This window comes from Hyperolius riggenbachi, chromosome 7 (assembly GCF_040937935.1).
Source record: "Hyperolius riggenbachi isolate aHypRig1 chromosome 7, aHypRig1.pri, whole genome shotgun sequence".
Classification (NCBI taxonomy): Eukaryota; Metazoa; Chordata; class Amphibia; order Anura; family Hyperoliidae; genus Hyperolius; species Hyperolius riggenbachi.
In genome coordinates, this window is record NC_090652.1 from 246,350,665 (window position 1) to 246,494,843 (window position 144,179).

At 44.3% G+C, this 144,179-nt stretch overlaps 1 protein-coding gene across 3 annotated transcripts; it reads right to left on the reverse strand.

The window, feature by feature from the left end:
* Positions 1–10,874: 10,874 nt before the first annotated feature.
* Positions 10,875–107,429, reverse strand: MTX2 (metaxin 2). 3 transcript variants are annotated; one of them, XM_068245457.1, is made up of 10 exons: positions 107,265–107,429; positions 87,911–87,958; positions 76,141–76,187; positions 44,253–44,325; positions 26,346–26,422; positions 23,375–23,467; positions 18,858–18,896; positions 17,395–17,520; positions 14,483–14,559; positions 10,875–11,532 (listed from the first exon to the last, which is right to left on the reverse strand). In XM_068245457.1, the coding sequence occupies exons 1-10, from the start codon at positions 107,302–107,304 to the stop codon at positions 11,322–11,324; spliced, it is 831 nt and encodes a 276-aa protein (XP_068101558.1). In that variant the 5' UTR covers positions 107,305–107,429; the 3' UTR covers positions 10,875–11,321. The 3 variants fall into 3 exon arrangements, with proteins under 3 accessions (XP_068101558.1, XP_068101559.1, XP_068101560.1); XM_068245458.1 differs by lacking the exon at positions 107,265–107,429 and adding an exon at positions 107,140–107,164; XM_068245459.1 differs by lacking the exons at positions 76,141–76,187; positions 107,265–107,429 and having other exon boundaries at positions 87,911–87,936.
* Between the last annotated feature and the right edge of the window lie 36,750 nt (positions 107,430–144,179).

Sequence of the window (144,179 nt, forward strand, 5' to 3'; positions counted from 1 at the left end):
TAAATGGGACTGAAATAATGAAGTGAGGAATATGTACATTTTCATTTCATTTCTACATTTTTTTTTTGGTCCAGATGCCCCCAGCTGTGCCAGCAGACTGGTAATTTTGGTTCTGCATACAAAGTAGCAGCAACTTAAATTGTGATTGGCCTCTCCACCCTGACATCCAATCCTCTTTCTGCTCCTCCCCCAAAATAACATGTGGCATCTCGGCACCAATGAGAACAGCCACCTTCCTTGCCCACCCCTAGAAACAGGGCTGGCGTAAAATTGCTTTGAAAATCAGAGATTTTCAAAGCATTTTTTGCCAAAAGGCTGTTCGCTTCCAGGTCAAAGTGTACTTCCTATTTTGTCACAGAAACTAAAAAAAAAAATCGCTAAATGCAAATAAATCGTAAATCAGTAAGCACATTCCAGGAATCTCTACTGCTAACTGATGCAAAAAGTGTTTATGATTACTCTTAGTGATTTTTTGGGGTGTGAACTTGCCCTGAATATTTATTCTGTTTCAGAAGAAACAGACAGCTTAAAGTGAACCTCCAGACTAAAAATCTACTCAGCAGCACTGAAAAGGCTTGGTTTTTTCTTAACAAGCCTCAATTTTAGCTGCACAGAAACTAAGCTCCGCCCCATCAAAGAAATGTGCTTTTCACAGCATCAGGGGCATTTTTCCCCTGATGCTCTGCAAAACATGATGGGATTTCTTATGTTGTTGTTCTTGCTGCCTAGCAACTGGTAGGGGTAATCAGGACACAGGACAGTTGGAACTGTGTCTCATGCTCCCCGTCACCTCCTTTTAACCAAAACGATGGCTGCACACATAATATCACAAACATTTGCCTGTTCTTTTAAAGCAGGGTGGGTAAGATATTAGATCACCTATCTATTTTAGTTAACATACGGTAACTAATGTAACTTAAAGCGGAACTGTAAAGTTATTTTAGACACAGTTTCACTTACCTGGGGCTTTCCTAAGCCCACAGCAGCCGCCCTGTCCCACGCCAGTCCTGCCCGAGCCGCCGTTCTCCCGCCGCCAGCTCCGTTCCATAGACTGCTAAGTCGACGCCAGCGCAGCCCTGCCACGCGTATCCTTTCTTCGCATCCCCGCTATTGCAGAGGGGAACGCGATGAAAAGATACGCGTGGCAGGGCTGTGCTAGCATCGCCTTAGAAGTCTACGGCACAGAACGGAGCTGGTGGCGGGAGAACGGCGGCTCGGGCAGGACCGGCGCGGGACAGGGCGGCTGCTGGGGGCTTGGGGAAGCTCCAGGTAAGTGAAACTATGTGTCTAAAATAACTTTACAGTTCCGCTTTAATTACAGTATGTTTGTCTAGGCTGAAGTTCCCCTTTAAGTACAGTATATCCTCTCTGCAAGAGAAATTAGCTGTAAAAAGCAGAAGGTCTTGCTAGTTATTTTTCATACACCTGGTTTAATTGGCTAACTGGCAACAGCAGGGACACGTCTAACAGTCTGGGTTACTAACACTGTGGGGAGACTGGCTGAATATTTACTCAATATCAAAGATACACCATTTAATGTAATGTGAGGCATTAATCCTAGTGATTTTGTGGAGCAGAACCTAAAGCACATCTGGTCTGAGGCAAAGCTACCCAAGGTAAGCACTGAGGTGCAGTATCTAACAAAAGGGAGTACACCGCTCACATTTTTATAAATATTTTATTATATCTTTTCATGGAACAGCACTGATGATGTGACATTTTGATACATTGTAAAGTAGTCAGTACACGGCTTCTATAACAGTGTAAATGTGCCGTCTCATCAAAATGACTAATCATGCAGCCATTAATGTGTACACCACTGGCAACAAAAGTGAGCACACCTCTAAGTGAAGAATGTCAAAAACTGTGCCCAAAGTGTTGATATTTTTGAGCCCACTTATTTTCCAGCACTTTTTTGGGGGGGATGGAGTTCACTACAGCCTTACAGCTTGCAACTGGAATCCTCTTCCATTGCACCAGGATGACATCATGTAGCTGGTGGATGAGACCTTGCCCTCCTCCACCTCCTGTTTGAGGATGCCCCCACAGATTCTCAATAGGATTTAGGTCTGGAGACATGCATGGCCAGACCAGCGCCTTTCCTCTCAGTTTCTTTAGCAAGGCAGTGGTTGTCTTGAAGATATGTGTTGGGGTCGGTATCATGTTGGAATACTGCCCTGCTGCCCAGTTTCTGAAGGGAAAATTATCATGCTCTGCTTCAGTATATGTTGGAATTCATAGTTCTCACAATGAACTGTAGCTCCACAGTGCTGGCAGCACTCATAAAGCCCATGACACTCCCACCATGCTTGACTGTAGGCAAGATACACTTATCTTTGTATTCTCTACCTGGTTCTCACCACACAAGCTTTACACCATCTGAACCAAATAAGTTTATCTTGGTCTCATCAGACCTTAGGACATGGTTTCAGTAATCCATGTCCTTAGTCTGCTTGTATTTAGCAAAACTGTGGCTGTTTTTGTTTAAAAGAGGCTTCTTTCTGGGATGACAGCCATACAGATCAATGTGATGCAGTGCGTGGACTGTGCTCTGAGCACTGACAGGCTGACTCCCTCACCCATTCAACCTATGCAGTAACACTGCTAGTACTCATATGACTATTTTGCAAAAGACAAACTCTTGATGTGACGCTGAGCACGTGCTCTCAACCTCTTTAGTTGACTATGGTGAGTCCTGTTCTGAGTGGAACCTGTCTTGTTAAACCACTGTATGGTCTTGGTCACCGTGCTGCAGCTCAGTTCTAGGTTGTTTGTAATCTTATAACCTAGGCCATCTTTGTTAAATACGTATTATCCTGTCTGTGGCCCTCAAAGATTCTGCTGACAACGGCTTGTTAGCAGTGCGCACAGGTGTAGTAGCAGATTTCCGATGGGCCTTGGCGGAAAAAGTTGAGCCCGATCGGGCCCGCTCTATTGCGCAAGTGGTTCACACCTGCGCAGAAGAGCAGACCCGATCGGGCTCGGCTATTTCCCCAAGAGCCTCGATGGGAAGCTGTAAATATTGAGGTCAGTGTCACTGTGGGGCAGCCAGTGCTGGAACGAGCCGGCTGAGGACAGGTGAAGGCTCATTAGGTTCCAGAAGCTTCCCCCTCCCAAGGTAATTACCCTCAGGGGCACTTTTTTTTCCCCTACAGGTTTACTTTAACAATTTTGAAAGCTTGCAATAAACCCGATACAGTTAGTCATTAAAGGTATTACCCAAATCAACATTTGTTGGTTTGATGTCGGCATATGAACGCCCAAAGAGTCACAACCACAACCAACGCGTCGGAATGTTTTAGGTGGACACAGAATACAACCGGAAAGTAAACTATTAATCAGATTAAACGGTTCTTAGTAGTGATTAGACGCTCTGCTTAATTCGATACCTCTGGCCCGCTGCCCCGCTTGCACCAAAATATTATTTTTCACTCAGCATGTGATAAATAACAACTTCAGTCATGATTAATACTGCAAATTTCTCAACCTGACTAATGTAGAAAACTTAGAAACCTGCAGAAGACGTGCCTGATAATTGTGAGAGCCGGGGGAGCCGTGTGCTGCTTTTAAGGAAAGAAATCCACAGGAATTTTCTGCCGTCCAGCTGATCCTAAGAGGCCTCATTAAGCTCATCCCAGCTCGCCATTTGTATGTCGGAGGTAATCTGTTCTCCACCAAGATGAGTTTTAACTGCCTGCAAGAACACTTTGCCCTCTGGTTGATAAATACAGCTAGCAAACTTTCCACATCAGATTCAAAAAGGTTTAGCAAAGAGCGGCACAAAGATGCGTCGAAATGTGGCTTTTCATTTAAATATCTAGATTAGAACTATTGATCAGATACAGAAGTGATCCATTCACCTAGGAAAATTTCTGCTACAAGCAGAATGAATGCGAAAGCACATGATCCGTACATCAGGTGATCAATTTCTGTGTCTCCAATTGGCTTTGAGGCTTCAAATGCAATAGACTGGGCAGGGTTCTCCTGGAAGATGTTGCTTATTATTGCTATCATCTGGTGTATTATTGCTATCTGGCTTGCAGATTAGGAGCCATGCTGCTTGACTGATATTGTTATGCATTTAAATGGTGATTTATTTATCCAAGCACTGAGCATTTTATCCCCCTGACGAAGCCCCACTTTCCAGCAAAACATGTAAAGTCATTTTTGGGTGTTTATTTGGACCATACTGGCACATGTAGATTGTATAAGAAGACCAGTGTTTGGTATCTTGGCCACTAAGGTTATAGCGCATTAGGAGGACCTCTTTTCCATGGGCAGCTGAAGACATGCTAAAATCTTTTATTTTTAATAAATGAAACGTCTATTTGTGTGCTTTGCAGATGTGGAGGATGTGATGCGCATTCCACTTTATTCATTCCTAGAGAGTAACTTTAAAGGTTAACAGTAGGCTAAATATTATTTTACCTTTAAAATGCAAATGTTATCTGTATTACAGACACAGCAATCAAATTCACAGTTCTGTAAGGGCCCTTCCTCACCAAGTCTGTTTCATATTAATGGACAGTATCACTGCATTGCAATGCAATGATAATCCTATGGGGCATTTCGAGTGCGGTGCGGCAGGTTCTGACACAATAACACACAGCATGCTATGTGTGAACTAAGCAATGTGTGCATTTACAGTTGCAGTGAGGCATACTTTAATTGTACTGTGTGCCTCACTGTATGGTCCCACTGCAGCAGTAACGTGCGGTGTTTCTTTCCACCTACGTTGCAATCTTATTGCACCGGACTAGGTGTGGAAAGGCTCTTAAAGTGGATCCGAGATGAACTTTTACTCATTGCATAATTGTGTTCCTTTCGTATTGTTTATAGGGCATGCCTCAAGCCAAATACTTTTCTGTCTTTGTTTTAATACTCTAATTCCCTATAAACTAAACAAGCCTCGCCCACAGCATTTCAAACAAACAAACAAACACAGAACATTTATATCGCGCTTTTCTCCTTGCGGACTCAAAGCGCCAGAGCTGCAGCCACTAGGACGCGCTCTATAGGCAGTAGCAGTGTTAGGGAGACTTGCCTAAGGTCTCCTACTGAATAGGTGCAGGCTTACTGAACAGGCAGAGCCGAGATTCGAACCCTGGTCTCCCATGTCAGAGGCAGAGCCCTTAACCATTACACTATCCAGCCACTTCTTTCAGAGAGCCTTAGCATTTTCAGACAGTAGCAAGGGCTCATGGGAGCTCAGTCTGGGCAGAAGGAGGGGGAGGTATTACTAGCCAGAGATTTCAGAGGCAGGGATTAGGTTTTTTTCACAGGCTGAGTGCTGAAAATGCAGATAAGCTTGCCTGTGTGTAATGTTTACAAACAACATGGCTGCTGTCATTTTATAACAGGAAGAAATAATCATATTCTATTAAAGCTGTTTGCAGCTAGATTTGCTGTGTAAACTATCTAAACTTTAGATAAGATATATAGACAAGTTACTTGTTATAGTTAGTTTTTCATCTCGGATCCGCTTTAAACTAAGTGCAGAATGTAGTGCTGGAATGAGTTTTCAGCATCATTTCCCATCAGGCTGCAGTGTTCTGCAAGCTGCTATGCACCTCAAATCAGGTCCCAGATTAAGGTCTGTGTGTTTGCACAGATAAAAAATAGCCGTCATTCAGATGCAGTGCATTACAGAAGGCCTGAAATCACAACACAACTTACACCAGTGGAGAAAAGTATTTTCCAAATTTTAATAAATATCTTATCTAAACAGTGGTCGGCCAATTCCCTTCTGTCATGCAAACCAAGGCCTCTCCTTAGGATTATGCTTGGTACACACCATACTATTTCCCATCAGATAGACAAATTGAATCATCTTGATTATGTCCGATATGCTTAACAATCATTTTTCTGATTGACTTTGTAGAGAAGTGATTGGAAAATTGATCCGAAAAACAATCGGAAATCAGATCGACAGGTAATCTGACGAGAAGTTGTATCGTGTGTACATGTCCAAACTGCTCCCGATAGATAAAGGGATCAATTCTCCGATGATAACTTTGCAAAATCGATCCCTTTATCAATCAGAAACAGACCGGACCTGTTGGAAATAATCGATTTGACCTGTCTGACAGGAAATTGCATGGTGTGTACCAGGCATTAGATTTCTATGGTTTACATTTATCTTTTAATGAGTGTTGACATAGTTCACAATATACATCCCTTTGCAGATAAGCATATTTAATGTTGATTTCAATTGTTTAATCAGCCTCCTGATCCAACACCTCTTTATTGATCAGGAAAAGGCAAAAAGATAAGGCTAACCACAATGGTGTTTGCTTGGAAGATAATCACTGCATAGGTGAAAAGGTAAGCAGCTGGTTCCATGTCAGTAATGTGACCTGTGCTAACTCTGGGGCACACCAATGTGAATCATATCTGCTCAGAATGCAGCAGCCAGGACAGTATAGAGGATGGACAGATGTGTAGGCACCCTGTTACTGTATATTTGTGATATCCAAAGGAATATCAGCCTTTGTATATAGAACAAAACTATGTGTGTTTTATCTTTAAATTCTAAAAGTATGTTTAAGAATCAATAGAGTACTGTAAAAGGCTTGCAACACACCAATATTACCGACTAACTTCTACCAGTTGTGTTTTGCCTCAACATGTCCAATCAATTCAATTTCAATCGATTTTTGATTTAAAAACTAATTGTACATATTGGAGAAGCTCCATGTATGCAAATGGGAGGGGGGGGGGGGAATTGATGGCCACATAACGCAGTTTTGCACTACATCAGGCAATACCAATGTTTGGGGGTTAATTGACGTTCCATAGATTTCTAATGAAATCTATATTGAATTTGCCAAGTGGTGTGGGAATTGATTGTCGTATTGAATTCCAATCAAAAAGTGATGATCCAACTTGGCATATCTGGTCATAATTGATCTGTGTATGGCAAGCATAACATGATCCTGAGGATGAGAGACGTATGGAATCTGAAACAAGCATGCAGCTGATCTTGTCAGATTGTTGTCACACATCAGATCTGGATGCTTGTTCAGGGTCTATGGCTAAAAATATTGAAGACACAGGATTAAAAAGGAATAAAGCCTTCATATGTCTCTCACCTTGAGTTCCCTAAAGAACTCCTAAGACACATGTATAAATCTCTCTTTACTTACATGGGGTTCTTCCAGCACCCAGAAGTGCTTTGGGTCCCTCACCACAGCTCTGGTCCTCCCTGGTGTCCCGCTGGCCTCTTGTAAGTATCGCCAACCCATCAGCGGGTCGGCACTTCTGTGCATGCCTGAACACATCCACTTCACTGGTTGCATACTGTGCCCGCTCAAAAGTACATGCCTGGTGACTTGGGCACGTTCGCGTGTGGGCGCTAGCATGTACCCGCGCATGCACAGAACTGCCAATCCTCCGATGGGTCTGCAATACTTATAGCAGTTACATACAGTATAGCAAGGACAACAAAGATATGATTTTCATATTCAGCAGTGATGCATTGTGGGATACCGCAGAGCTCGCTCCAACCTGAATAATCACAAAGACCTTCTGTTTTAAAGCGGAACTGTAGATTGCTAATAAACAAACACAGGGTTTCACTTACCTGGGGCTTCCCCAAGCCCCCAGCAGCTGTCCTGTCCCGCTCCTCAACGAGTCTCCATTCCCCAGCCTCCGCTCGGTCCCGCACCTCTACTTGTAAGTCGATGCCAGCGCGGCTCTGGCCAAGCGTATCCTTTCTTCGCGTTCACCTCTGCAATAGCAGGGAACGCGAAGAAAGGATACGCGTGGCCAGAGCCGCGTAGGCGCAGTGGCCCGGCGGCGAGACCAAAACTAGCTGGCGGCGGTCGAACGGAGGCTCATTGAGGAGCGGCGCTTGACAGGACGGCTGCTGGGGGCTTGGGGAAGCCCCAAGTAAGTGAAACATTGTGTTTATTAGCAATCTACAGTTCCACTTTAAGGAGGCAAACTTCTGTTTTCCATGGAGAAGATAAACATGTTGCTCAGCTGGGATCAGAGCAGTGTGTCTGTACTGTGATTATTTCCAAACTGACCCCTGAAATGATCTGTAAAGATTTTATCATGTTTCATGAGCTACACAATCACACGCTTTTGAATAGTCAATAAAGCCCCATCTACACCATGGGACATTGTAGCGATCCGGCGGCTCGATTAGCCGCCGGATCGCCTCTTCCGCGTGCCCGCCGCGTCCCCGCTCGCCGCGCGTGCGCCGCATTAGATTCCCCGCTCGTGCCCGCTTATCTCCCGCACGATTCCCTGCCATTGTCCCCTCGCGGGGATCGAGCAGGGAATCGGCGGTGCGGAGATCCGTCCTGTCGGATCTTATCAATTGAGCCGCATCAGCGGCTCGATTGATAAGGAGCATCGCGGCCGCATCTACGCGTGTAGATGCGGCTTTAAGCAAAAGTACACATTCTTCTGGAATTTCCCTTGCTTTCTCTATTATCTATCGAATGTTGGCAATATGGTCCCTTGTGCCTTTCCCTCTTCAAAAATCATTCCACATATTCACTCTATAACCTTCTCCTGTCATCACAAACTTATAGCTTGCACCCGTCCGCTTCTTTACTCATGACACTACTAACATGCTAGAGTAAGGCTTAATAATACTCACCTTAACTACTGTAATCCACTGCCCTGTGGCTCCCTGCTCTGTATTAGCTAATTGACGAGTTTCTCTTCAAACTATGCTTAATTTAGCTGCTAGACTCATTCCCCCTTTATTTCGCTCCTCATCTGCTGGGACTACTGTGTGAGGACACACTTCTAATTCTAGCGTACAAAGCGCTCCACAACTTTCTTTCCCCAAACATTTTCTCACTAGTTTCCAGATATCATCCATAATCAGGTCTCAGAAGAGTTGTGTAGGGATACACTCATTGTGCTACCTTTGCTGACTGTTGCTATTATTTATCTTGATTCATTTTGGATTCAGAGGCGCTTTACAGCAGATGCAAACTGAAAAGTCAGAGGAGGTCAGTAAAGGTGGCCATACACTTGACAATTTTTCCCATTGATATCTGGTCGATTCGAACCTGCTAGAAACCGATGCAGCGTGCGGCCCAATCGATTGCTTTAGACAGAAGACATAGATAAATCGGTGCCGGGTCGAGAACCATGGCAGATTAATAGCCCAAAGAATTGCACTGGATCATTCAGTGCAACTCTGCCGTTAAATACATCTTTAATCGATTTGTGACTAGTATGTGGCACTGATCAGATCTGCTGGTCAAATCTGGTGGCCATCTATGGGTGCACATACACACACCAATTTTCCTACTCAATTCCCTTCAGTTTCAATCACTTTGATCGAATCGGATAGGAATCGATTCCTTGAAATGTTTGTTACAATCTTTTTTTCTACCAAAAAATCAACCCAAAGTATTGATTAGACAGGAAGGAAAATTGAGGTAGACTGGGGGCAGGGCAGGAGCAGCGGGCATCCAATAGGCCATAGCGTTGCAATGGAACATAGCAATGCTGCGGTTCAATCAATTTTGATTAAATTCCCTGCTTGAATCTAATAAAAACTGATGTGCTGGGTGTGGTATAATTCCTTTCTGAAAGGAACTGGGTGAATATCTATATGAAGGTGGCCATACATTGATCGACTTGATGGCTAATCAACCATCTGATTCGATAATTATTATGGAATCTAATCAAAATCGGTACAGCCAAGAACATGCCCGATTTTCTAGACTGATTTCGAGCTGACATTGGTCAAATGTATTAATTGGACATGCTGGGAAATCTCAGGCCGATGTGGTAGATAGGCGACTACTACAAAAGCAATGGAAACCCCACTCCGCTGTCCCCCTAAATCCTTTATGTCCCTCCAGGTGCCCATGCATTTATACTGTACCTGTCATGCCGTCGCCTGAGTGTCTGCTTTATGTCTACATTCGGGACTACCGGCATACGGCATGTCAGGCGCATGCGACGTCGCACACACCCCACTTGCTATAACGCCAGCAGCCATGTGGGGTGCCAATGCAGAAGTACGGTAGACACTGAGGACAGCTAAAGTATAAATGCATGGGCACCATTTGGGGGATGCAGCCAGGGTCGGCACCACAAGGCTGTTTCCTGAAAGATTTCATGCTGAAATCTATCGGCCTATGGTGTATGGACAGCCAACAGATCTCTCTCTGAGTATATGCAATCAGAGAGAGATCTGTCTTTTGGTCGAATCTGCCCATCATCGCTATAAGTATGGGCACCTTCAGAAAGGTACCAACATAGGCTATTCCAAGAGGCTTAGGGCTTATTTCCACTCGGAGCCACGGCCCTTTCCGATTAGCCCGCAGCCTGAATCGCTAAACTAAACCAAGCACGGCTATAATAATTTGGCATCCAGATTTATCCCCGCAGTGTGATCTGGATGGCACTCCATTGAATACATACGCAGCGTTTCCCTGTGCAGTGCGCAAGCAGGGAAACGCTGCACATTCATTCCAGATTTGGGCTTGGTGGAAATAGGACCTTAATATATTAAACAAACACTTAATGCCTTTGTTTGAAATGAAAGAGATGATCATGTACAATATTAAGCGTCATTAAACACGCAATAAAGAAAAGTTGTGCTTTACTTAGCCGGATTAACCTTGCACTGTCATCTTTGGAATGCTAATCTGTTACTGAGACTAATCACCTTGTTAACACACAGATTTTCTGACTACAGGCTTGTTAAACCCCCCAATGACAGTAGTTAGACTAGTCCTGCTGCATCATGTTACTAACCCTGTAATCCCTGAAGTGTCATGCAAATAAGCTGCCTTTTGTAGTGGCCTGTCAGGATCTGAAGCTGCTGTTTGCTACATCTGTATCCCTCCTGGCCAGGGGTCCGGCTCAAATCAAAAAGAGAAGGAAGTGTGATCTTCATGAGGTTGTCTTACATTTATTATAATACAGTAAAGCTTAGTTGTAAGGGTGGTTTGTGTGCCAATATAAAGGGTCAGCCACTATACTCACATAGTAAGATCTACAAAACATACTCTTATGTAGTGATGTTAGCTACGAGTAATCGAAATTTAAATTAGATAGTATTGCCCGCTGCCTATAACCGATGCATTCCACTCACGGTCCACGTAACACTACTACTTCTTCCTTCTGGGTTTGAAAGAGGAAGTAGTAGAGTTATGTGGCCCCCAAGCATAACGCATCGGCTATAGGCGGTGGTATAGGCAAGTTAACCACCCCTCTGCCATGGGCAGCGCTATCTAATTTAAATTATGAGTAGCTATGTACTCCTAGCTATTTGTAGCTAACATTACTACTCTGCCATTCTCATTCCCAAATTCCCCAACAAACACACGCCGGAAATCCTAAGGCAGCGTGGGACCTTTCGATATTCTCGAGGAGGAGCCGGTGGAACTGTCTCTGTCATGATCTTCGAAATAGTTCTGTTCAATCCTTCGGCAGAAAGCAATCAGGTTGCTGTAGTTCTTGACTTTTTCCCGGAGTTCGTCGTTCGTCAGCTGTGTGGTGAGGATTGTGAACAGATGTCCGAATACCAGAGCATCCAGCTCAGTGGGTCTAAGGGAATCGGACAAGAAACAGATCAGCGCCACATGCAAGGCAAGAAACATCTGCCGCTCCTACTAATGAGGCTAAAACACGTAATATAAATTCTGCAAATGTTTCTGATCGGATTAACTCCTTTCGCTGCTAAAGACTTTCCAGAAATTAAAGGCAACCTGTCAAAATTCAGTGCTGGTAAACAGACACAGCAATTTAATCCTCACTGACTATAGACAGTGTTGTAACAGAGAACTCAGTTAATTCATTGATGGAACTTGAGGTGAGCGTGACATGAAGGCTGCCATATTTATTGTAAACAATACTAGTTGCCTGGCAGCCCTGTTGATCTTCCGGTATACGTAGTGTCTGAGTCAAAACCCTGAAAAAAGCATATGGCTAATCCAGTAAAACAGTACCTGATATGTCAGAGTCCGAGTACCTGATATGCATATAGTCAGTAATGTAATGCTTACTAACTATAAGCAGTGTTATTATAAAACATTAAAGGGAAACTGAGGAGAGAGTACTTCTGAAGAAGGCGCATCCATGCTGCACTTGTGCAAGCGATGACTGCCTGTGTGCAGTATGGATGCACTCTTCTTCGGAAGAGCATGGGGACACAAAGTGCACAGGGCTGAAGACTTATTCAACCAAGCTGGTCCAAGAACGTCACTAGGGCCCGGCAAGGAACAAGGTGACAGAGAGAGGACCAGGAAGGCTCTGTAGAGCCAGAGCCTTCCTCTCTAAATAGGAGAGCGTCCACATTTTTTTTTTAATGCCATTTTAAACTTACTTTAGTTGGCAAATTCAAAAGCTGGTGAGACTGCTATTCTTTTATGCTAAGAAAACAATATAATTAGAATGGAAAAATACAACAGAATCCCTACTTAAACTCTGGATTAACTTGGTCAACGCAGCCACCCTCTGAACAAACTGACTTGGCAAATGGGGGGGGGGGGGGGAGGGTACACACTAAATTTATTACAATTTGGGACCTATGAGTGAAATGCCATTACTTAATCGCTACTTATGTGCACATCAGTCCTACTACTCTAGACTATTTATGAATAATTTGTCAACATGCCCTTGCCTGAATTATGTACATTAGCAGGACTGTGGAGTTCAAAAATCATCCGACTCCTCAGTTTAGTAAACCCACCGACTCCGACGCCACATACCCAAAATTGCTCCACTCTGCCTCTTCGTCTCCACAGCCCTGTACATTAGTGGCAAGATTGTGGACTGATGTTTAAATAAGTTTTATTCAATGTTAAAAGGAATGGTCCAAGGAAAAAAAAATAAAAAAAGCTACATACCTGGGGCTTCCTCCAACGCCTAGCAGTCTATCTGTCCCTAGCCGTAGCTCTGGGGTCTCATTGCAGATGCCGAGCTCACAAGGTCAGCACCTTCTGTGCCTGCATGAGCAGACTGCCGCACTGCTCACAACCACAAGTGGCGTGGCCACGTGCTTGCGCAGAAGATGCCGACCCGGCGAGGTTGGCATCTTCTGCGCAAGCGCGTAGCCACGGTTAGTAGATTTTTTTTTTTTTATTTATCACAGAGGTTTCCTTTATACCAATATCATGCTGTAATTGTGAGCAAATCTTTTTGGAATGCACTTTGTTGGAGGGAACCCTCTCTTCATTAGTTTGTTTTACTTTATTTAAATAAAATCAATAAAAATACTTTTAGATAAAAAAAATAAATTATTATTTCTAAACTCACGAGCTAATCCAGAAAGTGTGTGAAGTTTTTCCTCACGAGAAATAGTAATGTGACTGCTGCTGTTTCTCACTCGTGGGACACATTACATTAAATGCCAGTCCCTTCCCAATGTCCCCTACAGCTTGTGTGCATAACAAAACTGGCAGAGAAAAGACTGGTGCACTTCAAACACTGGCAGACGTCCCTCCTGGGCTTTTCATGTGTTTGGAATTCCTTGCAAAGTGAGAATAGGAACTACATGGTGATGGTGTCAATGAGAGATCCTATTCTATTGTGCTAATGGCTTAACAAATGGTAATAAACGGCCTAGCAAGATCAAAGAGGGAAAAGGTGGCTCTGTGAAGGACTCAACTTCCACCTGACAGCCATGAATGCTGTGACCTTGTCACTCAGGCAGATGTCATGTCCTCCCTAGTAGCAGAGTAAAGGCCCATACACACAGCATACATTTATCTGTAGTTGTGAGGCAGCAACAAATATTTATGGCAGCGACATTTCGAGTTTGTGACAGTTGTACTCACGTGACAACAGAAAGAGTGCAGACACGACAGAAGCTGTCTGCCACAGACTACGTATAGTAGTAGCACTATGGTAGTGACTCTGCTGTCTGTAGAAGACTTTCGTACACACGACAGGACAACAACAGACTAAGCGATGGTTTGTGAGACTAAAGTCACAAGAGATTGACCAGTTGAATCTCTCAAACATGGCTGTGTCTGCTGACAGTCTTTGTCTCTTGCCGTATCCACATGAACAAACCGTTGCACAAACCGTCATTCAACACGTGTCAGTACAGACATTTGTACGCCGTGTGTATGGGCCTTTAAACTATTTGCACTGGCAGTAACTTTTTCTGGTAGGGATCAGGACTCATTATCTGGGGCGACACATCCCTTGGTTATATCAAAGCGATGTGTTTTGTTGCTATAGGCAGGAGAGAAGCAACTTAAAAGAACAGAAAGGATAATGTGCTTTGCCATCACTTAACGATCTGACATGTCTGTACCTCAGAGAACATCTGTATACACTCTAATTTCTCATCCAAGATAGCGACATTCTAGACTAATTAGAGTGTAATATCTAACCATGTCACTGAAAACCCAACATATATGTGGATATCACACCAGTATAAAAACGGCTAAAAGTGACTAACGTGAACTTTCAGGCTGCTGCGCTGCCAAGGAAGGAATATGAGGGTAGAGTCAGATACAAAAATGCAAAGTTGTTGAATGTAACTTACTGTTTACTGAAGAAATAGGGCTGAGTTCCTAACCTCTGCGATAAGGCCTGGCAGCACTGATCTACATCTTCGTACACCTGAGAAAAAACAATGAAACACATGACTGAGCACGCCACAGTTTGCTATACATGGTGTAGGTAGAAAAAACAAAACACAAAAAGTCTTGTAAAAGTAATACCTTTTAATGGCTACCGGTAACTGATAGAGTTAAATTATGCAAGCTTTCTGGGATCTAGTCCCCTTCTTCAGGTATTACTTTTACAATACTTTTTTTCTGACCACATAGTTTGTGTAACACGGTAACAGTAAGGAACATTTTTACTACTATACATGAGGTGAATTAAGGAAGTATAGAAAAAAGGTGGATGCACAGAGAGTCTGTAGTCTATAACTAAATCTCACTCCACAGTCTTCCAACACGCACTTACAACAAGCATTGACCGATTTTGGACCAAATGCATTGATCGAGCATGCTGGAAAGATCTCAGTCCAACGTGGTCGATCGGGTGCACAGCGGTAACGACGGGCTATACGTACCACCACGTGATGGCTGCATGTGATGGCGAGATTACAATGCACAGGCATCGGGGAGGTGGGGTGTGATGGGGGGCACATTAACATTTGGGGGGACAGGCGGCATCATGAGGCAGATTCCCAAGAGATTTCATGTTGAAGTTGATTGGGAATTCCGCATGAGGTGTATGGGCAGCCAACAGATTTTTCTCTGATCAGATTTGGTCAGAAAGGAATCGGTCTATCAGTCGATCTAGACATACATCCCTAGATATATTGGCACCTTTAATGACTGCAGATATGCCAATCTAACAATATAAACAATAAATGCACAATGGATAGAAGTAGGGTTCGCACACAATATTTGATGCTAGAAGTAATGAAACTATAACGGAGTGACCTGAACGCAGATAAAGAGACCGCGGATCTGGCAGTTGTTGCTAGGCAGTGTATAAAATCAGTTTAGTTTCAGCGACTTTATCAGATAGCATGGCCTGGAGGTGTACAAGAGCCAAACATCTCCGCTGTCTCTCCAGCTGCCACCAAAAACACACAGAATTCCTCCGCTCACCGGCATCTGCTTGAAAACAACACATTTTGTTCTTCTTTAGATATTTTTCAGTCTTGCAGACCAAACACAGAAGATGCGGCAGGAATTGTAATGAAAGACATGAAAGCCGTCAGGGTCTCCAGCGCTTGCTTGTGGGGGATCCAGCCAGGTATGTCAGCTTGACTAATATGTTGCTGATAAGGATCGCTATGTAACCTGGATAATTAAGCACAAATTTCTCCATGTGACGGGTTTATCTATGTGCCGTCATCTCACCTCTCTGCGCACCGGGCTAAAATACCTGAGATGCCTTTTGTGCTGTAAGTAGATGTGCTTGGAAAATAGCAAATCAAACAAACTAAAAATAAACTACATCCAGCAGCAGTGTAGAGCTAAACCTGCTACCACCTTCACTAAACAACTTCCAGTAAAGCCACCACACCCTACAGACGCCCTTCTTGTTGCACAGCCCAACTTCTAGAAATAAAGAAACCCTATTTTGGCTTTGGAGGGTGTGGAAAGGAGTTAGAATATATTTTGGAATATGCAAAGTCCCCGTTATACAGGAAGGCTCAACTGACCTGCCTGAGGGGGGTAATATTTGCAGAACTTTGGCAGTTTGCAGGACAGAAGCTACTCACTGATCCGCTTGGGGTCGTGTCCTAAGCATCCTGCAGCTCCCAGCGGATTTCCAGCATCCATGCATGGCTCCGGCTTGTCATTTGACGCCACGTGGGTCAGGTAACACGCTGGGAGTCATACACAGAGGACACTGGAAAACCGCTGGGAGCTATAGAACCCCCTTCTATAGCTCCCAGCGGTTTTCCAGGTTAGTGCTCAAGCAACCGGCAAGCACAAGTATCTGGCATTGGGCAATCTGCCGGATACTGGGGACTTTACTGCACTGCTGTGTCTTTGGCTCCTTCCACACTGCATGCGCTTCAATCCCATTTTTTGAAATGCATGTGTTTTGCCGATCGCAAGGGCACTCTGATTAACACAGTAATCGTGCTGCCCTGTACAGAGCGGTGGGATCTATTTTTAACCCAGTCGCATTTTATGTAGTGCTTGCTGCAGTTTGCCTGTGTTTGGGTTAAATGAATGGGAGCGCATGCAAGTTGCATAGCAAACACGGTACTATGATCTGCTATGTGATCTGCCATTCGAGAACATTTTCGTGGCTTTTTTTCATGTTGGAAATCGTAATTACACCCGCCAATTGGACCCGCAACCGCTGAGAAACATGTCCACAAAAACACTTTGTATCAAAACAGCAAAGGTTGCTTAAGGCAATACATTTGATGATTACCTGTCCTGCGCATGCATGTATCTTCATGAGTGCTGCAGGAAGTACATGAGCTCTAAATTGATAATGTCCACAGACTGCAACCCATGTATACCCTTTATGTCTATGTCCCTCCCCAGAAACCCAAGACCACTTTTCAGTAGCTAGTGGCAGGAAGAGAGTAAGGGAGCGGTGGAGTTATAGGAAGGGGGGGGGGGGGGGGAGAAAGATAGAAAGGAAATGAAAAAAAGACAGTAAAGTAGACAATGGTCCTGATTTACTGGGGATCATAAGCAAACCTGCACACATTACTTGGATTCACTTGCAACAGTTTGCTTCGGTTAGGTTGCAAGATGAAAGGAGTACTCACCTTCCACTATAGGCGTGTGCGCAGGACTGAAATTGGTGCAATCACTCATTCACTGATCTTTCAGCAATCTTCACTGTGGTCTCATATGACCCAAGCAAAGGTTGCAAACACTTTCTAATAGCAGATGCAGGTCAGGCCATGCTCTGCAGTAAACCATGTCTGATATATCATTACAGCACTTGTTACCTACTGACCTGATCCAGCGTCTTTCCAGCCCAGCCAATGGCTTTCATTTTTCTCTTGATCTCCCATTTCTTCTGCAGAACTAGGATGAAATTAAGAGGCCAGGAATACGGCGAGCTGTACCGGGGCTGAGTGATCTGCGGTAAGAGAGAAACAAAACTATCAAAAACAAGAGTTACGATAAGGGTACCCATACTGTACATCTAGCGATGTACGGGCAGATCGGCCAAGAGACAGATCTCTCTGATCAATACTGATTAGAGAGAGATCTGTTGGCTGCACATACACCACAGGCCAATTTCCAATCAATTTCATCATGAAATCTGTCGGGAATCAGCCTTGTGACACCACATCCACCGCTGCCCCCCAGATGTTCATGTGCACACACCCCAACCAGGGGCATAACTACAGGAGAGCAGCCCCTGCAACTGAAGGGGGGCCCAAGCTGTAAGGGGGGCCCCCAACTACTCAGATCAGGTGTTTTTGTGGCTACACTTGTTATCAATGTAAAGATTACAATGTCCACACTTGCCTTATCACCCATGTATGATGACCGTCCAGGCTGTAAGGGTCATCAAGGGGAGGCAAGGCAAAACCATTGGGGGGCTCCCATTAAGGTTTTTCTGGGGAGTCAGATGAGTTATAGTTATGCCCCATCCATATCCCCAACCGATTCCCCATCCCTCTCCCCCCCCCCCCAGTACTTGTGCATTAAAATCTCAACTGTCCAACTGCTGTGAGTGTCTAGTTGCTCCTTTCTTCTGCATATGTACCCCACGTGGCAGCCGCACATAGCCCACACCAATGCCCTACGGCAGCCACATGGGACGTGGAAGAAAGAACAGCTGGACAGGTGAGATTTTAATGCATGGGCAGCGGGGGGATGGCGGGTGTAATCGGATGGTTGCACATTAATATTTGGAGGGACAGCGTTCCGTCGGGTTTGTCATTCATCACGATATCGCATGCCGTTACTGCTGCACACCCAATTAACCACATCGGCCTGAGATCAATACAGCTCAAAATTGGTCAATTCGTTGATCGGGCATGCTTGTTGTAGCTCCAATTTTCATCTGATTCAATAAATGTATCAAAATGGATGGACGACCAGGTCGCAACATCGCTAGATGTATGGCCACCTTTACAGCTCACAGGTTGGAAGCAGACACCTCCTGATACACTGCGTGGATCCAGAGTGAATTTTTCTCAAATAAAAAAAGTCGCAGTTTGCAGCAGTAAATAAATATTCCCCTTTAAACATCACTTCCTCTAAATACACAGCAAATAGCTAACGGCTATATTAAAAACTGCCAGATGCATTGCAAAATGTATATGCCAGCAGAAAAAAAAATACACTGTATCAACTAATGGTATAAAACCTCAATGTTTCATTTATGAAGAGGGACCAACAATTGTGAGCAAAAGTGTTTTCTCATTAAAATTTAACCAAGATAAATGCTTGGGAGTCACTCACCTCCTCCAGTGTAGCTTCATCACACCACTGAATATACAACTGCAAGAAAAGAAACCATAGAAGGAGAATAAATAATCTGCAAACAGTAGAGGCAGAAGGCAGAAACTGATGGCTTCTTTGTTTTTGCAGAAACAATCTAATTTAAAAAAAAAACTACAGAAACAAAAATTGTTTGTATTTACCAGCTAAAGTGATCTACAGACCTTAGATGGTAATTGGATATGCAAATGTGGGCACAGCCAGTGACAGAGCTTTTCTGCTTCATTAAAGAGAACCGGTTACTAATAAGCTCCTGTACCATAGCTCTGTACGCACACTCGAAATGAACGAGGAATGGTCAATAGGCAATAATTGGACAATTAGAATTGGATGTGTACACGGTGTATAGTTTACACTAGCAAATATACAGGTATGGCCCTCTTACACTGCTGCCTGTAGCACAATTAGGGTAAAGAGGCGCCCAAGTTGGATAAAACAGTTCATAACAGTATAAAATCAAGAAAAAGATGGATTACCTCAAAAATGACAGCCATATTACAGACAAAAAACTAATTTTTAGCACGGGCAACACGTTTCGCGGGTTAGAGCCCACTTCCTCAGGCCAGTAACAGTGCCGGGGTATAGACAGACTATAGCATAGAGCGCCTCATAGACACTCCTTCATGTCAAAACACCCCACCACTGCTGCCTGCAGTGTTCACCACAAAGAAAGCAGATAACCTTATTTGGCAATCGGTTAAGCACTGTTAAATAACAAAACAGTTAAAAGGACTGATGTGAGAAGTGTTATGGAGGCTGCCATATTTATTTCCTTTTAAAGAGACACTGAAGCGAAAAAAAAAATATGATATAATGAATTGGTTGTGCACTATGAATAATTACTAGAAGATTAGCAGCAAAGAAAATATTCTAATACTTTTATTTTCAGGCTTTTGATGGCTAACACGGTACAATACCCTACTGCTTTTATTTTCAGGTATATAGTGTTTTTTCTAACATTGCATTATTCTATAATATGTGCAGATTACACAACACTCAGCATTCAAAATGAGTCTTTCAGAGCAGTCTGTGAAGTAATGACATCTCCTCTGCCAGAGGAAAAGTAAACAGTTCAATTACAGTTGAGATAATAAAAGTCAGATAACAGCCCTCTCCACCACCAAGTTAGTTGGAGAGCTTAATAGCTTTTTTGCATAGAGATAACAACTGGAGTTTCTCAACTCTTCCTGTACTGGAAACAATTAGACTGATGTATCTGATCTTAATGTTTTTTTTCTTAGCTGTACTACACATACAAATCATATCATCATTTTTTTTTCGCTTCAGTGTCTCTTTAAGCAATACCAGTTGCCTGGCAGCCCTGCTGATGTATTTGGCTGCAGTAGTGTTTGAATCAGACCAGAAACAAGCATGCAGCTAATCCTGTCAGATCTGACAATAATTTCCGAAACAACTGATGTTTGCATGCTTGTTCAGGGTCTATGGCTAAATGTATTAGAGGCAGAGGATTAACAGGACAGCCAGGCAACTGATATGGTTTAAAAGGAAATAAATATGGCAGCCTCCATATACCTCTATATAGTTGTCACTCCTATATCTATAGATTGTTGTATATTGGTGTGTAGCCCCACCCTCCCAGCAATGCTTAGCTTATGCTGTTTAGTTATGTGGATATGAGACAAGGTTTTAGAAGAACCCACACTGATTATCATATACACCAAGGAAACAAAGCCCGGGGGCCATACTTCCTATGCCCATGTACAACATGCACAGATTTAAAGGGAACCTTAACTGAGAGGGATATGGATGTTTCATTTTTAACAATATCAGCTGCTTGTCAGTCCTGCTGATCTCTTTGGCTGCTGTAGTGGCCGAATCACAACCCTGTAACAGGCATGCAGCTAATCCAGTCTGACTCCAGTCAGAACACCTGATCTGCATGCTTGTTGAGGGGCTGTGGCTGAAAGTATTAGAGACACAGGATCAGCAGGAGAGTCAGGCAAATGGTATTATCTTAAAAGGAAAAATCCACATCCTTCTCGGTTTAGGTTCCCTTTAAAGTACAATTTAGCAAACTTCAGAGCACAAAAAGAAGATGGACATCAGGCAAGTGCTTATCACTAATTATATCTGTAAAACCATTACAGTTGTGAACCACTGTTTTATTAAAATTTGCTTTAGGCCCCTTTTACACTTGTAAAACAGGCCTTTTACAGGTGTATAAGGGAGCGGCGGAAATGGCAAAGAGGGATCAAGGAGATCACAGTGACTCGATTGGTATGTTTTTTATTGTACAAATCGGACAGTACAGATTCTCGTTAAACGCCAGCTGGAAGGCTTTATTTTGGTTTTGGAGAGTGGGAAAAGTTTTTATTGCGGTCTGTATCTTCCTTCACCGGACAGCTAACCTCTCACTTCCTGTTCTCTTTGACACAAACCCAGGAAACAGGTACTAAGCGGAAATCTTCCTAACCTGAGCCCATACAGCGATAATAATCTGACAGATGTTCCAGCACTCTATTTGAAAGCTTAAATAAAACATTTTTAGCTAGAAGTTCATATAAAATGATTAATCCAAAATCTGATCCGTTAGGGAAAACCATTGGTCCGACACCCCGACTATCTATCAACATTCTGTCTCTGAGGGTGACTCTGTTCCTCTAGCAGTGGCCTCAGCAATAAAATGTCAATAACAGAGTACTAGATCCAGAAACATACTTTTTTTCTGTATCAACCCTGATGAAGAAACTTAGGGTTTCAAAAGCTTGGAAAAAAAACTAGCTACAATTCTTACACTTAGCAATTTTGTTATTTTGACAAAGATTGTGAATCCATTCCTCAGAATGCCCCTCACTTGTTAAAGAGAACTCGAGGTGGGTTTGAAGAATATTATCTGCATACAGAGGCTGGATCTGCCTATACAGCCCAGCCTCTGTTGCTATCCCAAACCCCCCTAAGGTCCCCCATGCACTCTGCAATCCCTCATAAATCACAGCCACGCTGCTGACAAACAGCTTGTCAGAGCTGGCTGTGTTTATCTCTATAGTGTCAGTCTGCTGCTCTCCCCGCCTCCTGCAGAACTCCAGTCCCCGCCTGCATCCCTTCCCTCTATGCCGATTGGAGGGAAGGGACGGGGGCAGGGACCGGAGCTATGCAGGAGGTGGGGGAGCAGCTGAGACTGACACTACAGATGTAAACACAGCCTCACAGCACGGCTGTGATTTATGAGGGATTGCAGAGTGCAGGGGGACCTTAGTGGGGTTTGGGATGGCAACAGAGGCTGGGCTGTATAGGCAGATCCAGCCTCTGTATGCAGATAACATTTTTTAAACACACCTCGGGTTCTCTTTAAGAAAAGGATACAGGTAAATAATGTCATACATCATTACACCTGACCAGTAATAGAGTGTTAATACAACAATGTAATAGTATGAATGCCTGCTTGTGACAGGTACAAAGGTAGCAGAGCTGTAACTATAGGGGAGTTGTTCCTGCAACCACAGGTGGACAACACTTGTTAGGGGTGGGGGAGTCATGATGGCTCTGTTGTTATTGACTATGGTAGCCACACTTGTTGTATGACCCCAGGCAGATGCATCTGTTTGGCATCCAGGCCAAATGTGATGACTGAAGCACCATAGCTATGTGGGTCCCCCATGCAAGTCCTGGCAAAGACGTCTGCATGTAATTTATGCGTTTTACAGTGTTTATGTGTGTTGTCTACTGGCAATGTGCTTTAGGGCTGGGTACCCATGGCTGGCTGCCAGCGGCTTGTTTGGCCGATGTTGAACGCTTTTCTGCTACGGAGCAGAATATCGTATGGCATGGTTTATTTCGGTTCATCGCGTTTTGTTCACCTAGGGGGGTATGGAACCCCCAATGCAGCCGGCACCAGAAGCTACATGCAGCATCTCAAAAAAATTGATTGACCGCAGGGCTAGTGCACCTAATGGCAATGAATGGATGTGTTCATCTCAATGAGGGAAGTGGTGGTTCCCAGCAGTAGAAAACATGCACAGATGCCAGCAGCAGTCCTTGTGAACCCGGCCCCAACTGCAACGTCTCAAACACATACTGACAAGTTACTGGATTTCCACCAAGTCTGGCCCTAGAATTTAGTTGGGTTTGATGGATTTACATAAATAGAGCAGCGTATTCTGAAAAGACATGTAAGATCTGTTATGCTCCATAGATATCTTGTAGCTTCATTTTGTATATATTATGTATGTCTTGCTTACCTATGCTGTAAGTGATATCATCTAGCTTGGCCTTTAAGGCTGCCATTTTTGTTATACGCTTTAGTAAGAACAGTTAATGTGGTAGAACCAGCCTGGATGCATCTTTGGCTAACCCTACCCTAAGAATAACCATTTTTTTGTTTGTTTTACAGATCATTCAGATAAATATAGGTTTTTTTTTTTTACCCTTTTCCAGACAAAAATCACATAAATCAGTTACTGAGAGGATGAACATCAAATATTTACTACTAATATTATATGGTGAAGAAGCATAGCTACCTCTGCTGTGAGAAGCATGTTGTTGACCAGTTCCATGTAGGCCTTCATCTCCGCCCTCTGGACTTCATCCAAGCCATCACTGAGTGAGTGTCCCTGTGTGGGAAGAGTACAAGCCAGGGACTGACTAAACCTACGAAGTTTCATTTACAGGTTGTCTAAAACACATCACAGAACTCCAGAAAGTGGTGGGCAGCACTTGGCTAGAGGCGCTAGAGACTTTAAGTCAAATATTAGCTAAGACACTGTTCATGGAGTCTCTATGGGTTTCCACTGGAAGTTCCAGTTTAAGCCAACAACCTAAGTATAAACTGATAGGATAACTACATTCTACAGAAAAATATGGACTTACACTATGGCAGGGGCATTAAATCATGAGCCTTCCTGAGGACAGTCTACAATTTATATTGTTTAATACGCTCCGTGAAATACCATAAATAAGTATCCACACTATACAGGTAATCCCAGGTTTATGAATGTTTGACATATGAACAGCCCACCGTTTGAAGTGCCACAACCAGCATTGATGACGTCACTTTCATAATTGGACCGTGACTATGAAAAGCCTCCCGGAGCAGCATGGAACAGCACAGGTGGACAGAAGAAGGCACAGAGGGTCAGAAAGAAGCATGGGGGGGCTGAGGTTCAGAAGAAGGCACAGAGGGTCAGAAAGAAGCATGGGGGGGCTGAGGTTCAGAAGAAGGCACAAAAAAGAGGAAAAGTGTGAGAAATACTGGTGCATGTACTGGCAAATTCCATCTAGATAAATTATATGACTGATGTGTTCTTCAGTCATTTAGCTTTGCCAGCCATCCTCCATAGGTCTTCCGCGATGATGTTCTCCTTGTCCACGCATCATGTGTCCCGCAGCTGGCCAGTACCAGTAGAAATGCAATCGGGTCTATGAAATGTAGTAGTGGTGCATGGACTAAAGGAGAGCTGAAGAGGACCAGAACAGGAGAGCTGGCTGGGCTAAAACAAAGAGGACCTCAGGCAGGTTAGGTAGCTCCACGGAAACCATGGGGGGGGGGAGGGGGAGTGAAAGAATGGGTCTACCTGCACCTATCTCCCACCTGCAACAAGAAACCGGCCCAAGTACAACCCAGATTTCTGGCTATCTGCTGGTAGCTGACCTAAAGCAGATCTGAAGTCAGAGCTCTTCATCTGAATGTTTATTTTGGATCAGTGATCTAAAAAGTATTAAAGTCCAATCTCAGGAATTTTATTGTGAATAATTTGGAAATCTGTTAGACCTTTTGGATTTTGTTTTTGTCATCTGTTCCCATTAATATGAAATTCATATTTAATATGAATGATAGTCCTGGGGAAGGAAATAAGGGACAGCAGTAAAACCTAGACAGGGATCCTTCCACTCTGTACAAAAAAAAAAAACAAAAAAAAAAGTCTATCACTCTTGGAGAGATTTTCCCCATTTCCTCCCTAAACAGAAGGGGCCACATGCAATTCACTTTTTCTCCTAGGCGATATTTTTACACCTTAGCAATAAAATACCATTTAAGGCACCAGCAACAACAAAAAATACTCAGTATAATTTTGACAGTACCTTTTCACTTACTTTTTAGTACTTTTTCAATTACAGAGGGCTAAAACATTATTTTAAACAGAAAATGAAAAATTATCTCATAGGAGAAAACTTAAGAGAAAAAGTTAATTGCATACGGCCCAAGGAGAGAGGAATTCTTACAAGTAGGGACACAAGATAGTAATATGAGGCCCAAAGTGGTTCTAACCCCTGACTACACTATCCACAACTACAATAGAGGGGTAAAATCCTGGACACTGGCTTTAAAGAAGAACTTCCGCAAAAAGGGAAAATGGAAGGGAAAAATAAATACATATACTGCAAAGTGAGAAGTTACAAAATAAAAGAGAGATCAAGATATGACGGATATTCGCCATGTAATTTGTTCATGTTGTTAGATCCACAATGAGCCTGCACGCCATCATCTTTACTACTGGCAGACCAGAAAAAAAACAGCACCAACTGCCACTATTTATAACCACACCCACTAACATTGTAATAGGATAAAAGTTTTTTTTTTAAATATACAGTACATATGCACAGAGGGAGATACTGATTGCTTGGCAGCTGGAAACAGATGTTTTGCCCACAATACAACAAGGCTCACAGACAGGAAACTGTCAGGACCTAGTTCCTGACATCCCATTGTGGGAGGGGTTTAACCACAATATCAGCCATACAGACTCCCCTGACGATCTATTTGAGAAAAGGTAAAAATTTGTCATGGGAAGGGGGGTATCAGCTACTGATTGGGATGAAGTCTAATCCTTGGTTTCAGTTCCTCTTTAAGTGCAGAGGATCCACCAGACAAGCCACATTGCCAGCCAGGAACAAATCACTCGACACTCTTCACAAAATCCACACACACCGCAGATTACAGAGAAAGCCTGGGAAGGCTGCAATGAATGCAAGTATAGTAACGCATCTGCAAGCTCATCAATACAATGCTATGCTCTATGTAACTGACTCAGGGCATCTACCATGTCTCTGTGGAGCAGTTAGGAAGCCTGTAGTACATATACACTTCATGCGGAGTAGCCCTTTATGAGTGCCATAAATTCAGTTTGTCAGACTAGCCCTAGACTGTCCTGGATGATTTCCAATGCTTTTACTATAATATCCATAGACAGAATTTGGCTAACTGTATTAATTCAATCACTGCATAATAGATAATGCTAAATATTCTGCTACTTCTGACCACAAAAACTGCTAAATTATTCAAAGTGTTGGCCCACCGAAAACCCAATATTTCAGTTATGAAGGGATGCTGCGAGGACAATATACACCTTCTTCTCACTCATACATGCTGTGATACAAGCAGTGACAAGGGACTCTGCTGTTACAAAGAGCGCAACACCGTGTGCTATTTGGAAGTCATTATAAATGCCACAGTTAAATTACTTACGCTTAGAATTGTTTAAGAGCTCTTACCTTGGCTTTTACAAATTGGACAATCGGTCCCAGTTCTGAGACTACTTGGTTGCCAACATGAATAAAGGGAACTTTACCTGTATGGCAGAAAAGATAATGTATTCACACTTCATGATAAAAGGTACTGATCAGGTTCTTTACTCTTAAAGCACTAACACCTTACTCTGTGCTTTTCATTAAAATGATGCTGTACAGGATTGATACGGTCGAAACTGGTGGAAAGGTTACTCCCCACTCAAAGGTGCGCTCCTAAGCCATGGAGGGTCCCTAAAGCATATCCATAAAAGACTTGGTTTCTAGCTTGTCCTTCCCACCAATATGAACTCTGTGAAATTCCACAGCAGAGCATCTACTGTATTTTTTGGACTATAAGACTCACTTTTTATCCCCAAAAAGTGGAGAAAAAAAAAGTCACTGCATCTTATAGTTTAAATGTAGGTTGGTTGTTTCTGACTCCAACCCGCCGCAATGTCGGTGTCTGCCTGTATTGTGCCCATGCAGAAGACACAGGGGGATAAATGGAGGACACAGGAGAACACAAAGGGGCATAGAGGAGGGCAGAGGCGGACACATGGGGGACACAGGAAGACAGAGGAGGACACAGGGAGACAAGTTATACAAGGGGGCCTGAGGTACAAAGGGGGCATAATCCACAAGATGCCCCTTCACCACGAATGCACCAGGTTTAGTATATATATTTTCTGCCCTGGCTTCTGTCCTCTAAACCTGGGTGCGTCTTATGGTCAGAAGCGTCTTACAGTCCGAAAAATACGGTATGTATAAGGGCTGGTTAACACTAGGGCATTTTTCAGGCTTTGCTGCCTCCTGCCTTTAAAGCTTCATACACATGTAATGCTGGGCATACACGGCACATTTTATATTATCAATCGAGCCGCTGATGGCTCGATTGATAATATTCAACCTGTTCGATACCCCGCTGGATCGATACTGCGCTCGATACCGGCGGGGAGAACAATAGGAAGAAACGAGCGGCTAATTAGCAGTGCCCGCGGGGACGAGCTGGAATCGATCCGTGCGCACAAGCGGTGATGCGCCGGCATCGAGCCGCTGGCTCGATACCGGCGCACTATCTGACCGATAGTATGCCCAGCATTAGACTTTCCTGTTTGAGAATCTAGTCTGTGTAGAGCGGTCCACTAAGGTCTGCCAAGGTCGCTTAATGACCTGGCATGCTTAAGACCATTGTTCCCCTCACCCTCCTGCCAGAAGCTGTTCCACTGTGGACCATGCATCATCCCTCTTCCCCTCTCCATAGCAACAAACATGCTGCTCTTCTATAGCAGAGCGAGACTTCCGTACAGTGCTCAGCTCCCGAACTGTCCCAAGAGGGATAGATTTCTGATCATTTTGAGCAACAAGCAGTGTGAGTGTGTGTGTGAGTGTCATGCTAACGTAGTGCATATAGTATATTCTTCTGAATTAGGGTTAAGTCAGTGGAAGCACACACACAATTTTTTTTCTTAAATGACATGACAAAACATGGCACTATACGCTTTTCTTGTGATCTCTCAATTCTATATGCGCTCTACCTCTCACTCCCCTGTCCTGTTTAAGTGTGAACAGACGGGCATGCTGGTAAGATTGCTCAGTCAGCTGAGGCAGGGGTCACACTTGTTTCTCAGTTTTCTACACTTTTCAGAAAACAAAAGACAAGTGTGACCCCTGCCTTACAGCAGCTAATGTAATTTATAGAGAAAACTTACTAAATGTGCAGGATGTCTGGTTTTTTTTCCGGACGTGAAATCTGCCTTCAAGGCAGATGAGTTCTTAATTGAAATCAGTTTTTCTGTGCAGAAAACGTGCACAAAAGCAGAGAAGTGTGACCCCTGACTGAAGGCACACCTTCTTGCTGACTGTTAGCCTATCACAGAGGTCAGTTGCTAGTAGTAGGTGTGGCTTCATATTGACTGGAAGCAGTGAGCAGGCAGGTGAAAATTGCTGAAAGGAACACGAGAATCCATAAACTGGTGCAACAGGCATCTTTTATTGTACAGAAGCAGCGACTTTTTAAAACAAACAAACTTTATGCAAAATTGATTTAAACTCATGCTCTAATAAATACTTATTGAGACAAATGTGCTTTGAATGTTGACTTTAAGCGTGCTGGAAACATAGCATTCCATAAGCACAACATTAGTGCTTTATCCTTATTCCAATAGCGATTCCTCAGAAAACATCTCTAGACCTTCTATTCACTGCATAATTTCTGGCTTTGTCCAGCACTATCCTTAATAAAAAGCCTGTATTCTTGCGTGTGACATGATGTGGCTGCCCATCCAGAGATCTCTCTCACCCGCAGTTTTGAAGAATTGTGGCCCTGCGCAGCCATGAAACCTCTAATCTATCATATGCCTGGAGATCATATATCATATCATAATCCTTAATAATCTCGTACGCTGCGCGTTTTATCTCCGCTGACATCTGCTCTTCAAAGTGCTCCTGTCTTCAGCCAGAAAGCGGCTAAGGTCCTGGACCAATCATTACTCCAGGAAACATGACAACCTACACCTGTTTCTTTATATCTTAGTTATCTACCAATGGGGAAAAAAATTGCTTCTTACATTGCCTCTGCTTACTCCTACACTGTCACTGGCTAGGACATCTGACTACAGCCAGGTATGCATTAGTCCAGGCTTTCAACCAGGGTTCCCTCGAACCCCAGGGTTCCTTCAGTACTCTGCTGGGGTTCCCTGGCATTCTCCCCCATCGTGGGGGAAGTATAATAGAGCACATTATAATAGGTGGTACTTCAAAAAGACGCACTAAATTGGGGGGGGGGGGGGTCAGGAGACAGTAGTATAATGAGTGGCAGTGTAATAGGGGGTAGTGAAATAAACAAATAAACAGCCACACATACTTCTAAAAAGACCATGCCTCCTCCAAAATAAATGCAGGAGTTCCTCAAGATCAAAAAAATTGTTTGCAGGGGTTCCTTGAGATCCCAAAGTTATTTGCAGGGTTCCTCCAGGGTATAAAGGTTGAGAAAGGTTGTATTAGTCAATATATTTAAGAGATCAGCAGTTAGATAAAAACAAACTCCAATGAAAATCTGTATATAAAAAGAAGGCCTCATCAAACCAAAGTTCAATTTATTTGTTGATCGATCACTGATTGAGAAAGGCACTTGTTTGGGAGACTGGCGTGGCCAGGGCTGGGGGAGAGGAGGGTCTGCAAGAAGAGTGGAATGTGAGTAATATAAGGAAGGTTACCAGCAAGGGATTGTTTCTCAGTGCAGGGCCAAAACTGTACAGACGAGTCATTAGTCTTTAGGCGAGCGCAGTGTTCTGCTGCAATGTGGGGGAGGAGAAGGGCCACGAGTGACGTAACATGGTGGGTAGGGCAAGTGAAGAACTTTGCTCTCAGTCAAACCGATCCGTCCAGCAGATTGTTAGCCAAGGCGTCGGGGCCTCTGCACCGCCTCAATTCCCAGTAGAGATGGTCGTTCTCAGACAATTTTCATCTAACGTGTGTGCGGGACTTGAGGCTCCAGCGCTTTGTACAAAGCTTGCAGTGGTTGCAGATCGAGCAATGTTAAATCGGAACTCTAATATCGAGTGGAGCAAGGTAGCTAAGCGGTACATGATCAACATCAGTTACCTATTGGTCATTTGCCACACCTAATAATATATCCTTATATTATTAAAGAGGAACTCCAGGTAGACTACAAAGTAAATAACAGATCTATGCTGTGATAACCTATCTACATTTTTCTGCATTTTGTTGCTCCATGAAGTTTTGTAAAGAAAAATATCCCTTCAAAAATTAAAATGATCTTCAGCAACAACTTGTTTCTGCTGCTTGCACACATGCTAGCAATTGCACATAATGCAGTGTGATCCAATCTGGAATCCTCTTCATTTCTTTCCTTTGATTATTACTCCAATGACACTGAGCAACACAGTCAGAATGAGCAGATCCCCAGGGTTGCAAGTTTAAAAACTCAAGCTAAAAATCAACTTGTTCAGACACAAAGGATGAAGAACATAAGTGAAAAAGCTATACTTGCATCAGTAGGGGGGAACCTCAATGTTCCAGAGGCTTCCCCGATGTCCACAACCCCTCCACTGCTGGCCTCCCCTTGTGTACGAGCGCGGCTACACTGTGCAGGAATACCGATGACCATGACTGCACAGCAGCATGGAGTCACTCATGCACTGAGAAAACTGTCGTGCACGAGTGGCTCCATGGTACTGCGAGGGCTATACTATGCACCTGCCCACCGCAGTTCTGCTCGTACACAGAGGGGAGTGCAGCCACGAGCAATCTTCAACTTTAATGTCAAAGATTGCAAAAGGGGTCCCGGAGCAGGAATGGTGGGGCTTTGGAGGACCAGGGAAGGGAAGCCTCTGGACCATCCAGAGTCTTACTCCTACTGAAGTCAGTATTATTTTCTATAGGGACTTCAAATTTACATTAAAGTTGGGTGCTTGTAATGGTGGATACACACATTGCGTTTTCCCGTGCGATTCGCGGGATCGATTCCGTCGATTCGATTATTTCGTGTTTCGATGGATACAGCCGCCGATTTTGCATACTTAATATGCAAAATCGACGGCTGTATCCATCGAAATACGATCAAACATGTTGGAAATAATCGAATCGACGGGTTTCCTTCGGGTGCCCGGTTGTCTCTCAAAGGCCACAAACAGGTTGTCTCCAAAAACTCTCATACAGCAGGGAACGTAGAATGCTGAGGGCTAGTGTGTGATGGGATTGGCCGTGTACTCACGGTACAGCAAGTCAGCTTTATATAAAAGTGTAAGGCAGGGAACAAACTTGCTAGAATCATGCAAGTTTTGCTGCAGACAACAACACATGCATGGCTGCACTGGGCATTTAAAACAATGGTCCCGTTTAGTGAACTCATATCGCTAGCACTCAATTGCGCTTTGCTGTTGCTGTTTTTCCGATGGTTCACATCTGAAAAACCAAAGTATGAACACAAAAATTGTGGTCAGAAAACGTATTACGATGGAGACTTGGAAGTCATGGGGAAATTCTCCCCTGCAAGCGTGTTCCCTGCCATACACAAACTTCAGGGCAGTGAAAGATTAAAGGGAAGGTTCAAGCAAAAAAAAAAAAAATGAGTTTTACTTACTAGGGGCTTCTACCAGCCCCATGTAGCCATCCTGTGCCCTTGTAGTCACTCACTGCTGCTCCAGTCCCCCGCTGGCAGCGTTCTGACCTCGGAGGTCAGGGCCACATTGCATACATTTTTACGCATTCCAGCTAGTGCAGGAACCAAAATTTACGCGTTGCACCACTAACGCGTAAAAATGTATGCGTTAATGTTCCTGCACTAGCGGGAATGTGTAAAAATGTACGCAATTCGGCCCTGACCTCCGAGGTCAGAAAGCTCCCAGCGGGGGGCTGGAGCAGCAGTGAGTGACTACGAGGGCACAGGATGGCTGCATGGGGCTGGTAGAAGCCCCAGGTAAGTGAAACTCATTTTTTTTTTTTTGCTTGGACCTTCCCTTTAAGTCGAGATGCTTGGTTCAAGCATGCATCCAGATGGGGGAGAACAGGATTTGGTGCATAATAAGTATACATTTCTCTAATGACAATCATCAAGGGTGTGACAATCCTGAATGCATGCCTGCAGGTTAACATGTTTTTTATTTTATGACTTGTCAGGACTGTAGTAGCAAAATGCCCATAGCAGGGTTACCAGCCAGAAGCAGGGTGATATAGAATGGTGGTTTGGGCAGCAGCACTCAGCAGCAAATCAATTTACAGGGCGCTGTGATGCAGTGATTTGGGTGTCAGCACTACGCAGCAAAAGAATTATCAGGGCTGTGTGACTGTGTTGCAGTATTTTCAGCTCTGATACGCAATAATAATTATTAATCTGACACGCAATAATCAGCAGTGAGGCAGTGTACTGGGGACCCAAGATAAAGCCAAAAAGTGGGTACACATGATGTAATGTACAAGTAACCATCGTATGGTTAGTGTCAGGCAACAGTAAGGAGGGCTGGTAGGGTAAGGTTTGTATTATTGATTCGGTGACATTGTGCTATAGCATGGAGCTTCCATGTTCACACCATGTTTGCAGGCGTTTCCTGTCAGCTCTCCAACTTCCTTACAAAAACATGTAGGCAAGTTAATAGGCTATCCCTCAAAAACTGGCCGTAGACTATGCTAAAGACTTTGGACACTAGGTGGCCATTACCGATACAATTCCATGGCCGATTATTAGTTTCCGACTGTTTACTATGGCAATTGGAAGCGATAAATTGGCTGCGGGGCCATATTAATGGGCACCTTAAGACTATGGCAGGCATTAGACTGTGAGCTCCTCTGAGGGACATTTAGCGACATGAATAGGTACTCTGTAAAGGCTATGGAAGATGTCAATCAATGCTATCTATATGTGTAATAATAATAGTAATTAGGTAGGGTAAAGCATTGCTAAAGTGGACCTGAACTCTTGCACAGGACAGAAGGAAAGCATAGAGAAATGCACCCTCTATGTATTTAGAGAATTTAGGCTGTCTAATTCCTCCTCATTTGTGTCTAATTAGAAGTTGTAATTTGATTTATCCCGTGTCATCTGACTGCCACAGAAGGGCAGCTAATTTGTAAAAACTAAATATTAACAATATGTCTGCTTCCATGAATCAGGAAGTAGAAACACTGGAGATGTCGGTGCTATATAAACGGTATCAAGAATAGACCAGAGACCAGATTATTTTACAGTGCATAGAAAGATTGCCGCTTTCCATGCACAGAGAAGAGCAGGTAGACTAGATCTGCAGCACAGGAGGCACCAAGCTTCTTGCTACAAAACTTTGTTCAAAGTAATACAGCTATTGGCTGCACCTTCTTAGATTAGTAGCATCACTGCACAGCCAGAGAAGGAAGGATTATCCCATGAAACTGGTGGAAAATGTGTAGTTCCCTGTGACTTCACATGATACTTAGAGGTTTTTGAGTGTTCTTCACCAAATGTTCCCCTGAAGCACATGTAGGAAACCTGCTGTTAGGCCTGGTTCACCCAGAGTTCATGCGAACAGCAGGCTCTGTCATGGTCCTTTTCAACAGATTCCCTCTTCTCCAGCTCACAGTCAGCCTAAGGGTAATGGATGAGGTGCATGGCACCAACAAAGACCTCATCTGCATCCATGCTCTAAAGTGTAGCACAAAAGGAATGAAGGGCTTTTTGAACTGCCAAGAGTCAAAGGTTTCTTTCAGACTGTACAGCCATGTCAGTGGTGGAGAGATCTTTTCATATTCTGGCATCCATATTCAACATCTGAAACCAGCCTTACATTCTTTTACGCCAAGGAAAAAAAATAACGAGGAAGGAGAAATAAGCAGTATTGCTACAAAACTAGGACTAGAAAACATATCGCACCGGTATAATCGTCTCTGATCAAAGTAAGGTTCAAGGATACTGAAATACAGGAAAGAATCCACAATGTCAGGTCAGAAATGGCAATCTGCATTAGAAACACACCAGTTCAAGCTCCTCCTCCAACTACTGGGAAAATAACGAATCAGACAGTGCAAAGATGATGCTTACACTGTGGTAAGCATAGCAACTGCATTTCACCGATTATTAATACAGAAGAGTCTATCTAAATGACTGCTGACTAACTGCTCTCATATACCAAAATTCCTTGCTTCATTGATAAACTTTTTATATAGTGCAGCCATTCACCACAAATTAAGCAGGTCATCTCAGTGCCCAAAACTGGACATTTTGAGCGCAGAAAGTAGCGTGATATTGAAGAGTACCTCAAGTAAAAAAGACAGGGTTTGTCATCATGAGATGACTGGGGGAAGAGGGGGGGTTTAAAGCTTACCTTATCTGACTTACTTTGACCAGGCAGTTGATCGCTCTGAACCCCCCCCCCCCCCCCCATTTGCGGTTAAGGCGGGTTCTTTTCAAATTTCAGACTAGACTCCAGCCAACCTCATCTGCGTTGGCGTGACACCCCCCCCCCCCCCCCCCCCCAGCTTGGCGACCGCAGCCTTATTGGTGACTGCCGAGCTGGGGGCTGGTTTTGGCAATGCAGGCAGAGGTTTCCAAAGAGCTTTGGCAGTTTTCAGAAGCATTCCTATCCGAGGAGTCCAGATTGCACCGGATCAGGTAAGTATTTACTGCCGACAAATGACAGGCTCTGTCTTTTCATACTGAAGGTACTTATCAATACATCTCAACTCTGAAATTTTGCAGGGTTACCCTTAGTAATTTAGGTTAGTGTTAAGGTGGCCACATACGATACAATAAAATGATCCGATTGTACATTAATTCGATAAAAACTATCGGATCTCCCGAAAAAAAATTGAAAGCTTTTTTTCATTCGACTGAAAAATCCGATTGGATTTCACGTTTTCTTCGATTTTAATTGATCTGGAATGCCAGATATTTTTCTTCAATCTTTCTAAAGATTGTATGGTGTGCGTTGGATTGTCAATTTATTAATCACCACACCCTAGCAATTTTGTCAGGGTTTCCAATCATTTTTATCATAATTGGGGAAAAATTGAACATACGTGTGTGGTAGATTGGTCATATTTTTGAAATGTTTCAGTCAGGAAAATGTATTGCAATTCTTAAATTGAACAGATATTATTTAAAAAATTGTATGTTGTGTGGCCACCTTTAGACGAGGGTAAACGTTAAGGTTAGAGTAAAGGTCCTTACACACGCCGGACTGGAGGCAACGACGGGCCCGTCGTCACCTCCCGCTGGGTGGGCGTTCCAGCGACAGGTCGGCGTGTGTACAGTCTGTCGGCGGACTGATACGGCTGTTTCTGAGCGATCCGCCGGGCGGATCGCTCAGAAACAGCCGTATCAGTCTGCAGACAGACTGTACACACGCCGGACTATCGCTGGAACGCCCACCCAGCGGGCGGTGACGACGGACCCGTCGTTGCCTCCAGTCCAGCGTGTGTACGGATCTTAAAGGAGCTCATCAATGACACAATCTTGATTGTACCATTTTACCACTTCTATGTTATCTGGAAGACTATCAAAAGTTTCCCATTTAAAGTATATTCATTCAGTTTACACTTCTACTATATAGATTGGGTAAGCTTGTGTAATCAAGAAGATTGTATAATTGATGAGCACCGTTATGTATGGATTCTTTTATTAAGGTAACAAGAGATTAGCTAATTAGATCATCTATGTACATAAAATCATAAAATTTAATCCAGCTTATAAAAAAAAAAAAAAAAAGAAAAAAAAAAAAATCACAGCTTTAAACGGAATCTGAAGTGAAAATAAACTTATATAATGATTTGTATGGGTAGTACAGCTAAGAAATAGAGCATTATAGCACAGATATGAGTCTCATATTGGTTCCAGTACAGGAAGAGTAAACTAGGGTTGTTATCTATGCAATAGAGCTTCTCTGAGCTCGGAGACCAAACTTTGGTTGCAGACAGCACTGTCTTCTGAAGCACTTATCTCAACTGTCTCTTGCGGTTTCTTGTTTGTTTAAAGTGTCACTGCAGAGGAAAGTTCAAAGGTTCATTAGCTCTGCTCTGTTTCATCATTTAAAATGCTGAGAGAGGCGGGGGAGAGGCGGAGATCCGCCGCTGATAGACGCGTGTGAGGCAGGGCTGCAGCTCATAGCTCTGCCTCACACGGAAGCGCACAGGGACAGCAAAATCCATGACCAAGAAAGTTGTGGATTTTGCGTGGGAGAGGGAGGGTGGGTTAGGGGGTTTTAGATAGTTTTTAGCGGCGGGAATGCGGCGGTTTAGGTAGGGCTAATGTATTAAGCAGGATTGTTTAAAAAAATTTTTTTTAAAAAAGGATTTTTAAGAGGCTTCAGTCTCTAAGTAAAAAAAGAGTCCACTTGCATGGGGCTTCTTCCAGCCCCCTGAAGTCCTCCTGTTTCCTCGCCGCGATTCTGCGCTCTGTCGTTCCTCCGCTGTCCACTTCCGTAAGCCAGGTGCCTGGCCACTGCACATGCACAGCGCTGGCTGCGCATCCTCTATCGTGCTCCAGCAGCTGGGAGCATGCTGCGTTCCCGCAGTGGCAATATATGGTACCTGCACAAGAGCGGAGTGGCCCCACCCATGGGAGTACTTTGAAGGGAGGCGTGTGGCACAGGAAGGCGATCTGAGATGGATATCGGAGGAAACTAGCAGCGTGGATGACAGCGAGGGACCAGAGGGGCTGGAAGAAACCCCAGGTAAGTAACTGCTCAATTATTTTTTTCAATTAAAGTTTCATTTAATCTGTTATTTATAATCTTGTTATAGTAAAATTTGATATAGTAAAGCTTTGGGTATAGTAAACTAAATATCCAGATGTCCAAGTCACAGCCAAGCACCATTATAAGAACATGGGAGAAATGCCTGATATAGTAAACCCAGATATAATAGAACTTCTGTTATAGTAAACCTGTTTTTTTGGCCCCTGCAGTATTCTGTATCCGGCTATAGTGGAAAGTGGGCGGAAGCATACCTCATACATCAGTCGAAGACCCATGAGCCGTGGTCAGTGGTCGGGCTGGCAGCAAACTGTAGTCTGCTCGCTATGTGCACACTACCCTGGGCCTGCGTGGATGACCTCAAAAGCACCAGCCGGTAAGACCTATGCTTCCTGTGTAGCTGCTACATGGTGGCCCACGAAACATGCATCTGGCTGTATGACCTAAAGACTAGACAAACATGAACAAACACTCTAGGTCAGGGGTCCCCAACCTTTTTCGGCCCGGGGACCGGTAACCGTCCAAAATTTTCTCTGGGGCCCGGGGGGGGGGGGGGTGGGGGCTGGGGGGGAATTCGCGGCGGCACAGCAAGCACAGTTGCCCCAGTATAGGGAGTCTAGGTACCCCGCTGCAGCTAGTATAGTGCCCCAGTATAGTTAGTATAGTGCCCCATGATAGCTAGTATAGTGCCCCATGATAGCTAATATAGTGCCCCATGTGCCCCAGAATAGCTAGTATAGTGCCCTGTGTGCCCCAGGATAGCTAGTATAGTGCCCAGTGTGCCCCAGGATAGCTAGTATAGTGCCCAGTGTGCCCCAGTATATCTAGTATAGTGCCCCAGGATAGCTAGTACAGTGCCCAGTGTGCCCCAGTATAGCTAGTATAGTGCCCATGTGCCCCATGATAGCTAGTATAGTGCCCCAGGATAGCTAGTATAGTGCCCCAGGATAGCTAGTATAGTGCCCAGTGTGCCCCAGGATAGCTATTACAGTGCCCAGTGTGCCCCAGTATAGCTAGTATAGTGCCCCATGTGCCCCAGGATAGCTAGTATAGTGCCCAGTGTGCCCCAGGATAGCTAGTATAGTGCCCCAGGATAGCTAGTATAGTGCCCAGTGTGCCCCAGGATAGCTAGTATAGTGCCCCAGGATAGCTAGTATAGTGCCCAGTGTGCCCCAGGATAGCTAGTATAGTGCCTAGTGTGCACCAGTATAGTGCCCAGTGTTCCCCAGTATAGCTAGTATAGTGCCCAGTGTGCCCCAGGATAGCTAGTATAGTGCCTAGTGTGCCCCAGTATAGTACCCAGTGTGCCCCAGTATAGCTAGTATAGTGCCCAGTATAGCTAGTATAGTGCTAGTATAGTGCCCAGTGTGCCCCAGTATAGCTAGCATAGTGCCCCATGTGCAGCTAGTATAGTGCCCCAGGATAGCTAGTATAGTGCCCCAGTGTAGCCCCCCTCCCCCCGCGGCCGCCGCTTCTGTTACCTGCTTTGAGCTGGCGGCCGCTTCCTGTCACAGATTCCCCGTAGCCGCTATGAGGAATGCAGCATCTCCTATTACAGCAGCGCTTCCTGCGCAGCTGCTGTAAGGAGGGAAGAAAGCGGGGCAGCGGCTTCCTGTAGCGGCGATCGCCGTTACCATGGAAACCGGCGCTGTCTCGCTTTCTTCCCTCCTTACAGCAGCTGCGCAGGAAGCGCTGCTGTAAAAGGAGATGCTGCAATCCTCAAAGCGGCTACGGGGAATCAGTGACAGGAAGCGGCCGCCAGCTCATAAGGTGACAGGAGCGGCGGCCGCGGGGGGAGGGGGGTGAGAGGCCAGACCTGCCGCGGCCCAGCTGGCAACTGCCCACGGACTGGCAGTGGGCCGCGGCCCGGTGGTTGGGGACCCCTGCTCTAGGTCACCCAGATAGCTGCAACAATCGCTGTCTCTAATCATTAAATCACAGACATGCAGACACAAAGGAACACCGTGGGCCAAAAGGAACCTAAAAGTCCTCTATTGAAAATACCACAAAGTACAGTATTTTACACACTTAGGATCCAGTATACATGGACAGCTGAAGGTACGCTCGATTCCATAGTTTACCGCCATTTGGTCCTGATTTTTGCCGTTGTCTACCTGTTGCTTAGGTAGCCCTGGAAGTAACAGGATTGTTTACTGCTTCACTTCAGTGTGCCACTACGGGAGTCAAAAATGGACAATCACTGGGGAGTGCTGCAGAAAGCCAACAAATGCTCTTCTTCAATAAACCTGAAAATCCAAGATCAACTTTACTGTTGCACTTGCAGTGGGGCACTCCTTTTCATCCTCCCCACTCCCCTCTACATAGAAGAGAGCATGTTGTTTGGCCTCAAGCCATGCAGCGTGTCTGTACAATGATCACTGCTAAACTGTCACTCAGAATAACCAGCAAGGAGAATTTCGACCAACGATGATGCAAATTGCACACATAGCTTTATTACAGAGGGTAACTACAGTTTAGGGGCAAGAAGGGGATACAATGGGGATAAAAACTAACATGTAGAGAACAGGCAAAACAAACTACCCAAAGATAAAGACAGCATCTGAACTGAAGACCCCAAGTGCTGTATGGTACAAAATCTAAGGTCCTTTATAAAGCACTGCTTGAAAATAGGAGGATAACTGCAACTCCCACAGTAGTGCCACTATCATAGTCACTTGAAATGCGATGTGAGATGTAAAAGAAATAAGAAAAAAGCGACTTGACAAGTGATGTAAACAAATAGGCAGGTATGGAAGTGACCATTTGTATGTTTTTCCTAATCTGTTTGCATTGCCTGGTATTGGCACAAAGGCCAATGTCTCCCCGCAGTACTAACTGCTTTCCAATACTAGATGTAAAGCACTTGGCCTCAGCAGCCTTAATAACTCTTCCGCTGTTTTCTTGCTCAAGCTTTCCATTAGCTTCTCTATCAATTGATGCTTAGAGAAAAGTCAGCTCAGCACCTTCCCCTGGAGATCAATAGTCTCTTTATTGTGACACCTACAATAGCAGTAGAGTGGTTATTATTTTTAGATATTTTGCGAATGGGCCGAGCCATCAAAGCTCTATTTCTAATGTTTTGCAGAGGCAGGCAATAGTGCATGGCTCAGCGGGGCTATCATCTCTGGACAGGAAGTTCAGTGCTCAACTCGTTATTACTGCACAGCTATGGCTGAAGCCTTAATAATATAATAATAATCTGAATATTTGTATAGCGCTTTTCTCCTGTCGGACTCAAAGAGCTCAAGAGCTGCAGCCACCGGGACGTGCTCAAGAGGCCACCCTGTAGTGTTAGGGAGTCTTGCCTTGAACTCCCTACTGAATAGGTACTGACCCTATTATTATTATTTAGTATTTATATAGCGCCGACATATTACGCAGCGCTGTACAGTGTATATATATATATATATATATATATATATATATATATATATATATATATATATATATATATATATATATATATATATATATATATATATATATATAGTCTTGTCACTAACTGTCCCTCAAAGGAGCTCACAATCTAATCCCTACCATTGTCATATGTCTATATTATGTAGTGTAAGTACTGTAGTCTAGGGCCAATTTTTTTAGTGGGAGCCAATTAACTTATCCGTATGTTTTTTTGGAATGTGGGAGGAAACCGGAGTGCCCGGAGGAAACCCACGCGGACACGGAGAGAACATACAAACTCTTTGCAGATAGTGCCCTGGCTGGGATTCGAACCAGGGACCCAGCGCTGCAAGGCGAGAGCGCTAACCACTACGTCACCGTGCTGCCCTAGCCAAGATTCGAATCCTGGTCTCCCATGTCAAAGGCTGTGCCCTTAACCAGTACACTATCAAGTCTTCCAGGGGCATTCTTAATGCACAGAATCTAGTCACAGTTAAACAATGTATGATTCCGTCTGTGTCTGTGTCTATGGTCTTCATCTTAAATCAATGCGGTAGTGGGTCACTGAAATTGTGCATAGTGGTGAAGGCAGCACAGTTATCGGTGGATGTGCAGTGGTGGGGGATGGTTAGGCATGAGTGGGGGATAGGTTACATTTGGGCACCGTATTGTGGGCGCATAGGCATCAGCAGTGGGGGGGCTCAGTTAGGGTTAGGTTTAGCAATAGTTAAATATCGGTACAGGCGTGCAAGGAAACCGTATAGTAATCATGCCACTATGCGGTTTTCCTCGCAATATCAGCAAACTATTTTCTCTGACGAGTTTTGTTTTTTCTCTCATCTCTTGTTGGAAATCGCAAACGTATTGCAATTGGGCCATACAACTGACACATCGAGGTACAATCGCAGCAAAATAGTGGTAGTAGAAATAGAAGGAAAGGCATTTGCATCATTTCCTAGTGGAAATGCACCAAAAGGGCTCTTTTACACTGAGGATCACAAAATGCAATCACAAACGCAGTACGATTCCGATGCAATTCCACAATGCGATTTTGCTGTAATTTTAACTAGATGCCAGGAAAGCAAGTAGAAATCACAGAAAAAAAACGCAGCACTTTTTGTGATCAGGCAAAATTGCATTGCAATCACATCACACTAGTATAGGGTTAGGGTTGCCATGACTCATTATTTCGCTGATGTTCTTGTGCTTCAGGATTTGCATGCGATTGGAAAACGCAGCAAAAATCACAGGTGGTATGAAACAGCCCTCAGAGATGTCTCTAGCCTCTAGTTGTCTCTAGCATTACTCCTTTAATACTAAACTGCGAAAGTTAGGTCTGTGAGGTTTTTAGGGCTGGTGCACATGTATGTGCTGTTATGCAAAGCAGGCGTCCTGTATTTTACAGAAACACACAGTACCTGCGTTGCTCTTTGTTTATTCGATTCAGTAGCGTAACTAAGGAGCTTGGGGCTCCAGTGCAAGTTTTACATGGGGCCCCAAGCACTCTATTGATATGACGCCCCAAAACCTACCAAGGACAGCTGCAGTGTCAGAGAGATATCCCTGGCATAGTATGGCTAATCCTACTGCTTTAACCTGCTGGGCGGTCTGGACAAGCTCAGCTCGTCCAGTACCGCCGGAGCCTGCCGCTCAGGCCCTGCTGGGCCGATTTGGCTCAAATAAAAAGCAGCACACGCAGCCGGCACTTTGCCAGCTGCGTGTGCTGCCTGATCGCCGCCGCTCTGCGGTGATCCGCCGCGTGCATCGGCGAAAGAGGGTCCCCCCAGCCGCCTGAGCCCAGCGTAGCCGGAACAAAAAGTTCCGGCCAGCGCTAAGGGCTGGATCGGAGGCGGCTGACGTCAGGACGTCGGCTGACGTCGATGACGTCACTCCGCTCGTCGCTATGGCGACGATGTAAGCAAAACAAGGAAGGCTGCTCATTGCGGCCTTCCTTGTTTATTCTGGGCGCCGGAGGCGATCGGAAGAACGCCTCCGGAGCGCCCTCTAGTGGGCTTTCATGCAGCCAACTTTCAGTTGGCTGCATGAAATAGTTTGTTTTTTTATTAAAAAAAAAACCTCCCGCAGCCTCCCTGGCGATCTTAATAGAACGCCAGGCAGGTTAAGGACTATTCAATACACATATAGAGGTGTTCATTATGAGCATAGCACCAATGCAAAGCTAATAAGATGGATGAAGGAGGGCCCCTAACGGAGCCCCAGTGTGGTCGCAGCCTTTGCATCCCCTATTGCTACGCCACTGACACGATACAATAACTGAATAGGATAGCCAGTGTTCCCTCCAGGCTCTTTTATTTTTTGGAGAGCACCCAGCAGTCATCAGCTCACCTCCTCATCCTCATCCTATGCTATGAGCAGAGTTGAGCCGACCCTGCATTCCCCCATCCATTTCCCACCTGGCTACTTTTGCATGCCACCCGGCTGAAAAGAAAAATCCGGGGAGAACACTGGATAGCACTGCATTGCAATGAGAGCAGCACTGTGCTTTCTTGAAGGACCACTCCAGCTAAAAAAGTATGCAGTTAAAATCTGACAGAATGACAGGTTTTGAACTAGTTCTTCTCCTTATGCTTGTTATCAAAATCACTTCCTATACGGCAGTTTAACCTCCTTAGCGGTAATCCCGATTCGGACATGGGAGGGAAATCCGCAGCTCAGAGCGGTAATCCTGTGCCTGAGTGAGTTACACGCAGGAGCTGTTGCAGACCTGTCTGTGGTATGTTTTTTTTTTTTTTCCTTGTTTTTAGGGTCTAAACGCTTGGGGAAACATTGCTCGGTTTTTAGTTCCTAAATCCACAGATAATAAGAACGCCAGGGAGGTTATCTGTCAAAATAGTAAGATACCAGCCAGCCTCCCTGCTCACTTGCACACTAGGATGGCAGTTAGACTTCGTATTTGCCATCCGGAAATACTTTTGCAAACAAAGAAAATGTACACTAGGTCCCTAAGGACAGGCTCTATAGGTATAAAAAGCAAGCCGTGTATAGCTTATAGCTTATAGCTGGGCTATAAGCTCTGACTTGGGCTATATGTGGGGCATACTGTAATTTGGTGGGGGGTGCACTATGTGATGTAACGTTACTGTATATATGTATAGCACTCTGAAAAAGGCGTGAGGTGAAACATGTCAGAGGACCAGTATACAACACTGCATATAGCACCAGCACTTTATTTGTATGTCTCCTATTTGTTTATGTGCACAGGTTGGAAGGTTCTACTCTTGGTGCTCCTGTGGTAGTTCAAACGCTTGTACCCTGGGAGTACCACACCTCCACCAGAGCTCAAGTGTATTTGTCCTGCTTGGACCTCAATTGTGGAATAGCTACACCACACTCCTGATACATATGGGAAGCAAAGACCTCCACAATATATATATATAGGTCCACATCACTTGTTACAGGACTGCACTGAGGTATACCGACCATGTATGCCTCACCTATTGCAATGCAATTTTGAATATGAGTTGCAAGTTATACACGGCTTGCTTTTTATAGCTATAGGGCCTGTCCTTAGGGACCTAGTGTACATATTTATTTCCCTGGTATACCACTCGGGTAGTGCTTGAAAACAAAGAAAACCCAGATAATCCCCTGTGAGGAGATGAACTAGTCCAAAACTTGTCGGTTCTGCCTGTTTGCTTTCTTTTTTCGTTGGAGTGGTCCATTAATGCATTGCCGTGCAGCACATAAGTGGGACCATCAGACAGTGCTATCTGCGTATCACACAATACACTCTGAAACCTGTGTAGCAAAATGTAAGCGTTAAAAGCCCTAAACGGAAGGAGCTGCTGTGCATAACGATAAAACAGGTGTGCAGAGACTATTAAATCCACTTCAATAATCCATTTTCACTTTCTGTTTACAGGAGTTTCCCTTTAACATACATTAGAAGTAGATTAGGCAACATTTTCTGCTCTTGTAAAACACATTACAGTCAATTGAGGCATTAGTTAGGGAAGGTGACTTTCCTGCCGCGTCTCGTCACATGAAAGTGGCCGCAGGCACCCTATCCGTGGGAGCTCCTGACTGTGACTTATGCACTGGTAGCGCCAGGAAACCGCAGCACCGCTTCCCTGCCAGCACACGCTGATCCGACCGCTCTTACAGGTGAAAATAATATGCAAGATTTATCATTTTTATAGCCTTTTCAAGCAGCAAGAATTACAAGTTCTGGGGAGAAAAAAAATCAGCGTGCGCAGTAATGCAGATATATTTATGACTGGGAGGCTTGCGTGGTGTTGCCATGGAACCAGAGCGCCGTTTCAAATACAGCATCTTAAATGAATAGCGAGCTTACCAGATGGAGACATATATTCTGCATTTGCCCTACAAACCACCTGGACTGGCAGATTGCACATTTGTAAGAAGGCCTGAAAGACATTGAAAACAGAAATAAAGCATTTGTTGGCTGATGGCAGGAAAACAGATATCAAAAGACAATATGCAGCGGATCATTAAACATGTTTACCAAGACTTGCAGCTCTCTGTAAATTTCAACCATAAACACAAAAATCTGAAGCTCTGTACCAAGTCACATGCTGCAGATCCACAGGCAAGGCTGCCAGGGCATGGAGACTGGGAGACATGATTTTACTTTTCCTGAGGCAGGAATCTGTATTATCAAAAAGGACAGTCCTGCCCTAAGGGTCAATAAGATTTTCTAGAAGCTACTGGTGGAAATACTTGTCTGCAATATTTCATCTTTAAAGGACAACTGAAGTGAGAGGGATATGGAGGCTGCCATTTCTATTTCCTTTTAAGCAATACCAGTTGCCTGGCTGTCATGTTGATCCTCTGCCTCTAATGCCTAATACACACGGTACGATTTTCCGTGCGATAGATGAATCAGATTGATAAAATCCAACATGTCCGATATTGTTCCCGATTGTTTCTGCGCTCAATTTCTCATAGCAGTCAATGGAAAAAGATAAGAAAAACAAATGAAGATGAGAGAATCAAGTGCAGAATCGAGTGGAAAAAAACGATCGGGTCAGAAAATTGCATGGAAAATCTTACCATGTGTACCCAGCATAATACTTTTAGCTATAAACCTTGAACAATCATGCAGCAGACCGGGCGTTTCTGACATTATTGTTTCTGGTGTGATTCACACACTACTGCAGCCAAATAAATCGGCAGGGCTATCAGGCAAGTGGTATTGTTTAAAAGGAAATAAATATGGCAGCCTCCATATACCTCTCACTTCAGTTGTCCTTTAGGACTGCTCTTTCTTCAGAAAGGTTATGCTCCTCAGGTTTGGTCTCAGATACACCCAATGTAAGCCTTAGAGTGTAGTGATGTCATCACTTGGCTCCTCCCCAACATATAAACTACATTGGAATATTTATTAAGTTATATACGGGTTGGAAATCATTGGAAATCACAAATGATCCAGCAAAGCTGTGATGGATTAGATGGTCATGAGTTTGCAGCCGTCACTTGGCTATAAAAGACCAGGGCAAGTTTTCCTGAAAGGTTAGCATCAAATGCAGAATGTAACTTTTGTTCACTAGTCACAAAATACGCAAGAAAATGACAGACTTTATGCACAGTAGTTTTTCCTTGACGACATAATATTCAAGGATCAAAATGTTCATTCACTGAGTAACTTATTTAGCTTGGGGATTGCCGCTCATCCTTGTTTGGTATCACCAGTCATCACAATTCATTCCGCATCTCTGGTCACTTTTTGCAACAGAGCTGGCTCATCCACAAGGCAAACCTCGGCATTTGCCAAGGGTCTGGAAAGAGTCTAGGGGCCTGGGCCAGGTGACCATCAGCGGTGTGCAAAAACTGCTATCTTGCCTAGGGCCCCCATTTCATCTTAATCCAATTCTGCTTTGCAACCTCAGTGATTCGAGAAGTTTATTAGCTTTGTGTGCTTGCAAAGACTCCTTTAGTTGTACTCAATGGGACAGAAATGCAATTGCACCAAAACACAGCACGCGTTACGTTTGGGAACAATGCCCGACTCGCATCCAGGTGTCCTTTAAGGACGGGTTCACACTATAAAACAAGGGTAGCCGTACACTTTTACCACAACACAGAGCAATACATGGACAGAAACGGGTGCAGCAGTTTAGCATTGCAAAGAATTTAAAGAGAAATCGTGACCAAGAATTGAACTTCATCCAAATTAGTAGCGGATAACCCCCTTCCCCATGAGAAATCTATTCCTTTTCTCAAACTGATCATCAGGGGGGTCTGTATGGCTGATATTGTGGTGAAACCCCTCTGTCAGGACCATGGTCCTGACAGTTTCCTGTCTGTGAACCGCACTGCATTGTGGGAAACAACAACTGTTTACAGCTGGGTCCAACTGCCAAAAAAAAAAAAACAAGCAGCATCTCCTTCCACTGACATCACCTGCCAGCAGTAAAACCGTCACCATGTAGTAAATGTCAGAATGTAAATCAGGGAGAGGAAGGATTTTACAATGAGAAGTCACTGACTAAATCATTTATACATAATTATTGTAAAAATGAAGCATTTTTTTATTACATTATTTTCACTAGAATTCCTCTTGAGGCCTCGTTTCCACTTGTGCGCCGGCATGCGTCTTGCGAGACTCGATGGCGGCACAGCTGCTGCCTCTCGCAGCCAAATCCCTCTAGCCACGCTATGCGCGGCTATGGAATTCAGACAGTCACACACAAAATTATGCTGCAGGGCCTCAGATTTTTCCTCGGCCACGAATTCGGATGGCTTACATAGACTTCTATAGGCTGCTAAAATCCATCCGAATTCGTGGGCGGGGAATTGGCCCTGATTTGCAGTAATGGAAACCTAGCCTTAACAAAAAAAAAAAAAAAAAAAAAAAAAAAATCAGGCATGGCTTTCTGTGCAGTGTTTGGTGTACTTGCAAAGTGTATGTGCTGCAAAACCATTTCCAAACACGCATAGTGGGAACAGGCTCTAAAGTACCGGATGACATGGACAGTCATGGTACCTGGCTGTAAACAATCTAATTTATGTATATTCCAAAGACAACTCAGGATAGTGAGACTAGAGGGGTAAATTGGGCATATTGGTAAACATTGCCCCTTTGTTACTACATCCACGCTGTTCAGAACAAAAAGAGAAAAAGCAGAGTTCATACCTCCAAACATTTTGAGATGAGAAAGATTGAAACTTTAAGACACACCCCTGTCACACTTCTAGCCACGCCCCCACTACACCCCCTGCTATGCATATAAGAATAAAGTTTAGAGTCAGTTAAAGCAGTAGGATTAGCCATACTATGCCAGGGGGGAAAAAAACACATATACAGTCAGGACCGGATTTCTGGCAAGGCCACATAGGCCATGGCCTAGGGCACTAGAAATATAGGGGCGGCTCATTGAGGGGCAGTAAAGCTGTTCTATGCAGCCATCCCTATCTACAAGGACAGCTTTAACCTTTGAACTCTCTGTCCTGTTCTTGTGTCATCCCTGCAAGTCCTGTAAGCTCTATCCTGCAGGTACACATCAGCCTAACTGGGTCCATCATTAACAAAATGGCAAGCATAACATAAAAATTCTTAAGGAAAACATAACTTATAATCTATTTGCATATTACTAAAATAGCTATTGTCTGTGAAACCAATGATGGAAAGTAAGGGAATTCTCATTGGGGACACAGAGATAACAACCATACAGAGACGGTATAGTCGGCCTAGGGCGGTAAAAATTACAAATCCGGCCCTGTACACAGTATAAGTAGATAAATGCTTGATCTACTTACATAACACATGTATTGTACTGTCCACGTTTTGATTTCAGTGAATTTTATATAGTAAATTAAGAGAATTCTATTCCCGGTGGGAACCATGTCTTTTTCCCACAGTTTGAGGCTAAATCCTGATGTCATTTCTGCCCGTAACTTTTTTTTATTTTCTCCTCCAATCGCTGAGTCACCTCAGCCTTGCTTGTAAACAAAAGTGAGCAGAGGATCATGTTTCAGATATACAACTAGTCAGGGAAATAAATGGAAGAGGAGGAATATATTATAGATAAAAAGAACGCCCAGCATGCAACTGTTTGGCACTGACTATTAAAGGACTAGTGCTCCTAAAGTATGTGATAACTCCAAACCATAACAGCAGAAAAAGTTTTGAAAGTTTTAATTGCAGGATTAGCATCTTTATCACCTAATACACTCAGACCAGTTACTGTTGAAATTTTAATTTTATGGTGACAATACCGCTTTAAACAAATTTTTCAGTAGTAAAAGACATGTATTTACATAGATCTGTACATCAGTTCTAATAGAGGGACAAATGAGGAAGAAAGAGGGACAGAGGGGTTGGGTTCTCAAAGAGGGACAGTTGGGCGTTATGGATGGAGTACTACAAATAGAGCTGTTAGCATGCAGAATACCCCGAGGATGATCAGGACATTGTTCTGCCCTTGCATGTCTGTGGTCTCTTACAGAAGCAGAATAAAAGTCCATATTACAGCAATGAGACAGGAAACATAAAAAGATCGGAGCAGTATAATAGCCAGCACGTTATAAATGGCTCCCTTGCTTGTAAACAAAATCAATATTGTTGCATTTTATATTCAGAATGGAGGAAATCTGGCACGTACTTGCTGCTGACCAGCTATAAGAAATATAGTTATGTCTATTCTCTCCAAACAAACATTTGAATCACACACTTCCACAGCAAACCCCCTTTCTTCTGCTAGCATGGGATGATAAATGGAATATTAATAAGTGGCCAATAAATGAAGTCTAGCCTGAGTCTGAATTGCTTTATATGCATCATGTGCTGTTTGGGAGATGGCACAGGAGACACAGAGTCTGCATTACATTGGGCTCTGTGCAGATGATCTAACAGCTTTCAGACTTGTAGTTATCAAACAATAGATAATCGGGCTGGACAGCACTGAAATGACAAAGCCTCGCTTGTGCAGCCAAAAGGAAGCCAGCAAAAATAGATCCTCGCAATGCATTTAGCACTCCCTAAAGCCCTTCTTTATTTCACATTTACTTTCCTGCTCTAATATAGTCAAAGGTTTTATATACAAATCTGCAAAAAGCTGTCAATTGTAAAATGCGTGTTTGCTATGAAGTCTCGTCGGCAAGCCAGTCGCTCAGGCCAACTTAGCCAATCAGCCTGGTCAAGGCACACTGGAGCCAGGGCCTGCAAAGAACCCAGCTATCACCCTGGTGCTCTTCTTGGACTCTTTCATTTAACCTACTTATCCATGAGCAGCACAATATCCAACACGGAAGATTTCTGCTTGAAGCAAACCGCACATTGTACTGCATAGACCGTTAAAAATGTGTAGACACTGCCTGTCTCGTGTACTATTGCCTGTCTTGCTTGTATTATCGCTATTTTCTATGACTGTCTCGCTTGTTATGTTTGTTATGCTTATGTTACTGTCTATTGTCTGTTGCCATTGCCATGTGAACCACAACCAATTCCGGGTTCGACTTGGCGAAATAAAATGATTCTGATCATAAGACGGAGGTCCTTTTTACACATGGCGTTGAGTTACCCTTTCTGCACACAGGGTAGCGCAACAGCAAAGAAAGTGTATGGGGTATAGTACGCTAACCACGCTGTGCCGTAAGTGTCCAATTCGCCCCCAGTCCACCGTAAAGTGAACAGCACATTATAGTCGGACTTCCGCAGCGACCGAATGCATGGAAGTCAATGGGCACTTTAAATATGGAACGGCACAAATATAATGGGAAAGCCAGGAGTGCCAATGACATACTTCCTGTCCAGCAGGGAATATGTCACTGGGCGAGGGCCGGCGACTGGCATGCAGCGCTCTGCATATGACCGCGTTGGCACACACTGCTGCAGGGTGTTACGGTGCAATGAGAGTGGGGCGGAGCATCAATCTGGCCAGATGTAAAAGCAGCTTAAATAACTGCAGAGTAGAGACATGCTCTGCCCTCCACACAGCTCCACTGTACTCTCATCCCTGCTGTCTATATGCTGATCAGAACCAGAAGCTGACAGGTGGCAAGCGTTGCTGGACCATCGCTATCCACTTCTGCACACAAGTGACGCCACCAGAAGGGTCCTGACTTGCGCACTGGGGAACCTTGGCCTGGCCCCGCCTGCAGGAACCCCAGGGAAACATGAGAGGAGCATAGAAAATTCATGCAGACAGTGTTCTGACAGATCCGAGCCTGGGCACTACTGCTGAAGGTTGTGATCAATAACCACACAGCCGAAGCTCTGTCCGGCTTACTTTTATTCACTGTTTTGTTTTAAAATTGGACAAAATTCTAAATTGTGTATGCTAGTGATCCGTCCTCCAAGCATCATAATGTCCATGAAGCAGAATTCTGTCTGTACATGAAAGAAACACACATCTTGCATAATTGTCATGGGGATACAGAGTGTGAGGAGAAGCAGTAAGCTTAGGGTGGGAAGTTGACACAAGCTGCTGAACTGGGATGCCACACTAATAGGAAAAGTCCCCATGCAGCTTCTCAAGTATCTGCTACATGACTACTTTACCTCAGTGACCTTGACCAAAGCCTTATGAATCACTGGGTGTCTCATCTGACACTGAGGAAGTTATTTCTCACCAGGTTATCCCAAAACCTCAGAATTTAAATCAAAGCTTCCTGCTGTGTCCCTACTGAGAGGATAGAGCCTGTTGACTTATCTACATTTACCTCAGATACAGTTACTGACAGGGAGAAGAAATCATTAACAAGCCCTACCATCAGGAGTGAGCAGGGACTTGTTATGGCAGCACAATATGGCAATGTGAACGCTACAAAACTTTATGTACAAGACACCTCAAGACACCTTTTATTGACCTGAAGAAGTGGGCTGCACTCGCAAAACGCGTTGTCACGTGATTAATAAATGTGTGTATTGGGGTTTTTTTTCACCCATTGACGTTTGTTTGTCATTGAGACTTGTTAAACTATAGATAGATAGATAGATAGATATTTGCATGGGGGAGGAGAGCATATCTACTGTAAGTTGGTATAATGAACATTTGTACTTCTAATGCTGGGAATACATGGTACTCGATTGAGCCTTTAGTTGGCTCGATTGATAATTTCTGACATGTCCGATCACCCGCCGGATCGATTCTGCGATCGATACTGCGGGCGGGACAATGGAAAAACATAAGGAAAACGAGCAGAAGATAAGAGAATCGACCGCAGGGACGAGCAGGAATCGATCCGGCGGCATAATCGAACGGTACAAACGTAACGTGTATTCCCGGCATTAAATGTATCATTTGAATTGCTCTTATGTTAGTCCTGCTCAGCTGCCCTGTTGTGTTTTTCAGCATTTCACTCTAATTAGCAAGAAGGTGTTGTCAGGTGACACAGTGAGGGCAATGGCAGGAGAAGCAACTAAGTACCATGCTGAGGTAATAGTGTTAGGTGAACTGGTGGCCACAAAGTCAGAGGAGGACGCGAGTGATTCTTCATGTTCCCAGACACATTAGCACCCTCTATGCTGCTATATGGTATATGATATATGCTATAGCAGCATAGATGGCGCTATTGTGGGCAGGAACGCGAAGAATCACTCGCGTCCCCAGCCTGTCAGCTCCTGTCACCGAAACAGGAAGTGGCTGCCGGTGGGGCCAGGAGGATCGGAGGGAGACGGCGAGGGCACCGGACAGCTGCAGGGGGCTATTGGAAGCCCCAGGTGAGTAAAACTCATTTTTTTTTGTTTGACTTAAGTGTCCCTTTAAGCTGGTATTGTAGAAGGAAGGGATAAGATGGGGTTGAACTGCAGAAGGCTGTGGACAGTAGAAGAGTTTAGGAAACTTAATAGAGGGTAGTGTAGACACTTTCAAGAGTGTCCATTCCTGATCAAAATAGATCCTCTATAATTAGCCATGGAAAGTAGGAAAGTGTTTGGATGAGCAAATCACAAATTCTACCAGTTGATCTAGTTAACCAGCAGCTGTGCTATTTGTTCAGTGATTTGCTAGCCCCAACTTTCCACTCAAACAAGCTTAAAGTGCACCTGAACTCACAGGAGAGAAGGAAAACAGAGAAATACACCCTGAATGTATTTAGAGACTTTAGCCTGTCCAATTCCCCCTCATTTGTGTCTAACCACAAGTTAAGCTCATTTGAGAGCACAAGCTGTTAACAATATGTCTGCTTCCATGAATCAGGAAGTAGAAACAGTGCAGATTCATTTTAGGATTTGTATCAGCTGTAACAAAGAAATGTTTTTCTTTAAAGGTTATTATGCTGTTGTGTATCTTTTAGAGAAGAGAGAGAGTTCTAAGTTCAGGGCCACTAACAAATTAAGAGAATTATTCACACAGTAAAGCTGCACAGAAGATGACAGCCACTAAACTATGACGTCATGGATATTTATGCCCAGAGACGCCACCAGCCGAGAAACCTGATCCAGCTGTTAGGGCTCTAAAGTTGCCCATAAATGAAGTGATTCTTAGCAAAGAATCATATTTTAAATAAGATCAGTCAGATACAAAAGAAAAGATCATATTTAATCACTTCACCTCTAAGAGTTTTTCCCCTTAAAGAGACTCTGTAACAACAAAAACATCCCCTGGGGGGTACTCACCTCGGGTGGGGGAAGCCTCCGGATCCTAATGAGGCTTCCCACGCCGTCCTCTGTCCCACGGGGGTCTCGCTGCAGCCCTCCGAACAGCCGGCGACAGAGCCGACTGTAGCTTCAATATTTACCTTTGCTGGCTCCAGCGGGGGCGCTGTGGCTGCTTTCGGCACGGAAATAGACGGAAATACCCAATCTCCGTCGGGTCCGCTCTACTGCGCAGGCGCCGGAAACTTGCGCCTGCGCAGTAGAGCAGACCCGACGGCGATCGGGTATTTCCGCCTACTTCGGAGCCGACAGCCGTCAGAGCGTCTGCGCAGGAGCCATGAAGGTAAATATTACGTCACCGCTGCACGGAGGGCTGCAGCGAGACCCCTGACGGATGGAGGACGGCGTGGGAAGCCTCATTAGGATCCGGAGGCTTCCCCCACCCGAGGTGAGTACCCCCCAGGGGACGTTTTGTCGTTACAGTTCCTCTTTAAAAACCAGGACAATTTTCACATTTCAGAGCCACTTCCATTCGTTCGACAATAACTTCATCACCACTAATCACACCGAAAAGATCTACACATTGTTTTTTCTTTTCGCCACAAATTAGGCTTGCTTTGGGTCTTACTTTTTGCTCACCTCTCTTCTTCTCCCTGCTTCCCTTCCTCACATTGGCTACCATTTTGTGATTTTGGATTTCTCATTGTACTCTATCAATAATTACAAACCCTTATTTGCAAAAATAACCATAATACACCCTTATGGCATACATTTTTAAAAACAAAGTCCCTAAGGTTACAATTTGTTAGTGTCTTTTAAATTCCATCACTTAAGTTTTTTGTTTTTTTTTATATTTTTTATAATTGTGTTATATGGGGGCAGGGAGGCAGTAAAAGGGGTTAATGTGCTTGTTATAAAGATAGGAAATGTATTATATAATAAACTTTATTGTAATTTTCTTGATTATTATTTAGTATTTATATAGTGCCGACATCTTCCACTGTGCTGTACAGACTATACTGTCTTGTCAATTACCTGCACCTCAGAGGGGTTCACAATCTAATCCCTACCATAGTCATATGTCTATGTATGTATCCTGCAGTGTGTGTATTGTAGTCTTGGTGCGATTTATGGGGGGGGGGGAGCCAATTAACTTAAAGGGGCACTTAAGTAAAAAAAAAATGAGTTTTACTCACCTGAGGCTTCCAATAGCCCCCTGCAGCTATCCGGTGCCCTCACCATCTCCCTCCGATCCTCCTGGCCCCGCCGGCAGCCACTTCCTGTTCGGTGACAGGAGCTGACAGGCTGGGGATGCGAGTGATTCTTCGCGTTTCTGGCCACAATAGCGCCATCTATGCTGCTATAGCATATATCATATACCATATAGCAGCATAAAGGGTGCTAATGTGTCTGGGAACGCGAAGAATCACTCGCGTCCCCAGCCTGTCAGCTCCTGTCACCGAAGCAGGAAGTGGCTGCCGGCGGGGCCAGGAGGATCGGAGGGAGACGGCGAGGGCACCGGAGAGCTGCAGGGGGCTATTGGAAGCCCTAGGTGAGTAAAACTCATTTTTTTTTTGTTTGACTTAAGTGTCCCTTTAATGTATGTTTTGGCTGCACAGCAGCTACACTGAGGAGAAAGGGAAGAGGACCTGTCTGTCGTCAAAGTACAGTATGAAGCTCCGCTACAGCTACTCTGCAAAATCAGGGAGGCGGGGAAGGGCGTCGTCAAATTTCCCAGCTGCACACACTCTTTATCTTTTTTATTTAATTCAAATTATACATTTCAACGATATAACCCAACAAGACATTGTAGCAGAAATAGTTTAGTATCACGGGAGTTAAAAAAAAATTGCATTCACTCACATAACCAATTTAAATCTTTTACAAGACAAAGACCCTCAATTTCATGATCATCTTAAAAACAAATATTTATAACACAGGGAAGATCTAACTGATGCTTACAATGTTTATAATATATAACTATCTTCCCATTTTTCCATATGCTACTGCAATCAATCTGCATTAAAAAAAAATTATTTTAAGTAAACACTGCAGCATCAGTAACCCATATCCAATTCTTAATACTTTATTAAAACAGCTGCAGGGATCCTTGAAATTTGGAACAAATCCCAAATACAGGAACTGCTCTAAATGTTGTACTTTAAATTGCTGTGGATATTCCAGAAACCATGCCAAATCATACTCATTTAATGTTAATTGTTGCCGTATGCTAGATTTCACTTACCGTACTGATTCACAGACAGATGGCAGAGCCACTGCACGGAACTGGGAACGGTGTGACAGAAGACAAACAGAGGGCACAAAAATTACAACTACACTTTGGAAGTCACCAAGCTATTCTGAAGTTCCTCCTCTCTCTCAAGGTTGTCAGATGAGCAGAGCCTTGGTTGCGGCGACAGGTCCCCTGTGTGTATAACGAGCGCGCCACGAACCGTCGCTAGTTAGAGCCGTCGCCAGGTGATTGGCATGGCCAATCGCTGGCAACAGCTGTCGCCGTAACTTCACCGCAACTGTCGCTAGTCCACCGTGTGTATGCGGGCTAGCGACAGCAACCCACTTACCATGGACGGAGCTTCCGACGGGGGGGGGGGGGGGGGGGGGGAGAGTAACCTTTGGCGACAGCTTCCGCCGCATCTCTGTCCCTCTGTACTAAAAGTACTAAATGCTAATGCAAAACTACTGCAGCATTCAGATGTTTAATTAGGACCTTGTGCTTTCATTACTGTACACTAAGAGCCCATTCACACTGGGGTGATTAGCAGCCATATCCCGCGGATAGCCAAATTGCCGGCGATTGCAAGCACTTTTAAAAAGCACTAGTGTAATTAAAAAGTATATGACAGTGATCTCACTGCCGCAATCTCTGGTAAAATTCTTGCGATAAAACAGCAGACACGGTGTATGCAGCGTTTTTTTGTGGTTTTTCAGCGATTGAAATGTTAAAATACCCAAATCACGATTGCACAAAAATCCCAAAAATGTCCAATAAAAAATACGCATTTATCGCAAAAAAAACTATCAAAAAACGCTAGCAATTTTGGTAGAGTTTTGTGATCCTCAGTGTGAATGGGCCCTTATTAGTGAACATAGTGTGGGGGTGGGACAATGTTTATAATAAAAAAACATGCATACTTACCACAACAAACTGATCTCCCTTCTTCTTAATTGCTACAGTTGGCTGTGCGTGCAGGACTGGTGTCTCCCGCCACAGTTCTCTCCGATCAGGTCATGGCCAACCCCCTCAAAGCACTACCCTGCACTCAGACTGGCACAGATAGCTGGCAAGAGTGCTGGAAGAGCCTGGCATGCCTTCATGCTCCTGACGTTCAAGTGCACCTTTGCAGTTACCAGAGCTAAAAAAAAAATCCCAAATGAGAACTTTCCTAGATTTCACAAGGTTGCAGGAAGCCCTGCTTCATGTAACCAAATCAGCCAGGCCTTCTCTTTATCTGTTGGTCCTGCTGCAGTTATGCAAGGTCTAGAAAACTGTCTCCCTCATGGAAACAGAAAATTGGGGTACCACCATAAGTGGCCATTTGGGTTCCCGATACAAAAGGGGTGTTGTGACCGTTCACAATGCAAAATACATAGCTGTGATTTATATGGGCACCTATGGTGGCATCTAATCCTCCGTGTCGCCCGAAAATCTTCATTTTTGTTGCAGCGAATTGGTGGCAGGGAAGGGGTGAGGTTTAAGATTAGGTGTGAAAAGCAGTTAAAGTGAACCTCCGGACTAAAAATCTACTCAGCAGAACTGAAAAGGCTTGGTGTTTAACAGTTTCACAGCATCAGAACTTTGTTTTTCTTACCAAAGCATAATTTTTTAGCTGCATTTTTAACTAAGCTCCACCCATCAAAGAAAAAAAGCCTGGCCTGTGAATCTGTGAATGCATTTGTTTGAACATTTGCATGTGAGTGTGCGAAGGGTTAATAGATTTTTGCTGTTTTCTAGCCACACCCCTTTCAGCACCTCCCTTTCCCTAATAATTTATTTAATGTCCTAACTAGAGGCGATGTGCCTGGATATCTGTATTTCCATTTTACTACTGACCCCTGTGGCTAGGGTCCAATTCAGTGCACTCCCTCCTTCCCCTGTATGTATTTGTCAGCATGCACACAGCTTATGCTGGTGTATGCGCATGGTGCACGTGGACACATAACGTTAGCTCCCTTGTGCGATTGGTAAGATGCACCGTCTTTCCCAGGAGAGGAAGTTAGGATGTGTGCTCCTAATCCATTGATAGGTTTGATGCAATGAATGTGTTTGCATGTCTGCACTATGCATGTTACAGGACCAGAGTTAGGACACCTATGTTTACCTGGGTACTTCTGCGCAGTATAGGTGACTAAGCATAAGAATGCATTCTTCTGTGAACTAAAACCCTGGCTTTTAATTTAGCTGTAGGGATAACAGTTGTGCCTGGATGAGTGAATCTGTGAATGCATTTGTTTGAACATTTGCATGTGAGTGTGCGAAGGGTTAATAGATTTTTGCTGTTTTCTAGCCACACCCCCTTCAGCACCTCCCTTTCCCTAATAATTTATTTAATGTCCTAACTAGAGGCGATGTGCCTGGATATATGTATTTCCATGATGCTGTGCAGAGCATGATGGGATTTCCTATGTTGTTATTCACGTTGCCTAGCAACTGGGAGAGGTGCTCAGGACACAGGACAGTTGGAACTGTGTCTCATGCTCCCTGTCACCACCTTTCAACCAAAAAGATGGCTGCCATCATGAAATCAAAGATTTGCCTGTTCTTTTAAAACAGTATGGGTAAGAGATTATATTACCTATCGATTTTAATTAACATAACTAATGTAACTTAATGACAGTATGTTTGTTTAGGCTGGAGTTCCTCTTTAAGGTTAGTTATCGAGAGGGGGCAGTTAAGGTTAGGCGTCCAGGTGGGTGGTTCAAGTTAGGCATCAGTAGAGGAAAGGTTCTGTGTGCAAATAGGGTTAGGTTTAGCTGTAGTAAAATATCGATATCATTTACCAATATTTTACTACCTTTTTGCATGCACCCCTCTCTCCAATTCGCCTTAGAACTGCTCCTGAAAATGAGAATGTATTATTACACTGGACTATTGAAGCAATCTCCTCTACTGCACACAGTTGCCCAGTGAAGTTCTGCACCTGCCCAGTACAGAGCAACGGGACAACGTTACTGGGCCGGCTAGCGGAGCGTCACAACAGCTCGGGGAAGCCCCAGGTAAGTGTCAATGCATTTATTTCCTGTGTCTCAGGTTTCCCTTAATGACGTAGGGCAGCACAAGGGGTCATTACATGCTGTGAAGAGTGAAATGTCGGGAAGAAGGAGAGCTGCATGCAGCATATCGGCGAGAGAAGGCAATGGTGGGTTAACCCTCCCAGCCACAGTCCGACACCACCCTTCTGTACAACCAGGGATACTTTCACTTTTTGACTGCTTTTGCGCATCCCTAGTCATGAGTTGGTAAATGGGGACCTAAAAGACATCTTTAAATGAAGCACTTAAAAGACATCACCTCACTTTTTACAGTAGATTTTGCAACTGCAAAACACAATAGAGCGGACCTGAACTCAAGACTTCCACTCTGCTCTAAAAGGTAAGCAACAGCATAACCTTTAAAGAAAAAAACATTTCGTTGCTACAACTGATACAAATCCTTCAATAAATCTGCAATGTGTCTACTTCCTACTTTCATAGAAGCAGGCATATTGTTAACATCCTGTGGTTACAAATTAGCTGCTCTACCATGGCAATCAGCTAACCCAGCTGGGAGATCAAATTACAACTTGTGATTAGTCACAGATGAGGGGGAATTGGACAGGCTAAACTCTTTAAATACATACAGGGTGCATTTCTCTGTTTTCCTTCTGTCCTGTGCAAGAGTTCAGGCCCACTTTAAAAAAAAAAAAAAAAAAAAAAAAAACCTCTCCTTAATTTTCCAAAAAGATAAGCAATGCTAATTCCTTTCATTGACAAAGTCCACAAACACCGTATTTGGGAGCGGACGCAAACTAAAAATAAAAAAAAGCAGAAAGATAAACAAAGTGACTCACAAGACAAATGTTTGTAAAAGCGGTCATTGAAGCTTTCTGCCTAACCTTGTAGATATATAATAACATTGCATTTTTCCCTGTGATATACCAGGCTGCTAATTGAATTAGGGTAATTGTGGCATCTATAGTTTACCACAAAGAGGGCACTTAATTATGTTTGCGTCGATTTTCAGCAAAATAAAATTTCTTTATACCTGTGAATCGAATTTACAGAAATGCCAGGTTAAGTTTGAGAAACTATTTATTTTGTGCCACCGCTGAACACTTCAGTAATGATATAATATAATTGGTGCAGATTTAGAAAGAGTAAATTCACTTGCAGCACAGGGGAGGTATGGAAGATAAATGAAGATTCTATTCATTTGGCTGTAATTTCATCGGAGACCTGTATGAGAGATGGTCGCGCTCCTGCACTGATGCTGCTTAGCTGCAGATTTACAGCAGGTACAGGGAAGAGCCTGAGAAGCACAGTGTGGGGTGCAGGGAAAAGGTTCTGCAGGTCAGAGGTGCTCACCCCGCTGTTCAGGACATACGTGACATCTGTATCCTGCACTCTCCTGAATATCAGAAGTGGAATACAAAGCCCATTATACAAAGCAGGCCTTCTCTGCAACCTATCCAAATTCATATAATATATATACATTGTATATGCTACCTTGCACCCCTCCCCCCACCCCTGCATAAAATAGGGGGCACAAGGAAAGATGGGTGCCTGTGTTTAATAACATTATCATTAATATCTAAGTGTAAATAGTGTCAATTATCGCAAAAAAATATTGGTATATATTAATTATATTTTACTACAACTTAACCTAACCTACTCTAACCTACCCTACAACTAACCTAACCTACACAACCCTCCCCCCACCAATGCCTAGCCCTAACCGCCACCCACCCCCCCCCCCCCTTGGCTGACACCTAGAGCTTGATTCACAAAGCCGTGATAACTCTTATTACAGTCGCACTAGCGTTTTTGAGCACGATATAATGTGCAAAACGCGAATTTGCATGCAAAATAAGTTACGCGTGTTATAGCGCTAGCGCGACCGTCATAAGAGTTATCATGGCTTTGTGAATCAAGCTCCTAATGTTATAACACTCATTAACACAGAACACTAAAATCCCCCATCCTGATGTCTAACCCTAAAACCCCCTTTTCCTAACCTTATAATGTTGAAAATGATAAATTTCAAAACGATCATTTTTAAAAAATGAATAATTTGTAAATACAAAACATAAGAAAATGTCAAAAAAAGTTCTAATTTTCAAAACAATACATTTCAAAAATTAACGTTATGATTCCAAACACTAACATTTGATTCCAAACTTCAAACTAAAAACAACCATAACTCTCTTGACAAGTCTAAGACCAGGGCCCACTAGAGCTGTGCCTAACAGCGATTTGTGTTTTCTAGGAATCGCAGAGGATTCCAAAAGCACTAGGCTAATCAAAGCCTATGGCAGCAATTCCAAAGGAACGATTGCAGTTTGCAGAAGTCGCAATTGCGGTGCCTGCAGCATTTTCAGTGCACTTTCATTCAGGGAACACAGGAGCCAAAATCGCAGAAATCCTTTTTTTTTAGTAGTTTTTAGTAGCAAAATCGTTCTCAAAAACACTAGCTATTTTTAGCACGATTTGAAATCTCTAGGAGGCCAAAAGCGCTTTCAGCAGCATTTTAGAATCACCAGCAGACAATGGTGTAGGTCAGTGGTCCTCAAACTAAGGCCCGCAGGCCGAATGCGGCCCCCTGAGGCTTTTTTACCAGCCCCCACACACAATGTTTTACTTAGAGATGCGGTTAGCTACATCTTTAAATATTGGTGGTCCACATATAGAATAGCAGTGCTGGCATCACCCATCCACATAGAATAGGTGGTGCCTAACCCTTAGACCTCCCAGGTGGTGCCTAAGACTCCCCAGGTGGTGTGCCCAACCCTAAGACTCCCCAGGTGGTGCCTAACCCTAAGACACCCCCCCTCCGCTTGTAATGCCTAACCCTAACCTCCCCCGCACCCTTGAATCGAAAATCTCAGCTATAAAAGGGTGCCCTTTTGTAGCAGAATAAAAAAACCTTGTAGCCTAAAACCTTGTAGCTAAATAAAAAATATGGGCTACAAAGGGGCGCCCTACTGTAGCCGAAAACCTTGTAGCCGAATAAAAATATGGGCTACAAAGGGGTGCCCTTTAGTAGCGAAAACCTTGTAGCCAAATAAAAGATATGACCTACAAAGGGGTACCCTACTGTAGCCGGAAAAAAAAATATGGGCTACAAAAGGGCGCCCGTTTGTAGCCTATATAAAAACTCGGACGCCCTTTTCACCACCTTGTAGCCCATATTTGCAGAAATAACACTCATGTCTATGGAGGCGCCCTTTTCATACAGGCAGCTCAGGAGCCCTTTTCAATGGATCCCTGCCCTACAGTTGCGTGTTTTTTGTAGGGGGGGGGGGGGTCAACTTTAGGCATCAGCTGGGAGGGTTTTAAGGTTAGGTATATGGGGAGGGGTCAAAGGTTAGGCTGCAGGGGGGGGGGTCAGTTAGGGTTAGGCGGGGGGGTTGGGCATCAGCACGGGTGTGGTTAAGGTTAAGCATAAGCGGAGGCATGTGGTTAAGGTTAGGCATCGGAGAGGGAGGGTTCAGTGTGAGAATAGGGTTAATTTATTTGTCGCAAAATATTAGTATTATTTTACCGATCTTTCACTATCATTATTGTCATTTTAAAAATGTATAATATCCGTAAATTTACCAATATTTTTACATGCCGAAATTGGGTGCCCAAAATGTCCTAGAGCTTCTTTTTCATGCGCAGTGGAGGAAGCCCAGAGAGCAGTGTACTCCCCTAAGGAGAGGAGCACCAGATATTCTTGATTCAAGATACATTCTTTCAGGGTGCCCGGAGTTCTGATTTAAGCTATTTTCCGCCTCACTGCAGCCCTAACCTAATAAAAAGCCAACCGCACAGTGTTCAAACTATATTTTGTCTTATTTAAACTTCTGAGGCCTTAACACGAGATAAGCCAGTGGTGTTTTATATTCCCAAAGCAAGCTTCACGATAAACAGATATCTCTTCATTCTGTCATTGTTCGATATCTTTATAGATCACAAATATGCACAATCCACAATCTGAATCTATATTTAATGAACTTCATATGAAAAAAACCTTCTGAGGCTATTGGAATCAGATATTTTCATAAAGTGACCACATATAACCATGGCTACTATCAGCTGTCAGCGAGGATTATTAAACCAAAGCATGCCGTTTCAATACATACACAGTTTAATTTATCACTCCACTGACAGATAAAGTTCCAGCATCGTACAGCCTGAAAATACAATACTAACAACAAACAACTGAAATTATTATCCCAAAAAACCAACAAACAAAACACCTTGCACACCCTATGCACACAATCTTTGTAAACATTTTAATGCTGGGAATACACGGTTCGTTTTTGCCTTCGTTTAAACCTTTGATTCGTTCGGTAAACGAATCGAGTGTTGAAAACGTATGTGAAAATAGTCATAATCTCATTATAGTTTCGATTAATAGACCCCAAAAACGAACGACTAGTGATCGAACATGTTTGATATTATCTCTCTTTATCCATCTAATCGAGCCATTGGTAGGCTTGATGGCTGTTCAGATCGATTGTATGTTCGTTTATGCTAGTCCGTCCCTGTAAAAAGGGATTTTCGTTTTGTTTCTTTGCAGCCTTCGATCATTGGAAAAACGAAACCATCAGAATCGAAAAAAAAAACGAAACCGTGGGTGGTGATATTAACCGTATGACCGATTATTTCGGGATCGAAAAGGACAAAAGGCACAATCGAAACGAAGGTTTAAACGAAGGCAAAAACGAACCGTGTATTCCCAGCATAAGGTTCTATTTCCAGTAGGGGCACTACAGCGAATAAACTGTAAAATTTAAAATATGTGCAAACATATACAAATAAGAAGTACGTTTTTTCCAGAGTAAAATGAGCCATAAATTACTTTTTTCCTATGTTGCTGTCACTTACAATAGGTAGTAGAGATCTGACAGAAGGTTTTGGACTAGGTTTTGGACTAGTCTATCTCTTTATAGGGGATTTTCAGCAAGTCTTTTATTATTTATAAAGATATTCCCGAAAAAGGATTTAAACAATGATGCTGGCCAGCTTCCCTGCTCCCTACACAGTTTTTTGGCAGTTGGACAGAGCAACTGCCATTCACTAAGTGCTTTTGAAAATAAATACATCCCTGAGAATCCCCTATAAAGAGATAGACTAGTCCAAACCCTGTCACTTCTGTCAGATATCTACTGCCTACTGTAAGTGACAGCAACATAGGAGAATAGTAATTTATGGCTCATTTTACTCTGGAAAAAAATGTACTTCTTATTTGTATATGTTTGCACATATTTTAAATTTTACAGTTTTTCACTGTAGTGCCCCTTTAAGTTATAAGTGGACCTGAACTCAGAGCTTCCTCTCTGCACTAAAAGATAAGCAGCAGCATAATAACCTTTAAAGAATTTTTTTTTGTTACAGCTGATACAAATCCTGCAATACATCTGCAGTGTGTCTACCTCCTGCTTTCGTGGAAGCAGACATATTCTTAACATTCTGCGTTTACAAATTACCAGCTCTGCCATGGCAGAGGAGATTGCTGAGCTGACAACTGAGAGATCAAATTATTATTGTGATTAGTCACAGATGATGGGGAATTAGACAGGCTAAACTCTCTAAATACACACAGGGTGCATTTCTCTGCTTTCTTTCTGTCCTGTGCAAGAGTTCAGGTCCATTTCAACTTTCTTGCCCACCCAACTAACCTAGCAAAATATATTCCACTCTCCAAACATTCTTCTTAATGCGCACCTACGAAGGTCATCGAATCTAGAGTCAGGAGCCATGAGACTCCACCATCTTGGTGGACAACCATGCAACTCCCTGCCCCAGTGCCACATAAACCTATGCGCAGCATTGCAATGCCCCCTCCAATCACTTTCCAAAATAACACCCTTTGTCAACCAATGAACGGAGGGAAAGCCAGTCGTCTGTCAGCCACGCCTCCCCTTTCATTTAATGGCAAATGGGGCAGGTGCCTCATCTCACCCAGAAATAACCACGGAAGGCTGGGCTGCTGTGATTACTCAGTGATCATGTCCAGAAGCTGACAGACACTGGGGCACTAGCATAATGGCATCATTACTGGAAATTTGGGGATCCAGGTAAATTAATGGGAATAGCGTTAGAAGGGAGGAGTTTCCACTTTTGTCTTCAGTTGAGGAGGGGTGGTGGTGTGGTGTGGGTCTGTGTGTTTTTAAAGGAGCCTGTTGTTGGAAGGGATACTGAGACTGCCATCCTCTTTCCCTTAGGACTCTTTCACAGTGCGACGTTAAAGTCGCACGTTAGAAAATGTTCCAACGCAGACTAACGCACAGCAATGCAAAGTCTGTGCGACATTCACAGTGCACACATTGCGTTGTGAGTAACGTGTAGCATTATTTAAAAAGTGCTGCATGCTGTGCGTTATAGGTGGTTTTAGCTGCGTTAGACTGTTTGCACATGCTCAGTAATGTTTATCGGTTTTTGTGTGCAGGAGTCCGTTATTTTGCCTAGCCACATGGCTAATTAATATTCACTGCACTGCAATGCCGGTTCTCTTCCTGCTAGCAATGATTCATATGAATCATTCTCTGCCTGCTAGCAATGATTCATATGAATCATTCTCGGTTTCTGCCTGCTAGGAATGATTCATATGAATCATTGCCGATTCTATCGAACTAAAAAGGAGCACCAAGAGCCGCATAACGCGGCTCTATGTAGCGTCCACCTTGCGTTGCGTTAGGGGAACGTTATGCGATCTTAACGTCCCCTGCAACGCAACGTCACACTGTGTAAGAGCCCTAAAAGATACTTCTAACTGAGCTGCTGTTTGTAGCCCTTCATAATTGGTTAACAACGAAAATAATTAATAATAAATTTTTTTCAAAACAAGAATTACGGAACTTTTGCAATACTGGATGTTTATGTTTTATGCTGGAGACAGTGCATGAAATTGGTTTGAGACACCGTATACGTGGTGGCTGTAGCTTCACTTTCAGATGCACTCTGGCAAAGCTGGTTTACCCTTCAGAACACTATCCACACTGAACTAATATCCTCTTCCAGAGATAATGTTGGTGTCTCTGGATTTCTTGCACATACCAAAAAAACATAGTGATCGGGTAACTAGCTTCCCCAAAACTGACCCTAGAGTATCCCAGGCTCACTAGACCGTGAACCTCTTTGAGGGCTAGTGAGTGATGGAGTTGGTTCACCATTGTTCTTAGTAAAGTATTGTGGAAAAAGCGAGATCATGATATAGATTGGAATCATGGAACTGTGAGTTGTTGGTAATAGAACCAGCTGGAGCAGGACATTAACAAAACACTGCTTAACAGAACAGAAGTGAGAAGTTGTGGTGGGCATGGTGAGATTTCCTAAAGTCTTGTACTGTACATACACTAAACACAACTCAACCAAAGTGGCTATTTCTAGCAATTTCAGACAAAAATCTAGCATTCATACAGAAGTTTCTAAGGTCACTTACAGATCAGACACACGATGGACACATGATAAGAGATGGCAACGGCCAAGCAACATGGCAGTTCCAGAATATACTCCAATACAGACATGTATTATAATTACTGCTATCAAGGTCCAATTTCGGGATTTTTGTTGTTGTTGTTCCTCCCCTAACAAAAAGCTGTAACCCCCATACTCCAAAGCCCATTTAATATTCACGGCAAGTGCTCTCAAGTGTATCCTCCCCCCTCCCCCCCCCCCCAAATGGTCTACCTCCCCCTCTTCCCTTCCCCCACCTCAAACCCAGAACTGGATTGTGCTGTCCCACTGTTGATCCCATACCTGGGCCACAAACCTCTTCCACAAGGAAGTACAGGAAGGAAGTTGGGTGGCACACCACCTCTCAAAATACTCCTGCCCTCCACTCCGCAAATCCTATTCTCTATTATAACCCATCATGTTATGAACGCCGAGGGCCAGGGTGCTCCGACAGTTGGCCACAGTTTTGCATGTGTTTCTCTGGATGTGTTCACACATAAATCTGTACATCAAAGAATAATAGGGAGGGCGGGCACCAATGCTCGTGTCACTATAAAAACATTGGCAGCAGATGGTAAAAGCCAGAGGAGGCCCCCGATGGAGAGCGCTCCCCCCTACCTGACAGCTGTTTCACAACATCCGTTGAATCATCAGAGGTGTTTGCGGCTGTGGATTGGCCGGCCCGTGTCCCGCCCCCCTCTAGGATAGGCGCAGCTTCATGTGGCGTAATATGTACACAAAACGTCTGACTGGAGGGAGGGAGACCTGTCACACACGGTGGGAGGAGCGGCCTGTGACGTCAGACGTGCGGCCGGGATACAAAATGTGGCTATGATCCAGCGCAGTCACCGGCCTCTCTGCACTCCCGCAAACACCTCTGATGATACAACGGATGTTGTGAAACAGCTGTCAGGTAGGGGGGAGCGATCTCCATCGGGGGCCTCCTCTGGCTTTTACCATCTGCTGCCAATAAATGTTTTTATGGTGACACGAGCATTGGTGCCCGCCCTCCCTATTATTATTTGATGTTGGAAAGTTGTGCTATGGCGGTTGCACAGTATATGTGAACCTATGGAATTCATTTCAGATCCGCTCACAAAAGTACTGCATCAACCATTTTCGGGGCGATTTTGCCTCAATGGAAGGTATAGGGAAATCGCAAAACGCTTGTAAAAGTGCTTTGCATATCGATTTCCCAGCGCTTTTAAGAATAAAGTGAAAAAACGCAATCGCTCTACAAAAGTGCTTAGAAAAGAGCTTTTACAAAAAATGAAGTGCACAGAAATTGCTGGAAATCACACAAAAAAATAAATAAATAAATGGCCAACGCGATCAGAACGCAATGTGAACAAGGCCTTATGGTCCAGTCCTGTCAGTTTTGTATCAGTTTTCTATATGTGTATTCACACATAAAAGTTGTAAATTTCCTGTTCAGTCAGGTAAAACTGATAGAAAACTGATGCAAAACTGACAGAACAGGACTGCAGAGGACCAGAAATGTACAGATTTATATATGAACCAAGCCTTATAATGCAGCAAGAAATAAACGCATTGTAAAGTGAACCAGTGACAATCACAAAGGCATGACACAGCACAGAAAGTGGGCTGCCCAAATGACTAGACCAGGGACTTGCAATGGCTAGTCTGGATCCAGATGAAATTAAATATTATTTACAGAACCCGCGCTTTAAAACACAGAAATTGCAAAAAGTGATCTTTAAAGTGGAACACACCTCTCTTTCCTTTCCGACTCACAGCGCTAAAGCCTCAGTTCATAAAGAAGCGAAAAAAGGAAGTGAGAATAGACTGTGATATGATTCCTATGGCAGTTCATCAAAATTCTTGTTTTGTATTCTCATAAGACGGAAAACCAAATTTAATTGGTTGTCTATTAGTAGCTATAGCAACCTCTCATGTTGCTATGGTAGCTTAACTTCCATCTATTTTTTTTTTTTTAAACAGAGCAAACCTGTGCTAAATTCAGTCTTGACGTATGTGGCCTTATCTAGCAGCAATGTACAAGCTTACCGCAGAATGGGTTTACTATTACTTCTTCCACCTAGCTGATTTAAAGGGGAACTGAAGAGAGAGGTATATGGAGGCTGCCATGTTTATTTCCTTTTAAGCAATACCAGTTGCCTGGCAGCCCTGCTGATCCTCTGTCTCCAATACTATTAGCCATAGCCCCTGAACAAGCATGCAGCAGATCAGGTGTTTCAGACTTTAACCATTTCAGCCCGCAGGGATTTTTCGCCTTATGCATCGGAGCAATTTCCACCTCCCATTCATTCGCTAATAACTTTATCACTACTTATCACAATTTATTGATCTATATCTGTTTTTTCCACCACTAATTAGGCTTTCTGTGGGTGGTACATTTTGATAAGAGCCACTTTACCGTAAATGCCTTTTAAACAGGATTAATAAGAAAAAAAAAATGGAAAAAAAATTCATTATTTCTCAGTTTTCGGCAATTATAGCTTTAAAATAATCCACGCTACCATAATTAAAACCTATGTATTTTATTTGCCCGTATGTCTCGGTTATTATACCATTTAAATTTTGTCCCTATCACAATGTATGGCGCCAATATTTTATTTGGAAATAAAGGTGCATTGTTTCCGTTTTGCATCCATCACTATTTACAAGCTTATAATTTAAAAAATGTTGGTAGTATACTCCCTTCAAATGCATATTTAAAAAGTTCAGACCCTTAGGTAACTATTTATGTCTTTTTTTTTTCTTTTTTTTTTTTAATTGTAATTTTTTTTTTTGTATTAAAAATTTTATTTGAGGAATATTTTGGTGTGGGACATAAACAGTAAATTTTTAATGTTGCTTTATGTGTAAATTGTAATGTAAAAATTTAGTAGATGTAGTTTTACTATTTGGCCACCTTCATTGTTGTTTACCCTCCTTGTACTTCTCGCTAAGCGGAAGTACAAGGGGGATGTGGAAATCTGTCCGGGCAGAAAAACTGAAGCCTCACAGGTGAGCGCTTCGGTTTTTCTGCGGGGGAAAGGGATCGGTGATCGGGAACCATGTTCCCTTTCACTGATCCCAGGGCTACCGGGGGACACAACGGGGATGCGGGGGCGCGCCCAAGCACGGGAGCGCTGCAGAGCTGCCGCCCGGACTTGAGCTTCATGTCCGGGCGGCGGAAATGGTTAAAGTCAGATCTGACAAGACTAGCTGCATGCTTGTTTCTGGTGTTATTCAGATACTACTGCAGAGAAATAGACCAGCAGGGCTGCCAGGCAACTGGTATTGATTAAAAGGAAATAAATATGGCAGCCTCCGAATACCTCTTACTTCAGTATCCCTCTAAAGGTGCGTACACACGCACAACTAAAGAGAACGACTGGTCCGTCAGACCCTCCTGCTGGGCGGGCGTTCTCTCCGCACAGCGGATTGTTCAGAAACAGCCTTATCAGTCTGCAGACAGACTGTACACACGCACTATTGTCGGGAGAACGACCGCCCAGCGGGAGGGTCTGACGGACCCGTCGTTCTCTGTAGTAGTGCGTGTGTATGCACCTTTAGAGGCAGAGGATTAGCAGGACAGCCAGGAAATCTGCATTATTTAAAAGGAAACAAATATGGCAGCCTCCATATTCCTCTCACCTTGAGTTCCCTTTAATACTTAAATAAGCCACATACCCCGAACAAGCATGCAGTTTAGAGGTCTGTGACTAATCTGACAAGATTAGCTGCATGCTAGTTTCAGGTGTGTGATTTAAGGTGCGTACACACGCACTACGAAAGCCAACAACGAGTCCGTTGGACCCTCCCGCTGGGCGGACTTTCAGCAGACATCCGAGCGGATCGTTCAGGAACAGCCTTATCAGTGCGCTGACAGTGCGTACACATGCACTACTGTCGGCTGAAAGCCCGCCCAGCGGGAGGGTCTGACGGACCAGTTGTTGGCTTCTGTAGTGCGTGTGTACGCACCTTTAGACACTACTGACCAGAAAGATCAGCAGCACTGCCAAGCAACTGGTATTGTTTAAAAGGAACATTGTTTTAAGTGTTTCAAGCATAGAAGCTGCCATTTTGCAAATTATGTCAGCACCATGAACAAAACAGAGGCCATCCACAGAACATTTAAACTTCAGGGCCATGCATATTAAAATCTACATCCTGCCTATGAATGCTAGTTTCTGAAACACTGTAGATTTTAACTCCACCATTCTTGTGTACTTTGACAGCGGGCACCTTCTGGAATGAATGAGGAGCAATTTTGAATGACTCCTGATCTCTTAATTACTAGGATCGCATAATTATCACTTTTTCGCTCTTAAAATTCTAATTTCCACCTCTATTTAGTGCCCCTGCAGCGTACCTAAAAATAAATCTACATAATTTTGACATCTCGGCGTAGACATCAACACACAAGCAAATTCCAGATTTACTGAAAGAAAGCCTTGTTTATCCAGAAAAAAAAACAAGACTAAATATGTCTGGGTAGACTAAAAATTGCCTAAAATCTATCAACTTAAAGTGAACCTCCGGACTAAAAATCTACTCAGCAGAACTGAAAAGGCTTGGTGTTTCTTTAACAGTTTCACTGCATCAGAACTTTATTTTTCTTACAAAAGCATCATTTTTAGCTGCATTTTTAGCTAAGCTCCACCCATCAAAGAAAACTGCCAGGCGGTTTTTCCCTGATGCTGTGCAAAGCCTGATGGTATTTCCTATGTTGTTATTCACGTTGCCTAGCAACTGGGAGAGGTGCTCAGGACACAGGACAGTTGGAACTGTGTCTCATGCTCCCTGTCACTTCCTTTCAACCAAAAAGATGGCTGCCCACATGAAATCAAACATTTGCCTGGCCTGTTCTTTAAAAACAGGGTAGGCAAGAGATTATATTACCTGTGTATTTTAATTAACATAACTAATGTAACTTAATAACAGTATGTTTGTTTAGGCTGAAGTTCCTCTTTAAGCAAAGGCATAGCAGAATTATGAAAATTGGCTTGGTCCTGAAGTGTAAAGGGAACCTGAAGCAAGGCATATTTATTTCATTTTAACCAATGCAGATCAACCTGGCTATCCTGCTAATCCTCTGAGCTATAGACCCGGAACAAGCATTCAGATTAGGTGCTCTGCCAGAAGTCTGACTGGATTAGCCGCAAGCCTGCTTCAGGTGTGCGATTCAGACACTACTGATGCAGAAGGATCAGCATAACGACTAGGCAACTGGTATTATTTCAAAGAAAATAAATATGGCAGCCACCATGTTGGTCTTCCTTCAACCTGCCCTGCAGCCACCTCAGTCTATAAGCTAAAACAATTAAGTGTCTGAAAGAATCAGTTCTTTTTTAACACAATGGAAGTTTAAATCCATGCTGATGGATTTCATGTAAATGGTAAGTGGCAATAAAAACTAAGCAGCTATTCACTGTTGCATGAAGCCTGAGCTATAGTAATCAAAAAGACAAAGACAAACACTTATATAGCGCTTTTCTCCTGGTGGACTCAAAGCGCCAGAGCTGCAGCCACTAGGACACGCTCTATAGGCAGTAGCAGTGTTAGAGAGACTTGCCTAAGGTCTCCTGCTGAATAGGTGCTGGCTTACTGAACAGGCAGAGCCGAGATTCGAACCCTAGTCTCCCATGTCAGAGGCAGAGCCCTTTCCATTACACTATCCAGCCACTATCACAAATCTGGACTTGGGTGCATAAAGTCAGCTCTCTTATGTGGAGATGTACCTGGAGAAAGGCATACCGGTATGTTCACACAAATTATCTTACTTTCCAAATCTCTGAGTGTCCTCATGCTGTGTTCCAACTACCATAATAACTCCAAGAGCTTTGTACACACGTACCAGGACTGTCGTCCACAGACATTGGGACTCAGTCCCTTGGTTGACCATTCAGGGCTGAGTTCTGTACTGACCACTAAGCTAGTGGCATGCCTGTTGCTATGGAGAGGGGAGGAGACGCAGCACACGATGGATCAGTTTCTAGTTGGCAGGATGAGTAGGTGAACAATGCGCTCAGGGGTCAGGCATTGGATGTCTCTAAAGACCCAGCATGTCAGATCTTTATGCAACATTGGAGGTGTCTAACCTGTGCACTGGTGAAGTTGCCCTTGACAATATAAGCTGGTAGTAATCATTGATGAGAAGTGTAGCGTCTTACCTTCTCAGAAGAACAAAAATAGGTAATGGAAAAGATACATTTATTGATGCACATATTTACAGTATCTTTTCCATTACCTATCGTTTGTTTTTCTGAGACGGTAAGACGCTACCCTTCTCATTACGATTACTACCAGCTTATACCATCAATTACGCCTCCACCAGTGTTATTAGTCTAGTTATACTCTTAGGGGTTTCAAATCTCAAGGACCTTGTTGGTCCCCAATACTCTTCCAGGAGTGCAACCTGCCAACATCTGCATGGACCGACCTGGGACACCGAGCAGGGACGGTTATTTTCCCGCAGGCTCTGGCGGTGGTTGCAGGTTCTTGCAAACCAAATTTGTGAGTATATTTCTTACATACGTGTGCTTACTAGCTCCTTGTCTAACGATACTGCACCATTGGGCTCCTGGTCTCTCTCATTCCATAGATTCGTGGAGGTTATGGGTAACCATCAGTGATCAACACCTTTGTACTTTTCTAAACCTGTGCACTCAGTTAAGAAGGTAGCCTTGAAAAAGTTTAGAGGGACGAATCAATGACTCATCACTTCAGAACATCGCTGTGAGTGACACCAATCTCTTTCAAATCCTAACCACTTTACACCAGTCTACTTTATCTTATTCTCTTCTCACCAAGACTACAGGTGCACTTTACTGGCGTTTCTGAGCCTGGGGTTTTATTGCTATAGACACATTTGAAATATTGATAACCTGCTACATAGCAGCAGCAATTTCCTTGACACTGAATCACAAATAACAGTCTATGTCTAAGCTTAAAAATACTCCGTTATGGATTCTGCCTGCTACACTCTCACTGCTGTCTCAGTAAAAAGATGACCTCAGGATGAAATGAACTCAGACTAAACTAAATAAGGCACTGAGCATTGGTGGGTGAGAGGCTAATGGGCTTCCCATGAGCCTTTCAGGACTGAAGACCATTAGGCCTAAAGTTTGACTGATTGAGTAAAAGTTGATGAAAAGACCACAGACGGCTTTAATAAAAAAACAAAGACAGCAGACCAGCCAAAGCGTTGTAGATTAAGTACATTCAGGCACTGGGTTTGTACGGAAGGCTAAACACAGTACATGGTTAAATGTTCAGGAATTAATAATATACTGTATAAGGTAATGAGGGAAAAATAGTAGATCGACTGACTGCTCAGCACCAGAAATAGCAATTCTTTGCAAAGATGGACACTAAGGAGGTACTCTGGCCAAGAAGAAAATAAGGCGCTGGCCCAGAAAAATCTCTTCTGGTTTCTGAATAGAACAGGACGGGTAAGGGTCATACCACCTATCAGGTTACTCTTATTGTTTTTTCCCCACAGAAGAGATTTTTCCAAACTTCCTGTACCCCAGACCTCCATGGTCTACATTAATACTCTGGAGGTCTTGAGGATGAAAAATTAAGACCAGCAAACAAATCATGACAGATGTTCTAAATCTTCCTCGTTCACAAATAAAGATCTGTGATCATCAGAAAAAGAGAGTTAGTGACGAGCAGACGGCATTTGCACACATTTAAATTCAGCGACGGCATAACGACCGTATGCTAATCGGATTTTTAGCAAAAGCGCAAAAAATTTGGTATAAAACAACTAACAGCAATTATCATTCAGGGCACTTTTCCACTAGCAATCGCAATCACAAATCACAAACGCCAGTGATTGCGATTGCAATTTTTCATTAATTCTGTTATGCGATTGCGATTTTCATTTGCATTGCATTATCATTGTAAAAATCGCTCCAGCAAGCGATTGTGATTTGCGATTCCCAAATTGAATCACTGTAGTGGAAAATACTTCTCATGATTTCTATGATAAAGTAACAACCCTAGCGATTTAAAAATCACTAGCGATTTGCGATTTTGCGATTCAGCAATCACAATCGCTCTAGTGGAAAAGGGCCCTTAAAAACCTATCGGCCAGGGCAGATTGGCCTTCATGGATGATAATCACTGTCCTTTACGCATTTTTTTTTTAAATGAACGGCTGACTCGTGGTTTGTTTCCAATGACCACGGTCTAGTGTGTGTACATAGCTTAACCGCTTCCCGTCCGCCTAACACAGGATGGCGGCGGGACATCAGCTCTCTTAGGTCTACAGGACACCATATGGCGTCATCTCGCAAGGAGCAAGATTTGATGGGAGCTTGCACGAACACGCTCTCCCGTCATTGTGCACAGGGGACGCCAGTGATCAGAGTTGGCAGACTGTTTTGTCTAGTATTTATTGATTTAATATTTATATAGAGCTGACATATTCCACAGCGCTGCACAGAGTATAGTCTTGTCACTTAACTGTCCCTCGGAGGGGCTCACAATCTAATCCCTGCCATAGCCATATGTCTATGTATGTGTAGTGTAGTGTAGTGTAGTGTAGTGTAGTGTAGTGTAGTGTAGTGTAGTGTATCCTAGTCTAGGGCCAATTACAGGGAAAACCAGTTTAACTTATCTGTATGGTTTTTTTTTTGTTTGTTTGTTTTTTTTACAAAATGTAAGTTTTTTATTCATAAAAAAATAGCAGCTGCAATCAAATTGCACCAAATGAAAGCTCTATTTGTGAGAAGAAACAAAAGGCAAAATTAATTTGGGTTAAGTTGTATGACCGAGCAATAAACTGTTAAAGTTGTGAAGTGCCGAATAGTAAACATTGGCCTGGTCACTAGGGGCATATAAACCACTGGTCCTGAAGTGGTTAAAAGTTTTATTTCCTGCTGCCTGTGCCACTGTTGGAGAGCATAGTCCCATTCAGGACAGGAAGTGGAGTAATTCAACGTACAGACACAGATCACAATAAAAATGTACACTATGAAAAAGTGAAAAAAAAAGAAAAAAAAAGTTTTTTGAGGAGTTAGCATTCAACTAAAACAAACAAGCATTTGTTATGATCAAATTTCCTCTGTGAATCTGCTCCCACAGTGAAGGGTTACCTCTTCAGATGGAATTTGCCAGGCCAATTCATCATATTGTTCTTCCACCTCTCTGGCCAATTCAGCATTCCCACAGACATCGGGTGAGCAACAACTCTAAACAAAAGGCCAAAATCACAAAGACCTATCTGCAGTAAAAACAAGAACCAGGATTCCTGCAGAAGGTAGTACAAAACCGGATATCATCACAATCCAGTCAGTCAATGTGGGATCAGGTGCTGGAGCTAAAGCAGGTTCTCCAGGGTTCCTGGAACCACTCACTACAAAGTGCCTTCAGAATTAGCATGGAGCTGTACTTAGAGGACTGTTACTTATGCTAAAGACAAAATGATGTCTGCACAATATTTGGATTTTTCTGTATTATTTGCAAAGTTCCTGGTTTAAAAAAAACAAAAACAAAAAAACAACAACAACTATCCATGGTGTTACTTTCCTATGAGAATGAAATCGCTCATTCCAGCCCTAAATACCTCCAGCCTGACTTCCTCTGCTCTGGAGGCATGAACAGGGATTATGCCCAGGGGCGTAGCAATAGGGGGTGCAGAGGTTGCCACCGCATCGGGGCCCTTGGGCCAGAGGGGCCCCAATGGGCCCTCCCTTTACTGCAGTATTAGCTCTCTATTGGTCCTGTGCTCATAATAATCACTTCTATTGATACTTTGAATTGTGGTAATCCTTAACAAGCTGTTCCCCATCCCTTTCTTGCACCTCTGACACTGTGGTTGCCATTGGCAGGTTTTGGTGCGCCGTATCAATTGTTGTGTATAGAGTGCTTGGGGGGCCCCATTGTAAAACTTGCATCGGGGCCCACAGCTCCTTAGCTACGCCACTGATTATGCCTACATGTCAGGAACTTGTCAGTGCACAGGCTTCACACCAAGTTCACAATCTGTGTTTTGTGTAATTGCTTTGCCGTCAAATGATGCTGCACATATTGGTTTCAACTCACTAAGACCTGTTTGGTAAAAAAAAATGATTGGTTGGTGAAACCGTATTCGGTATTTTAGACTTTTTTTTCTGAATTCACCAAGATTGTCACACATACAGTAATAGTTTGGTAATTTGCCAAAACCCATGGCTTCAATTCACCAAGACTGGTGAAGTTCTCCCACTTCTGGCCAGAGTTGATTATTCTTCTGGTTCAATGGTTTGCCAAAAACATGAGCCATCCCTTTGCAAGATGCTGCTTCTGATCTGCGACCGCATACAAGAGTAAAAGGCATCCCCGGCGTCCCTATAGATTTGCAAGCCACCTCTAGTCCCGCTGACTCTGTATCGGTGTTTCCCTTTTCATGTCTAACGGGTCACAGGGGAAACCTCAATGAATGTGTCCTGCTCCTGCATCGTGTGTTTTATTTTCCGATGTCCCACCTGGCACTAAATCGGTACCAATGGGATGTGTAGTTAGGCAAGCTGGCTCCTCCAATTGGCTGGCTCCATTGCCTTCCAATTTTATTGAATGGCTGATCGTTAGTTACCAACGGGTCCAGGCTGGAGGTAAAATGCCAACCATCTTACTTGTTTTACCGCATGCACTAATCTCTGTGAATTGACATTTATTGAGGTATTTGCCACACAAGTCAGTAATTTACCTCACTAGTCGGTAATGTTACCTTTCCACGCTGTGACAGCCTTAGGGAACTGATATTTTAAAAGATGTTCAGTATAATTAACAGTTTCCTGCTTTACCGAATGCGGTATGCCTTTGTGAATTGAAGCGGATATATCTATGCACAGTGGTCACTTAAGGGTTAACCAGCAGCAGCAAATCGTTTCACTCCAGCAGCTGACCCGGGTTACATGATGAGATTGTCTTTGTGGAGCTCATGAAGGGAGGTGGTTGGATTTGGCTGCAAACCTGAAACAGGGGTCATTCCTGGGCCACAGCTGCAGCTTTTTTAACAAGGCAGAGCATGGGAGTTTAGATTTAAAGAATAAATCATTACCTGGACAGCCAGACAAGATGCATTATCAGACAGCAGAACCTGTTCACCTGAGGAGAGACAAAAACACAATAGCGTAAATAATGTGAGCATGTTTGGAGAGCAACAATGGGTCTGCATTGTGAAAACTGGAGAGAGGAATGACTAGAGGTGCCCATACACATTGATTTTTTACCATTCAATTAACTTCGCATCGATCGGACAGGTCAGAAATCTAGGTCAATCGGGGGCAGGGCAGGTGCAACGGTAGACCTACAGAGCAACACTGCAGTTCGATCAACTTTCAATAAATCGCCTCTGCTAAAATCTATTTTAAAAAAAAAACGATGTGCTGTTTGTCGTAGGAATTAAACAGTTCATTCTGAAATTTTACAAGGGGATTAAACGGTTTTGGAACATTGGGTGGTAATATATGTGTATGGCCAGCTTATGGACAGAGCCCAAGCTAAGGGGGGTTTGCCCATCACCTAACCTACTAAAACAAAGCAGTTTATCCATGTGACTACCTGCTATTGGAAACACATGGCGGTCTAATTTCTCTTATAGCTCTAAGGCTTATTTCTATCTGGTGGGATTTTTAATGCATATGGGATAGATCATAATTTGCATTGTTCAAATTATTTTTGCATTACGTTTTTTTTTATTACCTGCCAACAGCAACTTCCTGTGCTGATGTCTGCCAGTTTGGCTGGACTGAACAGCAGTCTATAATCTGTCCGAACTCCTCCCCTCATGCCATCACCCACAGGAGACCGTCAGAGAGGAGCTGGGAGGAGACAGCAGGAAGTCTTTTCATGTAAGAACAAAGCTGACCCTGCCCACAGAGGGAGGAGGTAGGTGAGGTCAGGTGACGACTGCAGAGGAAGAAACCCACACTACTAACAGATCTATGCTTTATGCACAGATATGCAGGTTAAGTAACTGAAACGTCTGTGGAATAGGTGCATCAACATATTTAGTACAGTCTCCTAGTAACTTTAGTAATGGTACAGCCTCCTATTCACTTTTAAAACAATGAAAAGAAGAAAGTTAAATATGGTCTGATACCTCAAGTGTGCATTACAGACTGAAGTGTTATGAGTAAGCAATAGTCAATTTCATCTACACCGCCAACAGATTTTGAGCAGAGTGTGTAGGTAAACCCTCATACTACATGGTGGTGGTAAAATGAGTCAATGATTGGCCAAAGTTGAAGGGGTGTACCAGGCTTATATTCATGGAGAAGCATGTGATTCCTTTGAGCGATCATTTTACAGATCTGTTTGGCTGGGTGTGATAACAATCATATGCTGCTTCTTCTTCCAGGGAGATACTTAGTTGTGACCAGCCAATCACAGACTTCAGGGCTGGTGCACACGGACGCTTGTCAGGCGTTTACCCCTGTCGTTTGGGACTCATCTATAAACGCTCCTATTCAAGTGAATGGGAATGCCTGTATCAGGCTTTTACCGGCGTTTGTGCAAACGTGGCGTTCCGATCCTGATTTTTACCATCGTTTCAGGTGACCTTGGATGCTACATGCGGTATCCAGGGTCAATTACTGCCACATCTTTGTGTCCCCCTGTGGGAATGAAAAACACAGATTGCGATGGGATGCCAGCGAAAGCCTGAACAAGTCACCTCCGAACGAGACGCTGCTGGAAGCCGGGCAGAAGTCTGTGTGAAAAGGCCCTACAGCATACCTGACCCAAGGCATAGCTACCCGAGGTAAGCAGAGGCATGTCCATGCTGGATTCACTTTGTGTTGTCCATTTCTCCCCTCGTTCCAAGAGTTGCCATAATCACTCCCCGAAAAATGTGACTTTGGCTAAAGTCAAGTTTTCAGACGAGAGGAGGCGGGCTTACTGCTATGTACCCTCCTATCACCCACCCATTTGCTCATTTTGAGGAGAGTGAATAGGGTGGGGAAAAGCTATTGCCCAAGCACTATTATTATCCTATTATATTCTCCACTGTTGAACGCAATTTGCTTACCCACCCCTCAGAACAGAATACAATACAATACAATACAATAACATTTCTATAGCGCTTTTCTCCCATAGGACTCAAAGCGCTTAGGCTCTCTCAGATTCAGTAATTAGTAGGATGAAGTATTCACACAACAAAAGTTATATTTCTGCAAATGCCAAACTGAACAGGTGGGTTTTCAGTCTGGATTTAAACACGTCCAGGGATGGGGCTGTCCTGATCTGTTGAGGTAAGGAGTTCCAAAACGTAGGGGCAGCATGACAGAAGGCTCTGGGACCAAAAGTTTCCAAGTGGACTCTGGGTATGACTAGATTATTAGAACCTGTGGATCTGAGACTGCGGGGATTGCTACGCAGCTGTAACATATCTTTCATGTATCCAGGGCCTAGATTATTCAGGGATTTAAATGTCAGTAGGCCGATCTTGAATAGGACCCTCCATTCTATAGGTAGCCAGTGAAGGGAATGCAGGACTGGCGTTATGTGGCAGTGACGGGGTTGGTTGGTTAGCAGTCTGGCAGCAGTATTCTGTATCAGCTGTAGGCGGTACAAGACCTTTTTTGGAAGGCCAGTGTAGAGAGCATTGCAGTAGTCCAGTCGGGATGTGATGAAGGCGTGGACTAAGGTTGGCAGATCTTCTGGGGGTATGAGGTGCTTGATTTTTGCAATGTTCTTCAGGTGAAAATAGGATGATTTCACCACAGCAGAGATTTGAGTTCTGAAGTTTAAATCCCCATCAATTAGAACGCCCAGGCTACGCACATGATCAGAGCTGCGTAGATCCGTGCCTCCTATTCCCAGTGGTGAAGACTGCAAGTTAAGTTGTTTTGTTATCATGCTCTGCCCTCCAATCAGAAGGACTTCAGTTTTGTCTGCATTTAGTTTCAGCCAGTTGTCATTCATCCATTGCTGTAGTTCACGTAAGCAGGCGTTTATAGTTAGAGTTGGGTCTGTCACACCAGGCTTGAAGGAAAGACACTTCTCGTCCAACTGTTCAGAGCTCACTTGATCACCGATGAGCTGATTAGAGGCTGACACTTTGAGCTTAGAATACTGAACATTTTCACAATATTCTAATGGTCTGAGATTTGGATTTTTGGTGTTTTCATAAGCTGTAAATCATAATCATCAAAATTATAACAAATAAAGGCTTGAAATATCTCGCTTTCCATGTAGGAGTCCATTTCATATATTAGTCTCACCTTTTAAGTTAAATTACTGAAATAAATATACTTTTGCATGTTATTCTAATTTTTTGAGTTTCACCGGTAAGTGCAGTGGGAAAGTGAGTGGGAAAGAACACCTTTTTTACCTCCAGGGTTGGGGGTAAGACAGTCTAATTCTCTTCAACATATTCAGTATGTCAATAAATTGGCCTCTGCCCAAGATGCCTTACACTCAACAGTGAAGTTCTTTCTGTCTATAGGTGACCCTGTATTGTTATTACAAACAGAGAGCAGCCTGCAAGAGAGCCTGGAAATCATGGAGAAATTAGCTTATCATGGAGAAATTAGCGTAACATGGGCACTCCCCATTAATCTAAAGAAAACCAAACATGGTGCTCCAGAGGAAAAACACAATGTCAGCCCAGAGCCCATCCTTTAATAACTGCTAAATCAGCAGAACAGACAAATATACCTGCCTTGCTCTGGAAATCAACCAATCTGGAAGCCTTAAGGCTCATACACATATCAGACCATAGTCTTTTGAAAATGAAAGATCACAGACCAATTTTACCCCCTTACATGTAGTATGAGAGCCATACCTACACAGTCTATTCTATGGAGCTGAACTCCCCATCAGACAGAAATCTTTGCAAGATGCTGCACACAAAGATGCTGTAGACATTCAAAAGATCAGTATCTGCAAAATATCTGTTCCTGCAAGAGATCTGTTCCTGCAAAATGCATTCATAGGCTATGATATCTGCAGATCATCATACACACCTTGTTTAACAGACATTCATCTGCAGATCAGATCCACCAGGATGGATTTTCAGATCTGCAGATGATTGTCTGATCTGCAGATGAATGTCAGTTAAACAAGGTGTGTATGATGATATGAATGCAATTTGCAGGAACGGATCTTTGGCAGGAACAGATCTTTTGCAGATACTGATCTTTTGTGTCTGTACATCATCTGTGTGTGCAGCATCTTGCAAAGATTTTTTTCTGATGGGGAGTTCAGCTCTATAGAAAAGACTTTGAAGATATGGCTCTCATACTACATGGAAGGGGGTAAAGTTGGTCTGTGATCTTTCATTTTCAAAAGACTATAGTCTGATGTGTGTATGTAGCCTTAAAGAGAAACCGTGACCAAGAATTGAACTTCATCCCAATCAGTAGTTGATACCCCCTTTTACATGAGAAATCTATTCCTTTTCACAAACGGAAAAGGGGGCTCTGTATGGCTGATATTGTGGTGAAACCCCTCCCACAGGAAACTGAGGATTATGGTCCTGGCAGTTTCCTGTCTGTGAACCTTGCTGCACTGTGGAAAATAGCTGTTTACAGCTGCTTTAAACTGCCAAAAAAGCAAGCAGCAGCAACTTCCAGTGACATCACCTCCCGGCAGAAAAAATGTCACCATGTGATAAATGTCAGAATGTAAATCAGGGAGAGGAAAGCTTTTATAATGGGCAAACATTGGCTAAATCATTCTCTATAATAATCCCTAAGTGTCTCTGCATCCCATGTCCCTGTGTGTGTCCCATTTGCGCTCTGCGCAGGGACGCAGAGACACTGAGGGAGAGTGACGCACGGCAAGGGATGACGGGCGAAGGGGCGAGCGGACAGGCGGGCGTGCACGCGCGGCGGCGGAAAGGTGCATGCGCAGTGACAGACCTAGCCCGTTTTTTTAAACTTGCTAAGGTCACTAGTTTATACATAATTATTGTACAAATTAAGCATTTTTTTATTACATTATTTTCACTGGAGTTCTTCTTTAAGTCAGCCATAGAGGCCCTAAAAGCCAAAGCATGCTGAGCGTTGTATGCCAATAAGAAAGAACTGTACCACCTCAAACCACCAGTAGAGGTCTGGCTGAAAGCAGGGCTGTGGAGTCGGTCCAAAAATCCACCGACTCCGACTCCTCAGTTTAGGATTCCACCGACTCCGACTCCTCGACTCCGACTCCTCTAATTTGCATATTACAATTTTGTTGATTAAAAGTATGTAACATGAAATTCGTTTAACTGCCAACGCTTAGGAATTTTACAAGACAACTGAAGTGAGAAGGATATGTAGACTACTATATTTATTCCCTTTAGACTAAAACTAGTCCTTGGTAAGAGTACTTGTAAAAGGTACAAACCGAAACAAAGAACATCTATCAGGCCCTAGGCAATGTAAGTGTGGGTACATGTAAGAATGATGTGCAGGTATTCTGCAGGGGAATGAGGAGATTGTAAACAGACAACACCTCTGTGTTGAATGTGCACAGCATTCTCAGTGGATTCCCTGCAGCTCTGTGGGGAGTGCATATGTAGAGTATAGTACTACTGTGTAACAAAGTAAACCTGAGACAGATGAAATTAAAGTTTTATACATACCTGGGGCTTCCTCCAGCCGCATTCAGGATAATCAGTCCCTCGTTGTCCTCCACCACCACCTGGATCTTCTGCTATGAGTCCAGGTACTTGAGCCAGTCGGGCGTAGTGCGCATGCACACACTCCGCCGCCAGGAGCATACTACACCTGTGCAGCACTATTGCGCAGGTGCAGAATGTTCCTGGCTGTGGGAGCGGCATGCGGCCGGACAGCGCTGACTGGCTGAATTACCAGGACTCATAGCAGAAGATCCGGGTGGTGGAGGACAGCTAGGGACTGATTAGCCTGAAGGGGGCTGGAGGAAGCCCCAGGTATGTATAAAACTTTACTTTTCATCCGTCTCAGTTACCCTTTAATTTGTAGTCACCAAATCAAATTTTAACAACATATCAAATTATTTGATTTCATCAGCAAAGGGAGTGCACACATTTGGATAAATCCGCATCAATGCAGAATTATTTCCATCTCGTTGACCATCTCTATTAGTGACACAGCTACACATCAGGCTTTATTCTTACAGCATAGATGTTATTTAGTATATATAAGAGATTCCTGTGTACACATCATATATACAGTCACAATCAGATATGTATATCTGACCTTAAAAATACGGAAATACGGGGACTGCTTTATTGAAGCAGCACAAGTAACTAATTTTGATTGGTTTATTTCATTTTTGTGGACTAAGCACAGCTATTACTGTATATATACTGTATATATACATTATTTTTAATGACTATTATCTGAGAAGTAGAACATTTTATCATATTTTCTATTTTAATTACAGTTACAAATTCATTAGGAGTCGGAGCATTTTTTCCCGACTCCGACTCCAGGCTATTGCCCGACTCCACGACTCCGCGACTCCGACTCCACAGCCCTGGCTGAAAGTCTTTGACAGTGTCATCATTCGAGTAATCCATGTTGCTGCCTATAGTCAATACGCTTCACCCACGTTCCACGTCACTTCCATGCTTTCTCCTTCCGGGTTTGAAGTAGGAAACATGTGAGTGACATGAAATGCCAGTGAACCGAATCAGCAATAGGCAGCAACATGAGTAAGTTAAACCCCTCTATGTAGAATAGATACCTAAGCAGCTCAGGGTGACCAAAACCACTAGGAAAGTATAGGAGACTAAAAGAGACAGAAAAGCCCTCCTACTAAAAAGCAATACTTGGTGTGATTTGCCTTCTTCTGTACTACTTTATTAATTATCCTCTATAATAAAATCCCTGTGTCCCTGCGTCCTCTCCTGTCCCTGTGTGTGCTACTGCGCATGTGTGGCACGTGGGTGGACGTTGGAGAGCAGGAGGACGCGTGCAGAGGGCGGGCACGACGGGGAGCATGGCCGTGTATGCTTGAGGCGGGGAGCGCGGCACAGGCAAGGTGGTGGTGAGGGGGTCTGCGACTGAGCCCTAGCGCCCGTTTTAAAGGGGCGGGCTTATGCCTAGTACATTTCATAAATGTATTATTTTTACTTTATTTCGATCATTTATATAACTCTGCATTATTCAGAAACAAGAATCCTCTGCCATCTTCCCTGCTCTCAAAGGAACAGCCCATATTACAATACTAGACATACGACCTTGGGCCCTAAAAATAATAAACAGTTAATAATAAGAAACTTGGTCTGCATAAACAGCATCCCTGCACTGCAAGGCTTTTACCCTGCAGAGATTTTGTAAAATGTCCCTTTTGCACTCTTACAATAAACTAAAAAAAAAACAAAAAAAACACCTTTGTATTTACAGTAGAGGAGCTCTAGAAATCATCAGAAATTGGGTATCACAGCAGATGAGCCTGCAGCTGATATTGCAAACGGCAGCTCAAGCCCGTCAGACAAAAGAGGAATGACAAGATCACTGCAATAAAAATTCCATGCCTAAAAGACTATAGGCTGCCATGTATTAGTCTTCATTACTTTGCAGCCTTTTGACAATTGGAGTAGGCTGCAGATCACCAAATGTGGGCAATAATGTAATCTGATGATATATGAAGAGCTGCTGAAGGGAGCAAGGACCACTCCAGCCTGTGTATTTTAACAACGCCTTCCCCAGCAGCCCCCTCCATCCCTTTCCATTAACCATGACACTTCCAATAACTGCTGGCTCAGCTTTTCCGCTGCAGTAACCATGCCAACTGTACCTGCCTCACTATTATTTCATATCGCCATCGGCAGCCACATTACCAAGTCAATAACACAATCCTGGCTGTTTGGGGGAGATTTTACAAGGCTGTGCTCAAAGTCATTGTGTACACAGGTAATTATGGACGATACACGTGGCTCTGTAATAAAGGGGTTGCTTTAGAACTATACAATATTATATATATTTTTATTCTTCTGCTATACTGTGTAGCGCTGTAATAATTATTTAGGATTTATATAGTGTTGACATCGCTTTTTTAGCGCTTTACATAGTATATCAGAATCAGAATGGTTTTATTTCGCCAAGCATGACTGGGTAATGCCCGGAATTGGGTTTGGCACAATAAGGCGGTACATAGACAGAAAGGCAGGAAAAACGTCAGAATATGACAGTAATACATCATACTCAAATATATACACATACGCAAATATACATTCAGCATCAGTATCATTTTTTTCAAAAGCACTGCTGAAGTCTGGCAAAGGTGCGGGAAGAGTCTGTTCAGTTAAAATAGGATGACTGGTTGCTCGAAAAAACATATTGTTTTTCAGTCCGCTCCTATGCAGGTGGTAGGGCGCTGATAGAGGGCAGTAGAATGTTAAGGGAGTTCAGGAGGCTAACGGCCGTAGGGAAGAAAGAGTTCTTGTGTCTGGTGGTCTTGGTGGGGATGGCTCGGAGTCTCCGTCCCAATGGAAGTGGGGTGAAAAAATAGTGGCCTGGGTGAGAAAGGTCACTTGCAATCCTCAGTGCCCTGGCTCGCAGTCTTGTGTCATACAGGAGGTCAAGTGGAGGCAGGGGTCTCCTAATGATCCTCTCCGCCGACCTAATGATCTTCTGTAGTTTGTGCCCGTCACTGGCGGTGGCTCCCTCATACTAGACCAAGATGGCGGAGCAGAGGATCGATTCAATGGTGGCAGTGTAAAAACATGTTAGGATCTCCTGCTCCATGCCGAACTTCCGCAGTTGGCGGAGGAAGAAGCGTCTCTGCTGGGCTTTCTGCTGGGTTGACATGATGTTTGCCCTCCATGATATAGTCATGTCACTAACTGTCCCCTCACTGGGGCTCACAATCTAATTCATATTAGATTGCAAGATCATATTCATATAATTCATAGGTCCATCGTAGTCTAGGGCCAATCAAAGCACACCTGATTTGAGAGTTTTTACTTACCGGGGGCTTTTTCCAGCGGCCCCTTGTGTTTCAGCCGCCTCTGCACGGTAGGTCTAGTTGCAGCTACTGCGCATGCACTGTCTCGTTTGCGCACCTAGTCGATCGTGCGCACATCATCTGGAGCGTTCTGCTGTTGCCCGATTCTCAAAAGAATTGTACTGTGCATGCAAAGAACACTCCCAGCGATAGAGGAGTCGTGTGGATGGGACTGCGCATATGCAGCAGCTAGGACTACTGCTCTAGTTGCAGAGGCACAACAGAGGATGCAGAGGGACCTGAAGCACTAAGGGGGGCCAGAAAAAGTTAAGTAAGTAAAAACCCACTTTTTTGGGCCAATTCAGGTGTGCTTCAACTTATCTATAGGTTTTTAGGATGTGGGAGGAAACAAAAAAGACCAGAGAAAACTAACGCAGGCACGGGGAGAACATACAAACTCCATGCGCTGTCCATTTATTCATTACACTTCAACTGATTATCGAATTCACACAAAATCTTTTGTCAAAAGTAGATCCCTGTTACAGTGTAGATTATATGATATACTCACCCAGAGATTCTCACAAACCAAAATTTACTTAATGACAAACTAATTTTCCTTATTTCAAAACAATTTTCTTGAAACATTCTCCGTCAACCACATTAATGCACATTTTGATTGTTTTAATGTGCTTATTAACCAAGAGTGGCCATTTTCAGTAGTGGAAATGAAGATAGTTGACCTGATTGGTCTGAATCTGTGAGCTATGGAAATGGTTCTTATGGATCACTATTCTACCAACTAGATGTCATCATTATAAATGAACTAGTAAGGGGTCCTTCAGACCTTCCATCAGTTCACAAAATACACACCAGCACAAAATGCCTCCTAAAATCATCATCTGGGATCCAGGATTTTACCACTCAGATGTCACACATACATGGTACCTGAGCTTTGGTACAGCCATCAGTGGGACCACTAGGTCAAAAGGGTTGAGACCCCACAGATCCATGGTATAAAATAATTTAATATATCTTACTTAATAGCCTTACAAAAAGAAAAATAGATGATATAAACATGTAAAAGGGGTGCACAAGGGTTTTCAGAATTTAATTAACAATAACCCTTCCATGTCAGTTTGCAGACAACTATGAATTTGCAAAGCTGACTATTTTAACCCAAGTTACATAACTTTTCTAGTCTGGATTCAGTACTCTGTGCTGCACCAGTGTTAAGTATCTGTGACAGCGCATGCGTGCCAAATGGCAGCGACTGAATGCTTTACCGGGATGGAATGCGGAGGATAGAGGTGGCCCGGGAAGGACAGCGCGGGAGCCTTCAGCCTGAAGAGGACTAGTGGAAGCCCCAGAAACATATAAATTATTTTTTGTCTCAGGTTTCCTTTAACAATGTAATACAGCTTTATTACTGTATAACCTTCTGTAGCTTTGTGCATCCTGCAAGACCAGATTTTTATTTCTGGTTCCTTGAGCTTTCCCATTAACTGAATTCTGAATATCTGAGAGCCTACTGTATATACATCTAGATCCTGTCAGTGTTCTATACTGGGAGGATTGTTCAGCCAAGACCTTTGGAGGCTTTGTATATCACACAAAGGGAACATTAAAGTGGTATGAAACTCAGCATTTCCTCTTTGCTCTAAAAGGATTTACAGCCTTAAACCTACTACCACAAAAGAAAATTTGTAGCAGAACAGCATTTCAACAGTTAGACACAGCACTTTGTTCTCCAGTGGAAGGCTCCTTGCTTCAGTGGGCAGCTTCTGACCAAGTGATGATAACATTATCTTTTGTTTACATACACATTTATCAGATACATTAAGGCCCGGTTCACATTAGTGTTAAAAACGGACTGTAAGCAGAACAGATACTGTACAAATGGAACGGATGCGAACGGAGCCAATGTTAACCTATGGAACCATTGACATGCATCCGTTCGTATGGATCCGTTTGTACGTTGCGCTGAACGGATCGCAACTTTGTTGCAGCGTCTATTTTTCCGGACCACTGAGCACAGCGGACCAGAAATGGAAGATGAAGTCCTGCATTGGGGACAATGGGAGAAAGGAACGTTTCTTCAGGGGCAAAATCCACGGGGTGGGGGAGGTTGGTGCCTGGAGGGGGGGGGGGGGGGGGAGTGGGACAACCCTATACTGAGGGTGCGGATCTGCGGGGACACAATTGTGAGCGGGCGGGTGGGGAGGATTTCTTACCCAGGCTTCCTGTTGCGCCCCATCCGTCCTCCTGTTGCGTCCCAGGTCGCGTCAAGTGACTACCACGCTTCCTCCTTCGGGGTTGGAGGAGACAGCATGGTAGCCACGTGATGCCACCTGGGACGCAATTGCAGGAAGACGGAAGCCTGGGTAAGTGAACCCTCCCTCACCCGCCCATTGGAAGACCAGAATGGCAACGGAGTGAAAACGGATCGGATCAACCGGTGATCCGATCTGTTTGCCAATGAGAACCAAGCCTTACGGAACAGGTGAAGCGGAAACCAAATCAGTTTTACCGGATCAGTTTGGCTTAATTTTCCAATGTGAACCGGGAAAAGTGCTGAAACTGAGCTCTCTCTGCCTCTAGTATGTGTGCAGTTGAGACGTGGCCACTAGATAGATTTTTATATATAAATACAGCAGCTGTGCAATAAAATGCAATAGCAGCTTTCAGAGAAGATAAACTGTACTTTGAGAACTTGTAATTTATAAACAGACAGTACATTACTTGTGCACAAAGGCAAATATGGTAACTGTATGAGTAATACAAAGTAGGAAAACACACTTCTGACAATCACACGTTAAAATTTAAAGTGGTAAGGAGAGAATCCAAAACATGGAAGACACTCTTGCAACATATGTTCCGATCCACAAACTCCTTCACCGATCTCCGGTTTTACAGCATTCTCATTCTAATGGCAAGAACCCTCATCGATGGTGCATAATACTCACTCTTCAATGGCTGGTAAAGAGTAGCATTTTCAGGCCAAGGTTCAACAGCTGTGGAGAAAACAGAAGAGATTTACATTTTACTAAACTGCAAAACTAGCTGGAAATAAACATTTGCCATTCGCACCGCTGTTCTCTTGTAGCAGCCCGCTTGCTCTGCTGTCACAGTGAGCAGCAGACAGCAGAGCTTCTGTATCTCAGTCAGGAGCCAATATCATTGGCTCCTGACCTCGTGATTACTGTGAGCCAATCACAGTAATCACATGTTCAAACAGGGAAAGGCTGGCTCTGGAGCTTAAAGCTGGCCATACACTAGGCCGATTCCCGCCAGATCGACAGCAGATTCGATCACTGGGATCGAATCTGCTGTTACATCGTTCCTACAACACGCCGAATTTCGATCCATTTCGTCCGATCCAGTCGATCGCTCCGTGCGGAAAATTACCGTCGATCGCCCGCGGGTAGGGAGCGCGTCGCTAGCGGCGTTCGAGTACCCGACGACCGACGCAATAGAGCCCGCATACATTACCTGCTTTGCCGGCACGACTGCCCCCGGTCACCGCTGCTCTGTCTCCGCGCTGGTCTGGTCTCCGGGTCCGGCATGCTTCACTTCTTCTAGCCCGGCAGGAAGTTTAAACAATAGAGGGCGCTCTACTGTTTAAACTTCCTGCCGGGCAGGAGGAAGTAAAGCATGCCGGACCTGGAGACCAGAGCGGAGACGGAGCAGCGGTGTATGTATGTATGCGGCAGGGGGGGGAGCAGCGGCGGCGGCAGCAGCACCACCACCACCACCTCAGATTGTGAACGGTTTCAGGCTGAAATCGGTTCACAAACTGTTTGCAGTAAAGGTAGCCATACGATCCCTCTCTGATCAGATTCGATCAGAGAGGGATCTATCTGTTGGTCGAATCTGATGGCAAATCGACCAGTGTATGGCTACCTTAAGGGGCCAGAAGTGTCCAGAGGGGATAGAAGACAGATAAACAATGGAATATCTGAATAGTGTTAAGTAAGCACATCTCTCAAGACCAGGCTCTAACTTTAGACTGGCACTGTTATTTGACCTGATGAAGTCAGTTTTCACATGCTCACGAAACGTGTTGCCTAGTGCAAATAAATCTCTGGTTCTTTACCGGTGTCATCCTTGAGGCAAGCTACCTCTCACTTTACATTTTACAATTTAAAAGTCTATTACCTCTGGGCACTTCTCCTCCTACCCCATTGATAACATTTTTAACCAAACTATCCATGAGTCCAGACAATGCTAAACAGTCATGTGACCACTACTTTTGTGAGTGTCAAAGTGTAAGATAGTATTTATTTTTGATTCTCCGTTCATTTGAATATGTGGAGTTCTTAAATAGTGTTAATTGACACTATTCACAAGTAGGAGCTGGTAGCCTATGTTGACCACTCTTGGGGAAGAAAAAAAAAGTGATTTATAGATAATCAATATTGCTGCTCGGGGTGTATGCTCCCTAGTTTCCATTACATTAACATTCGCTCTCGTGCGATACAAGCAAGAACATTAATTTAATGATTATTCAGAAAGGTCATTCAACGGTTGGACCATACCATCGCGTCAGGCGGCTAATTGAACCCTTTACAATAGTCAATCTGTAAGTTCCTTGACACTCCACATTACAGTATCCGCACATCAAGGGTTAATACTCATTTGGCGGCACTTCGGGAGCGCCCAGCAAGGGTTACACACCACACATAGCACCAGCAGCATCTCTCCTGAATTGTGAGCAGAGAGGTGAACAACATTTGCAGAACAGTAGGCATGGAAATTACACATCGCTACAGCTCTGTCATATTTCCAATCCATCAACTTGATTAATGTTCTAATAACTCCACATAAACTTATCATTCACGCTATAATGAAGTCCAACTCTAGTTTATTCTTGGTCTACAAGGCTCCTCTAGGCAGACAGGTAAATAATACTGTATGCATATATCTGTTGTATTCTGTGCATTCAATGATACAATAAAGCCCAATGTTGGGGAGGAGTATAATTGCCTTGGTGGCCCCCACAGTGTTATAAGCCAATTGAAACAGAAAACTTTTCCAAATAGCTTATTTTTGCTCTTGTTATTTCTGTTGCCTTGCCCATCCCAGCTAGCTCTACTTTGTCATTGCTAACCAGAAGAGGTAGAGTTTCTGTCCTGGCTGTACAGAGGTTATTAGCTCTCTACATTCCTGCCTTGACTTTGCTGCCCAGAGTAGACACTTCCGCATAGTCTGGCCAAGGGGGAGGAAAAACAGCCAATAATGTGATCAGTTTCTCTCCTGGTATCTGGGGGAGGGAGGGATGGAGCAGTTTACGAGTATTTTACAACACTGGGAAGGGGTCCTATCTGCTCTCAGGTGAAAACATTTTGTATAGAGGAGGTTCATTACTGAAATATAAAGGCCCGAACAGGCCCAGCAATTTCCCAGACGATTTTTCCCACAACTGGCAACTTTTTGAGAGACAAGTGTTCGGTTCCGCGATCCCATCATGTGGGAACAGGTGCGTGATCACCTGAACGTCATTTAGTGTTGTTTGACGATAAAGATCAGATTCGTCGTGACGGCTGTCAAGATCCCCAACGACTCCGCGCAAAGTAACGCAATCGCTTGACTTCCCGTTCGCACCTGTGACGCGTGATGTCACCTGCAGGAAGATGGATCGGGCAGCGCTCGTCGTCAGAGGAGAACCTCTGACTAATGTAGAACTATTGACGTTTTCTATACTTTCTTGGTGGGTGGATGGACAGACATACCCCACTTGCTCCATGCAGTCCCCTGTGCTGTAAGGTTACCAGTTTTCTTTGATATTATTTCTACCTACCCCACTCACACAGCTGAACTAGCAGCGTCAAGCACTGTGACCAGCATTGCTTGCGAATTTGACAGTTATTTTCGCATCAAAAATGCTATAAATGCTAAAAATACTATATTTTTACTGCAAAAATTCATCGAAAGCATGAAAACCATGTTAGTGCAAAAATTCACAAAAAAAAAAAAAAACAATTATCACAAAAACGTATAAAATGATTTTCAACGGCATTTTCGCTCGAAAGTAAAATTTTACATTATTTTCGCAAAAATAAATGGGAAAAAATACTGTTTGTATCTTTGCTCAATGCTATGACACAAGCTCAGTGCCAGAAACTGCAACCCTAACTAAGAAATAGTGCTGAGGGTAAAATGTACTCGGAGCGCTTCTCTGTAGATGCTTTCAGGGCCCGTTTCCACTGGAGCAGTGTTTGCTCCGAATCCGCAGAGTTTCCCCGCAGGCAAATCCCGCCGGGAAACTCTGCCATAGAGAACAATGGCACCACTGGCCGAACCGCTTGCGTTAGCGATTCAGCCGGCATTTCCTTCCGAATCTGTGCAATTCCTATAGCCGTGCATGGCACATGGGATTCGTCAGCGTAACCGCAGACCCGGAAGTGCCGCTGGGCGTCTCGCAGACACGTGCGACTGCAGTGGAAACGGGCCCTCAGTCTTCAACCTCTCTAGTAAAATCACCCCTTGCTGCCAGCCAAGCCTTATTATTTAGACAGTGAGGCCAAACATCAGGTTACCCAGAATAGGGTTTTAAAGTAAACCTGAGATGTGGCAGGGTAAAAAAAAAAAATATACATAGCTGGAGCTTCTTCCAGCCCCCTCCAGGCTTATCGCTCCCACGCTGTCCTCCTCCTCTACCTGGAACTTCTGCAATTGGCTCAGGAAAATCCTCCGGTCCAGGGCCAAATGCACATGCCCAGTCCGGCAGCACGTGTGCTCCCGCTGCTGGACTGGGCAGAAGAACCAAGAGGTGGTGGTTGGGTCGGGAGGACGGCGAGAGAGCGATAAGCCTGGAGGGGGCTGGAGGAAGCCCCAACTATGTACCGGTATATTTTTTTTCCTGTCCCATCTCAGGTTTACTTTAAGGCATTTGTATGTTCTTCTCTGAAGGGTGATTAGCTATACATCTCCACTTTGTAAATCCCCATTCCTCAGATATTCCCACTTCCTCCCCATCGGTTCGCTGCCAATAAACTGGATGAGAGAATATCGGAAAAGTCTGACTTCTTGTCACATTCTGATGTAAAATGTTTCAACTAAAAGAAGCTTAAACCAGACCTGTAACCAGGAGGAAAAAAAAAAAAAATCAGGGCTGTGGAGTCGGTACAAAAATCTTCCGACTCAAACTACGACTCCTCAGTTTATGAAACCACGACTCCGACTCCAACTCAGACTCCGGGTACCCAAAATGGTACTCAGACTCCGGGTACTCAATGACTCCGACTCCTCGACTCCTTAGTCTAATACTTAAGGCTGTGGATTTTGTACAAAAATCATCCGACTCCAACTCCCGACTCAGACTCCTCAGTTTATGAAATCAACGACTCCGACTCCGGGTGCCCAAAATTGCCCCAACTGACTCCTCGACCCCGACTCAGATTCCACAGCCCTGAAAAAAAAAAAAAATGAATACTTACCTCAGTAGGGGAAAGCCTCTGGATGGTCCATCTACCTACACCCCTCCTGCACTGCGCTGGGACCCTCTAAAGAATACTCGACAACAAAAAGTTAAACATTGCTTGGGTCCGGACTTTCCTCCGTGTACAAGCGCAACTGTATTATGCATGTACAGCACCAGCACAGGAGCACAGAGCCACTCACGCATTTTTTTTCCATGCAGGAGCGGCTCAGTATTACTGCGCAGGCGCAAGCACACTGATGCCTGCACCATGCAGCTGCGCTTGTGCACGGTTGGCCACAAAAATGTAGAGTTTCCCAGCCAGCAAGAGAAGGGTCGCAGAGGATTGAGGAAGGCTCTTTACTTTTTTTCTTCCAGATTACAGGTGTGCTTTAAGACTTTTAGGTCGGGACCATTTTTACTTAAAATATAGCACGTGTACAGCCTCCCTGGTGCGTTGCCGAAAGAGCTAGAGTGCTAGATCATCTTATGTGAGCCCTCAGTCCCGAACTGTCGCTTGAGGGATCAAATCCCAACCCCCCCCCCCCCCCCCGGGCAACATTTATTGTAGGTCTACGGATGTTTAGAGGCAAAAGTTAAACTATTTACTGTCACAAAAGACGAGTGTCAGATGCAGGCAATATTTTAAGAACGTGCAGAAAGCAGAATAGCAGCCCCGGCAAACCCGTGAGAGTACAATGTGCATAAGTACCGCTCTGAATCTGGGTGAAATACTTAGGTAGTTCGAGTCACACGGGATTATCCACTCTTCCATTGGGTGGGTGGGTGGGTGGGTGGGGTGGGGGTGGGGTCGGAGGATCCACCAAGAACACATCTCAGTGAGCTGCATACTCCTTCAGGCAAGTTCCACACCAGCAACCCGCGTTACAGGTGCGCACCGTTAAAAATAAGCTTCGGAGATTATCGCGGCATTGTGTGGTAATCTCTCTAGCGCTCACTTCCTGTGGCGGAAATACGAAGTGCACGAAAGTGTATTGACGAAACACGCTCCTGCGCATGCGCACTACGAACGCTAAACAGTTTAGAATATCTGTGGCAAGATTGACCTACATGACTTCCAGTCGCAGTACATCGCCGCAAGTGTTCGCCGATAATGCGCGTCGAAACGGATACTTCCAGTGCATCGCACCACAGTATGAAATGCCCCATAGGTTTTCACTGTTTTAGCGTTACCCTGCAGTAAAAAAAGGGTAGCGCAATGAAAACGTCCCAGTTTGACAGGGGCTTCAGTCAAGTAAAACTGAGAGGTCTTGTGTACTGTGTTTGATTTTTGCATACAGTACAGAAGTTATAAAATGTCCTTTCCATTAGTCATAATCAATAATGGAAGTATTACCCAAGTTGGTAATTATATTCTGCTTGATTCCACCCACCTTCACCAAAAGGGCAGATCAATTTTTCTACGGGATACCAAAAATCAATTGGCTGAACGATGCAGCTTCTGGGGTCAGAACGTCGGCGCAGACGGGACGGATGACCCGGTGGATCGCTAGAAAGATGAACACGGCGGAGCTTCAGTAGAGACGTTTTGTGGTCGGAATGACTTGAAGATCTGTCAAGGTTTCTCAACACCAGACAAAAATACAAAGCTGCTGAGTGAGGAATGAAAAACCCCTAAGGATAATATTTGTTTTTCCAAGACGGAGACAATTCATCATATTGATAGTAATATACATGTTCCTGGATATTTAACAGATAGAAAATTCATTATATACTTCACCCGACTAAGTAGGAGACATTTTCTAATAACTTACAGCCCGCGCTGCCTTTTTGGTCTTATTAAATTGATTTACAAGACAAAGAAAATTACTCTTAAGCAATTTTAATAGAAGTTTCAAAGTAAGGATGTTTGTTGGATATACTGATGATTAAACGTTGGCTTGCCAACCGGGAGGGCAAAAAAAAAAATTTTTTATAGCAGAATCTATTACAACTTAATGCTTTTCTAATTAATCAGGAGGAGAATTGGATTGTTCATACAATAAACATCTGAAAAGAAGTAATCTGGTGAAGAGGGTGAATAAAAAGACAACTAATCATACCAGCGTTCCACAAAATAACAGGAGAAACACCACAAAATGTATTATATGGGGCAGCGGCACGGCTAATAGGCTAGTAAAGTTGTAGTCTCCCAAAGAAATAAGTTACTGTATTTTTTGGCATAAAAGGCATACTTTTTCTTCCCCCAAAACTTGGGGGTGTGCCTCTTATATGTTGAAGATATGGAGTAAAGTTATGCAGAGTGCACCGTGAAGCTATATTACCTGCTCCTGCCAGCCACCATCTTCCTCTCCCCTTGGCTCTGGTGGTCCTGCTTCTCCGTGCATTCCTCTTCTACATCCTCCGACATTCAGAGACACTGTGTCCTCCTGCCGCTGCACAGCTCGGCCGGGTCTTCCATACGCCTCCTGCTGATTAGTGTAACGCTACCGGTGCCACCCCAGCGTAACAGTAATCAGCACGAGAAGTACGGAGGACCTGACAAAGGAATGCACAAAGAAACAGGACCAGAGCCAGGGGAAGAGAAGCACAGCGGCAGGAGCAGGTATAGTATTAAAGTGTTTGTAGTGTATTGTTAGTACAGTATAGTTTAGTGCAGTACAGTGTAGTGTTAGTGTTGTGTAGTATAGCTTGGTTGGTAGGGCAGCAGGGATTACTGTAATGAAGTGTGTAGTGTAACTGGTGGGGGCAGCAGGGACTAGTGTAATGTAGCTGGGCAGCGTAGTATAGATAGAGAAGCTTAGAGGTAAAAGGTCCATAAGATGCCCCTGCACCATAAATGCACCCAGGCTTAGTTTCTTTTTCCTGACTTTTGCTCTTTAAACCTAGGTGCGTCTTACCGTATATGCCGAAAAATACGGTAGATACTTACTTAGGTACAGGGAAGCTACTGGATAGTGAAGAGGCTGCCATCTCCTCCTCGACGCTACCGTTGCCATGCGTGGACACTCTGAACATATCAAACTAGGTCTTGTTGGATATGATATTATGACCGTGCTCCCTTTCGTGAACAAGATTAGCAGTAATGGGTCTGTGCGAGTACAGCCATGCCTATGTAGCGAGTGGCTCCATACTACTGACACAGCCGTAATCTTGCAGGTGCAGTACAGCCACGCTCGTTCACAAAGGGGAGCATGGTCGCAAACTGACAGAGGGTCCAGACTAGTAGCAGTGGTGTCATGGAGGACACGGGAAGCCTCTACACTAGCCAGACACTTCTCTCTACACAGGTATCTTTTTTTTTTTTTTTTTTTTTTTTTTCTCTTCTTTGGGAGGTTTACTATAAAGTCTAGCAGGAACAGGCTCTCCCTTTATGTGTGCACAAAATTCTCTAGGGGCGTGCAGTAAGGCCTGGTGCACACCAAAAACCGCTAGCAGATCCGCAAAATGCTAGCAGATTTTGAAACGCTTTTTCTTCTTTTCCTGCAGCGTTTCAGCTAGCGTTTTGCGGTTTTGGTGTAGTAGATTTCATGTATTGTTACAGTAAAGCTGTTACTGAACAGCTACTGTAACAAAAAACGCCTGGCAAACAGCTCTGAAGTGCCGTTTTTCAGAGCGGTTTGCGGTTTTCCTATACTTAACATTGAGGCAGAAACGCATCCGCAATCCAAAATCTGCAGCAGCCCGGGAGTATGCGTTTCTGCAAAACGCCTCCCGCTCTGGTGTGCACCAGCCCATTGAAATACATTACCCAAGCGGATCCGCACCCGCAAGCGGATCGCAAACCGCAGCGGAAACGCTCCGGTGTGCACTAGGCCTAATACAGTAAAGTCTTCTAAAGGCTCCCTGCACACTGCATGCGATTCCGATTCCACTTTTTCAACGGTTTTTACATTAGATTCCGATTTTTTATTTTTACTGCATGCTGCATTTTTTTATCCATTTTTATGTTGAATGTATTCATGGAAAAATCGGAATTGAAAATCGGAAACGGAAAATGGATTTGCAGTGTGCAGGGAGACGAAAGCTGGCCATACACTATTCAAATAGCACTTGACTACTTGCTTTCAATCGATATTACGACTGATATTACAATTTATTTTATGAACAATTATCTTACAACCGAGTAAAAAAAACTAAATTGCATGTACATCTTTCGATAGATTTTAGCCCTGAAACAGAATAAATTTATTCGCCAAGCACAACTGGGTCATGGCCGGAATTGGACTTGGCACGTACATGGAGTAGAGTAGGAATAGAAAACATAAACAATAAAGACAGGAACTAAATAACTGAAACACCGTAAAAGATACTTAAAAAAACAAAAAACAAAAAAAACCTGTGATTTAGTAGACAGTCTATCGTAAACAACAGAGGAAGTCTATTGGCAGCCCTGGGGGAGAAATGAGGTGGCTCTGGAAGGGGGAAGGCGTGGAGAGAGTTCAAGAGGTTGACAGCAGAGGGGAAAAAGAATTCTTATGCCTCGATGTCTTGGTGGAGTTCGTCCGAATCCTCTGGCCAGATGAGAGCAGACTGAAGAAGGGGTGGTCTGGGTGTAAGTGGTCAATGACAATCTTCAATGCTCTAAAGTGTGGGGCAAGCTGTGAGAACAGAGCTATTGACCATCCTCGGCTGAGTTGATCCTTGGCAGATCACTGGCCAAACAGTGGTTGGGGGCTGCAATACACATGCCGGATTATTGGCTGAGGCGGTCATGTGCAGAACACTCCCACAGCCTACAGGAGAGCGATCACAGGAGGTGCATGCACAGAGGCCATTGACCCCCCAAGTTGGCAATCATTATGGAGGGGAAAGCAGAAGACTGAAGCACAGCAGAACTACGGCAACAGACACACTGACGTCTAAGGGCTGGAAAAAGTCCCAGGTAAGTAAAGCTTTATGAGCACCATTCAACTTATCTATCCTTTAAGAGGTCAAAACCATCAGATTAAAAACATTTTTATGAGCTTTTTATGATATGGTTAGGAGTCTCAACTGGAACCTACAGATAATTAGCAGCCAGTGATGGGAGAGACAGAGAGGGGCTGCATGTGAGGAGTGGGAGCAGAGGAGGAAGGATGAGCAGCAGATTTTAGTAGAGGCTGGGGAGATGCAAGCTTGTAGAATAGCATTTAAAACAAGATGGCTGGCCACCGTGGGCGGCTAGTTCAGACCTCCATCTAAACCAGCCCTTAAAGAGAAACCGTGACCAAGAATTGAACTTTATCCCAATCAGTAGCTGATACCCCTTTTACATGAGAAATCTATTCCATTTCACAAACGGATCATCAGGGGGCTCTGTATAGCTGATGTTGTGGTGAAACCCCTCCCACAAGAAACTCTAAGGACCATGATACTCCTGGCCGTTTCCTGTCTGCAAACCTTGGTGCGTTGTGGGAAATATCTGTTTACAGCTGTTTCTAACTGCCAAAAAAAAGCAAGCAGCAGCTACATGACCTGCCAGCAGTAAAAATGTCACCATGTGATAAAATGTCAGGATGTAAATCAGGGATTTAAAAGATTTTACAATGGGCAAACACTGACTACATAATTTATACATAATTCTTGTAAAAATGAAGCACTTTTTCACTGGAGTTCTTCTTTAAGTTCACCTCAGGTACATTTTAAGACATGTGCAACTATTTTAGTACCCTCTTGTGTGAGAACTGACAAATTTAGGATATATATTTGAGAAAGAAGTGGGAGGAAGTATTCAATGAGGTAATATATGGTCTAAATAAGAGCTTGGAGTCATACTGCAAAAACCTCAAAAGCATTCTTGCAATACAAATTTTATTCACAGTATTTTCTTTAACTGCATTTCTAAAAAATGAAATTTTAAGACAATTTACCTCACCTGGGAGTTTATGTCTATACATTGCATGTATACAGACAGCCAGCGAGTAGGCTCTACTGAAGGCTTACAAGCACCATTGTGATTTTATAGGTGGGCTTTTAATTCCTCGAGCATAAATTTCTGTTGTGCTGTGTGTAATACTGTGAGAAATTTCCCTGAGATGATTAACTACCACACGGCCTCTTGCAAAATATCAATAGCAAGAAAGCAGAACGCACAGTCGAGAACTCAATGGCTCCAGAAACCCATATCTCATTAAAATTATGAAACCGTGCAGGCAGAAAGAACACAATTAGGAGTGTTTTGATTGGCTGCCTTGCTAGCCTGGACATGCCAAGGAGTTTCACAGCAGAGAGACTTAACGGACTGATTCACTGCTTCACTGTTTCATTACTCCAAATCTCAATTTCCTCTGCCGATTCCCAAACTGCTGGAGACACCCAGACCAAGCCAAGGAGGTTAACCATTTACAAGAAAACACAACTGATGTTAAATATTTACAAAACCAATACTGCTCTCCTGAGAGAAAATATTAGGCTTAACTACCACAGATTCCTTTACTGGCCTACTGGCAATCAACGGAAATCTTTTTGGCAAGATATACCGGTATCCCCTTCACAAGGCTAAAGTGTTCCTCTCTGTACTCCAAGTCCCAGTGCTAATGAAAAACAGCACTATGGAGGTATAAAAATACAAATAATGAATTATTCCAGAAATCACCAATGAAACGCCAGACAAACACTGACAGAAAATTCACCCGATTTATACAGCCTCATCACTGTGAATTCATCCACTTTTCCAGTTTATGTACCGTACCTCAGCCCAGTTACTAATCAATTGCAAAACAAATCACACTAGTAATAAAGCAGCCACAAACCTATACTGACTGAATATTGATTTGCTAAAGGTGGTCATACATCTCTTGACTTGGCGGTTGATCGACCATCCAATTCGATAACTTTCAAATTTGATGAAAATTGATGCTGCCAAGAGCATGCCGGGCTGAAATTGGTTGCATGATGATTGGACATGCTGCAAGATGTCGGGCCATCGTGGTTGTTCCGGTGCGCAACGGTAACGCCAATCGATATCGGTAAGAGCAACGAAACCCCCACATGTAAAATGTACCTCCCTATGCAGTATACTTTACCTGTCCATGTCTACCGCTGGCTCCAGCTCCATCCGCATACACGCATCCCACATGGAGTAACGTGGGAGCGTGTGACTTCACACACAAGCCCACATATACAGCGAAAACCACGTGAGGCACGTGTATGTGGATTTCAGATGGAGCCCGGAGCCAGTGGCGGACACAGACCGGTAAAGTATACTGCACAGGGCAGGGGTGTTACATTTTATATTAGGGGGGACAGAGCGGGGAGCAACGAGGTGTTGGATGCTGTGTTACAAGTCAGATTTCTGAGAGATTTCATGCTGAAATCGATTGGGAAACGGCCTGCAGTGTATGGGCAGCCGACAGATCTCTCTCTAATCAGATTCAATCAGAGAGAGATTTGTCTCTTGGGCAAATCTGCCCATTATCATTACATGTATGGGCACCTTAACAGTACTGCTCTTGACTGAAATAATGCCATCTGTGAGGAGACTGTGGGTCTGAACTACTAAAGGTGGCCATACATGTAGAGATGATGGGCAGATTGGACCAAGAGACAGATCTCTCTCTGATTAAATCTGAGAGAGATCTGTTGGTTGCACATACACCATAGGTTGATTTTCGATCGCTTTCAGCAAGAAATCTCTCAGAAATTGGAATTGTAACACAGCAACCACCGCCTCAATTTCAGCATAAAATCTCTTGGGAATCGGCCTCGTAATGCCACCTCCCGCCCCCAGCCGTTGTATCCCCAAATGTTAGTCGTAAACCAGTACTGTGCATGTAAATACTTTTAGAGATGGTCGATAAGATACTAATAATTATGAATTCATGCAAATTCACCGCAAATTGACAGGAAGTGGATTTGATTGTCCCAGTTCCAAGTGGCATACAATTTGCATGAAACTGGCATACAGGCTGGAATTAACATCTCACTGACCATTTCTATTCACCAGGCATTGCCCTGTCTCAGCAGCCGGCTGCCTGCGCTGTTTAACAAACTGCTGCATCGCAGGAAGCCACATACAATTCAAGGGAAAAAAAAGAACTCCAGGCACATATGGCGTGTAAAAAGTGGGATCTGGGGAAAACTGTTTATAAAATTCATATAAACAGTTATTATCTCTCTCAGATATTTAAGGTAAGGATTTTTCAGTAGCTTAAAACCTCGAAAACATATACAAAGGCATGTCGGCTGGCGGGGATGGAGACCCGATCTTTGAAGCGCCATTGTTTTGTTTTGTGGGAGGTGGAGGGCCAATCAATGGCTGAGAGGCCGAGGGTTGCTGTACACACATTGGACTTTCAGCAAAGGTGTTCGTTTTCGAATATCGCCTAGCATTTGTACAGCGCTTAACAATAACATTTTAGTGAACAATTAACTGATCATTTGTTGGTTTTGTACCATCAAGACTATCCGGACAGAAGGTCGATCATTTGTTAAATTGTATCGTTAATGGACACCTTAACCTCTTAACTTCTGTCACTAACATTGTGCAAGGGAATTGAAGATGAAAAATATAATAGGTAAAAGGTAAAAGCAAATCTCTACCTGCCATCATACATACTCACGTACTAGTATTTTTTTTTTTTAGTTATAGAATGCCATCATCTTCAGTGGAGCTGTACAACCCTAATGCCCCATTCAGACTATGTGCGTTCCTAGCCGTTTTTACAGAACGCATACGGGCAGACTTTGCGCATAGAAACGACTACAAATGTTTTCTAAGAGCCTAGTTCACATGTATGCGTATGAGACGCATACGTTTCTCATCCGCATTGCTGCACGCAGTTTTGTGCGTCACGCACAAACGCAATAGAAAACGCATTTGAACACAAGAAAAACGCACGTGTTGCCAGCGATTCACGATCAGCATGCATCAGCGATCGCTCCCGAAAACACTACAGTGTCCAGTGATTTTTTTTTACGTTAATCGCAGAAAAATCGCTCCCGCAAAACGCTAGCGGTAATCACCGGCGTTTTGCGGTTTTAGGTGTGAACGGGGCCTTAGACTTCTCTCTACCAATGCCAAACCCTAAGACCTCTCTCTACTAATGCCTAACACTAAGACCTCCCTCTACCGATGCCTAGTTCTAAGACCTCCCTCTACCGATGCCTACCACTTAACCCCCCTCCTTTCTCTGCCCGCAATGCAACAATTTGCTTATCTGCATGCCTCGATACCCACGATTGTATTGCAAAATTCACCTTTTTTCTTGTCAATTGCCCCCATTATAAAAGCCCAAATTTGCGGCAAAGAAGGCAAATTTCAGAGCCATGCGCCCAAATTTTCCTTCTTTGCCTCAAATTGCGGCTTTTACAATAGGCGCCTATGACGAGGGCTCCCTCGCCCTTTTTTCCCCGATTCGGCAATTATTACAAACATAGTGGATGCACAGTACAATTGGAACCTTAGGAACACACCTACTAAACTGCATAAATAAAAAAAGGTGTGTACACACATCCAATTTTGACTGGTCAGTGCTTAGCCAATTTTACCACCTCCAAGTAGTATGAGAACTTACCTACACAGATTCATAGATTGGCCCTCCTAAATGAAAGTGGTAAAAATCAGATGATGTGTAGAGATGTCGGCGAACACCTCACCCTGTACTACTTCCGGGTCGCTATTACCCGGAGTAGTACGGCTGCGCTGGGCCGGCGGTGCGCGTCCATGATAGCGCGCCTGTTACCAGGCACTTTCTGCGAATGTGCGTGACGTCATGAGTGACGTCATGCTCATGCGCAGAGAGTAGCCGGCAACAGGCGCGCGATCAAAGACGCGCACCGCCGGCCCAGCGCAGCCGTACTACTCCGGGTCATAGCGACCCGGAAGTAGTAGCGGCCCATAGGGGTTCGCCTACATCCCATACATACATACATACAGCTGGGAAGAATAAAGGCAGCGCACACAGACTCACCTACTCATGGTTCCAGGTGCTGGAGTTCCCGTCTATACTCTCTGCACTACCGCCAGCGGTAGTGCAGAGTATAGACAGAAACCAGGGCTGTGGAGTCGGTCCAAAAATCCACCGACTCCGACTCCTCAGTTTAGGATTCCACCGACTCCGACTCCGAGACTCCGACTCCTCTAATTTGCATATTACAATTTTGTTGATTAAAAGTATGTAACATAAAATTCGTCTCTTAACTGCCAACGCTTAGGAATTTTACAAGACAACTGAAGTGAGAAGGATATGTAGACTACTATATTTATTCCCTTTAGACTAAAACTAGTCCTTGGTAAGAGTACTTGTAAAAGGTACAAACCGGAACAAAGAACATCTATCAGGTCCTAGGCAATGTAAGTGTGGGTACATGTAAGAATGATGTGCAGGTACTCTGCAGGGGAATGAGGAGATTGTAAACAGACAACACCTCTGTGTTCAATGTGCACAGCATTCTCAGTGGATTCCCTGCAGCTCTGTGGGGAGTGCATATGTAGAGTATAGTACTACTGTGTAACAAAGTAAACCTGAGACAGATGAAATTAAAGTTTTATACATACCTGGGGCTTCCTCCAGCCGCCTTCAGGATAATCAGTCCCTCGTTGTCCTCCTCCACCACCTGGATCTTCTGCTATGAGTCCAGGTACTTGAGCCAGTCGGGCGTAGTGCGCATGCACACACTCCGCCGCCAGGAGCATACTACACCTGTGCAGCACTATTGCGCAGGTGCAGAACGTTCCTGGCTGTGGGAGCGGCATGCGGCCGGACAGCGCTGACTGGCTGAATTACCAGGACTCATAGCAGAAGATCCGGGTGGTGGAGGACAGCGAGGGACTGATTAGCCTGAAGGGGGCTGGAGGAAGCCCCAGGTATGTATAAAACTTTACTTTTCATCCGTCTCAGTTACCCTTTAATTTGTAGTCACCAAACCAAATTTTAACAACATATCAAATTATTTGATTTCATCAGCAAAGGGAGTGCATACATTGCAGAATTATTTCCATCTCGTTGACCATCTCTATTAGTGACACAGCTACACATCAGGCTTTATTCTTACAGCATAGATGTTATTTAGTATATATAAGAGATTCCTGTGTACACATCATATATACAGTCACAATCAGATATGTATATCTGACCTTAAAAATACAGGGACTGCTTTATTGAAGCAGCACAAGTAACTAATTTTGATTGGTTTATTTCATTTTTGTGGACTAAACACAGCTATTACTGTATATATACTGTATATATACATTATTTTTAATGACTATTATCTGAGAAATAGAACATTTTATCATATTTTCTATTTTAATTACAGTTACAAATTCATTAGGAGTCGGAGTCGGTGCATTTTTTCCCGACTCCGACTCCAGGCACCCAAAATTGCCCGACTCCACGACTCCACAGCCCTGACAGAAACTCCAGCACCTTGAACCATGATGAGGTGAGTCTGTGTGCGAAGCCTTTATTCCTCCCCGCTGCGCTCTGTAATGCTGCGGGGAGGAGAGAGGATGCAGAGGGGGGATGTGGCGGGAATGCGGAGAGGGGGCGGATGGTGGCACACTACAGGATGGGGGGTAGAGGACAGTGACAGAGGACAGGTGCTGACCCCCCCCCCCCTCCCTGTGCCCTAGCAGCCTGTGACCACCATAGTGGAAGAGAACAGGATCTCCAGGGCGGCCAATCACAGAGGTGTGGGAGGGAAAACTGTGAGGGATAGAGGCTTCTGCCAATCAGGCTGAACTAGCATGCACTGCAACTTCCTTCGTCCGGCAGCCATACAAAATAAATCTGACAGAAGTGACAGGTTTTGGACTAGTCCATCTCTTCATAGGGGATTCTCAGCAAGGCTTTTATTCTTTATAAAGATATTCCCTAAAAAGGATTTAAACAAGGATGCTAGCCAGCTTCCCTGCTCCCTACACAGTTTTTTGGCAGTTGGACATAGCAACTGCCATTCACTAAGTGCTTTTGAAAATAAATATATCCCTGAGAATCCCCTGTAAAGAGATGGACTAGTCCAAAACCTGTCACTTCTGTCAGATTTCTACTACCTACTGTAAGTGACAGCAACATGGGAGTAAAGTCATTTATGGCTCATTTTACTCTGTAAAAAAATGTACTTCTTATTTGTATATGTTTGCACATATTTTAAATCTTACAGTTTTTCGTTGTAGTGCCCCTTTAACCTGTCAGCAATAACAGTGTAGTTACAATCTCTACCTGTCAACAGTGTGGTCACAATAAGGTTTCAGTCTGCAATAGGTTGGTCACAGTCTGGGACTGTCAGCAGTCACAGAACACTTACAGGATCTACCTGCCACCAGTGTGCTCGCAGACTCCACCAGACACAAAAGTGCTCAGAGGTTCTGCCAGTCACAGAGCGCTTATGGGTATCATGGAGTGCTCACAGGTTCTGCCAGTCACAGAGCACTCACAGGCTCTCCTTTTCAGGGAACATTTATGGTCTCCGCCTGTCATGCTGTAGTCCCTGGCTCTTCATGTCAGCAATCACAGTATAAGCATAGCTCCCAACTGTCCCACTTTAGGAGGGACAGTTCCTCTTTGGGAACCTAGTCCCTCTGCCCCTCTTGCTTCCTCATTTGTCCCTCTTTCAGGACAGACGTACAGACCAATGTAAAAAAAAAAATTCCACAAAAAGTGTTTGCTTGACTCTTACCTTTATCCCCATCCATTAAATTGATACATTTCTTATTTTAAAATGTTAGTATGAAGGAAAATGGACCAGGATGGAAAAAACCAGTACAGTCTGAACTGTAAAACATATTTTTTTATGAAATCATTATGGTGTGCATGAGTAGGGGTGTGACGGGGGCGTGATAAGGGATGTGGAAGGGGCATGGCTTAAAGGAGTTATAAACCAAATAATGCTCCCCCCGCTCCACTTACCCGGAGCTTCCTCCAGCCCCTTGCAGCCAACACGTCCCTCGCATCATCACTGCTCGCATCCGCCAGCCAGGGGTCCCCGCCGGTGCAGAGGCCAACCTCCTCTAGTGCCTCTGCGCGAGCACCGCAGTCAATCAAGTTCACGTTGTCCGCAGTGTACTGCGCAGGCGCAGTACAGTCCGGACAACGTGGACTTGATTGACAGCAGTGCTCGCACAGACACAGTAGAGGGTGACCTCGAGGTCGGCCTCTGCACCAGCAGGGACCCCGGGCAGGCAGCTGCAAGCGGAGATTATGCGAGGGACATGTTGGCTGCAAGAGGCTGAAGGAAGCCCCGGGTAAGTAAAGTGGGTTGGAGCAATATTTGGTTGATAACTCCTTTAAGTGTCCCGCTTTATTTCAAAACACCGGGAGATATGGTATAAGCACTGCCTCTAACTATCACAGTGTGGACATAATTAGGGATGAGCGAGAACAATTTTGCAAAAGGAAGTGTTTTCGGGTTGTGTATATGGGGGTTAGCACTCCTAGGCTGCTGCCCCCCCCCCCCCCCTTCCAATGCTGCATTCAAGCTTCCGGCACTTCCACCTTCAGAGAGAAAGTTCTGGTTTACAAGACAGAGGTGCCAGAAGCTGGAATGCGGAATGGATCGCATCAGTACGAAGGTGGCAACCTGGGTAAACTACCCTCTGCATACACAGTCCCCACACAATCCGGGACGATTTCATCTTTTGCTAAATCATTCTCACTCATCCCTGGTCATAATCTCTACCAATCACACTGGGCACTAGTGTGGTTGAGATGACCCAGCAGGAAACCTCATAGGGAACTGTTCGCCAATCACAGCATCCTCTACAACTTAAAGGCAGGGATCACACTTAAAGGAACACTATCGATTAACATGTTTTTTCAATTGAGATAGGAAATGTTTGGGAAGTGTTGCTAAGTACTGGTGTATACATTTCAATCCTTATCTCTTTGTTTACTGTTATTGAATTCCTTTCACACTTTTCTGATGGCATTCTTCTCTAATCTGACTCCAGAGTGAGCCATGAGGGGAGGGAGGAATCCCCTCACAATGCATCTGTTAACTCTGTGTGAGCAGAGAGCTCAGTCAGAGACAGGCAGTGCTTTCTCTCACAGAGAGCAGAGGAAATGTATGGTGGGAGCAGTGCTTTTCAGCGCTGCTAGATTTGGGTGCAGCCGGCGCCACCATAGACTATAATGGTATTCACATCTACAACGGCGCTCAGTGAGTAACGTCGGCGCCGTCAGAAGACAGAGCCAAAGTTGCTTACAAACACAATAATTCGGCCTCCAGCAATCGCTGGAAACCGAATTATATCATACCCTCACTATCCATGGCGGCCTGGAGGGGGAATAGTAATTAACAAGGCAAAGCTGTATCCTGCGCCCAAGTCTACCGGCACCAATTCCAAATGTATGCCTTTTCCTTGGAGAAATCTGCATTCTTACCTGATGGCCAGCTGGGAGCAGTTGATTGTCTGCAATAGGGAATCATACTACACTATTTATTTATTTTTTGCCGCTGTATTAAAACACACAGAATTTTTGTTAAGTGTGACTCCTGCCAAATTGTTCTAACTGCTGCATAGTGTGGGCATAGTTATTATTACTACCTATCCAAAACCTAAAAGTTGTAAAGGGTGCTGTCATTGGAGGACTGTTGAAACGGCAACCAATCGTGTTAGCAAAAATTCCCTATGAGGTTTCCCAATGGGTCACCTCAAACATACTAGGGTGTCACACTGTAGTCACAGACTTCACCTTTTAGCAGTCACAGAATGTTCACAGTGAGCCAACCGTCTTCCTGTCAGCACTCAAAGGGTGCTTACAGTCTCTACCTGTGAGCAATCACAACTTACAATTATCCAGCAAACAGTGACATTTTCTATTCTGCCCAACTTCCCAATTGTCAGTCAGCAGGGAGAAGGCCAGGACTGCAGAACTAATAACCAGGTAGTACCTGTCTCCATCATGATCAGCAGGCAGCTGTGTCACGTGGTGCCTCCCAGCTCTGTAGCCATGTGAGTAATGGGCATGACTGCGCACACATGCAGCTCACACGCGGAGGTGACAGGTCGTCCTTACCTGCTATCTGTGACACAAAGGCATCTGCAACCAGAGACATGACTCGCCGGGAATTCCACCACTACACATGCAAGGTTAAGGTCACAATAACAGGATGTCCATATACAAAATGACAGGGCGGCGGGGACTACTTCCGGCCGTATCTATAGTAACGAAAACGCCGAGGAAGTGTTCACGCTCAATAAAGATATTCATGGGAAAGAAAAAACCCTCTAGTAGCTGAGATGAGCTGCTGCTCTCGCCACGCTGACTCTGAGCGCTCACATAGTCACGTGCTGAAGAGCCGGGCGGGGAAAGCGCCATTTTTGTTAGGGGCAAGGTGGAATAGTTTTATGAAAGAAAGTGGGGTGATAACTTTAACTGTGGCCGTCATTGACACATGGAACAGTTGCACGACCTTATATTTATTCGAAATACGTTCAGTGGTTATATATAGTTTAGTCTGTGTTGTGCTTGTGATGTGTATTGAAGAATAATTATAGCAAATCTGTGAGGAAGAAAGAGATAAAATGTGAATACTTACTCACTAGTGGGAAGCATCTGCATAGTACAGAGGCTTCCCAGATCCACTTCTAGCTCTGTTGCTGCCCAGGACACTCCTTGTGGCTGGACACCTGTTTGAGTATGACCGCCTTCTTAGGCCCCATTTACACTGAAAGGACACCCGAGGCAACCATAGTGGCTGCCCTCCTTCTGTAACGTATTCCCTGGTGTCTAGTATTTGTCCTTCCTCTCCCACAGCATGTTCCCTGGTGTCTAGGGGCAGCCCTCCCTCTCCCATAGCAAGTTCCCTGGTGTCTAGTGGTCACCTTCCTTATTATCCCATAGGGGTTTTTGGTGTCTTGTTATCTGCATGCCCTCTCCTCGTGTCCCCTGCCAGAGTGCAGGTAGCGGAGGTGGTGAAACAGCATCTTATCTCAGCAGAAACACTGCACTGGGGGCCATATGCAATTCACTTTTTCTCCTGAGTTTTCTCCTAGGTGATATTTTTAAACTTGTCAATAAAATGCCCTTTAAGCCCCCAGAAGGCAAGAAAATGCTCAAAATAATTTTGATAGTACTTTTTAAGCAACTTTTTGGTACTTTTTTAGTTGAAAAGTACTGGAAAGTTATTTAAAATCAAAGATGAAAAATGTTCTCCTAGGAGAAAACTCAGGTGAAAAAGAGAATTGCATATGGCCCTGGGTCTCCATGTCTTCTGTCACATCGGATTCGGCCTCTAGTGTATGCAGCTTGCACTCTACTTCCTGGGAGCCATACATGTGTACAAGGCGTAGTGATTAAAGGCCAGTTTTCTACCCCTTCTGTAATTTGTAAGTATGTGGAATTGGAAGATATATTTTTTAACTGAACTTCTTTATCTTTGCTTAGAATATCAGGGAAAGGTTTAGAGCCTCCTTCTAGTTGTATTTTATATGCTGTCTATGTCTGCCTTCTCAGTGCCAGTGTGGTAAAGTGGACCTAAACTCTTGCACAGGACAGAAGGAAAATGTAGAGAAATGCACCCTGTATGTATTTAGAGAGTTTAGCCTGTTTAATTCCCCCTCATTTGTGTCTAATCACTAGTTGTCATCTGATCTCCCCCTGTGTTGCTCATTTGAAAGCACAGGCTGTAAACAATATGTCTGCTTCCATGAATCAGGGAGTAGAGATGTGGCGAACGGTTCCCGAACCGTTCGCCGGCAAACACCTCTGAATCCCTGTGGGTTTTACTACTTCCGGGTCGCTCTGGCCCAGAGTAGTACGCCTGCGCTGCCTGGCGGAGCGCGTCCTAGATCGTGCTCCTGTTGCTGGGCACTTTCTGCGCATGTGCGTGATGACGACGTCACGCTCATGCGCAGAGAGTGCCCGGCAACAGGAGCGCGATCTAGGACGCACTCCGCCGGGCAGCGCAGGCGTACTACTCCGGGTCAGAGCGACCCGGAAGTAGTAAAACCCCCAAAGATCTTCACCGGACGAACAGTTCGCCACATCTCTATCAGGGAGTAGTAACAGTGCAGATTTGTTTTAGGATTTACAATGATTTAGTATTAACAATGGTTAATTTGCATATACAGTATTCTGCATTGATGCACTGGGAGACATCTCAAGCTCACTCCAACCTGAATTATCACAAATTCTTTCTGTTGTTTATAGAAAGCAAACTTTTGTTATCCTTAGTATTTTAGTAAGGGGGCTTTTAGGACCATTGTAGCCCCTCACACACTCCAATGAGTTCTGGTTCACCATGAGCTTGCTGGTTAGTCTGTACCTCTCAGTGTTACAAGCCCTACTCCATAAAGCCAAATTAATCCATGCCATGCACTGATGAGGATCAAACAATCCGAATCAGTCTGTGCATCGCTTCTCGGCCTTTTGGCTAGGACCAAGTGAGTTGGTACTTGCTTGTTTATGGCCGAAGGGTTTAGGGGGGGGGGGTCTCCTTTTGGGGGCCCCAGGAAGATCAGAGGGGCGAAGGCGGTCTGGTGTGCTGTGAACAATGGCAGACTTTAAGAAGCTGCTGAGGAATTCAATGAGGATTCAGGTCGGGAAGGAACATTTGAAGGTGATCGGGATGAGAGTCGTGGCTGTCGAAGTTTTGAAGGAGATCCTTGGTGTCCAGGTAATGGATATATATGCGATGCAGGATTTTGTGGCTATGGGCCAATATGTTGTCTCCTTTTATTCGGAGGTACGCTGTCTGGCTGTCTTTGAAAATTGGAAAATGGTGAAAGCTGAGGGGAGGTATCCTGTTTTGGAGAAGATGGAGGTGGACTTGTTGTTTGATGCAACGGTTAAGTATCTGACAGTGCATCTGTTTAACCCTTTCTTAGAGACTCTTACTGTTAGATCTTTCCTGAAGAGATACTGCTCTGAGATAGGAAACACTGTGAAATTGACTAATTTGTATGGGATGTATCGCAGCAAGTTAAAATTTGAGGTGAAGCTGAAACCAGATCCGGATGGCTATGGTGGCACTGTACACCCCCCGGCAGTGTTTACTGTGGCGGGTGAAAAGTGCACCATAAGCTACCAGGGGCAGCCGAAGTACTGCCGTTACTGTTATATGTATGGGCACATGAGGGAGCATTGTCCTAATAAATCTACTCACAGGTTCTGCAGGCAGAAGGGTCATCAGGCTTACGAGTGTTCAGCCCCCGTGTGTGTGACCTTTGCGGGTCGGCTTAGCCAAGGACTGCCCGTTGAATAGGAGGAGGAGTCTCTTCTCCTATGCTGCTGTTTCGAAGGAGGGGAGGAGTTGGTTTGGGAAGTGGGGTGAGCATACTGTAACTGCTGCTGCTGCTACTGTAGTTACTGAGCAGAGGGAGGTGTCTGAACCGGTGGCTGATGAGAGTGTGGCTGTGGATGAGCTGGCTGCGGAGCCTCCTGTGTCAGGTGATAGTGCTGTGGAGAGTGGGGTGACTGCTGGTGCTGTGAGTGATGTGATTGGGGAGGTGAGTGATGTGACTTGTGAAGGGGCGAGTGGCGTTGTGGAGGAAACTGAATTGTTTTCTGCAAGTGGCAAGGATAGGATGGCGCCGGAGGAGACTGGAGATGGCGGGGGCGTGGCCAAGTGCCGAGTACCTTGCCCAGTGATTCTGTGGTGGTTGTGCGGGAGGAAAAACCTGTGACTGGGGAGGTGATTGGTGCGGATGGGGAGAAGGTTTCCGCTGTGAAGAAGTCTGTACAGGGGAGTATGGAAATCCCTGCAAAGCCAAGCGGCGAAGGTGGGGGGTGTGGTCAAGTGCCAGTGAGTGTCCCAAGTGGACTGACTGTTGAGAGAAAGGAGGAAGGTGTGTCTGCTATGAAGGAGAAGGTGGAGTCTGGTAAGAAGGAGGCTGGGTCTGTGGCTGCAGGAAAGCAGAAGGAAGCGATCGGAGGTGCCGGAGGGCATGGTCAGGGGCCTGCTATGCAGAGTAGTGGGTGTGGCCATGTGCCGGTCCCAAAGATCGCTAAGGAAGGTTCTGCTGTGCGAAAAGAGCCTGTGAAGAGCGGGGTGACTGGTGGTGACAGTGGAGTGACTGTTGTGGAGAAAGGAGGTGCTGTTGCTGGAGGGAAAACATTGGTGAAGGAATCGGAGGGGCGTGATGGGACCAGTAGTTCCTCCAGCAAGGTTGTGAATGGGGGGTTGCAGAGTTCTGGAGAGAAAGTGGCGGAGAGTGACAGCTCTGAGGAGGAGAGTGAGGAGGAAAGTATGGATGAGGTAGATTGGGGGTCGCAAGTGGAGACATTTGAGGCGCTGCTGGAAAAAGAGAAGGAGGAGGAGATGGACACCAGTGATGCTGGAGGTGGATGGACGCAGGTGGGTAAGAGTCAGCTTACGCCTGCACAGAGGAAGCAGACAGTGGAGAGACAACACAGTGAGTCTAAGAGTGTCGAAAAAGTTAAAGCTGGAGAAGGGGAGTGCTCCAGAGGTGCTGCTGTCCCCGAGTCCCTATGAGGTTTTGAGAGGGTTGCCGAATTCAGGAGAAGTTGGGGGGCCTCTAGTCAGGATGATACACCACCTTTGAGTCCGTTGGGTCCTCTAAGGAAAGCTGTATCCAGAGAGTATGAGAGGAATGCTAAATGTGAAAACTGCAACAGTGTGGGGCATTTGATGTGTTACTGTCCAGCAGGGCTTAAAAAAGGGATGAAAGTGGAGGGGCGTCCAAATATGAATAGGTGGGGTTCAAACCCAACGGCAAGGGACTTGTATTTTTTTGTGAAACTTGTGGATGAGTGGTATGACTCACTATCAGCTGAAGAATATGCACAAAGGAAGGCTGATGTTTTGCAGATTGTGTTTAAGGTGGACTTCAAGGAAACTGCGAAGCTTAAAACTATGCCAGGTTGGTTATATCAGAGATTGAGAGAGCATTTCATGAAGGATTCTCAGTGGTATGCTAATGCTGAGACAATGCGTATGATCTGTTTTCATATGTTTAATTCATTTTGTTTCTAAAACTCTGTGTTTTTATTAAAAAGTAAAATACCTATGATGCTAACATTCTGATAAAACATCAGGATTATTCATGATGTAAAATTACTGGTTAAAGTTCAGCTCGCATTCCCTTTGGGGTTGGATGGGTTTGGGCTATGCTGAGGTAAAAAAAAAAAAAAATCCGAAACAGTCTGTATGCATGTTGGATTATTATGGCTCTGTACAAATTAACAAGATGACACATCATTGCATTCCAGCAGTTCTGGAGGTGTGTTTAGCTTCTAAGGGTAACAATGGTTAATTTGCATATATTCAGCAGTGATGCACTGGGAGACATCTCAAGCTCACTCCAACCTGAATTATCGCAAATTCTTTCTGTTTTAAGAAAGCAAACTCTTGTTTTTCTTAGTATTTTAGTAAGGGGGCTTTTAGGACCATTATAGCCCCTTACACACTCCAATGAGTTCTGGTTCACCATGAGCTTGCTGGTTAGTCTGTACGCAGGCCCGGCCCTAGACTTTTTGCCGCCTGAGGCAATTTTCAAAGAAATCGCCGCCGCCCCCCCCCAAGCCGTGGGTGTGGGGGGCCGCCCGAGCTGGAGGGGACAGCCGGCAGGAAGGGGGTATTGGGCCTAGCGGCGGGGAGGGGGGTCGGACCCCCCCCTCCCTCGCCTGGGTCCCCCGTCCTCCGCTCCCCTCCAGCTTTAACAAGGTCCGTGCTGGCTGCAGCTATTTGTAAGAGGCAACGGGCGGGGATTACTCACCTCTTCCTCGTTCCAGGCCAGCGTGCGCTCCACTGACGTCACTTCCTGCGGCGTAGCAGGAAGTGACGTCAGTGGAGCGCACGCTGACCTGGAACGAGGAAGAGGTGAGTAATCCCCGCCCGTTGCCTCTTACAAGTAGCTGCAGCCAGCACGGACCTTGTTAAAGCTGGAGGGGAGCGGAGGACGGGGGACCCAGGCGAGGGAGGGGGGGGGGTCCGACCCCCCCTCCCCGCCGCTAGGCCCAATACCCCCTTCCTGCCCGCTGTCCCCTCCAGCTCGGGCGGCCCCCCACACACACGAACGGGCGGGTGCCGCCCCCCCCCAGAAGTGCCGCCTGAGGCAAAAGTTTCACCCCGCCTCATGGGCGGGCCGGCCCTGTCTGTACGTCTTAGGATTTGTATCAGGTGAAAAGACTAACCAGCAAGCTCATGGTGAACCAGAACTCATTGGAGTGTGTGAGGGGCTACAATGGGCCTACAAGCCCCCTTACTAAAATGCTATGGAAAACAAAAGTTTGCTTTCTTAAAACAGAAAGAATTTGCGATAATTCAGGTTGGAGTGAGCTTGAGATGTCTCCCAGTGATGAATATATGCAAATTATCCATTGTTGCTCTTTATGGTTAATTTGCATATATTCAGCAGTGATGCACTGGGAGACATCTCAGAGCTCACTTCAACCTGAAGCAAACTTTTGTTTTCCATATCAGGTGTAACAAATACATGTTTTTTGTTTAAAGGTTATTATGTTGTTGTGTGTATCTTTTAGAGCAGAGAGGAGTTCTGAGTCAGGGGCATAACAATAGACCCTGCAAGGGATGCCTCCGCAGGGTGGCCCAGAAGCCTCAGGGGGCCCAGTGGGGGAAAAAGTTTGAGAGACTGAGAAGCAACTAAGGGCATGGAGAGAAAACGTATTCTACTCTCATACTATTGTTATGTTGACTGCATGTGTCCACCACACAGATAAGGAATCATACACACTTTGGAATTTGTACACTGTCCCTGCTCCTTAGGGTTCGTAAAAAAACATCTGTCTCACACTGCAGCACTTCTGATGACTTCATGTACAACATTACAAACAAAGGAGTCACAGTTGGAAAAAAAAGTTGTAGACTGTCCCTCACAGTGTTGCCAACTCATCCCTTTAATTACTGACACTTCTAAGTTATACAGGTTCTGGGGCTATTTGCACATAATCAGTGCCTTAACTGTATCTACCTAGCCACAAAACCTGTATAATTTATATGTGTCAGTAATTAAAGGAATGAGTTTGCAACACTGGTCCCTCAGAAGAGATTCCTAGAATCTTATCACACACAGGCTAGTGACCTGACCTTATGGTGTCTGATTACTGGACACAGTGGAATGGGAAAGATTGATGTCTGACTGTTGCTGCCTCATTGAGAGCTTGTTGTCTCATACCGAGTCCAAGATCCCCTAATAACAGTATCAATCAGTGACATTCTGAATACTGCCAAAGTTACGGTGAATATATCTTATGTTCAGCATGTCATTGTTGTTCCTCCATATAGCATGTAGTGAAATAATATGGCTGTGTGTGTATGTGTGTGTATGTACTGGGAACAGAGGTGCGACAAGTCCTTGTCGGCTGCAAGGGGCTGGAGGAAGCCCCAGGTAAGTAGATCTGGGGGTAGCATAGAATGCCTGACATTTCTTTTAAGTCTAAAGGTGGCCATACATGGTACAATTTTTTTCATTTTTTTTTTTATTAGATTATTTAGTTCAATTATTCCGTTATATCGAATAAAGATTTTTCCAGCATGTCCGATCTGATTTTTCTTGAAAAAAAACGGGATGAGCGTTCAAATTTCTTGATTGAAAAAAAAATATTTTCAACTTTCATTTGATTCGATCATTTAGATCAAATAAACGGGATAATCGAATGTTTTTATTGTACCATGTATGGCCACCGTGTTTTTCTCTGCATGGGGAAAACACATTGGTCCTCAGTTTTCCTGGGCAAAAAGCGAGGGGGGTGGGGGGCCCCTTCCAAAGTTTCGCAGGGAGGCCCAGTGATGTCTAGTTACTCCCCTGTTCTGAGTTAAGGCTAACTTTAATAAAAACCGTGCATGACTCTCTACATCCAGCTATGACTGTAATAAGGAAGAGCTTGTCTTTTATTTAACCCTTCTATAAATACACTAGAGATTGCAGGAAGGTTTACTTTATTGCAGACAGAACAGGGAGGTGTAGCTGCAGGTCTGGCCACAGGCAGTTACTCGGCAGTAGCAGAAGGAGGTAGAAGGAGTCTGGTGGATTGTGCTCACTGAGAAAGACTAGTGGAAGCCCCCTCCCAGCTCCACCTGACTGCCTCACCTAGAGAAAGGAGGAGGCACTTGGATGGTCAGTAGACAACCGTTGTATCAGCATAGATTTTTGGCCCTGGAAGACAGCTGTGCAAACCCAGCCAGCCAGTCGAAAAATAATAACCATATAAGCAGGCCATACAGATTGTGAATCGCAACTTATGATATATTCCACAAAATATGCATTAAATAAAAACATGATCCTTAAGATTTGCATTGCGGAAAGGACTTGTATTTTCTGGATATGTGGAAGTGACAACCTACAAATAGATCATATTGTGTTTAGTAGTGATTGTCATGAAAATAATTGTGAAGTCGATATAGATTACATTGAAAGCTGTCAAGCTGGCTTATGGGTAAAAAAATCCTTTTCAGACCTTTCAATAAATAAAATATTGATTCTCCACTCAAAAGAGCGAGTGTATTTGTAATAAGAATGAGTGTGTCAGTTAGATGGCAGCTTTTCTATAAGGCAGATTGCTGGTATGTGGAACTTCTGCAGTATCTAAGATCTCCTGTCTGTTCTGCAGGAAAGAAGCAGCTGTGGAACTGAGATGTATACTCCCGGCTCACTTCCTGCATTGCTGCAAGTCCATATAGCTATGGTATAGCTAAGAAGCTCTGGGCTGCTGTGCGAGTCTTGCCAGTGCACACCAAAAACCTCTAGCACATCCGCAAAACGCCAGAGGTTTTTGAAGCTGATCACTACACAGAGAATTAAATGTGTGCATTAAACACCAAGTGAACACCTGACATAACTGGCTGAGCAAATTTGGCCTGATTGGCTATTCATGAGGCAATGCTCATGCAAATATGCATTTGCTTTCGCATGCCAACTAATGCAGGGTCCATTGAACCAATGCCGCAAAGCGGTTGCCCTGCGGGAATTAGTTCATGCTTCAATAGCACTATCCAGGAGCGCCACGAGGAGGCTTCCCAATGCCCCCATACAGCCGAGGGACCGCGGGGTCCCAGGCGCTCTCACTGCCTGGGAACCACAGCGGCACCCCGGAGGGGGAGGCCGGGCGGCGCAGGCGACCCCCCCAAGCGTGCAGCACACAGTTGTGTTTCTTCCTTCACGGGGTGTTGTGGGGGGGGCGGGGTGCGGATGGGCTTGCCCAGCGGTGGCAGCGCTTGGGGGGCTTGTCTGCGCCCCCCCCCCCCTCACCTCACCATTGGCGTGTTCGCTCCCAAACCATGCAAATGGCACCACAGGTAAGTAAATTCGCAAAGGTAGGGAATCTATCCTTTGGGGGGGCAGCGTGGGTGGTCCCCCCTGGACACAGGCCATGTCTGGGGGGTGCTGGCCATGCTCTCTCGCTCCCCCCTCCCATGGGGGGCAGTTGCAGCGCTCCCGGGCAGTGGATGCCTTGTGGGGGTGTCTGCGCTGCCCTTCATTTCTTGGGGGTACAAGGAGGCCTACACGCGGCACCCCTGTTGAGATGCAGAATTTTGCGTGGGCCAACTCCTGCAGGAAGTTAGGTGGATAGGTAGATCCTGCATATTCTGGTGGGCGAATGCAATTTGCATACGCTTTGCCATTTTAATTAGTCAGATGACTTGAGGCAGCCAGTATTTAGTCAGGAGTTGACTGGTCTGAGCACACATCCCTTTTTTTTTTTTTTTTTTTTCTTCTGTGCAGCACGTTTTTGAAGCTGATTTCAGAGCGATTCTAGGCATGTTTCTAAACATGCCTAGCGTTTTTTGGAGCGTTTTTGTGTAGCACATGTCATATTTTGTTACAGCAAAGCTGTTACTGAACAGCTACTGTAATAAAAACGCTTGGAAAACTGCTCTGATCTAGCGTTTTTCAGAGCAGTTTTCCACTTTCCTATACTTAACATTGAGGCAGAAACGCTTCAGAAATCTAAAAAATGCTACAGGACAGGTATTTGCGTTTGGGGGAAAAACGAACCGCTCTGGTGTGCACCATCCCATTCACTTTCATTAGCCAAGCTGTTTTCCACCTGCAAGTGTTTTAAAAAACGCTCCAGCAGCGCTCTGGTGTGCACCAGCCCTGTCACTGGGCACTGTACACATAAGTAATGACATGGAGCACCAAAACATGTCTAGTACATCTGCAGCGTTAGGGAGTTTTGAAAAGGAACTTTGCTGAATATAACCTAAAAAGGCAGTAAATTATTAAGACTACCTACTTATATGTTAATTATCCTGGTTTCAGCATCAGAAACTTCCTAGATCTACTCTATATATTGCTGTATATTACTATGTAGCCCCACCCTCCCAGTGATGTCACAGCCTAGGCTGTTTAGCTATGCAGAATTCTCCTTCCAGAGCATTCTGGGAGACCAGGTATTATGTCTCCTGACTTCGGAACTCTCGGTAAACAAACATCCTGCAGTAATGCACCTACTAGAAGCAATTATGTCGCCACCTGTGATAAATTTCAGAATGAAAACCAGGGTGAGGAAAGATTTTACAATGGGCAAATGCCAACTAATATTGGAAAAATATGAGCAATTTTATTCATTGTGTTATATTTAGCACAGTTCCTCTTTCAAGGGAACCTGAAGTGAGAGGTATAAGGAGACTGCCATATTTATTTCCTTTTAAATAGTACAAGTTTCCTGGCAGTCCTGCTGATCATCCTGGCATCAGTAGTATGTGAATCACACACCTGAAACAAGCATGCAGCTAATTCTTATCAGAAAGATCTGATCTGCGTATTTGTTCAGGGTCTCTGGCTAAAAGTATTAAGCTACGTACACACATACGACAACGATCGTTCGTTGTGAACGACGAACGAACTTTTAATTGACGAAAGAACGACCTAAGTAAAGTTAGTTTTCAAAAGTGTGTTACGATCTGATCGTTAGAAGGAACGTTACATCACGTAAAGCAACTATTGCGCTTGCGCATAAAAATGAAAAGTTCCATGGAGAAATAGCGAAATGCGCATGTCAAGCCTAGTACGAACGTTTTCCAACGATGTACTTCTTTTGCAAACGATCGTCGTTGGAAACAATCTGCCAAGCTAGATCGTTCGTTTTTAACGATCCAGCTCGTCTATCGTTAGACTTAATGGTCGTTGGCTGCTTTTTTTTAAACGATCGTCGTTTGAAATGATCAGGGGACGATCGTTTCAAACAACTATAGTCGCATGTGTGTACGCACCTTTAGAAGCAGAGGTGTTGAACTCCAGACCACGAGGGCCATATCAATGCCAGTGTTTAGGATGGACTGAGAAATGGAGACACGTGTTCTACTTGATGAACCCAATCCTTTCCCGATTCAGTCCCATCAATTAATTTGAGCTGTGCCAAAATGTGTGAGGAACTCGGCCCTTGAACTCAACATCTCTGTGGGAAAGCAACAGTTAGTTAGTGATGATCACTATTCAAAGGAGCACATATAGAGGTGATCATAGTACAAATAAAGAGCTAATACAGTAGTTGTGGTACCCTGGTAGCCACCTCTGCATGCCCTAGTGCTATGCCATGACATGCTGTCATTTTCTAATGCTTAATACAGTTTACTAAAGACAAATGCCATACGCTCACATACTTACTGTACACTTTTACACGTTTGTTAACCCTGTGAAATGCTATTCTCTGGTGTATGTTACTGCATATGTTGTGTGCACAGGTTTTCTTGTTCACTATTAATTACATCCAGATGCATTTTCTTAGACATGGTAGACACATTCAATATTAATTGGCCAATTTTGTCAATTTCATGTAGTATGAGGTTTTAAATACTATGAACAGATTGTGTAGGTAAGCTCTCATGCTTCATGGAAGTGTTAAAATTGGCCAGTGATTAGCCAATTAAAATTGCACCCTCAGAGATGCACCCTCACATGAAAATGCAACATGGTGTATTTTAAAGGATACCCGAGATGACCTGTGACATGATGAGATAGACATGTGTATGTACAGTGCCTAGCACACAAATAACTATGCTGTGTTCCTTTTTTTCTTTCTCTGCCTGAAAGAGTTAAATATCAGGTATGCAAGTGGCTGACTCAGTCCTGACTCTAAATTCTAACTATAAAACACTTTCCTAGCAAAAAATGGCCTCTGAGAGCAGGAAAGAGATAAAAAGGGGTCAATAGTTCATAGATTCTAGCTCTGGCATACTTCATTAAGTGTGTCATTAAGCAAAAACAATAGAACAGTAAAAACTTAAAAAGTAGATTTAAATATAAAATTAAACTGTGTAATATCTTAAAAAAGTCATTTTTAGGAGAAGGAGGATATATACAATTGTTTATTTCATTAGTTTATTTTCACCTCTGGTGTCCTTTAAAAAAAAGTCAGCACAACATGAAAAAACACAAATGTACAAGAGTGAAAGCTTTAATGAGTTTGTTATGAAAAAAACACATGCAGTGCATTTATTTAAAAAAAAAAAGTGTTTGCTAAAAGTGCAAACACAGCCTCTATAATAAAACCTGTGTCCCTGTGACTGTGCATTTGGGCCAGCGCGCTGTGCCTGGGCGGACTTGGGACAGCAGGAGGACGGGTGCAGGGGGCGGGCGGCTGTGTGCGCACAGCGGGGGGTCATGGCCGTCCGTGCATGCGCGTCGGAAGCACAGTGGTTGTGGAAAAAGTGGTAAAAGGAGGTGAGGGGGTCGCAGTCGAGCCCTAGTGACCGTTTTTAATGGGCCAGCTTATTTATAGTATAGTATAAAAGGGCCTTTAAAGGGTCATTTGTCCAGTATTACGCATTGAATAAGAACATTTTTCATTTATTACATTTTTCCGGTTGGGGGGGGGGGGGGGGGTCATAAGCAGTAATGATCAGTTCCTTCTACAAGAGAAATAATGGAAAAACATATGACTCATAATGATTAAATTAATCTAAATTAATCTAGATGAGAATAACAATCTACAGTGTTTTCCCCAGGCTCTTTTAGACGGGTGCTCCACCCGGCTGATTTGGGTGACAACCCGGCTATCACCGGCTTGCCTCTTAATCCTCCTCCTATGCTGTAAGCAGAGTTGCACCGGCCCTGCATTCTCCCGTCATGCTCCACCCAACTACTTTTTGTATGCCACCCAGCTGGAAAAAAGTTCTGGGGGGAACACTGATCTATGTGTGTATATGTGTCACCATCACTCGAAAATGCCTTGACCGATTTGAACGAAACTTGGTAGACAGATCCCTTACTACCTGGGAAGATATATTCTGGAGGTCTCACACACCCTCACCCACACCTGGGCGGAACCACAAACAGCCAAATTAGATTTGACCCATTAACGTCAATGGGAAAATTTAGAAGGCTACCATTCTCGCAGTAATAAAGCCCCCAAAATTGGCACAGTTGGTCACTTTGGTGACCGAGGTTATAATTTCAGCCATTCATTTTAAATGGGAAAATGTAAACTGCAGCCATTCTTGCCCTGTTAATCACAAGGTAAATGGGAAAATGTAAACTTCAGCCATTCTTGCCCTGTTAATCACAAGGTTCTTAAACGTGGTACAGTTGGTCACTGGGTGATTTGGATTAATATTCAGGAAAGTGGGTGGAGCCTACCCTAAGGCCCGGTTCACATTAGCGGTCGCCGTCCGGAATCGCCGTGCCGGAGCCGGACCGCATGCAGAACGGACGGAACGGACGCACGGCATAGCAATGAAAGCCTATGCGTCCGTTCACAAGCGTCCATTTCGTCCGGATCCGGACCGGATCCGGACTCCGGCATAAGACCCAACGTGCGCTATTTTTTGGTCCGGCTCCTCCGGCAGCCGTATCCGGAGCGGAGCCGGACTGCACCATCCGGCCAATACAAACCAATGAGAACCGGAGAGCGCACAACACACTGGCTAAAAATCCGGATGTTCTACCCCACTTCCTATGCGTATTGTAGCGGCGATTTTGGATGGGGACACATGGGCAAGCATTTTGGAGTGGAGCAGCAGTGACTTTAAACGTGCTGGAGATGTTGACAGTATGTCGGAGGTGGAGGTGAGTGCTAAACAGCGGAGGGCCTGATTCCACAGGTCCACCTTCTGCTGACCTCCCAGACCCCAACATTTTTATTCTATTTCTACTATCTTTTGCCAAACGGATCCGGATCGCATCCTGATGAACACCTGATGCAACCTGACCGGATCGGATCCGGATCAGAACCGTACGGTTCCGATCCGGATCCGGTCCGGATCCGGTCAGGTCATCCGGTCCGTTTTTGGCAGAGAACCGCAAGTGTGAACCGGGCCTAAAGCTCACAAATGTGGTCATTGAGTGACTGTGTGTCAATGTAAGAAAAAGTGGCCAGACCCAACAACAACCAACTACATACCCGAGCAACACCAGGTTTTCAGCTAGTAATAAATACATGCAAGGAGCTGCTAGACATCAGGGAAAATCCATAATGACATGTATAAAGTCCAAAGTATAGAAGTATATCTATCGATCAGCGCTCCTAACACTTTCCACTTTCCACCATGCTGTGAATAAGACACTCCTTCCACAATTGTGCCTGTCACCAAGTGCATATCAAAAGACTCACCATATACTGTGACTAAAATGTCACAGTGTGCTGGAGGATACTATCAGAGCAATTGTTTCTCTGTGTGAGGTGTGCTGCTGGCAAGGATTGAGGTGCAGATAGCTGCATGGACATTGGGTCATTGCTTGTTATGTGAGGGTGGGTAGCTCTGATATTATGCTTAAACATGCTGTGACTTTTAGAGCCAGTTAAGGTGGCCATACACTGGCCCGATTTGCGGCAGTTTCGACAGCAGATTCGATCACTGGGATCGAATCTGCTGCCAATCGTTCGCGCAACACGCACCCGCCGATCCGATTTCCTCCCGAAATCGGATCGGTCCGTCGATCGCGCCGTGCGGGAAATTACCCTCGATCGCCCGCGGGTAGGGAGCGCGTCGCTAGCGGCGGCCGATCCGATCAGGTATACATTACCTGAGGCTGGCTCCCGGGCATCCCGTCCGTCACTGCTCCCGTCATGGCGCCTCCGGCATCCTCGTATAACTTCCGCTGTCATGCCAGTGACAGCGGAAGTACAACTAGAGGGCGCTCTATTTGAACTTCCGCTGTCACTGGTGTGATAGCGTAAGTTCTATGCGGATGCCGGAGCCGGAGGTGCCACATGACGGGGACATCACGCCCGGGAGCCAGCCTCAGGTAATGTATACCGGCGGGGGGAGCGGCGGCAGCACCACCACAACAGATTGTGATCGGTTTCAGGCTGAAATCGATTCACAATCTGTTTGCAGGAAAGGCAGCCATACGATCCCTCTCTGATCAGATTCGATCAGATAGGGATCTGTCAGCTGGTCGATCTGATGGCACATCGACCAGTGTATGGCTGCCTTTAGTTCACACAGGTATCTAAATGCAGCAGTTGCAGTGTTCGTTGCTCAAGTGCTGTCCATTCAAATGACTGGAAGTGCTTTTAAAATGACATTTAAAGGGGCACTACAGCGAAAAATTGTAAAATTTAAAATATGTGCAAACATATACAAATAAGAAGTACATTTTTTTCCAGAGTAAAATGAGCCATAAATTACTTTTCTCCTATGTTGCTGTCACTTACAGTAGGTAGTAGAAATCTGACAGAAGTGACAAGTTTTGGACTAGTCCAGTGATCTGCAAACTTGGCTCTCCAGCTGTTTAGGAACTACAAGTCCCACAATGCATTTGCTTTTATTAATCATGACTGTGGCTGTCAGACTCCTGCAATGCATTTTGGGACTTGTAGTTCCTTAACAGCTGGAGAGCCAAGTTTGCAGATCACTGGACTAGTCCATCTATTTATAGGGGATTCTCAGAGATATATTTATTTTCAAAAGCACTTAGTGAATGGCAGTTGCCCTGTCCAACTGCCAAAAAACTGTTTAGGGAGCAGGGAAGCTGGCCAGCATCATTGTTTAAATCCTTTTTTGGGAATATCTTTATAAAGAATAAAAGCCTTGCTGAGAATCCCCTATGAAGAGATGGACTAGTCCAAAACTTGTCACTTGTGTCAGATTTCTACTACTTACTGTAAGTGACAGCAACATAGGAGAAAAGTAATTTATGGCTCATTTTACTCTGGAAAAAATGTACTTCTTATTTGTATATGTTTGCACATATTTTAAATTGTTGTTTTTCGCTGTAGTGCCCCTTTAAGGCATTCAAATCATTTTTGTAAACGCAGCACCAGATTAAACTCGGCCGAGGTGGGGGATAATGACAGCCTCTGCCGAGGATGTAGTGTGTGTACATTGGCCCCTCAGTCACCCTTTGCTCGTGCGCTGGCTAGAGGCCTTGTTCTCCCCTGTCACCCCATCCTCTCTGTGACGCTTCTCATGCGCTGCACTCTTTCGTTGGCCCTCCTCTCCCTTACCGCTTAGCAAGAGAACACATTGCTAGGATCTGTACAGCCTCGGCCCTGCACTGTCTTCTGAGGGATCGAGTGCCGATCCATCTCTGTCTACATGGGCTTGATTCACAAAACGGTGCTAACTGTTAGCACGGCTTTTCACGCGTTTTAGCGTGTTTTCACATGAAAAAATCAGGTTTCTCTCGAAAAACCGGTTATCGCGCGCAATAATTCGCGTCAACGCAAATTTTTCGCTCATTAATGGTAGCGTTTGTGCAAAAAATTTGTGCGAAAAGCCGTGCTAACAGCCGTGCTAACAGCACCGTTTTGTGAATCAAGCCCCATGTGTCATACCAGTGTACAGGGCTTTACGGTACATTCACATTATGCATGTTGCTTTATGCTGCTGCATGTGACCACAATGGCCAATAAATTGTATAAGCGTGTTCTCATCTCTGCCTTGTAATGGATCATATTATCCAAACATACTTTCTACAGGGCTCAGGAATAATGTCTGCAGTAACCAGTATGTTACACAGCAATTTTTCATGCCATGAAAAATAACATTACAGCCAGAGCCGGGACAAGGTCCTCCAGCAGCCAAGGCTGAGACACCAAAGTGCGCCCCTCCATCCCTCCCACCCCAGCCGTCACACATTAATTGCGATAAGACTAAGAGGGCCACAGGGCCCACAACCTCCCCAACACCTTAATATCTAGTTATCTGGCTTGCAGTCACTGTCATGTATTCCCTTTTCTTAATACTTTCTGCTTCAAACACAATAGGGGAGTGACAGCTGAATGAATTGTGCGCCCCCTCCTACACTGCGTCCTGAGGCTGGAGCCTCTCCAGCCTATGCCTCGGCCCGGCCCTGATTACAGCATACACACTGTGCACCGCAATGTTTCAGTATCTGGGGACTCATTTGAATTCCTTTTGGTAGTGGACATATTTGTGGGACAAGTGTCTTAAGGTGCCCATACATATTTAGATTGCCACCAATGTGGCAAACAGATCAAACCCTTTCTGATCTAAATCTGATCAGGGAGGGTTTGAATCTCCTAAGCCAAGTATAGCTACTAAACACCTGATCTGAAGTATAGTCCCCTGTATGAGAGGAAGGGAAGTAGTTGGGCCCCCGACAGCTCTGGGCCCCCATGTGGTCGCAATGGCCTTCTCCCCTCTAGTTACGCCCCTGATTGACTGGTACTGAGTCAAGTGGCATCCTTGCGCACAGATCCATTATTAACTCCTTCAGCAAGCTTCAGGTCACACCACCACATTCTTCCAACAAAATGTTATATTACGTTCCTCTGCTTACTGAGCTATCCCACATGCCATTTCCAGCAGTTTCAGAGTTGTGCTTTTAATAAAATTACATATACAGCATGAAGATTATTTATCTTAGAAAATGTTGTAGCTCATCTGTTGGTAGACAATAGCTGCAAAAAAGGTGTGTGTGTGTGTGTGGGGGGGGGGGGGGGGGGGGCACAAAGTAAAGTAACTGAGCAGGAAAGTGCTGTAGTCAGAGCTGATTGCCCTTATGATATGTGATAGTGTGGTGGGGCCTGGGTCTCAGGTCTGCTTAGATGCATAGCATTAACCTATTTACAAATAGTGTAGGAAAGAACTGCATGCATAGGATGCATGTCAGCTGGCTTGATGACTGCTGAGCCAGAGCACCTGGTAATAATGCTGATGGGATCTTTCCTTCTGAAAAATGATTGAAATCTTGTATGAGAGTTGTGTAGGTTGAGGGCTTTTCACTGTCCATTGTGCTGTATTGTATTCATCAAACACATCGCTATGGCCAACAGTCTGATGTCCACGGGCTTACAGGGTTGGCAAATCAACCCTTTAAATACTGATACATCTAAGTTATGCTGGTTCAGGGGCTACTTACACATAATATTTTCCTAAACTGCATCTACCTAGCCACAATACCTGTATAATTCATATGTGTCAATACTTAAAGGGACGAGATGGCAACACTGCAGCCTTCCCATGACTACTGTACTTCAATGCTCAGGTGATAATCAATTGGACATGAGGGGATTTTTTTAGACCAGGGGTGTCCATTGTGTAGATCATGATCTACGGGTAGATCGCAAAGGTCTTCAAGGTAGATCTCACACCTCCTGCCTCAGTGGTGTGTACAGGATGTGCTGCAGTTGTGGCTTGCATCTGTAAATAGATTCTACCTGGTAGGTCATTTTCAATTCATCATTTTTAAAGTGTCTTGCAAGCTGAAAAGTGTGGGCACCTCTGTTTTAGACAATCTTCTTGTGCAACCTCCTGCTTCTCTTCCTCCTCCACTCCCCACAGGGCAGTAAATACAGCTCAGCTGTGGATACATGAGCTGTTGTTGGACAATGGCCAATAAAATTAATACTGCCTTGGTTGTGAATCTAGTGAGAATCCAGCATGTTTACAGCATCCTCCTGATGTCTTCAAAAGATCCAGCATGCAGGTTTTTTAATGATCCCAAGATGCCCGAGTGACCCCTGAGCGCATTGTTCTCCCCACCCAAAATCCCCCCCCCCCCCCACCCACGCAAAGCTGCTTTGCCATGTGCCACTCTATTAGGGAGAGTAGACACTGGAACTCGGATACACTGCTGTCTATGATAAAATGGCAGTGGTGTGAGTGGTGAGATTGGGAGGAATTTAGCGTAGAGGATTTTGTGGAAGACACATCAACTGGGCACTGATATTAATGAAAGATTAATATCAGTTAAAGATAGATGTTGAGAAGGTAGATTAGCATTAGACAGTAGTTGTGGCAAGGAGGTTAGTTGTATCAATTAGTGCTTAGAGGTTGGGGATAGACATCTGAAAGAGGGGGGTGCTGATGTTGGACATCAGAAAGGGGGGAGGTTCTTCAAGAAAAAATGGATATTAAGCAGGGGGTTCGTTAGGGTTAGGAGACTGATGCGAGATGAATGCCAAACTCCTGGATGAGAAAACCTTCTGATAGTCTAGTTAAGAAGCAATCAGTAGTCGGGACACCTGAACCTGGTGCCCAATCCCCTTGCAGTGAATCCATACAGATGGCGCATCTGAGGGATGGTAGGGCTAAAGTTCCTGATCTTCTGCTCCAAAAGAAACAACACTGAGAAGAGAGCCCCTGTACTGGCATTGCGTGTTATGCAGGGAAATCTGGCCCTATCATCTGAGTGCAGTGTGTTTTCAGTATGGAGAAGCTGGGCTCTCACGGAGTTAAATGGAGCACCATATGTTCTGCATTGAAAACACACAAGCACATCATCTGTACCTTGAATTTAGCTTCTAAAGCTAACCTGACAGCTTCCTTATTCTCAAAAGAACTGTGGAGGCCCAAGTAGGGAATAATTCCACCTGAAGTTAAGACCCATAGGATGAGCATGACCATGTGGAAAATCCTCATCATGGCAACCAAAAGAGGCAATAGCGAATACAAAAAAAAGAATGTAGACCATTTTAAATTCAAAGGCAAATATAATACAACCACTACAATAATAATGCATCCCAAGTTAACAAAAGGTGGCCAATATAAAATCAAAATAAAATCTCAACTAGATCAACCTTCTCCTTTAGAGCACTTTATGGCAGTTGGCTGATGGTGTAATGGTTAAGGGCTCTGCCTCTGACACAGGAGACCTGGGTTCAAATCTCGGCTCTGCCTGTTCAGTAAGCCAGCACTAATTCAGTAGGAGACCTTTGGCAAGTCTCCCTTACACTGCTACTGCCAATAGAGCGCGCCCTAGTGGCTGCTGCTCTGCTCTGGCGCTTTGAGTCTGCAAGGAGAAAAGCGCAATATAAATGTTATTTGTCTTGTCTTGTCTAAATGTAATGCTTATCTTTATCTCCTGGTGGACTGTATAGTTAATACTTGTAATTACAATATGTCACAGAACTTGTGATGATACAAAATAAATGGTCAGATTAACTAGATACTTTGACCTCTTTTTATCTCTTTTATAGGTAGACAATCGAAACTGTCCCTTAAGGTCACTTAAGACACTAATGTCCAAAATGTTGTGGATGTTATAGAGTAAGAGTAAAAAGTAAAGAAAATTTAAGGAGAAAGAAAGAGAAGAAAAAAGAAAAACTGTGAGATTGGTATACATACCTTAATCGGGACATAACAAGGTTCAAGAGTGCTGCTAAAGCAAGGAACACACTGCTTAGATCTTGTCAAACTTAGGCAGAGTTTGCCATAATTCGGCACTTAGAGGACTACTGTAAGGGGGTAATGGGAAAAAGAGTTGAAGTTACCTGGGGCTTCTAATGGTCCCCCGCAGACATCCTGTGCCCGCGCAGCCACTCACCGATGGTCAGGTCCCAGCCTCAGGTTCACTTCTGGAATTTCTGACTTTAAAGTCGGAAAACCACTGCGCGGCCGTGTCCTTGCTCCCACTGACGTCACCTGGAGCATACTGCGCAGGCGCAGACCGTACTGGGACTGCGCAATACACTCCTGGTGACATCAGCGGGATCGAGGGCACGGCCGCTCAGGCGCAGTGCTTTTCCGACTTTAAAGTTGGAAATTCCAGAAGGGAATCGGAGGCGGGGACCAGAGCATCGGAGAATGGCTGCGCAGGCACAGGACATCTGCGGGGGGACCATTAGAAGCCCCAGGTAAGTTCAACTCTTTTTCCCCCAACCCCCCTACAGCACTCCTTTAAGAAGTCCTTGTACCTTACAAATTTAACTCTACAGAGATACTCAGCTTTTGTAGGCAAATATGAAGGCTTCCACGATTTGGATGTACCAAGTCTCACTAATGCCAAAAATGAGTGAGCAATTTTTGTGAAGGTTTATTAACCTCCTGAGCGGTATGGACGAGCTCAGCTCGTCCATCACCGCCGGAGGCTGCCGCTCAGGCCCTGCTGGGCCGATTTTCTTCAAATAAAAAGCAGCACACGCAGCCGGCACTTTGCCAGCCGCGTGTGCTGCCTGATCGCCGCCGCTCTGCGGCGATCCGCCGCGAGCAGCGGCGAAAGAGGGTCCCCCCAGCCGCCTGAGCCCAGCGTAGCCGGAACAAAAAGTTCCGGCCAGCGCTAAGGGCTGGATCGGAGGCGGCTGACGTCAGGACGTCGGCTGACGTCCATGACGTCACTCCGCTCGTCGCTATGGCGACGATCTAAGCAAAACAAGGAAGGCCGCTCATTGCGGCCTTCCTTGTTTATTCTGGGCGCCGGAGGCGATCGGAAGAACGCCTCCGGAGCGCCCTCTAGTGGGCTTTCATGCAGCCAACTTTCAGTTGGCTGCATGAAATAGTTTTTTTTTTAATTAAAAAAAAACCCTCCCGCAGCCTCCCTGGCGATCTCAATAGAACGCCGGGGAGGTTAATACCATGAACTGAACTACGGGGTATTATGATAACAGTCCATAGGAACACCAAGTGTTGTTAAACCCGTAAGGTGCACTACTAGTGTTTACTGTCGGATCAGGCTCGATCCTGCAGGTAGCGCTGCAGGGAACCAACTGTAACGATCGGTGTAACACAGAGAGGGTCTGATTACCGGTGAACTGCAGTATCACCGAGAATGCAGAATATACCCGATTATCGATGATCTGCAGTATCACCGATAATCATATATATTTTCTAACCTCTGGACACCTGAGTAATGAGTGAGTGTTAGTGCAACAGTAATACTTTGAGTGCACACTAAAGTATGTTCCTTCCGTAAGCCTAGACTCTCCCGGGGGAGGAGCTAAGCAGAGAGTAGGAAGGACAGAGTGTGAGTGACACCAAGGAGAGGGTGTCACTAACAGATCTGGGAACTGCCTCTAACAGTAAGGCTAGTTCTCGAGGTCGGCCAAGCCAGGTCGTCAACACACAGACAGATAAAGTACAGAATCAGAAGGCAGATATGGAATCCAATAACAGGCAGGGTATGGCAACGGAGAATCAGAATAACGAGGTACAGAGTCAGAAGACCAATACAGAGTCCAGGAACGAGCAGAGTTTGGCAACAGGTTATCAGAAATAGCAAGGTACAGGATCAGAGTTCAGAAGAATAGTCAGGCAGGCAAAAGGTCATAACAAATAATACAGATAATATTCCTAACGCTAAGGTGTGAACGCCTTGATGTCAACACCTTTGGAAACTATGCTAGAACACAGATACGAACAAGGTCTGAGTGCTACCACGTTGTGATCGCAACGCCAGATAACCAGAGAATGACCAGCATATATACACTAGTGCTCTCTAGCACCTCCCCTAAATGCTGGACCAATGGAAGTTGCTGTAATTGTCAGCTGACCGGCCAGGTCAGCTAACCTCTCTGACTGCCATAAAAGTTCTGCCTCTCCGCGCACACGCGCGTCATTCTGAACCTAGGTGGACTATCAGTCCCAGCCACTCTAGTACTGCTCTGCAATGCCTCTACTGACCCATGCGCGGGGTTGGTCGCACCGCTATCCGCACCGGCGGCGGCCTCTCCGCGCTGGATCAAAATGTCAGTAGCAGGGCTATGCGTGCTAACCGCCGCGTCAGACACGGCGGTTTTTCCGCGTTCCGCCATGCCCTCCATGGAAACAGCCGCCTCACGCTGAGTAGAGGCGGCTGATTTTCCGCGTTTCCTTACACCAACGCTGTAAAGACTGTTGCTATGGGAAAAGGAGGTGGAGTAATGGTGCGGCACAAGATGGATGTGCTTCCAACAGGGAAGGTAAGAAAGGTGGAACAAGGCTCTTTTTGTTTAACTATCCAGCATGCTGGATCTTTCAAAAAAATTCAGAGGACAATTGTACCTGCGTCTGATTCTCAGCCAAGATGGGGCTGAAAAAATTCTACATCCATACTTCATCATTGTGTCTTGAACGCTAGTGTCGAACTCTAGTCCCCGAGGGCCATATCAATGCCTGTGTTCAGGGTGGACTTAGGATGGAGAAATGTGTTCTACCTGAGGAACCACACCTTTCCTGATTCAGACCTATCAGTTGATTTAAGCTGTACCAAACTTGTGTGAGGACCTCGACGTTGAGGATTGGAGTTTGACAGCTCTGGTCTAGAATGTGTATTAGGCGTAAGCCTGGGGTTCAACGGATCTCCATTTTACACATTAAAGTGCAGTGAGAAGATGAAAAGATTACTGTTTTAGATCGACCTCAAGTTTACTTTAAGAGCTCCAAAAATAAAAGAGCTGAAAAGGCTAGAAGCTCTCTGGGACACTTAGGTGAATTTGTTTACCTTACTGCAGTCATGAACATGAAATATTAGCAACAGAGAGAAACTTCATTTTCTCTGTATTACGTACCTATACTATTTCAAGGTTTAATATCCTTTTAACCTCCATACTGCGACACATGGATGCCAAGGAGCCTATGAATAGCTGTTTGTCAAGTTTTTTCTTCCAAGTGTATCGCAAAGTGTATTCAGTATATTCATTTCATGCTCTGTGTTTCATGCATTTTTCATGAGAAGCCAATGCAAGGTTATATAGCAGGTGGAATAAATGTGATTAGCAAAGGCAAAGTTGTGATACTCATCATAATATAAAGGAGAGGCAGAGATTGGCATATTCCATCATGAAATCATATTCCAGGTCTGCCACATCTGCCTACCTAAATCTTATCGCGGGTTAGCAAGCAGGTGTCAGCGACGCAGTTAATAACATTCTAACAGTTTGATGCTATGTAAAATACTCTTAATTTTTTACATCCATGAATATACTTGTTTAGTTACATAGTTACATAGTTTAGTTGGAATAAAAGACCCCTCCATCAAGTCCACAGGAAAAAAAAAAAATTAAAAACATCATCCTCCACCTGCACATATCCAGTTGATCCAGGGGAAGGCAATAAGCCTTACAAGGTCTGGGCCAATTAGCACTAAAAGGGAAAAATTCCTTCCCGACTCCAGATGGCAGTCAGATAAATCCCTGGATCATCTCTCCTGGGAATTACCTAATAATTATAGCTGTGGATGCCCTTCAATGCAAGGAAAGCATCCAAGCCCTCAAGTTTGCCATAACTACTTCCTGAGGTAAGATTGTTTTTGTATTAAATGAGTGTGGGTTATGGTGTAAGTTTGAAGTAGATACTTGATGTTTGATATATGAGGCTTTTTTAATTTTGAAACGCTGCAGACTAAGAGGGGAGGAAGGATGTACAACAGGCATATCAGAGACACGCGGGGGGAGGGGAGGGAGGGGTGACGCACACATGGAGGGGGCAGGTGGAAATTAGAAGGGGAGAACTGAGACGTGCGGGGGGAGCAAGACACAGAAGGACACATGGGGGAGACAGACACAGGAGGACACATGAGGCGAAGGGGCAGTCAGGACTCATGGGGGAGACAGGTAGACAGGGTACACATGGGGAAACAGGCAGACAGGGTACACATGGGGAAACAGGCAGACAGGGTACACATGGGGAAACAGGCAGACAGGGTACACATGGGGAAACAGGCAGACAGGGTACACATGGGGAAACAGGCAGACAGGGTACACATGGGGAGAAGGGGCACAAAGGACACATGTGGGAGACGGGGCACACAGGAGGGAGACATGAGGTACACAGGAGCACACAACATGTACAAGACGCTCCTGGAATATGGACGCACCAGGTTTAGTATGTATTTTTTCCCCTGGTTTTTGCCCTCTAAACTAGGGTGCATCTTATATTCTGGAGCGTCTACGGTAATATGCTTGATTACTATTTTTGAGTAGCGATTACAGTAATGTCCTCTATGACCCAGTTTCTCAATGTATGGTATGTGTATGCGTAATATGTTGGCGCTTTATAAATACAATAAATAATAATAATAATACTTAGGGGCTCAGGGGGTACTCAGACCTATCCTAGTCAATCCATTACATTAAAGAGAATCTGTACTCTAATATTCTTACAATAAAAAGCATACCATTCTATTCATTATTTTCTCCTGTGCCCCTCTGTGCTGTTTCTGCCACTCTCTGCTGCAATCCTGGCTTGTAATTAACAGTTTTAGGCAGTGTTTACAAACAAACTAACCAGCTTCTAATAGGCTCAGCTAAGCATAGTGTGTGAGTCATTCAGAGTGTGCAGGGGGCCTGCAGAGGGTGTGTATCGCTTCTACCAATCACAAGCAGCCCTGCACATTCCACACAATCAAGCCTTAGCCCGACAAACAGGACAGAGGAAAGATACATTGATTTATTACAGAGACAGTGCAGTTAGGAAAGACTGCAGTAAGCCAGAGCAGATTAGAACAGGCATAGGAACTTATAGGATAAAAGAACTAAGGCTGAAAAATTTGTTACAGAGTCTCTTTAAGTTTTAAGATTATTTTTTTAATAATTTAGAAACACTAAACCTAAATAAGTATTTACAGTCAATCAAAAGCATAAAGGAATATTTTGAAAAGCATTCATACACAATAATTGCCTACTCTTACTAGATATATATGTGTCAAGGGATACTTGAGAGTTACTTGGCCACAGGGGCATAACAATAGACCCTGCAAGGAATGCAAGAGGGCACAGAAGCCACAGGAGGCCCTGTGAGGGGAGAAGTTTATTTTCCCTGTCCTGAGGGACCGACAACTTAGGGCACGGAGAGAAAAAAACGTTCTGCTCTCTGCAAAATTGTTCTAATGACTGCATCTGCACAGCCACTGATAACAAACCATACAAAGTTTTGTATACAAAGTTTTGTAGACAGTCCCTATTCAGTCTGCAGCAAGCTCTTGTGTACAGCGCACTGCCTTCTGCTCCCTACACCCCTTTCCCAAGTGCTCTATAAGGTAGTGACACTGGAGAAGTCTGCAGAGCTGTTCAGCTCCATCAGAGATGGACAGAGTGAGTGTAATAAGCTGGGTCTGGGAGCACACTCATCTGTCATTCTGTATGCATTTTCTGCACACTATGGGCTTGATTCACTAAACCGTGATAATTCATATCATATCACAGCCGCAGCAGCGTTTCCTCACGTGTATTGCGCACGTTTTTGCGAAGGCTAAAACGCTAGCGTGGCCGTGATATGAGTTACCACGGTTTAGTGAATGAAGCCCCATGTGTGTCTGCATGTGTGAAAACATGCATGTTTTATCTCAGAAGCTAATGTAATTGATAGAGAAAAAGTCAGTGCTTCACTGCTGTCTGTTTTTATCTACATGGGAAAAACATATTCAAGTGTGCAGTAGCCAAATTGGTGCTCAGTTTACCTGTGCAGAAAGCAGCGATTGCCTCCAAAGTTTCACAGGGGGCCCAGTGATTTCTAGTTATGCCCCTGCTTTACCAATACAATCATTAGTGAAGTGGTAAAGTTCAGGCGCAGTACATTCTCATATCTTTATTTTCAGTTATACAGCTTTTTTTTTTATAACATTGCATCATTCTCTAATACTTGCAGTTTACACATTACTCCGCATTCTAAAAGTTTTTGCAGAACAGGCAGTGAACTTTTGACCTGTCCTGAACTGTTTTCTGCAAAAGAAAAATAAAATACAGCTGAGATAACCTAATCAGAAGTCAGAGCTCTCCAGGACTTTCAGGCCTGGAACCCACTGAAATCAGCAAACGCGAAACGCTACCGCTAGCGTTTTGTCTGAGCGGTTTGCAAGCGGATTCATGCACGTTTTCGGTCGCGTTTTGCAACAATGTATTTGTTTGCTCAGCGGTTGCGTAGCGTTTTGCGTTTCGCGTTTTTATCCTGATTGGTCCTGTGAATTTTTTTTCATTTTGTTACAGTGTGTTGAACCGCAAAACGCTAGCAAAACCGCTCAGTTTAGGTTTTGCTGAGCGTTTCCGCTAGCGTTTCAATACTTTACATTGAAGCGCTAACGCTCCCAAAATGCTGCAGGTCCTGCGTTTGCGTTTCTGGGAAACGCAAATGCTCCTGTGGAAGTTGCCCCATCCATTAACATTAGCCCAGCGTTTTGGCAGTGCTAGCGTATCGCAGCGCTGCTAAAACGCTGCCAAAAGCGCTCCTGTGGGTTCCAGCCCTCAAAGTCGCAGAGCTCAATGGCTATTTGCATAGATAACAACTGGAGTTTCTTAACTCTTCCTGTACTGGAAAAAAATAATAGACTTATGTCTCTGCTCCTAATGCTTTATTTCTTAGCTCTACTACACAACCAATTCATTATATCATAATTTTTTTTCGCTTCAGTGTCTCTATAAGTGGACTGTATAAGTGGGAAGAAACATTTACTCCTTTCTCATTCCCATGCTTATTACAGTGCCAAGACTTTTTAGGCAGCGCAGTCAGAAACAAGATGACAGTCCCACTTGTGCCTTGAACACAGTTCAGGAACTGCATTTTTCCATAGCTCTGTCTTCTAATATTAACTTCAGCGTTCTCAGTACATTCCATGTGTTCTTTTATATACAAACAGCAAGAATGATGTGCAAAACTCTGCAAGCAGCACCAGAACCAATCAGAATGGTCTTTCTTTGTCCCGGCTTTATTGAGCTGCTAGAATGCGGGATGCTGTGGGTGACTGTGCATTGTCTGCGCGCTGGATATTGTGAAAAGGCCGCCTTGCTTTAATCATTTATATAACTTGCATTTTATTTCTTATCACAGCACACAGATTCAGTTTCTGCACATAACCAAAATAATTTTATTTGGGTCCATTGATCAGTACATTTGAGAATTTCTGTAATCACATTGTTCTTCATTTTACTCCATCTCTAGTAGCTCCAGGCTAACATGCTCAGCATAACTAATATTCCATCATGGCTCTCGGCACCTATCCCCATTCATCATTTGCTTACCTTGTGCTCCATTTTTGTAGATTATATTTCATTGATGCAATGGAGATCTGAATTAACACAACACCATGCTGTAGTTCATCTAGTACTGTAGATAGCAATCCTTCTTTATATTCCTGGAGCTGCAGAAGGCTTCCCTGTGTTACTGGGAGACGGCTCTGTATATATCTCTTCTATTGCTGAAAGGATGAACTCCAGGCAAATATAAAATAAAGGCACCATTTAATGCAGCGTTTCATTCAATAAAAGACCTTTACATGCATTTTTAAAATACGGCTACAGTAACTGATTCTTTTATGTATTCCCGCTCTCAGTAACATGTGTCCTGGCAGAGGGCGGTCTCCACTCCGGAATAGGATTACACTTGTTGCATTGCTAGGCCAAGACCTTTACACAAACAGCAAGCCCCCTTATTCATGTGCATCAACCCCCTCATTCATGTGCAGCCCCTTCTTCTATGTACAGCAGCCCCCTATCCATGTGCAGCCACCTGTTCTATGTACAGCAGCCCCCTATCCATGTGCAGCCACCTCTTCTATGTACAGCAGCCCCCTATCCATGTGCAGCCCCCTATCCATGTGCAGCCACCTCTTCTATGTAAAGCAGACCCCATCCATGTGCAGCCACCTCTTCTATGTACAGCAGCCCCCTATCCATGTGCAGCCCCCTATCCATGTGCAGCCACCTCTTCTATGTAAAGCAGACCCCATCCATGTGCAGCCACCTCTTCTATGTACAGCAGCCCCCTATCCATGTGCAGCCACCTCTTCTATGTACAGCAGCCCCCTATCCATGTGCAGCCCCCTATCCATGTGCAGCCCCCTCTTCTATGTACAGCAGCCCCCTATCCATGTGCAGCCACCTCTTCTATGTACAGCAGCCCCCTATCCATGTGCAGCCACCTCTTCTATGTACAGCAGCCCCCTATCCATGTGCAGCCACCTCTTCTATGTACAGCAGCCCCCTATCCATGTGCAGCCACCTCTTCTATGTACAGCAGCCCCCTATCCATGTGAAGCCACCTCTTCTATGTACAGCAGCCCCCTATCCATGTGCAGCCACCTCTTCTATGTACAGCAGCCCCCTATCCATGTGCAGCCACCTCTTCTATGTAAAGCAGCCCCCTATCCATGTGCAGCCACCTCTTCTATGTACAGCAGCCCCCTATCCATGTGCAGCCACCTCTTCTATGTACAGCAGCCCCCTATCCATGTGCAGCCACCTCTTCTATGTACAGCAGCCCCCTATCCATGTGCAGCCACCTCTTCTATGTAAAGCAGCCCCCCATCCATGTGAAGCCACCTCTTCTATGTTCCACAACCCCTCTCATCCATGTGCAGCCCCCTATCCATGTGCAGCCACCTCTTCTATGTAAAGCAGCCCCCCATCCATGTGAAGCCACCTCTTCTATGTTCCACAACCCCTCTCATCCATGTTCACCCCACTCTTAATCTATGTGCAGCAACCCACGCCCTCTATGTGCAGCCCCCACTGCTGCACCCCCCCCCCCCCCCACTCATCCATATGTGTGCAGCAAACCCCACACCTCATTAATGTCCAGCAACACCCTCATCCATGTACAGCCCCTTCTATGTACAGCAGCCCCCTATTCATGTGCAGCCCCCTCTTCTATGTGCCAGAACCCCTCTCATCCATGTTCAGCCCCCTATTTATCTATTCAGCAACCCCCTCATTCATGGGCAGCAATGCAAAGAGCCCTCTTCTATGTGCAGAGACCCCACTTATCCATGCAGCAGCCCTCATTTCTATGTGCAGCAGCCCCACTTATCCATGTGCAGCCTCTCTTCTGTGTGCAGCAGTCCCAGTCATCCATGTGCAGCAGCTCCCACTGCCATGTACAGCAATGCTTTCTTCCATGTGAAGCAGTACCCCTCTTCTATGTGCAGCAGCCCCCTCTTTTGTGTTGCAGAACCCCTACCCCCCCCCCCCCCCCCCCCCCCTCTTAATTATGCAGCCTGTCTCTACTGATCAGATTTACTAGCTATCTGGAAAAGAAGTGATATAAAGTGAGAAATGTCTCTCCAGCAAGCACAATGACATCAGTAAAACCCAAAAAAGGTTATTAGCCATTTTTAATGTTGTTGTTATTATTTTTTTACTATGCAAATATATAGAGAGCTGACAGGATTTTGGACTAGTCAATCTCCTCATGGAGGATTCTCAGTATTTCCTCTGTTCTTTCCAAAAAGCACTCTGTGGCAAGGACCTACACAAAGATGCTGTCCTGTTTGCCCACACTATTTTGGCAGTTGGCCTGAGCAATTGCCGGTCAGTAAGTTTTTAAAAATAAAGAATCCCCCATAAAGAGATGGACCAGTCCAAAACCAGTCAGACCTGTCAGATATTTACTCCCTACTGGAAGTGACAGCGATATAGGAAAAAATAATTTACAGTACTTTTCACTTTTGGACAAATACACATTTTATACGTATATATATTTTACATTTTACTAATTACTTATATAGTGGTTCTAAATCTGCAGTTCCACTTTAAGCTGTTGTATTAGGGAAATTTTACCTGCCAGGAATAGCTAGAGGTGCTGTTTACTTCACCTGTTTCTTTGTTAGCTCCAAGTGTTGGAGCTCTTTGCTGAGCACTGGTGTCTGAGGTCATTACTAATACCAGGTGCTAACAGAAAACATGAAATAACAACATTTTTAATAACTGACATATTATCTGGAAAGTAAATTAGTTAGCAAAATTGTGCGCAGGCAGTACAGTAGCCACCAATACTGGGGGCCTTTGAGAAGATTGTAAAGAAATGTAAGGCTAAGGTCACACTTGTCCATGCGGAAAGCCATCAGTTTTCTGCTATGGGCGTTTCTTCCTGCGTTGGCCTTTTTACCTTGTATTTTTTATGCGTTTCCATTTGCGCTTTTTCATTAATATTCATATTTAACAAGTAAAAATAATTAATTTTCAGATTAGTTTTTACCTTATTTAGGCAAAAACGCATGCATTTTTTTTCACTATAGGAAATCTTCGCATGCAGAATAAATCTGTTGTGTATACAGTATGCAGAAAGAATGAACTTGCTGAGCATTTTAAAAACGCATCTAAAAACGCATTGAAAAATGCATTCCAATGCATTTTTTGTGTGGCCCATAGACTATCATTATCTGCGGTTTTGCATGCGTTTTCTAAAACGCATGCAATTCAAACAAGTGTGATCCTGGCCTAGTGATATAACAGGACAAACAGCTATTGCAGGAGAGTAAATTTAGATTAGTCTTGGCATGATCACACATCCAATTTTGATTTGCCAGTTTTATCACTTAAAGGGACTCTGACCTCTACTCAAAATAAAAAGTTTCCCTTACCTTGGGCCTCCTCCAGCCCACCTTAGGCGGCGAGGTCCCCCGGCGTCCTCCTGGCTCCTCTCCGTGTGCGTCCGCCGGCCCCCCGTTACCGGCGACACCCGGGACGGGTGTTGGGCCGGCTCTTCCTGGTTAATGACGGACGCGTCACCGCGCCGCCTGCTTTGCGTCATCACGCCGGCCGGCGTGACAGGTCTGCGCATGCGCGGGTTTTCCACTCATGCGCGGATATGTCACGCTGGCCGCCGTGATGATGCGTGCGTCATTAACCAGGAAGAGCCGGCCTGACACCCGACCCGGGTGTCGCCGGTAACGGGGGGGCGGCGGACGCACACGGAGATGAGCCAGGAGGACGCCGGGGGACCTCGCCACCTACGGTGGGCTAGAGGAGGCTCAAGGTAAGTGAAACTTTTTATTTTTAGTAGAGCTCGGAGTCCCTTTAAATGCAGTATGAGAGCTTAGCTACACTCAAAATAGTATTCAAAATCATCATTATTATTTATTGTATTTATAAAGAGCCAACATATGACGCAGTGCTGGGCAATAAATAGGGATACATACAACTTTAACAAGAGGTGTCAGACAGAGAGGTAGCACAAGGTTATACAAGCAAACAGGATAAAAGATGCATGATCATGCGATTTTACAGAGACCCAGCAATTTAAGTCCACGGCAGTCCTTGGGAAGGGTGTCATTGGTGGGGTTGCAAGATAAGAATAATACATGGAGGGGGGATGACCCTACCCATGGCCGGATTTCTGGCAAGGCCACATAGGCCATGGCTTAGGGCACCAGATAAACAAGGGGCGGCCTGCAGACAGTGGGCATTATTTGCAAGTGTCCAAACAAATGAAAGTGATCAGGATAACTGCACTATTAGTACCAGCTGGCATTTGCCTGTACTGTGCTACAGGCAGCTGCAGTCCGTTAACCAAACGTTTGTGAACAGTGTGTGACTAGCAAAAAGCCAGACCTTGTCCAATGACTAGCAGCTGCAGGCAGTTACAGAAGGCCGGGTCTCACACACTTGGTGTGGGGGATGAAAGGACCAGGGGCAGCACCAGCAAATAGTACAGAATACAGAAAGCAGCCTCTCACAGTACCCATTTCTTAACTATTGATTGGCCATCGCTGTTACCCTGGAGACAGCAGTGGGTACAGGACTCACTTTTACGTGTTGCTGACCCCACCCAATGTCCAATTGTGAGCCACTTTTGACTATGTGTGTGTGGTGGATGGCTCCCACCACGCCCATCACCTGTAGATCGCTTGATTGACCAGTTCCCCCACGTGACGTGATTGATTCACTTCACGTTGCCATGGAGACACCATCGGCCCAAAGTTTTTTTGTGTGTGTGTGTGTGGAGAGAGGTGGTAGGATACAGTTTTGGTTGGGGCGGCTGGTAATAGTCGGCCTTGGGCGGTAAGAAGTACAAATCCGGCCTGTCCCTACCAAAGGCTTACAATTTAAAAATCCATTGGCCTTCATACCACATGGAAGTGGTGAAACTAACCAATAAAAATTAGATGTGTGTATGCACCCTTAGGGCTTGTTCACATCTAGGGCGGTTTTGGCCTTTTTTCAAGCGCAGACGATTTTAAAAATCGGCCACAAAACGCTTGTGCAATGAATCTCTATGAGAAGGGTTATATCAGCGTGTTTTGGCCGCTTTGCGCTCTGTACATTGCTTGTACATTTTTGGGACGATTTTGGTCTAATGGAAGGTGTAGGAAGAATGCTAAATGCTCACAAAATCGCTTTACGTGGCGATTGGGATTTTAAGAATAAATACATTGTATTTATTCTTTTCCGGGTCAAAGAGTTCACTTCCTGACTTGCATCAGGGAGTGAATAAAAATCACTCTGCAAAAGCGCTTTAGAAGAGTGCTTTAAAAAAACGCAGCGTGCAAGCAAGCACTCAGAGGCGCTAAAAAAAAATCAAGCACAAAATCGTAAAACGCTTGCGATTTTGATTTTAGATGTGGACAAGGCCTCAGGGTCCCTTCACATTGAATCCATTGCGTAGCATCACAATAGACAATATTTTCACATCCCAACTTGCTACAATAATATTTTTATGGTGTGTTCACATAGAGTGCAGTGCGATGTGTCAGAGCAACGCACGGCAACTGCACAGCATGTGCGCTTGCAGTGGCAGTGAAGCATACTTTTATCGCTCTGCATGCTTCTCTGCACATCTAACTTTTTATAACTATTGTGGAGCTGCCCTTTCCATAGCTTCATAATGATAAACACGGCCCCGGGTTTTGCTTAAATAAATCCCCTTATATAAGCTATACACCTTACAGAAAACTAGAATGCTGAAACATCACATTAAAGTATACCTATGTCAGGTTATTAAATTATTAATAGCACTGGTCATAAGAAGCATTATTCTACTCTCCCAGGACACTGGAGATGTGTTGAGAGAGACAAATCCCTTGCAAGATATTTTTGCAGCGGAAAGCAATGGTTAATTACTTCATCTCCTACAAATAGCAGAAAATATTACAGCGTCTGGCATGTGTATGCATCAATGCCACAATATGTATATTGCACTATATTTACTTACACCATAAGGATGGTGCAAGGATGGGAGTAAAGACAGACTAATTTTGACAAATGATTTTAATAATAAAAAAAAGTAGAAAAAAATCTGAATTCTCAATAGGTCCAAGGTGCACAGCTGGGGTCATATTCCATACAAGACCATCAGCAGAGATGAAAGAACTGCTAATTTCTAAAGTTGTGTACAGTATGTAGTTTATAGCAATAAATAGCAAAACAAACTTCTATCTGGCCTGGAAACCATTACAAATCGCTAATCGCAATCACTAATTTGGCCCATCCATTAACATTAGCTGAGCGTTTAGGGAAATCACTAGCGTTTTGAATCGCTCTCTAAACACTCAGAAAATCGGTCTAGTGGGTTCCAGCCCTCAGGCCTGGAACCCACTGCAAATTGCTATCGCTAATCACAATCGCTAGCGTTTTGTATAAGCGTTTTGGTAGCGATTGTATAGCGATTAGCGTTGTTTTAACTCTGATTGGTCCTTTCAATTAATTTTAATCTTTTTACAGTGTGTAGTAATTTCAAAACGCTAGCAAAATCGCTCTGTGTAGGTTTTGACTAGCGATTACGCCAGTGTTTATATGCTTTACATTGCAGAACCGCTAACGCTAAACGCTAAAAATGCTGCATGTCCTGCGTTTGCGATTTTGGTAATCGCAATCGCTCCAGTGGAATTTGGCCCTTCCATTAACATTAGCTGAGCGTTTAGGGAAATCGCTAGCGTTTTGAATCGCTCCCTAAACGCTCACAAAATCGCTCTAGTGGGTTTGAGCCCTCGGTATGTTGTGCGTATATAATGGAAAAGTCTGTAGGTTAAAAGATTACTACTTTAATCACATTTTTAAAAAGCACCTCTAAGGAGTCATTCAGTAAGGGTCCTTTCATACTATACACAGTGATGAAAAGTCCAATAGAAGTGCAATAGTGCGACACATACAGTGAAGCATACAGTCTGGAGCCTATAGGCACAGATGTTTTGGAACCCTAGACTTCACAAACCCGGAAACCCTGGCTGTGCTGCACCACAAGTATGCTTGCTGACACAGCTGTTACCTCTCCCCTACTTCCCTTGCCCAGCATAGGTAGCCGAAGGTGCCCCATAAGGCGGCTTCAGACTGCCAAAAACAGGCCTTCGGGGATTACCGCATTAGTACACGGTAATCCTTGCCTGGCAGCCGGCCAAACAGGAAGTGACACTCACGCGCTCTCTTCCTGTTTTTGAAATGCGGAAGTGGGCAGAAGCGTATTGTAAAAATATGCTTCCATGTATGAGTTCCGCACCGCCATAATTTAAAAAAAAAAACATGCGTAACCATAGACTTAGATGATGTTGCAGATCGCCGCAAGTCACCGCAGGAGCAGCACGGTAACATAAGTATTTACTAGCGGTAAATGGGGCAATTCTGGCGCACCGCACTGCAAGCAATGTGATTTAACCCATAGACTTACATTGCCTTGCGGTAGCAGTGTGGTAAAATACCGTAACGCCCCAGAGTGAAAGTGGCCTTAATATTAGGTGGCCAGAAGCACCCTCAATATTATCCACTTCAGTAGCAGAAATTACTGTCCATTTTCATTTATTGGTGCCTACGTTTTTTCGTGAATGCAATGCACACTTGTAGTCCCTTTTGAAAGAAACCACTTGTATATACTGTATTTCATATTTTATTTTGGTTTTCTATGGCCACTTCTGTCTACAGCTCATAATGACCCTTATTTAATGAACGTTTTTTCTTCTAAGTTCCCCACACTTTATCAGCAGAATGCCTTTTAAGCCACCAGCAAGCAAGAAAGTAATAATTTTTGCAGTATTTTTTCACATACTTTGATACTTTTTCATTTGCAGAATGCTGAAAATTTATTTTAAAGAAAAAGGAAAAAGTATCTCCTAGAAAAAAACTTAGGAGAAAAAGTGTATTAAATAAGAGCCTATATGTTTTTAATATTGCCCTCACAGGTAGGTACTGCTATCCTGCTATCCTGCACTAGCTGTGTATGTAATATTGTATTTATTTTGCTGAAGAATAACTGGAATTAGAAAAATCTTGCACAGTATTAATATGATTTGGAAAGGGCAAGCCTTTGATTAGCTGGCAGCTTCAAGCTTAAGCTTAAAGTGTACACGAGGTGACATGTGACATGATGAGATAAACATTTGAATGTACAGCGCAAAACATATTAATAACCAGGCTGTTTTACTTCTTTTATTTTCGTGCCTGAAAGAGTTAATTTCTAGGAATGGAAGTGACAGCGTCTAAGTTGTCGGTATCTTATTGGAAGTAAAGTAAACATCACTGATAAGCTAATCACGGCCATAAAAGTTTTCCTGGCAGAATACAGCTTCTGAGAGAGAGCAGAGGGACATAAAGTACATTAACTACTGACCTTTTTTTTTTTTTTTTTTTTTTTTTACTCTGGGACACTTATTAGGCTGCCACTGAGCAGAGGCAACAAAACGTTCAATCTACTTTGAACATTTTTAAATATAAAATAAAACCATGGGATATCTAAGAAGGGTAATTTTTTTTAGGAGTAGGAGGAAAAATATTTTTGTTATTATTGATGTTGACCTGGCTGGGACTCAAACCAAGGATCCAGCGCTGCAAGAGCGCTAACCACTATGCCACCGTGCTGCCCAATACATTTCTTTTTCTCATGAGTTTATTCAGGAGTTTTACCCATTTGCACTTTTATCGCTACAAGTATGCTTTTTTAATATTAATTAATTAATTAGAAAATTCCACTTTTGTTGATAAAAACAATCAATGCAGTTTCTCTACACACTGCAAGGACTAAGATAAAAATATAAATTTAACTTGCTTATGTTTTTTTGTGTATTCCATCTCACTTTGTTTCTAGCAGGAACTGGAAGACAGGAATGTCAAAATTGTTTTCCAGTGAATGGATTAGTCCAGGTGCTAAACACGAGGAGTAAAAGCTTCTGCTCTGTGCAGGTTATTACTAGAGAAGCAATGTAGCAATAATGGCAATAGAGACAGCTCATGTCACCTCCACACCGCTGAAGCTACATACCCCCACTG

Excerpts from the sequence above, each read along its gene's own strand:
- MTX2 (XM_068245457.1), bottom strand. The coding sequence starts at position 107,304 with ATGTCTCTGGTTGCAGATGCCTTTGTGTCACAGATAGCAG. Across the intron at positions 17,521-18,857 it reads ATGAAGCTACACTGGAGGAG|ATCACTCAGCCCCGGTACAG; the intron begins GTGAGTGACTCC and ends CTCTTACCGCAG. Across the intron at positions 11,533-14,482 it reads CCCTATTTCTTCAGTAAACA|ACCCACTGAGCTGGATGCTC; the intron begins GTAAGTTACATT and ends CGATTCCCTTAG.